Raw genomic sequence first — 144,179 nt, 5'->3', positions numbered from 1 at the left:
GGAGAACCGGGATTGGTTGCTCTTTGCTTTGTAACCAGCCATTGTGTAGATTTAGGTGTAGCTAGTTTCATTTTAAGTGCAGACTCCAAGCAGTAAAGATGTTGGTTTTCCCTCCCTGGTGAGGCCTCCCTGTCTCATCAGGCTTTTGCTTTTTGAGTGGAGTCTCCTCTGTGCTCATCCTGCCAGATGGTCTCTTGGAGTTTAGTTATAGGAAGGAGCTCTTTGTGCTGCTGGAACCCCCTCGGGACTCCCGTTCCAGGACTGAAGACCAATGAGCCCCATTCACTCCCTGAATGTGGCAAGCACCTGTGACAGCAGAACACCAGTCTTGGAAGATTTTTCATTTAGGAAAGTATTTTCTCTTTTTGTTTGTCAGGAGGGCTTTTGAGTCACCCCCTCCTCACTGGGAACCAGGCTGGACTAGCAGGCTTCTGATACCACCAACTTTTCAACCTGAGATGTCTCCTTTTCAGGACATCTAAAAGGACCCAATCCAGGTCTCCCAAGGGATCAGGGTGCAGGGCTGATCGGTGAGAATCTGGAGATTGAGGCAGGATGGGTTTTTTTCGCTATGTTACAAGGGGACTCTTAACATACGAGACCTGGGTAAGCCGCTGGGAGAGCTTTTAGTGCACATTTTACACCACCAATTGGGAAGCTCAACCAGTTTGCTGAAGAAAAGGACACTTACCCAGAATGAAGTACCCTAACTGTACAAAGAATCATCTGTAACTGCACACTTATTTAAAAATGGACTTTAATTTGCCTTTAACTAATCGGTAAACTAGGCATTTGTGCATTTGTGTCTTGGAAAAGGGTTTGGCTTATATGCCTTCAGGGAGGTAAGATGAAACACTGGGTGGACTGCACATTGACAGAAAGTTCTACCTTGAAGGCTATGGGTTAATCTGCTGCCAGATGGTAAATGGGCCCATGTATTTTTGGTCCAGCTTTACCACAGGCCTCCCACTTTTCACATTGTGAGTGGTGATCCAGACTTTTTCCACAGCTACAAACTGGACAGCCTGTCTCCATCACCTGTGTTCAAACCTTTCTGGCCTTCTTTGGCCTTTTCTAGTTCCCTGCAAATTCAGGCATACAAATGGCTCATCGATTTACCCAGTTGACTGCTTCAGGAACCAGGGACTGACCAATTTCTCCTGAATGGAAAAGTGGATGGAGATCTTGGTTGGTGAAGAATGGTGAATTTTAGTTGATGAGTGTTTGGAGTTGTATGCAAACTCTAGCACTGGAAGCAATTGCAACCAGTTGGTTTACTGATAATTGCAAAAGCAATGCAGATTCTGCTCCAGGGTTTGGTTTAGATACTTTATTTGGGAGGTAGGTCAATGGCAAGTTAAGTTTGGATGCCTAGGAACCTGGTGATCTCCTTCCAAAACCTGGCTACAAACTGTGATCCTCAGTTTGAGACTGTTAGGATTTTGCCTTTTATACAGCCTTATCCTACCTTCATGACGCCTCCTCACCAGCAGAGGCCCTCAGTTTGCCTCACCACTAGTCTTGCCAAGCTCCCCCCTCACTGCTCTTGTCATGCTCAAGTCCTAGCCCTATGTAAACCCATTTTGCCATTGTAGCCTTGTCGTCTCATGGTGTCACTCCTGGCTCTGTGACCTGACCCTTGTTCTGTCTTGCCTTGTAGCCTATGGGCTTTCTGCCTTGTCTTGTCACCTATGGACCTTCTGCCTTTCCTTGCCTTGAGGCCCTCGGGTCTATCATACCTTGTTTCCAGCTTTGAGGCCTTCTGGCCTAATCTATCATGAATCTTTCCTTGAGGAATTCAGGCCTATTCTGTCCATCTGCCTTGTTGACTTCAGGCTTGCATGTTCCTTGTTTCCTTGTCTGCTTTGTCTGACTCCTGCCCTAGTCTGCCTTGTTGGTTTTGTCTTGTCTGTTCCAAGTATTCTGTCTTACCTGTACCAGAGTCCTGTCCTTACCTTGTCTCACCCTTGTCTTGTCTAGTTCCAGGTCCTATCCAGTACCAAACCAAGGCTGCCTGCCTACTCTGTCCAAGCCTTATCTCCAGCCAGCCTTGTCCAAGCCTTGCCTGTGTGGACTCACCACTATGATGTACTATTTCTGCAGAGACTGACTGGCCCACAGAACCCAAGGGTCCAACCTGCAGGGGAAAAGACTGGCTAGGTGGAAGACAGTCCTTGTCTTGTTCTGAGTCCTGCCTTGCAGTCGCGTGCTGCTCCCCAGGTGGGTTTCTCAGACTCCGGGGCCCACAACAGAGACAATGGAGGATGGCAACTTGTATAACCAAATTACTTCCTTGATCAAGCATTCTGCTGTCTCTTGGAAGAAAAGAAGACTGGTGACAAGTACCAAGTGAGCCATTTTTGAGAATGAATCCAACAGCCAAGATTATGGACTTACTTTGGGATACCAGGAGATCAGTAATAAGATCCAGGAGAATCCACTGCCAGGGTCTCTCTGGCACCAGCAAATTGTTCTATTAACCATAGGGACTTTAGCATGGTACTTTGTTGTGAGCACATATCTCACAGGACACATACTATGCAACATCTTTGCTCTAAATGGGTCATCAAAAGCCTTGGCTGATCTGTTCCTTGGTTTTACAGAGTTCCAGATGACCTGCCAGAAGGAAATAATTGCACATCTAGAAGGTTTCCAGTTGACCAAGTCCTTACAAGACATATAGCTTCTGCCCTCTATAAAGTCACCCTTCTTGCCAGCTTCATTCACCCTCATTAACTGCTCTCATTATTTGTTGGCATTGAGTTTTGGCATATTCATCTTTGGGCTGCTCTGCTCTAATTCCATGACATCCAGGTGTCAGGTGCCTAAGATTAAATTTTCTGGACTTAGAATAGAGGTAGGATCTGATGACTCCTGTAAGATCTGCTTCTGTCTTTGAGGCAAAGCATCTGCTTTACTGCTCTGTGGGCCAGATCAGTAGATTAAAACATAACCAAATCAATAAAAGAAGAGTGACCAGTGTGGTTCTCAGATGCTCCAGGTTCTTATGGTTAGTTTACATTTGTGCTCAATGTTGTGCTCCTTCCTTGAGGGCCCCTGAGTGGTAAGTATAGGGGTGTACCTGGAACCAAGGTTGCACTGATGAACAAACTATCGGAGCTCCCCCAAGTCCCATCAAAGATTTTGGGCAAGGGCATTTGAGGCTCCGCAGTGGATCCAGAGGACATGGAACATAATTCTCCTGTTCCAGGATTAATTCTTTGAAAAGCTTCCATTTTTTTGCTGCAGGGCCTATAGCTGGGCCAATATAGCTTGAACCACATCCATGAGGCTTTACAAAATTTATGATGACTCAGATAGAACCTCCATCTTGTCCTGGCCTCCTGAGTTGGGTTGGTCCAAGTTGTCAGATGTTATGGGGTTTCCTTCCAAGAGGAGCATTGATAAGGAGCAGCTCAAAGTAAACTCACAAAACACAGTGCTTGTGCAGTTTCATCCACATCACATCTGTTCCCCTTGCTTTGAGCCCACAGGTGCAGGCCATGACTGGGACTTGATGGTATGAGAGTACCTGAAGCTGTAGTTAGGTCAAGACTTTGGGCCTAGGTGTGGATCAGGAATTTGACATAGATCAGCAGTCAAGTATCGGTCAGGAATCAGGGACCAGACAGACAATGTTTTCACAGGCAAAGCCTCAGAAGACTGTTTGGACCAAGGAGGGTTTGTCAGACAGGATTTCCTTATATATAGCTTCCAATAAGGAGACACACCCAAGGCTGCTCCATTCGAGAGCTTCCAGGGGCATGGATTGCCCCTGCCAAGTAGACTAGGTAATTACTACCAATGTGTTTCAAGATCAGCCAGTCCCTAGAATCTGCTCCAAGGGTCTCTGGTTCAAGACTTGCTATTCCTTATGTGGTCCATTTTCAGTCACTGTGTGACTCAGCTGTGCGATAAACTATCTGGCTAACTTTAAGATAGCTGGATATATTCATGGCACTGAATATACCCAGCAATCTTAAAAAGTTAACCAGTTATGTCTAACCAAACTTTAGGACAGCCCTACAGCCTGACCAGAGTTAGCCGCATAGGTTAAGCGACTAACTGCTCTGCCCAGAAATGCCTCCTGCCGGCCCCAAGAATGATCCCCAACTTATGCAGTTAAATTCTATCCACATATGGCAAAGAATATCTCCGTGTAGCCATTTAGATGGATAACTTTTCAGTTATCCATCTAAAGGCTTTTGAATATATTTTTTAGCAGAAGATACAGGCAGTTTAGAGCTTTTCAAATCTGTGTGCTCTTTATTTACATCCACCTTGGCCACTTCAGCCTTAATCATAACCTCTCTACTGACACCATTGAATCTGTCCTTCATCTTTGTGACATGTATGTTAGTATTTGTCTATAAAGTGCATGGCTATCATTCTATTTTTACTTTATATGTTTTAGTTCAAAGGTAGTAGATATATCCTTCGGCAGCAAATGGACATTTATGCTATCTGGAATGAAAGATTTTAAATTTGTATCAAAGCTAACAGTAGTGGTTCAGAGCCTGAGAACTCTTAAGGGGTTATTAATTTTTGATACTTTGGCATGCCCTTGGAAATAGAATTCTGTCCACATATCATCTGAAGGCTAGTGCTTTGGGAGAAAGTGTAGAAAGTATTGGAAATTTAATTCCAAAATTATTAAAACAGGACATGTGATAACTTTATCACATCACAGTAATTATTATTTAACAGTTTCTTTCTGTGTGGTAGTTTTTAAACTGTGAGGTTGATATTGAAAGCGCGTTTAGCACTGGATAGCCTGATAAGTAGGACTTATCCGGCTATCTAGCAGTCTGCCAAAAATCAGCAGTCACTAGATAACTAGACAAGTCACTTATTCAGCTATCTTTTAGCCGGCCAATTTGTGGGCAGACAGTGGGCAAATCTGGGTGTTGCTACTTATTCGGTCAAGTTAATCAGATAAGTTAGAGCAGCCATAGAGCTGATCTAACTTAGCTGGAAGTAACTTATCCAGCTAAGTAGTGCCTTGACCGTGGATATTGAGCGGCATAGCCATGCCGCTGAATATCCCTTGTAACATAGCCAGATAAGTCATATCTGGCTAAGTTACTTAACTGGCCAGCTCTCAATATCGGGCCCTATATATCCAAGCATGCTATATTAGCAGTATGAAAATATGTTGCTTAGGAACCTGAGGTTTGAAAGAACAGTTTTATGACTATTTGTAAAGTTAATTAGGATTTTACAAACCAAGCGGAAAGGATAAATAGTCTGAAAAATATTTAGAGACAAAAGTGCATTTGTTTTATCCTTAGTATATTGTGTTTGTGGTTTCACGGAACATTTTTTTCACTGATATTTCCTGGAAGAAATAATAGCCATCTTCAAAGAGAATGTTACCAGCAGCATTTAAACAGAAAGAGAAACACATGCTGGAGAAATTTCATTTTCTTCCTCCCACCACCTCCTGCTTTATTACTTACAGTGAGAATGAGATGGAGTAGCAAAAATAAACCTATGTCACACTCGAAAATAGAAATGCATTACAAGGAACCTCGGTGACAGTGAATTTTCCAATGCAGGGAACGTTTCCTGAAACCCTGGTTACTTTCTCTGAGAGTGGCCTGAGAGTGTCTAAGGATCAAGATCCTCAAAGAGGGCCAAACAGTATATGCAGCCTACCTCAATCTCAGGGAGCCCCCAGCAGGTTATTCCTAGGACGAAAGATGCATTATCCGCATGGCCTCCTGCAGGCTCCATTCTGACCAGACCTCTCCTCCATCCTTCTGCCTTCCGCTCATCCACCACTCTCCTTACTATTGCCATCTCTATCTCCTTTTTTTCTCTCTCCCCTTATCCTGTGCCATTCTCAAAGATTCAAGCAAATATACAAACCAGTGCACCGTCTTGTGAACAAAAGCCCAGATGAATTAGACATTTTTCCAATATACACTAAGGGGTAGATTTTCAAATAGCGCGATTTGGCGTACTTTTGTTGGCGCATCAGGCGCCAACAAAAGTACGCTGGATTTCAGTAGATACACGCGTAGCCACGCGTATCCGCTAAAATCCGGGATTGGCGCGCGCAAGGCTATCGATTCCGTATAGCCGGCGCGCGCCGAGCCGCGCAACCTACCTCCATTCCCTCCCCTCACCTTCCCCTCCCTTCCCCTACCTAACCCACCGGCCCGGCCCTGTCTAAACCCCCCCTTACCTTTGTCGGGAGATTTACGCCTCCCGGAGGGAGACATAAATCCCCGCGCGCCAGCGGGCCGCTAGCGCGCCGGGACGCAACCTGGGGCGGGTCCGGAGGGCGCTGCCACGCCCCCGGGCCAGCCCCCGAAACGCTACGGCCCGCCCCGAAAACGCCGCGCGGATCGGGCCCACGCCCCCGACACGCCCCCTTGGAAAACCCCGGGACTTACGCGAGTCCCGGGGTCTGCGCGCGCTGGTAGGCCTATTGAACATAGGCGCACCGGCGCAGAGGGCCCTGCTCGCCTAAATCCGAGCGGATTTAGGCGAGCAGGGCTCTGAAAATCCGCCCCAAAATGGTGAAAACCTTTTACCAGATTATGGAATAAGAGCTGGCTGTGAAAGGGCATGTTTTGTAAGGCTAGCACTCATGCTGACAATGCGGAGCTGTAGCTGACCCAGCTGAATCAACCTTCCCTCACAGGCTGGCATAAGCTCAGAGATGGTTCAATTTGTGACATTAAAAAACAGGAACTAAATAGCATCTATTTTAATGCAGTTTCATACATTGAAAGTTAAGGAGTGAATTTTGAAAAAGTACTGTGCATAAAAATTAGCATATGCACACGGGAACGGTAACTTTTAAACAGCCATGCGGGCATACATGTACACACGTATGCCAGCTTGCGCAAATAGACGCGGACTTTTTATAACATACGTGCATATATGACAGCATGCTATAAAATCAGCTATATGCGTGAACATGCGCACGCAATTTTATATGGTTGCGTGCATGTCCAGACAAATGCCATCTCTACCGCGCAAGTGGGGGGATTTTGCTAGCCATACATACCAAATCAAATAACCATTTCCCCAGTTCATTCCCAGTTTGCACCAGTAAAGGATAGGACTTCCTAACTCCACTAGCTAGATAATCTCCCGTTTACCCTATTAGTCCCAACCTTTCAAACCCCGCTGACTAGCCGTGATTGTTTTAATTTTAAAACTTACACACCATCCTTAGCAGAAATAAAGTTATGCGGTAGGGAACCCTGGTGCATATTTGGGCGCATAAATACTTATGCGCATACTTAAGGTTACAGACCCGGAATGTCCATGTCCCGTCCATGTCCTTTCCAGACTTCATCCACACCCCGCCCCTTTTTTGACTTCAGATTTGTGCGCGTACCGGGAGATACACATGGACTCAGGCACCTCTTAAAATCCATGCAGCGCAGCCTGGCCAAACACTTGCGTATCTCCTGGCTCTGGCCCGTATAGGGCTTTAAAAATCTGCCGGTAAGTCTTACATCGCTTGGACGTGTACAATGTAGCATCACTCTCTCGTCTGGTGCACTAAGGTGCTGGTACATTGGAAGTTAAGTAGTACACACTTTAAAAGTTTGTTAAACAGTTCGATAAGAAGGCAATTTCCAAAAGCTCCTTACCCAGTGTTAGGAATTGTGGACCCTTGGCCCAAGGTTGGGTTGTTGCTACCTGAAGGGTTGGGCCCCACAGGTCCCCACCGTCGGGAGGTGAGGATGGCCGGGAACAGAGGCAGCTGGAACTTCGCCTGTATCGACCCTCGTTCCCCGCAGGTTGAGCCCTTGGGTGCCAGGGTTGGCAGGACTTAGGAGCGCCCCTGTGTGGCTGGTCCCGGAGAGGGTAGGCGAGTGCATGCAGAGAGTGTCAGAGAGGTTAGGCACTGTCCGAGACAGTAGCACTGAAAAGGGCTAGAGCGGGAAACCCTCTGTAGCAGGTGCCAGGAAAGTAGCAGCGCAGAGTCACTGCTTGAGACACGCCAATGTGGTGACAGGGCCTTCTGTCGAAGCAGTGCTGGGGAGTGCCCCGAGAAGCGGGGACACCGAGACACAGTCTGGTGGAGTACCGCGCTGAGCCAGGTCTTGACGAGAGAAGGCACTGGAGCAAAGTCCTCAATGAGAAGAGCTGTGGGGGTCCCAAGGAACAGAGGGCACTGTGGTAGGGACTCACAAGTAGAGGCGCAGAGCCAGGCCCCAAGGAGCGGGAAGCGCTGAGGGAGAGTCCGGGTGAAGTAGCGCTGAGCCTGACCTCGAGGAGCGGGAAGCGCTGAGGGAGAGTCCAGGTGAAGTAGCGCTGAGCCTGGCCCTGAGGAGCGGGAAGCGCTGAGGGAGAGTCCAGGTGAAGTAGCGCTGAGCCTGACCCCGAGGAGCGGGAAGCGCTGAGGGAGAGTCCAGGTGAAGTAGCGCTGAGCCTGGCCCTGAGGAGCGCGAAGCGCTGAGGGAGAGTCCAGGTGAAGTAGCGCTGAGCCAGGCCCCGAGGAGCGGGAAGTGCTGAGACAGGAACCCAGGTGGAGAAGCGTAGAGATCCAAAGGCAGGAACAATAGGTCCATGGAAAAGGAACTGGCACCAAAAGGAACCAAGGAACTCGTTGCCAAGTCGGTTAGTGGTGGCTAGAGCTTAAATATCCCAGGCCTGTGGCGTCATCAGCCAGGGACGAGCCTGGAGTTCCCGCCATTGGCCCTTTAAAGGGAGGACAGATGGCGCGTGCGCACATCTAGAGAGGCCCAGGATTGGGACATTGGTCGGCGGCATCCCAGCCGCCAGGTGGAGTGCAGGGAACCAGGAGGAACACGGCGGCAGTGACTGGCCACCGCCGCAAGAATACCGGGGGTAGACAGCCAAGCGTGACATGACGTGAGTTAAGCCTACCGTGGGCGGCTGCTGCCGGCAGCCATAACACCCAGGTTAAAAGGCTGTCTGAAAATTGCCCACACTTTATGCAGGTAAAAGTACGCACCTTGTTCCAGTATGCATACGTTCACTCACATATTCCTGGAGGCTTTCCTGGGATGGGGTTAGATCAGGGAAGATAAAGTGTGTAATTGTGGCCAGAAAACGTATCCATAGCAAAATGAAAGTTGCAGCTCTCTGTGGGTATTTTTCCTTCAGTAATTTTCAAAGGGAAAGTATGCACATGTTTTTTCTTTGAAAATGGGTATAAAGCCTATGGATAAAATATCCGCTATCTTCGCATTAAAAATTCATAGTTTTGGAAATTTCCCCCTAAGCTTAGTAGTTAGGTCACTCTGTGTTTCAGGGTAACAAAATCCGTCTAACTAATAAATCCATGAAACTCCAGTTATAATGAAAAAAATGGGGTCACCGGGAGTTAATTTAACAGCTGCACCTCTTAAAGTCTTTTGGTCTATTTTAAGCAGTCATGGTTGCACAATGCCCATCATCATTAATGCAAAACATAGAGAATTCGCAAGAATATTACAATAAAATGAGGAGGAAGTGATAAAAATGTTTGCTTGCTCTTGATATAGTAGATTACTGAAAAAGTGAACTTTTTTAAAATGAAAAATCAGACTGTGTTTTTAGAAGTTCTTCTGCTACACATAAATTATGTTGTAACAATAAAAACATCTTTGAATGAGGATTAGTAATTGTCTGAGGAAACTGAGTGCTATGTTTGAATCTTGTCAGTGCTGGGCTGAGACCAAATGCACGGATGGAGGAGACCTTTTTTTGTTCTTGGAACGCACATCAATTAATGACATTATTCCCTATCTGGAGCACTAGACGAGAGACATGTACTTCTTTCTTATGCCTTGAAGACTACAGCTTTAGGGACTGTTGCTTAGGGAGCTGAGAATGCAACACAGGTTTTCTACTAACCGGCCAAAAACTGAAATCTATAGCCAGGACGCGAAAAAACTTAGCAAATAACAGAGTTATAGAATGAAAACTCCGAAGACCTGTGAAAGATGTTCAGCAAATACAGCACACAACCGGCAAATGATTATACTCCCGCAACCACATGCCACATAAAATGATGAGAACAGGGGCGGATTGTGGGAAAATAGTGGCCCAAGGGATTTTTCTCCATACTGGCCCATGGGTACCCAATTACACATACAATATAATTTACATATATAATTTACATATATATGCACACACCCCTTAAAACATAAAAAAAAAGCTACCCGGCATGCACATGCTATAAAATCCATGGGCTGTGCCCACATATATCATTTATAAAATATTTCAGTAAGTACTTTCATTCAACAAGAAACCTATTAGTTTGAGAACATTTTACCTATTATGTTTACCTATTATTTTAAACAGTTTAGCGGCTTCTGTTTGCCAGCCCTCGACTACTATCCCTTTTTCTATGTAGTCCCATCCCCAGTACCTGTTTGATGTATTTTCTACCTGCATTTCTGATGTAAACCAGTATGATGTGACCACTAATACCGGTATAAAAAAGCTTTAAATAAATAAATAACATTTACTATTTTCAGTAGAAGAGCAAGTGGCAGTACAACGTATTTCTCCTCAATAAACTAAAAAGCCATGGGATAGGAGGTGTTGTCTTGATGTGGGTTGATAACTGGTTAAAAGACAGGAAACAGAGTTTTCCTGTCTTCCAGCGGAGAAAAGGTGAATCGTGGCGTGCCCCAAAGATCTGTTCTGGGACCAGTGCTATTCAACTTTTTATAAAATGATCTAGAAAGGGGAGCGACAAGTGACGTGAACAAATTTGCAATTACATTCAAATATTTGGGATAATTAAAACTCAGGCAGATTTTAAGGAACTATAGAATGACTTTGCTGGACTGGAGAATTGGGTATCTAAATGGCAGATGAAATTTAATATGAATAAAAGCAAAACAATGCACATCGGGAAAAATAACTCTAATTTTACATACACAATGATGGATTCTGCATTACAACTAACCACCATTGTTAGTTTCAGCGAGTATCCCCTAGTCCTAGTGTTATTTGAAAGGGTAAATAGCTGTTCCTTATTTATTTGTTCTACTCCACTCACAGTTTTGTAGTCCTCAATTATATCCTGCCTTAATCGTCTCTTTATTCACTCAATGTACAATCAAGTTATGGAATTCACTGCTTGAGGGTGAGATCATGACAGCTAGCATAACTGAATTTAAAAAGAGTTTGGTCAGGTTCATGGAAGAAATGTCCATAATTAATTATTAATCATTTGACTCAGGGAGACCCACCATTTGTCACAGGGAGGTAGCAGCAAGAAACCGAATTTTTAGGGCCTGGCCACTGTTGCGAGACAATATACTGAGCTTGATAGACTTTGGTCTGAGCCAGCATGGCACTTATGTTCTTATGGCAGTAGGCCTATTTTAACGCTTGCTGCGTGTGGGTCTGGATCTCAGAAAGCCTTGGGTAAATTGAATTACAATTACAATACAGTAAACCTCCACACCAAAATAGCACTAACTGACAGAACACAAAGAGTTACAATGCTACCTATAAAAAGGTAACACGGAAAATATTACATCAGACTCTAAAACATCAATACACCTCCTATTGGAAAAAGAAAACAAATCAGGCTGTTATAGATCCCTAAACAGAAAGCTCATGCTAGCAGAATACTTCACCTTGATTACACATGCAGAACATAAACAGACCTTCAAACTCAGAATAAAAAGATCATAATGTATAAACAGAAACGTCCAAAAACTGAACTGGAAACTACAACAAGCCAGTGCAATAAAATCACCATCATTCCTCATAAATATCAAACAATAAAAATAAAAAATTATAAAACTTCAACCATAATAGTAAAACCATACTAAAAAATAGAATAAATATTTCAGAGCAGTTGACAAATAGAACATCAAATAATCAGAAACAAATAAAATATTTTAAAACAGCAGACACATTTAATAACATTTATTTATTTATTTATTTATTTTGATTTTTTTTCTATACCGATGTTCCTGTATACAATACATATCGCACCGGTTTACATGGAACTGAACTGTCGCCTCAGGGGCGGAATACATTATAACATGTTGACATAGAACTTAAGGGAGAACATTCATGAACAAGGTAAACTGGGGCAGGGTGCAAAAAAACTATGTACATTCCGGGTTTGAGTAGGTGATACTGGATACACAATCAGAAAGAGTATGTAAAGTGATGTAGATAACGACTGTCTCTTCATCAAGTTTTAACTCTCCGGGGATGAACAGGTGATACAGGAAACACAGTTGGAAAGTATATGTAAAGTGGTGAAAGTGATGTTGATACTGACTGTCTCTTCCTCCAGTTTTAGCTCTCAGGGAAGGCTTGGGTGAATAGCCAGGCCTTTAGCTTCTTTTTGAAAGTTGCTATGCATCTAATAATTTAAAATAAGGATTAAAAATCCCACACTTTTTATTCCTGGGAACTTTTGATTCCTTTCACTCTGAGATTGTCATGGATCAGGCAGGCCCAGGGGTGCACACAAACTCTTCTCTCTTATATACACATATTCTATAATACACGTTCATTCTCATATGTACTCTGTCTTATGCACCGTCACAAACACACACTCTCTCACATGATCACTGACACACACACTCACATGTGCTCACTGACTCACACATGCACTCTCACATATACTCAATGACACACAGGCTCACACATGCTCACTGACTCACATACGCACTCACATGCACTCACTGACTCACAAATGCACTCTCATATATGCTCAGTGACACACAGGCTCACACATGCTCAAAATTCACATTAGCTCATATATACTCAGTGACTCACTCTCACTCTTCATGTGAATAAGTTAAAAAATATATTTTACTTACTTTTACAAGGTTGATTGAACATCGCAGCTGTATTAAGAATTCTAAACTTACAGCTCCCCTTGTTCAGCACTGTATGTCAGCAAAGCATGATTTCGTGGACCTTAAGTGGTCCATCATTGAGAAAGTGTATCCAGGACCTCGGGGGGGGGGGGGGTGATATTCAACAATGCCTTAATCAGCGCGAACAATATTTATTTATTTATTTGTTTATTTATTTATTTAAAAGTCTTCTATACCGATGTTAGTCGAAACATCACCTCGGTTTACATGGAACAAAAGCAACGGAAATTACAAGTAACAGGGGAAGGGTAAGGGGTACAAAAAACCATAAGGAGAGCAGAGAAGCATAGGAACAAACAAGTGGACTATAATGTCATAAGAACAAGGTCATAGTCAAATTCAGGTCATGATCCATCACAATTCAATATTCATCAAGGGTGTTGGGGAAAGGCTTGTTTGAATAGCCAGGTTTTGAGCTGGGCTCTGAATTTGGTGATGCAAGGTTCAAGTCTGAGGTGGGTTGGGAGTGAGTTCCAGTGCATAGGTCCAGCAATGGAGAGCGCCTGATCCTTTGTAGCTGTGAGGTGTGCTTTCTTTAGGGATGGCACATGGAGGGACCCTTTGTTAGTGGTCCTTGTCGGTCGATTCGAGCAGGCAAATTGGAGGGGATCTGCCAGCCAGTTGGAGTGATGGGAATATAAGGCTTTATGTATAATGGTCAGGGATTTAAAGAGGATGCGGGAGGGAATAGGGAGCCAGTGTAGGTCCTTCAGTATAGGGGAAATATGGTCGTATTTGTGAGCATTGGAGAGGGTTCTGGCTACAGTGTTCTGTAGCATTTGGAAGGGCTTTAAGGAGGAGTAGGGTAGGCCAAGAAAGAGGGAGTTACAGTAATCCATCTTGGATGCCAGTGTAGCCTGGACGACAGTGCAGAAGTCACTAGCGTGAAGGAGAGGTTTCAGGTTTTTTAAGACTTTAAGTTTGAAGAAACCCTCTTTGAGTATGGCACTGATATGTTTTTTGAAGTTCAGTTGTTGGTCGATTAGGACCCCCAGGTTCCTTGTGCAGGGCTGTGCATGAGGAATCTTGATAGCAGAGTCAATTGAGAGTGTGGGATTAGTAGGGGGTGATGGGATATGAGGAGGAGTTCAGTTTTGGCAGTGTTTAGAGCAAGGTGGAGGTTGGTAAGTAAGGAGTTGATGGCAGCGAGATGGTTTCCCCAGGATTCAAGGGTGTCAGATAGGGAGCCTTGAATGGGTATGATGATTTGCACATCATCAGCGTAGAGAAAGAATTTGAGGCCAACAATACTGGATATTTACCCTGCAGACAGTAGACCCATTGGGGCTAAATGAGAAAATCAACTGGTACACCTTAACGTAAGTTTTTCATCATCAACTTGGATTCCAGTTGTTACCCTGGTATTTCGGGGTTTCCCCCCCCCCCCCCCCCTGTGGTTGTAGTATATGGGATCCTTCTTAAATGAGGATTTTTATGTGTGTATAGGGCTTTTGTATTCACCTGAATAAGTTCTGTCAATGTATCCGACCTGATAGAAGACTTGGACTCCACTTTTCATCTCTATGTGTACTGTATTGAGAGCTATGTAACGCCAGCATTTTGCAATTTAGATGCTTTGATGGAAGTTTCGCTATCTATATTAGACTCTTCTTGTTGATTCTTTGGAGAATTTGTGCAGTGTTAGCGTTTTTCAATACAGACAACCTGATAGAAGACTCTCTACCCACGCTAAATTTGATTGACATTGGTGTGACGTCATGTCCGTAGGAAGTGGATATATACCCTGCATGTCTGCCATTTTGAATTAGCGAGTCTGAAGTCAGACCGCCAATGAAAGGATGTGGAAGACGCCACTTTAGTTGCCGGTTTGGGAAGGATTCTATTAAATTTTGAAGGAGGCTCTATATCGAAGGATTTGGAAGATTCGACCCCTGAAGCAGGACCAGGTTGGCCCAAAACGTAATCATGTCGGGACTTCGTCTAATATCCCGCTTTGAGCTAAGTATTTCGATTGAGTGAGACTCTATTGATGGACTGGTACTTATAGAATGCATTTTCCCGTGGCAATATTTTTTGTTTAGTTGCAACATTACAAGTCAGATAATTAATTAAAGTAATGCGACCTGTCCCACGTTGGGTCTGATTGACATACAGACTCGGTTGGCAGTGGTCCTACATAATTTGTCTAATACAAATTTGTTTGCATGTGGCGTGCTAAAATTGAAAAAATTGACCTAGAAACCTTGTTATTTTATCTTGTAAATGTAAAGCTAATACATGCCAATGAGTGCTGACTACTAAGACATAATGCAGGGAATCACAAACAGCACAACAGCATCAAAACACCCAAGTCGTAGAGTGCAATCACAAACAGCACAAAGGCCTAGACAGGAAGATGGAAAACTAGAAAAGAGGTGGGGTGGGAGGAGACACTTGTAATTGTTTCTTTTTTCACATTTTCATCTTGGGGACAAAACACCCAGTATAACCAAGAAAGAAGCAGGATGGAAGAATTTGGCTGGGATTAAAGCGGGATAGAACAAAACAGTAAGGTGGAAAACCAGAAAACAGGTGGAATAGGAGTAGAAACATATTTTCCTCACATTTCACATTTATTTTTGGGACAATCCATTACAATGTAACAAAGAAAGAAGTAGGATGGGAGAACTAGGCTAGGATCTAAGCAGCAAACAACACAAAAGCACCGACATACCCAAGGTGATATATCTGGGGAATGGCAGCTAGACATACTGGCAGCAAGAACCCCAAGTTGGTACATCAAGAACAAGGCAGGTTGGTATAGTGGCAGCAAGACTGCATGGTGTAGCATGAGGAGCATGTCAGATAGGCAGAGTGGCAGCAAGATCTCAAGGTGCTTTCAGTTGTTTTGCTACTTTCATGGAAATTCTGGAAAGCCCAATAAAGTCAGAATGATTTTCAAAAAATACTTTTCCATCAAGTCTGATGCTAGTTTTGAACAATGAGGGCTCACAATTCCCCCTGCCATTGAAAAGACATGTTCACTAGTTATGCTGGTTGGTGGGCAGAAAAGATAATGCTGAGTCACTTTGGCCAAGTCAGGCCAAAGCAAGGACTTATGTGCCCAATATGCCAGTGCTTCTGTGTCCATGTCCTGATAGGTTGTTAGCACGTCATAGAACTTTCTGCTGGGGTGGGTGAGGATCTCTGTTGCCATAGCCTATGTCAGGAGAGATGGTTCTGTGGGGGAAACATGGCTTTGCCATTTTGACGTGAGAGAGAAAGTGCTTGCTGATAGGATGCTATCATGCACACACAACTCTCTGGGGTTGCCATTCTTTTCTGCACTACTGTGCCTAATTCTCTGGCACTCTTGTTCACACACTCTAGCTGCCAGTATCTCTTTCATGATGTGAGATGCTGGGACTAGAGGTTGAGACTTCCTTTCATTTGTGGGATCACAAAGCGAGGCAAGCATGTAAGTTTTGTTTTCTGTCAGAGGTTTCAGTCTCACTTGCGTCTGCTGCTGCACAGAATCCATAAACTACAACACCTCTGCTTCCATTCTTTCTGTTATGGTTAAGCAGTGTTTGGGTGGATTCTTGGGTACTGTGGCAGATGACCACACCCACTGGGAGGGGCCCCATGGGGAGCCACAGTACTGGGCTAGACTCAGGATACACAAACACAGAATTAGATCTTTTATTGTACAGCGTGAGGTATACCACCAGAGGTGGCAATAGTGAGGTAGTCTGGATGTAGCAGTCTTGTGTTCACAGATCAGAAGAACTTAGAATATTTACGTCATGCACAGAGACTTAACCATAGCCAAGCTCGGTGGTCTTTATTCTTCAACCGATTCAATTTCCTGCTCAAATACTGTCCTGCTGAAAAAAACGTCTGGGCAGATGCCCTCTCACGCTCCTTCACACCTGAAGAAGTCCCTGACTCACCCCGTCACATCATCAACCCAGAGAAGATCATTATGGCTGCTACCCATTCTGTTCCAGCGGGTAAAACACTGGTTCCTCAAAATCTTCGGAAGAAACTCCTGAACTGGGCTCATGACTCCCGGTTAGCTGGTCATACTGGACAGGTCCCTAACTTGCCACCCTTCAATGCTTTTTTTGGTGGCCATCAATAAAAAAGGACGTCCAAGCATACGTTGAATACTGCGCTATTCGCACCAGACAAAAGCTTTCTGTCGGTCACCCTTGGGGTCTCCTACAGCCGTTACCAGTTCCAGATGAACCATGGATGCATATCGCGACTGATTTCGTTGTAGATTTGCCAACTTTCAAGCAGGAACAATACTATATGGGTCACAGTGGACTGCTTCTTAAAAATGACGCACTTTGTGGCTTTACCCAGACTACCATCTGCCCCAGAACTCGCCAAAGTGTTCATAAGGCATATATTCCACCTGCACGGGGTGCCTAAGCACATCGTCTCCAACAGAGGTATTCAATTCACCGCCAAGTTCTGGAGGGCACTGTGTCATAAATTTGACATTGCATTAAACCTGACTTCAGCGTATCACCCCCAATTTAATGGGCAAACAGAAAGAATGACTTGGACTCTCAAACAGTTAATTCATGCCTATGTCAACACTAGGCAGAGTGATTGGGCAGAACCTTTATCCTGGGCTGAATTCGCCCTGAACTCTCATCCTGCTTCTGCCACTGGATCCACTCCATTCTAGATAGTATATGGTTGTCAACCATTAACACTACTTCCTATACCTTTGACAGGTACATCACCAGCGGCTCAGGCTACAGCTGAGGAGATTCACCAACTCTGGACTCAAACTAAGGACCTTTTACACAAAGCAGGACAAGGGGCCAAAAAGCAATACGACGCTCATCACAGAGCAGCACCTCAGTTTGAGCCAGGAGACAAGGTTTGGCTCAGTACCAAGTACCTTCGCTTCAAATTACCTTCAGTTAGATTCGCTCCACGCTACATTGGACCCTTCTCTGTCCTTCGCCACCTAGGTCCTCTGACCCTGAAGTTACCATCATCCATGAAGATACACAATGCTTTCCATGTTTCACTGCTGAAGCCTCTCATCCTCTCTGAATTCTCTCACAAGACTCCAGATCCACAGCCTCTGGATGCTGAAGAGGACATCGCATACAAATTAGATGACATCTTGGATATACGTAACAGAGTGTTAGGGAAGATGGAGACCTTGAGCATGGGAAAGCTCAGAGGCCTTCGCAATCTGTTAGGAAGCGCTAGGAGAGCAGTCCCATTTCCAAGGAGATTGTGTGCCCTTGGGCCACAGCACAACCCCAGAGGGTTCCAAGGCGGTACCGAGGCTGGTGAGACATGTCCGAGCCTGGGCTGAGACCAGGAAGCCAGGCTCCTGTCGACATGCACAGCCTGAGTGAGACCAACCACACAAGGTTGGTCTCTGAGTGGTCCTCCAACTACTCCAAGCCATTTCGGACCTGCAACTGGGAACGGCAAAGGCAGCAGGCCGGACAGGAGACAAGGGTGGACAAAGGCTCTGGAACATGAAGACTCAAGACAAGGAACTTGGAGACATGAAGACTCGGACGAGAAGCTTGAGCACGAAGACTCAGACAAGAAGCTTGAGCACGAAGACTCAGGATCAAGGTTCAGGAACAAAGTCTAGTACTGGGTTGAGGCTGCGATGCAGCACACCCTACACAGCCCACCACAGAAAAGACCTACGGGACTGGCCGTGGACCTTGCTTGAGTGCGAGGCAGACTCCAGACGAATACGTGGAAGGTGAAGCCGGAACATGGTGAAGATTCAGTAGAAGCCTATACCAAGGCGCACCCTTCACAGCCGCCCATGGCTTGTCATGGACCTCGCTGGAATGGCACAGATGCAGAGTCTTAGGCATGGACAGAGCAGGCACAAGAACATCCAAGGGCCAAGATGAGATTCAGGGTAAGGGACCAAGATGAGACTTGACTTCAGGCATGAGACAGGGGACCAAGACGAGACTTGGCTTCAGGCATGAGACACGGGGCCAAGACGAGACTTGGCTTCAGGCAAGGATGACCCTCTGGAGGCTTGCACTGCAGACGAGAAGACAGGCTCATGCCACGAGGTGATGAGACATAACATGGCACGCCAGAAAAGGTAGCAATGAAGATCCACAGGTCCAGGAAGCAGAAGCGGAGATGAGGCATTAGGAAGGAACATCAGGAAGACCACGAAACATCAGGACAAGACGAGAAATAAACCAGAAGACACCAGGAACATGGAGAACGATGAGGGATCCCACAGAGAGCAGGAAATACCAACAGGAGCAAAGACATGAAGTCCTTGAGAGGAACTAACTCCTTGAGAAGGCAACTAAGGACTGGAAGCTGGGCCCTATATAGGGATGAATATAAGGAAACGCCCTGGGAGGAATCCAGGTGGAGCCTGGGGCATATCCAGCCATGGGCCCTTTAAATCTATGAAGGAGGCGTGGCCCGCACCTTAGGAGACAGGAAACAGGAAGTTGTGCAGGACCATGGTCAGCGGCGTCCTGCCGCAGATCAGTGCAGGAAAAAGCTAGGCCTCTGCGCAGGCCCCGATGATAGCGGCGGCATCCAGGCCGCTGAGAGTCAGCTGGGGTCGGCCCCCACCGCATAGGCGAGGCCAGGAACTGCAGCCTCTGGGCCGCGAAGCTGAAGAGGGTGTCGGCGGCACTCTCTGCCACGAGAGGGTCCCAATGAGAGTGGCTCCATGCCGCGCCAGGAAGCAATGACGTCCACGGCTCCCTGCTTGCGGCTGACCTGCTTGCGGCTGACCCGCGAGCAGAAGTGTAACACAGAGGAAAGCATTAGGAGTACTTAATTTCATGGGAAGGATACGGCCCTGAAGAAAAGAGCTGGGAACCTGCCATCAATATACCTTCACAAGGACATGTTACATCGGTTCCATTTAACTTACCCAAGGAAGCCGAAACCCCCTGGGAGGGGCCCTAAGAAGGGGGGTACTGTTGCGCCCATTGGTCACAGATGGCTGAGACCTTTGCTGCTCACCTCATTTTGCCCAGTAGCCTCGATTCTGGCTAAGGTAGCCGTCTCTGACTCTGCACGCCGACCCCCTTGGCGTTCCCGGGATGGCGAGGGCGATCCCGGTCGTCATCTTCAATCCGGAGTGACCTAGGGCGTGCACGCGCGCCTGCCTCCTTTTTGTGCATGTCATGGGGGGGAACCTCAAGGGCGTCCTCTCCGCATGACGTCACTGCCTACGTGTACTTAAGCTAACCGGACTTTCCTAACTACGAGTTAGAAAGGATTCCATCTTGCTATTCCTTACTTGAGATGCTTCATGTGAAGGCCTGGAGGTGAGTGGCGACGGCGTCCCCGCCATGCCGCGCAGCAGCAGAGGATTGCCTGGACCGTGGTGGAGGGGTGAGGAGAGCCAGCCACGGGATTTGTGGCCAGCCTTCTTAACAGTACCTCCTCCTCAAGGCCCCCCGCTAGCGGGTCTCGTGGAATGTGGTTACTTGGAGTACTGGTGTCTCTGGAGATAAGCAATGCTTCTCCTTCTCTTGTCATAGGAGAGTATGAAGGTCTCAGACCTCGTCTTCCTTGAAACATAAGAGGGATAGAAACCCTTCCAAGGCTTGGTTATGTTTCCTGATGAGGTTTTCATATTTGGTTGTACTCAGGGTCTCCTTTTGAGGTGAACTAGAGTTGATCTGGGTTTCCTGAATCTTTTGGTAAGAACAGAAGTTGGTAAGGGCAGTAGCTACAGTTAGGGAGCGAGGGGATTCAATCGGGTCTAGGAAGGACTCAGAACATTGAGGTCCCCACTGGATGAGATCGGCTGTGGCCCAGTCAAACTGAGGTTGATGTTTTTGTAGCCATGGAAGGCCCAAAATAACTGGGTTAACTGCTGTGGGAAGAATATATTTATTTTTTATTTATTTATTTAAAATCTTTTCTATACCGTCGTTAAGTTAATTTATTTTTTTATTTATTTTTAATTTTTATATACCGAAGTTCTTGTGGGAATTACAAATCACTCCGGTTTACAAAAAACGATGAACTGCCCAACAGCGGATGGGGGCTTTACATAGAACTGTAGAACATAAGGAACAATAAAACCGGATGTCAATTTAACATAGTAATAATAAATATAATATAATATAATATGTACATACAATTTAACTATCCAGTAGAGTAGAGAGGATGTCAACAAACACGGACTAACCATCACAATGGTTTACAAAATGTTGATCGGTATAGATAACACATTATAGATGTGCCATCAATGAGTGGTAACATGTTCTTTTAATATAAAACTATGTGTTGAGTTTTGCTTATATGTAGGTTGAAAATCTCCTTTGCAGTTCCTATATAAAGTTAACACTCTAATATGTATTTAGAGGTGCTTACTTATGAGCTCATTTGCTTTCTTCGTTCTCCTTATAAAAAGCCTGTTTAAAAAGCCAGGTTTTTAGACTTACTTTGAATAGTTTAAAGCTTCTCTGCGTGATCCTGACCAACCCTTAATGTAAGAGGTTGAGTTGCCCGGGTCACTGCTCCGGGAAGGAAGTCCCATGGACCGATGAGAGGGCCTTTGGTGATGTTAGAATTTTAGTAGGAATCTGGTACTGGTCTACCAGACTCTGTTGAATAAAGTTGGCCCCTGCTCTGGAGTCCACTAGGGCCTGAGTATTAAAGTTGGTGGAGGCAGTCTCCATCGAGGTTGATAACAGGAGCAATGGTGAGGTCGTAGTGAGACCAAGAGGTATTGACCCGGAGATCCCCTGACGTGAAGAAGGTTCTCTTTTCATGGGACAGTGAAGGCAATGGTGACCCTGGTCCCCACAACAGAGGCACAGACCAAGCTGGCGATGGCGGGATTTTTCTTCTTCAGATAAACGGGTGCCGCTGATTTGCATTGGTTCTCCGGTGTTCTCTGTGAGTAGGAATTGGTTCTCGATAGTAGGAAAAGAGGTCCTTGAGTGGTTCTTCAAGTTAGGTCAGTTTTCTCGGGCCCGCTCTTGAAGTCGTCCGTCCAATTTTCCCGTGAGGTCCATTAACCCTTTGAGGGACATAGGGATCTCCCATGTGGTGAGTAATGAGAAGTATGCCTGAACACAAAACCAAAATGGAGAAGGAAATTCCCAGAACCCTCTCTGTGTCTTTGGCCTGCATGGACTGAGTGACTTTCTAAGCATGGATATCTGCAGGCAAGCTAACACCAGACAGGTGATGTCTATTCATAGAGTCACCACAGGGGAGCTTCAGGCACTATTCTCAGGAGTTTGTAATCCACACAGTTACAGACGTGTTGATTGTCTTGACCAGTAAGAGTTTAACCAGAACAAAGAAAGTCATGGGAAATGGGCTACACATCCTGGGAAGCCAATCAGGGATAGTTAGCAATGATTTAATCATGCAGTTGACATCACAACTTATGTAAATGATCATTTGGGCAGTCATGCAAGTCTCTAGAACCTTCTACCCTGTATTTGAATGTTATCTATAAAACAAGGATCACTTTCTGTATACGAGGAGATGCTGGTCAGATTGTAAGACTAAGGGCACCCAGTACCCAGCATCTCCCGAGAACACTTATATTGACTAATAAACATACATTATACTTTTACTGAGTCCAAGTGTTCTTGTGTCCCTGGCCATAAGCACAGAGTAAGCTTCAACAGTTCGTCTTTTAACCTGGGTGCCAGTCCCTCTAAAAAGATGGCATGTAGACTACTCCCTTGCCATTGAGTTTCCGAGGCCAATGTGTTTCATTTGCAACAAGTCAGAGCTCATTGTGGGAAGCCTACCAGGCTTATCAAAGACTTGTTTGAAGGCAGACATGAATTGTGGGAGACTGGCCAGAAGTGGGTCGGAACATTCCCAGAGCGGGGAAGCCCATGCCAGGGCCTTACACTCCAGAAGAGACAAGATGAAAGTGGTCTTAACCAAGTCATTTGGAAAAAGAGCAGACTGCAGAGTGAAATGCATCTGGCATTGGTTTAGGAACCCACAACATTGTCTAGGATTGCCTGAGTAACGAGGTGGAATAGGTAATGAAATGGGTATCCGTCCAGGGTCAGAAGTTGGCGCAGGAGTCGCCGAAGAGGGTAGCTGAACGTTTAACCGGTTCAAGAATTCCTGTTGAGTAGCAAGGTGATTCACATCTGCTACCACTTGATCCATAGTTGCCTGGAGTTTCTGAATGATCCCTAGATAGGAGTCCAGTCGAGTATGTAAACGTTCCAGGGAGGAGGACAGAGTTTCAAGACATTGTTGCTGTTCCTGGACCTTAGAAGCCAGGCCCGGAATAGCCTGCAAGGCAGAGGGCTCCGCCGAGTCCATGGCCTTTGCAACCTGTTGCGTTCGGGGGTGGACCCTTGTCCTGAGGCAATGGAGAACCGCCTCCTGGTAGGGACCAGGAGACCACTACCCCCAGGGGGCGGAGCACTGGAAGAGACAGAAACTAGGAAGAGCTTCACCACTGGAAGCCCAAGGCCCCCCAGGGAGGAGCCCATAGGGACCCGGGCCGCTTGGACTTAGGTGGGCCTCGCAGGGTCTCCTGGGAGAATGGAAGTCCAGCGTGCCCACAGACAGAGGGGGAGCACGGTCAGGTGGAGGTCAGGTGGAGCAAAGAGGACCAGAACAGCATAGGTGATGAAAAGGCTAAGAACAGAGCTAGAATCTTGAGACATGGTCATGCAGGCAGAGGTCAGAATCCGAGGGTCAGTCCGAAGTCAACAATGCAGAGGTCAGATTCTGGAGGTCAGACGAAGTCACAGGCAGGCCAAGGTCAGAAGGCAGGCAGCAAGCAGAGTAGTCAAGGAGCAAGACAAGGTCAGTACCAATAAGATAGTCCAGAGGTACTACCTGGGGAGGCAACAGACGAACACAGGCACAAAAGGACACTGGAATGGAAGGATGCAGAAAACAGGCAGAGGTCAGGTTCCGGTAGCGATCAGGCAAAGTCGTTGGACAGGCAGAGGTCAGGTGAAGTCATTGGACAGGCAGAGGTCAGGTTCTGGCAGCAGTCAGGCGAAATCGTTGGACAGCCAGAGGGCAGGTTCCGGCAGCAGTCAGGCGAAGTCGTTGGACAGGCAGCAATCAGGCAATACTGAAAAGGCAAAATAGCAAGAAGCCAAGACAACTAGGGAGGGAACCAGTTACAAAGGCAAGCTCTGGTTGTCAGAGCTTGCCTTAAATAGATCTGTGGAACGGACGTCATCAAGGGAGGCCTGGCAGCCCTAGCGCATCACGGCCCCTTTAAGTCTCGGGGAGAGGCGTGCATGCATGCTAGGGAAGTCCCCGGCTAGAACAGAGCTCAGCGGCGGAGGAGCCATGTGTGAAGGCCCGGAGGTAGGTGGCAACGGCGTCCCCACCATGCCATGCAGCAGCAGAGGACCGCGGCGGAGGGGTGAGGAGAGCCAGCCACAGGATTCGTGGCCGGCCTTCGTAACAAAGGGCCCACAAACCAAGTTAAAACATAACAACAATGGGTTAGGGGCAGGATCAAAGCTGGTAGACAAGGCACAGGGATTATATTTTAAAATCCCCACATGTGAATTATGATATGAACTTTGTATTGGCCTTCTATTTTCAAAGGATACAAACTAGTTCCATATTTAGAAATTATATTATGATAATGTAATGCATAATGTAACGATTATGTTTTAAAGCAAATAGAGAGTGAAGGTTACTGAGCAGGCACTGGTGGTTCTTCTCTAAACAAAATCAAGGAGCTTTATCAATCAAGACTTAATAATAAGGCCCCCTAATTAATTTATACAATTTCAGGATTTAGCCTTGGATGATGCAAGACCTTCTCTTGTTTTCAATTTAATATATCCAGTCCTTAAAGAAATTTGGTCTTGACATGTGGGAGTCAATTCCCATGACAGCAATTTATTGACAACAGTAAAGAGGTCTTGTTAGGATACTAAAATGTCTGTTGAAGGACAGTGAACATGGAAGTTCTGCCATATGGACCACTGTTCTTCTGCTAAGTGGCAGCATTACCCATAACTCAGATTTTATTTGATATTGTAGCATGTTGAAACAGCAAGTATGTAAATATTAGACTAACCACATACTGGTAGACATAAGTTTAGGTGACATCTATACTACAGTATGCCACAATATTAGCACTGGATGTTGATTGCCCTTTCTCCTTCCCCTTACTGAGTTCCTATTGATGTCTTGGCACTATATTTTTTATACATTGTACTCGGCAGCTTATTAAAAAGACAACATAATCACTCCCCTGCCCAATATAAAGAACTGTGGCGGCTGGGAAGCCCTGCCCTCATGGCAGCCACTCAGGTTGCCACCTACAATGAAAAGATATTAAGTTTCTCGACAGATAAACTATTTTTGGTGTTAAATCTGAAACCTATCAATACCAATTAGCAGTGCTGATTTTCTGCCAGGTCACACCAGGTCACCAACCTGGAACTTTTTTGAACTGTAGCAAACTGCTTCCTTTTGCCTACTTCAGTTGGAATAGAAGATGGAGGCTGCTCCTAGCCCCATCCTGGCACTTTTTTTTTTTTTAAGAAAATCATCACCGTCAATAAAGACAATATAGTAGGGTTCTGGTATTTTACTTTAGAGATCCTTCAGTCAATTGCACCATTATAAGCCTACTGCAGTGTCAAATATGTATCTGCTTTTTTTTGGTGGTACAAATCTATAGTCAGCTTAGTCAAAGCCCTGGGCATTTGTTGTCTGCATTTGAGTGGAGTTAACCATCCCTAACAGTGAAAAGTATGGCCAAGGACATACAACTCTGAAATACTATGATAAGACACCAATAATAATGAGGAGGTGCAGAGCTCAGCTACAATGATCACCATGGCAGCCTTACCAAACTAAATCTGATCTCTAGCCAAGACAGGCAATTCATTACTGTTCAAGCCCAGGCAAGTTGTAAATGTTCACAGTGGAATCAAAGAAAATGGTCTAGTATTCTCTAGTTTTGCATAATACAATCAAAAGTTGAGATGGTTTTTACCTCTTCTTGTATAGCATTTCAAATCTCCAGGGCCGCATTAACCCATTATGTCCCAAACTTTTTAAGAAGCTGTCCTCTAAATAGGACACTGGGACATAATGGGTTAAGAATCTGAGGGCCCCCACCCCCATCTCCTTGCTTAATCTTGCTTTTCAGAAAATACTATACACTTTGATCAACTGTGAAGTCTATATTCACACAGTCCAGATAGCAAAATTAGCCAGATAAACTTATCCAGCTAACTTTGGAGGCATATTCAACAGTGCAGACACACTATTAAATACAGCCAGCTGTCTTCATTAATTAGCCAGCTAACTTTAGAATAGCTATTTGACTCCATCAGACTTAACCAGTTAAGTCATCTGACTAACTCTGAATATTGAAGTTAGCCGGTTAACTTAGCCGGCTAACTCATCTCCTCCCAGTTATACCCCTGGATCGCCTGTAAATTATCCAGCTAAATTCTAGCTGCTTAAATTATTAACCAGCTAGAAATTTATCCGGATAAAGGCTGAATAAATCCATGTAAGCCATTTAGATGGATAACTATTACATTATCCATCTAAATGGATTTTGAATATGAAGCTCCATATTTTTTAGTGATAGAAAGATAAAAAGTGTGCAATAGGCGTGGACATTGTTAAAAAATACCATCCTAGAAGCACAGTCCAGATATATTCCAAACATTAAGAAAGGTGGAAGGAAGGCAAAACCATTACCGGCAATGTTAAAAGGTAAGGTGAAAGAGGCTATTTTAGCCAAAAGATCTTCATTCAAAAATTGGAAGAAGGATCCAACAGAAGAAAATAGGATAAAGCATAAGCAAGTTAAATGTAAGACATTGATAAGACAGGCTAAGAGAGAATTTGACAAGAAGTTGGCCATAGAGGCAAAAACTCACAGTAAAAACTTATTAAAATATATCTGAAGCAGAAAGCCTGCGAGGGGATAAAGGGGCACTTAGAGAAGATAAGGCCATCGCGGAAATATTAAACAATTTCTTTGCTTCAATGTTTACTGAAGAGGAGGATATTGGGGAGATACCCATTCCAGAGAAGTTTTTCATGGGTAATGATTCAGATGGACTGAAGCAAATCACGGTAAACCTAGAAGATGTGGTAGGCCTGATTAACAAACTGAAGGGTAGTAAATCATCTGGACCAGATGGTATACACCCTAGGGTTCTGAAGGAACTAAAAAATGAAATTTCAGATCTATTAGTCAAAATTTGTAACCTTTCAATAAAATCATTCATTGTACCTGAAGACTAGAGGGTGGCTAATGTAACCCCCATATTTAAAAAGGGCTCCAGGGGCAATCTGGGAAACTACAGACTAGTTAGCCTGACCAGTGCCAGGAAAAATAGTGGAAAGTGTTCTAAAGATCAAAATCACAGAACATAAAGGCATGGTTTAATGGAACAAAGTCAGTATGGCTTTACCCAAGGCAAGTCTTGCCTCATAAATCTACTTCACTTTTTTGAAGGGGTTAATAAACATGTAGATAAAGGTGAACCGGTAGATGTAGTGTATTTGGATTTTCAGAAGGCGTTTAACAAAGTCCCTCATGAGAGGCTTCTAAGAAAACTAAAAAGTCATGGGATAGGAGGCGATGTCCTTTCGTGGATTACAAACTGGTTAAAAGACAGGAATCAGAGAGTAGGATTAAATGGTAAATTTTCTCAGTGAAAAAGGGTAAACAGTGAAGTGCTTCAGGGATCTGTACTGGGACCTGTGCTTTTCAATATATTTATAAATGATCTGGAAAGGAATACGACGGGTGAGGTAATCAAATTTGCAGATGATACAAAATTATTCAGAGTAATTAAATCAGTTATTTACTCTTTCGGATAATAGAAGGAATAGGGGGCACTCCATGAAGTTAGCATGTAGCACATTTAAAACTAACCAGAGAAAGTTCTTTTTCACTCTCAACACAATTAAACTCTGGAATTTGTTGCCAGGGGATGTGGTTAGTTCAGTTAATGTAGCTGGGTTTAAAAAAGGTTTGGATAAGTTCTTGGAGAAGAAGTCCATTACCTGCTATTAATCAAGCTGACTTAGAAAATAGCCACTAATAATATTACTGGCATCAGTAGCATGGGATAGACTTAGTTTTTGGGTACTTGCCAGGTACTTATAGCCTGGATTGGCCACGGTTGGAAACAGGATGCTGGGCTTAATGGACCCTTGGTCTCACCCAGAATGGTATGTTCTTATGTTCTTAAAATTAAGGTAATAAATTATATATAAATATCTTTTTAAACTGGTTTATCATTATTTTATCATACACTTTAATTTTTATTGTTTTCTTGTTATACTGACAGCTTTTTTTATGTTTTATTCGTCAATGATATCAGTAAAGTTGATCAGCTTCAAAATATCATTGACAATTAACATTAACATTGAAGGACTATGTTCTATTATAGAGTAGGACATAATTTGATAATCACGTCAGCCAATGATTTACCTATGTGCGAACATACAAAGGCACAACTTTCAAAAATCTATCTAAATGTTTCACCTGTAATTTTATCAACATAAGGACCTGTGATAGTCAACGGGTCAACGTAGATGGGTCCCTGACAATGATGAATCATGAGGAACTGCTCCTTTGGTCCACTGGATAAAGGGACCCTTGAATATTCTAATCCATGCACTATAAAAGGAAATTGTTTTGCTACAGCAATAGCATCAACAAAAAAAGAAATGCTACAGAACCTGTTTTTCTGTAAAACAAAACATCTTACAAAATGAATAGAGATGCTGATATTGCAACAAACTAGGTACAGAATTTTAAAAGCAGTTTTCAGCGTTGTATTCTTATTAGAATTGGCAGTAGTAATGATTATGGGGATAATAGATGGTAGTAGTATTAAAGGGGACAATTTTCAAATTGTGTAAAAAAACCTGCCATGTATCCGTAGGTACTTTTTAACTTGCGGACTTTGCCCCAGCTTTCAAAGAGAAGTATGCGCATACTTTTGCTTTGAAACTTGATGCAGGCTTTGTAAATCAAACATCATGGAAAGCCTTTCCGCAGAGATTAGAATAGCTTCAGCTATAAATGTCAGTTGTCGAGGTTTATTAGTTTGCTACATAATAAAAGAATCATTGCACTTGATGAAATCTCTTCCAAAACTTGCAAAAGTTTGTTGCCCATTCCTGCGTTCCTGAGTCCTGTGTTCTGCTCCGGTGTTTCTGAATCCTGGTTCCTGCTCCTGCGTCCTGGTTCCTGGTCCTGCGTTCCTGCTTCCTCCAGGTTCCTGCCTTCCTTCTCCGCTCCTGGCTTCTGCTTCCTCCTCGCCCTCTCGGACTGATCTCCCGGCTCTGACCCTCGCTTGGCCCTCGGATTCTGCTTGTCTGCCGCCTGCCTTGACCATCTGCCTGCCTCCGACTTCTCTTGATTGCCGCCTGCCCTGACCATCTGCCTGTTCCTGACGCTCCTCGACTGCTGCCTGCCCGACCTCTGGTATGTCTGACTCCACTTCCTCACCCCTCCTCAGGAAGGGCTGTGCCCAAGCAACCCGTGCCTAAGTCCTGCCTGCCACGGTACCCAAGGGCTCAACCTGCAGGGAATGAGGGCTGGTAAAGGTGAAGCTCCTGTTGTGTCAGCTCTTCACAGCTGCCTTCCAATGACAAGGAGCCGCAGGGGCCTTCCCCTGGGGGTAGCGTCAACCTCGTCTTGGTCAGGGGTCCACTGTACAACAATTTTATAAACCTCTATCTTATCTCCTCTCAGCCATCTCTTCTCCAAGCTGAAGAATCCTAACCTCTTTAGCCTTTCCTCAGAGGGGAATCATTCCATCCCCTTTATCATTTTGGTCACCCTTCTCTGTACCTTTTTAAATTCAGCTATATCTTTTTTGAGATGTGATGACCAGAACTGCACACAATATTCAAGATGAGGTTGCAACATGGAGCTATACAGAGGCACTATCATATTCTCTCTTTTATTCTCCATTCCTTCCTTAATAACCCCCAACATATTTATAAATGACCTGGAAATGGGAATGAGTGAGATGATCAAATTTGCCAATGATACAGAATTGTTCAAAGTTGTTAAATGACAAGAGGATTTTGAGAAATTGCAAGAGGATCTTGCAAAACTGAGAGACTGGGCATGCAAATAGTAAATTAAATTTAATGTGGACAAATGCAAACTGATGCACTTAGGGAAGAGTAACCCAAATTATAGCCACATAATTCAAGGTTCCACATTAGGAGACACTATTCAGGAAAAGGATCTAAATGTCATCATTGACAGGGCCAGTGCGACCCAATAGGCGAACTAGGTGGTCGCCTAGGGCGCCAGCCATTAGGGGGCAGCAGCCATATATTTATTTATTTATTTATTTATTTATTTATTTATTTATTTATTTAAAGGCTTTTATATACCGGAGTTCATGCACTAGTACATACCACTTTGGTTTACACAGAACAAGGATTAGAAAATTACATCAAACAAATTGAACAATTAAACAAATAAACAATTACATCCAACGATTGGGTATAAATAACATGGCTAACTTAGTAGGAACTTAGAATTTGAGGTAAAGGAGAGAAATAGTACCAAGTGGTAACAGAACAATGTTAATAGCTAAATAATAAAATAAATAGTAAATACAAATTCTTATAATAAATACAAATGCTTAAAGATTACAGTCTTCATGAAAAGTTTACATCTTCAGAATAGGGTTAAGTATACAAGAACTAGCGGTTATTTCTTTGGGATTGAAGACTTCAAAAACTGAGGTTACATCTGGCTTAAGAGGTATTGGTGTAGCATGCTCAAATATTTAATGATTTGGAATTGTGAGACCAAGAATACAATTAGGAGTTGTTTAATATGATTATAAAAGCGAGAATGATTCAAGTTCTGGGACGTGGCTCTGAGTGAGATGGCCACATGCAACAGAGACTCAGTGGTCTGCAAGCAGCACCATCCTACTCGTGGCCGAGAAAACCAGAGTCAGCGGGCCACGAGCTGTACCTCTGTTTGTGTGTGTGTGTGTGAGTGAGAGTGATTGTATGTGTACAAGAGAGCAATGGTGTTAGTGAGAGAGAGGGCGGGAGCCTGTGTAAGAGTGCATATATGAATGAGATAAGGAACCTAAGTGTGTGCAAGAGAGGGAGCCTGTCTGAGTGAATGAGGTTGGGTCCAGAGCCGAGGTCTGGACTGGGGGGGAGGGGAGCGCAAGGCAGAAGGTTTACCTAGGGCACATAATATCCTTGCACTGACCCTGATCATTGATAATATGTTAAAACTGTTGCGCCCATCGGTCGCAGACGGCTCAACCTCTCATGCTCAATTCTTTTTTCCCTGCACTGTCAATCATTGGGAGAATGGCAGACTCCGCCAACTAACACCGACCTCCCCGGTGTCCCCGGGATGGCGTGGGCGCTGCCGACCGCCATCTTACTTCCAGAATCACCTAGGCACACACGCAGGGCCTCCTTATGTATACATCATGGCGGGAACCTCGGGGGCATCCCCTCCCGATGACGTCAGCCCGCTAGTGTACTTAAACTGACTGGCCTATTGCTAAAACGAGTTAGCAAGGAGTTCTCTCGTTGTTAAATCCGCTCTAACTTGGATCATCTGTTCCAGATTCTCCTTGTGGCATTCGGATGCTCTGAGTACCCGCTCCACGGGGGCTCTTCCGTGTCTTGGCTATCCGCTCCTTGGAGGGCCTTTCTGCCTTGTACTTTCCTGACCCGCTCCTCAGGTATCTCTGCTGGAACTTCCTTGTGTGAGTACCTTCTTCATCTTTTTTTCAACATTGCTGAAGTCTCCACGATGTACTCCGTGCCTCGGGCCACTACCATTCTTCAGCATCTCGATTCTACTCATCCTGTGCCTCAGGGTATTGCTCCATCTACTCAAGATCTATGGCCTGGTTCCTGTATCACAACCTCTGCCTTCTTGGCACTTACAGTACAGTTTCCTCAGCATACCCCATGCTGCGGGCCACTACCAGATCTGCACTCAGAGGTATCTCCATCAGCTTGCAGGAATCTCCTGGTGTACTCCGCGCTGTGGTCCACTACCAGATCTTCTTATCTACAATACCATCTTGATTACTTTATCTGCTCAAGAACTGTGTTTGTTGCATTTCCCGCTCCTCGGGTTATGCATTATCTTTTCTCCCTAATAAAGTCTCTTTCACAGCTGTGTCCTACATCGCTGAGACCACGCCCACCGACGGTGAGGCCCACGGGGCTCCTCCCTGTGGACAGAGACATCTCTCATCTCGGCTGACGTCATCACAACTTTCATCAAAACCATAACAAAAATATTCAGCTCAGTGTGCAGCAGCAGCAAAGAAAGAAAGTAAAATGCTAGAGGAATAAAGTATAAAACAGAGTATCATATTGCCTCTGTATTGCTCTATGGTGTGACTTCATCTTGAATATTGTGTACAGTTCTGGTCACCACATCTCAAAAAAAATACAGCAGAATTAGAAAAGGTACAGCGTATAGGACCAAAATGATAAAGGGAATGGAACAATTCCCCTATGAGGAAAAACTAAAGAGATTAAGACTCTTCAGCTTGGAGATGAGATGGCTGAGAGGAGATATAGTAAAGGTCTATAAAATAATGAGTGGAGTAGAATGAGTAAACATGAATTGGTTTTTTACTCTTTCAAAAAGTACAAAGACTAGGGGATGCACAATGAAATTACTAAGTTGTACATTTAAAAGTAATAAAAGAAAATAGCTTTTTACTCAACAAATAATTAAGCTCTGAAATTCGTTACCAGAGGATGTGATGAAAGCTATTAGTGTAGCTGCATTTAAAAAAGGTTTGCACAAGTTCCTAGAGGAAAAGTCCATAATCCATTATTATGGTGGAGTTGCAGAAATCCATTCCTTATCCCTGGGATAAGCAGCACGGAATCTATCCTCCCTTTGGGATTCTGCCAGCTACTTGTGACCTGGATTGGCCACTGTTGGAAACAGGATACTGGGCTTGATGGATCTTTGGTCTAACCTAATATGGCAATCTTATGTTCTATGTTCTTATGTAGTTATTTTGACTTGGGACATGGCACAAGGTAAGAGTGATACATTGGAAATTAGGTTACTTCTTCCTATGCTTTAAAAGCTAACTCGTGTCAAAGGTTCTACCCACGGGAAAATAAGTAATTCATATAGAAACAGCAGGCCCTCTGTGTTGTTGCAAGGGAAATTTTTCAGTCTGCTACAACAGAATTGCAGACGCAGTCCAATTCAAGAAGTCTCTAGAGACAAATCTGAGGCTACAAACTAAACAACTGCACACAGACTGTACTTTCACATCAAGTGGAAGACATGCCTCATTCTCTCTATCCAGCTAAGTTCCAATTTGGCAAATCCTCTTAATTCCCAGTTATTGCACTGTATCCAGACTTTTGGACCTGTACAGTTTGCAATTCTTTTGTACAGTGCAAAAGCTCACAGTAAAACAAACAACAATAATCTCAGTAATATTGTTTTCTACAGCCATTTTCAGCTCATCCAAATTGCAAAGGAAGAAACTGCTTTTCTAGCACAGTGTAACATTGCTTGCTTGCTTGCTTGCATGACTAGTCTTGGATCTAAATATACACTTCATGGTTCAGCAAGATTACTGGGTTTAGGTATCACAATGCATTACTGTGGCAGCTGGCACTCCTGTAACCAAGAGGCTCTAATTAGAACCATGAAAATGAATTTAATTTGTAACAGAAACGTGCACAGTTTAGTGAGGAATTATTAGTTAACATCAAAGCAAATTAAAACCTTTAGGGTGAATTGTACACATTTGGAAAGCCAGCCTTCCAAAACATCCTGTTCTAGAGTTTATTGTGTTTTGATCCCATTCCTTTAACATTTGTCTAAAGTTTACTGTGTTCACCTAGAGAAAGGATCTAGGTGGTCTCAAAAGCTCACATCCTGCAACATCTCTATGTTGGTCCAATGAAAGGTATCACACACAACCTACAAAGATCCAAATTGTGCATTGAAATGGACCCGTAATGTCCCATTCTGATACTTAGCTTTACTGCCTCACCATGCAGTGAATGCCTGGGCAGGGAAAGTTGCTCGACCAGTCAAACTTGCAATACCTGCACTTATTTGGCAGTCACACAGAGGCACAAAAGGGCCTTATTTTTTCAAAGGTTTTCTTCTTTTCTGCTTCTACAAGTAAAACCTTGGAGAAATCAGGACTCATCATTGTTCAAGTGATGCTGTAGTTTAACGATAACAAGGACAGGCACTCTTTAGACAACAGCAACATTCTGAATAAAACAAACCAGTTTCAACAAACAAACTAACTTACATTTTGTAGGTTACAGAAAGCAGACGTTGCTAGTAAAAGGATAGGCTTTTTAATAGCAAGACTAACAAGAAATCATTTGTACTGTTGACACTGAAATTCTGTATTCCCAATCCTCTTTAAAAAAAAACAAACCCAAAATGAAATAGCCAGTGCAATCAAGATTCATATATGTATGTATGCCACAGCTAAGCATAGCACAGGCAGGGATTTTGCAGGCTTTCCTAGTCTCACATAGCTTGCCAGGGAATTCCTGATCTACCACATCGCCTTGCCCTCCCTTCTCATCGATTTTGTTGTCTCTTCTAAGTACAGATTGCCAGTCATACTGAATTATGAAAAGATTGCAAATTGCTTTTTGATATGGTATGTCCTGGATGAGGTTTTCAGTAGCAAACATTGCTCTGTATTAATCTAATGAACACCCACATCACGCACTTCAAAACAGATCATCTACAATAATTCCGTTGATTTGATGATTATGATAGGTTTATATAGATGAGCTTGCTTAAACAATGTGTAACAACTTAAACAATGGTCTATCATTGACTAAGCTTACACTATTCACATGGGACTTGTTAAGTAATGAAAGTTAGTAAAACAAAATCTTGTCTGTATTAGTTGTAACCCCCTAGACTGGGGGTCTATCAAGGAGTCCAAGGGCACACACACAATATCTTGGTCTTCCCATGTTAATCAAACTCTTCAGTCCCGGTCCTATAGGATTCCCCCGTAGCAGGGGAGGATATTGGATAACCTCCTGGGCCCTGTGCAGTAACTCTCTCATAGACGCTAATAACCAATCTGAAGGCAAAGTTGATGTTTCAACGCAACGTTACTGATTGCACTCTGTACAACTATCTTCCAGATAATATCCACAAAACAAGACAAGTGAGTAAATAACTGAATCTGTGGTTCTTGTGTTTCTTAAATCAATCCTCAGTGTGCCTCCTTATTCTGGATTAGAATTTATAAGCCTCCCTGGGCTACTATAAATACTGTGGTTGTGTTCCCAATTTAAACTCCCAAATTGAATACCTTGAATCTGTTTGATGGGCATCCACTTCTTCACTTCTCTTCTCCTTTCCTTACTCTGATGGGCACAGTTGGTGGGAATATGAGAACATGCAATAAAGAAAGCCCTGGCCAGTTTTAGCCACCCAGCAAAATTATTTTTAAATTCATTTGACAGCATTACATCAACAATGTTAGAAAATGGATAAAAGATTTTATTCAGAAGACATTTAATACCTCATAGATTACACAAAATATACCCACAGGTGTCAGTTAATTATTGGAGACAAATACAGAAGAAAGGAAGGCGGTCCGGGCTTGTCCCGGCCCGACGCAGATAACATGGGCTTGAGCAGCTGTGAGTAAGGGATAGGATTAGCAAAGGCAGGTGGGGGTGGGGGAAAAAAGGGGAGTTAGGTAACCAATAGCAGCATCAGCAATTTGAATGCTGTTATGCTATTGGTCAGTAGTTAAACAATAGGCTGGAGCAGAGCTTAGAACGGCAGTTGGGAATTCAACAGCAAGCAGAGGGCAGGTTTTTGCTTTGCTGCGCTGGGGATTTTCCAACTGTCATTTGCGCGGTTTCGCTGTCTTTTAGTTAGTTATTTAGCAAAATGAAGAGAGCCAAAAACAAACCGGAGGTGGCTGCAGCGGGTGGAATTTCATCCCGTTACTCAGCGAGGTCGTCAGGGGTTGGCAGGTGACGGTCTCTACAGATCTGCAGGCCTCATTTGGTGAGTGGCTTCGTCTTCACTAACTGACGTTCCCCCCAATTCCCCTTGCCCTGCTGCCCCGCCTCCCCCACTGATTCAGGTGTAAGCGGCCCAGAACCTGCTGTTCCCCCCCCCCCCCCCCCCCCCCGGCGAAGCCCAGCCCTTAGGGGACAGCCTCGTGTCAGAGTTCCTGCTGCTTACAGTTTCCACAACCTTGTACTTGTTTTTTCTCCTCAGCCAGGCTCGTGCAACATTTTGTGAGGGAGGCAGTCAGCGCTGAGGTCACTGGGAAAGAATTATTGGTTTCGGGTTACAGAGTGATTTACATTTAAATGTGAATCCGATAAAGGCTAAGAAACATAAGGAGCGTGCCTGCTCTAGTGGCAGTGGAGCCCCCTTTCTCTAGTCGGTGACTGCCTGCTATGTCTCCTGTTATGATGGGATATTCTTTTAAGGGCAGTGTTTTACGGGAGCTGCTGGAACGGGCAAGCAGTGGAGTAAGGGGCGAGTTAGTGGATTCTTCCCAGAGCAAGTTCCCAGCAGGGGATGGTGAATGTGGTGGCAGACTTCCCAGTCGGCCAGTTGCCCCTTCGGTGCCCGTCGGTGCTAGGCCAAGGCTACAGCTGCATTTATTGTCAATATTTTAGGTCTCATGGCTAAAGCAGGATTTGTTAATTTTCAGCAGGTGTGGTGGGTGAGGGGAAAGGTGCGGAAGGTATAGGAGGTTGGCCCTCAGATTTAGGAGCATCTTTAGGCAATCAGATTTATCCTCAGGATGTTGGAATAAAAGGGCGGCCCCTTGTGGGCAAGCAAAACGGGGCCCCTTTACAAAAGATCCCTTTACATTCAGGGGCGCTAAAGGGGGATTTGGTGGCGGGGGAGGGGGGAGGATTGTTGCGGATACAGGTGGTTTTGCAGATGAAGCCGATGATTCGGTGCCTGGACCTTCCAGTCGTGAGGCCTGGAGGGAGTTGGATACGGCAGCGCATGCCTTTACTGCTCAGGGCGATCAGGAAGGAATGAAGAGGAATGTTGCGGACGACAGGAGTGGCTTGGCATCGGGAATACAAGGCAGCAGTGTTTGGGAGCTGAGCAAGGTAAGACTTCCAAAGATAGTGCTCGGGAGAGTAAGAAAGATAATAAGAGGAGAAAGAGGGCTCATTCTAGTAGTAGTTTAAGCTCTTCTTCGTTTTCCTCGAGTACTAGCGACACTGGGCCAGGTCAGCATACGGCTTTATCTGTAGGGCCATAGTATGATATGGGTCCTCCGGCTTTAGCTTCTTTAATGGAGCTTTGGGAGGAGGTCCTATCCGGTTAGTTACAAGGCTTAAAAAAAATATTCTGTTAATATTTTGATTGTAGAGGGAAGAAAAGGGGGAGGAAAACATCTAGAAGTCTAACAGGCAGAATAAGAAAGGTAGCGCGGGCCCAAAAATGTCTAAGAATATAGTCAATTGGGTAAAGGGGTTTTTTGCGTTTAGTAAGTGTTGGTAGTCATTTTGATCCTACTCAGTACGGAGCACGTCTGTCCTCCGCTGATAGTATTCTAGGAGCCTTTAAGGATTATGAGGGTTGGGCATGGCCCAATTATGCTGAAAAGTTCTGGGATAAAATGGCTGGGAACAAATTTATGTCATGGGGTTCTCAGGACATTCATTTATGGTTAACTCAGATGACCAACAATGGAACCAATTTAGTAAAGTGGGACAGGGAGTGCTGGCTTTAGTGCTAGTTCCGGTACTTTATCCTCCAGTATTGGTAAGAATACTTCCTTTTGTGGTCCTGGAACTGTTCGCAAAATCGAGTCTGGTACGAACAGTAAGGGACGCGAATCTGACATCTGTTGGAGGTTTAATAAGCTCACTTGCCTGTTCCCCGAAGGTAACTCCAGGTACGCATGTGCCACTTGCGGGGGGGTGGGGCGCATTCGGCTGTCAAAGGTTAGCAAGGTCAAGGTGCTAATGTTATCAAAAGTGCTAAGTGAATCTCCATGGTAGAGCAAGGCTGACTCTCCCATAGTTTATTGCAGCTTTAGTGGAAGGTTCGAAATCGTATCCCAACAGAGATGCTGTTGCTATGTTGTCTGGGGCTTTAGATGCGACTTCCATATCCGTTAAGAAGGTCCCGGGGTAGGGGGAGGGCTGAGAATTCTAAATCTGTTTATCGGATGGCTGAGGGCGCACGAGATAAAATACAGGTGGAACTTCAGTGTGGAAGAGTAGCCGGGTCATTTCCTTGTAAACATTTTGAGCATAGGCACTTCTCACCATTAGCAGTGATTAAAAAAAAAAAAAAAAGCCAGGAAAATTTAAGTTAATTTTTAATTTGTCACACCCTGAGAGATCTTCAGTTAATGATTTCATCCCTAAACAAGTGAGTCGCAGGCAAGTATGCATCATTCGATTAAGCCATAGACTTGGTCCGTAAGGCGGGTCCTGGGGGTCTTGGTTAGCCAAAGCTGATACTGAATCAGCTTTTCGGTTATTATTAATTGGTGTGTATTTTAGGGGCAAGCGGTGTGCAGCGCAGTGGCCAGGGCTATGGGTTTCAGATGTTTTAGTATTGAATATAACTTTCTTGGAGCTTTTTCCTATCATCGTTGCCTTAACTATATGGGGCAAGGAGTGGTCTAACAAGAAAGTAGTTTGGTGGTGTGACAATATGTGCGTGGTCCAAGTAGTTCATAAGCAAGCAGCAAAGTGTCTGAGAGTTTTGCTTTGTTGAGAGTAATGATTATATTATGTTTAAAATTGCATGTAACATAAGGCAGGACATGTCCCGGGGAATTTGAATATGATTGCTGATGCTCTTTCGCGTCTTAAATGGGATGTCTTTGGGCCGAAGCTCCTCACGCCAGTGGGTTGGGAGAGAGCATGCCGGAACACCTTTGGCATCTTTGCACGAAGTAATGCGGAATTTGATCAGACAATCCCTGGCTCCTGCTATATGGAGCTCATACTTAGCAATGGGGGAGAAGATGAAAGAGCGGTGGTGTTAAAGCGTATGGTTATATGTATTTGTTGCATTGGTGGCGGTAAGCCCGAGCACAAATATTGTTGATTTATTGTATTGTTAAAAGGTATGCAAAAGGAGGGAGGGTGAGTCTTGTGCAGTGCGGGGGGGCTGCTGCACGGGATGGCCAATGAGCAAAAAGGGGGCCGATGCTCAGAGGCGATATCCCTGACCCACACTCGGACGAGGTGGGGTTATAGGTCTAGAGGATACAGGTGGAGCTCTACCACTGGGATGCGGTGGGGGGCCGGTTAAGAAGGATGTTACAAGGGGGGGGGGGGGTCATGTTTTAGCTTGTTATAAAGTTATGGGGCTCGGGTCTGGTGTAAATAAACTGCGGCCTTTATTTGACCAAATAAAGGTGTTTGTCGTTTTTCAGTGAAGCAAGGAAAAAGGGGAATGTGTTTGGGGAGGGGGGGGTAAAAGGAAAGCGAATCTTGCCTCTACCAGTTATTGGTTTGGGGTTGGAAGTGGGGCACTATTAGGCACCTTCATTTAGGAGGGGCACAGCAACTACAGCCGCGGAATTGGGGTGGTCGGCCCGGAGAATTCAAGCGCTGGGACAATGGAAGTCGGAGGTTTATCGTAGTTATGTAAGAAAATAGCTTTTCTTGGAAGATGAGAAGACGATGTTCTGCATGAAAATAATTGAAAAAATTTGTTTTGCAGACATAAAAAGGGGGAGTGGATCCGTGAATGAGCTTGGTCGTGGGCCATTCTTTTTGCATCGGGCTCTGCGAAGAGCAGAGGAGAGGCCTTATGGTGAACACTCGGATCTGAATCATACAGAATGGATTGTTCGCTGGTTTGGCAATGGGGGAATGCGTCGGGGGAATCTGCTTATCTTTCTCCAGAATAGAATGCTAAGATGGGGAATCCCGGAGATTGTTATCGATTATCTGGGGGGTAATGATTTTGGTAACTTCACACGTCGCGAATTAGCAGCGATCATATGCAAAGATTTGGCTACCATACTGAATTACCTGCATAATACTAAAATTGGCGGGTCTAATATTATAGTTCATATCACACACTACACGGAGCCTTTATGGCGAAAGGGTTTTGGAAAATGAATTGAATAGGCAAGTTGGTAAATGGGTAGTTCAACACGGTGGTTTTTTGGGGTTCGCCACACAGGGTCATGGGTAACCGTAGGTGGTTTTTTCTTCGGAGATGGGGTGCATCTTTCTGACGTGGGCATTGATTTCTTTAATAATGATTTGGAGAAAGTTTTCAAGCAGCAGCTTTTAGGTTAAGTGGCCGCAGTGGGGGAACAAAGGCAAATATTTTGCCTTTGTTTGTGGCGGAAAAACCCGAGCCATATGTTTAATGTATTATTTGGAATTGTAAAGGACATTGGAGGGGGGGGGGAAATGCTCGTGTAGTTTGGGGCTGCTACACGGGAAGGCCTAAAGAGCAAGAGGGGGCCGATGCTCAGGCCGCATGCTTACCCTCGCTGGTGCCATGGCGGGGTGAGTGATGGGGGGGTGCCTAAAGTCGGCGGGGGGGGGGAAATGCTCGTGTAGTTTGGGGCTGCTACACGGGAAGGCCTAAAGAGCAAGAGGGGGCCGATGCTCAGGCCGCAGGCTTACCCTCGCTGGTGCCATGGCGGGGTGAGTGATGGGGGGGGGGGGGGTACCTAAAGTCGGCTTACCATTGAGACGCGGTGGTAAGCGAAAGAGGGGCATGGGGGCGGTGGAGGTTTGGGGGAATTAACTTTGGAATTTTGTATAATTTGCTGGCTCGGGTTATGTTTTAATAAACTGCGGCCATTATTTAATGCCACATTGTTGTTATGCGCATTTTGTTCAGGGAGAGAGGGGCAAGTATGTGTATGTATGCACGAACAGCTAGTATCAAGTCCCTATGTTAAGAGACCATAAAACATAAATAGAAATGTGCAGACAAAAACTGATTTGGAAATCACAACAAAAACAATATATACAGGATGGAATCGGTCCAGAGGGTGGCTACTAAAATGGTCAGTGGTTTTTGTCCTAAAGCATATGTGGACAGACTTAAAGATCTAAACATGTACTATATACCCTAAAGCAGTGGTTCCCAAATTTGTCCTGAAGGACCCCCAGCCAGTCAGGTTTTCTAGATATCCACAATACCTATGCACATGCACAAAGGCTCTCTCTTTCAGATACACAGACATTCACACACACACATGCATACGGGCTCTCACAAACACATACACATACACATAGGCTCTGTTTCACACACACACACTCAGGGCCTCCCCCTCTCTTCAGACCACAGCGGGATGAAATCTGCTGCCATCCCGTCGGGCCTTTCTTCAGCCATGGCAGGATGGAATCCATCATGGCCCCACCATTTCTCTTCAGGCTGTGGCAGAATTGAGTCTGCCCGCTGTTTCTCTTCGGGCCGTGGCAGGATGGGGGTCTGCTGCCTTTCTTTGGCTGCTGCAGATAGGATTTGTGTTGCAGTCCGCAGGCTGCTCCCATGAACTGTCGCTCTTACCTCCTCGGCCGGACTGTCTCCACTGCCTCCCGATGTGGCGAGATGCCAGCAGGCCGCTGCTTTCCAAAATGACGAGGCACCTCTGGCTCACCACATGGCAGGACACCACTGGCCCTAAACAGCCACACTCCTCCTTAGGCATGCGCAGGCCTGATATCACCATATTTAAAGGACCTGCAGTGGGAAAAGTCCCACAGAACCACCTGATAACCTCTTACACTTAGCCCTATAAAGGGCTCTCTCTGTCCTTCCTTCACTGCCGACCGTGGTGCATGCTATTTTCCAAGCCTGTTCCAGTGTTCATCTTCATCCTGTTCCAGCCTTCATCTTCAGCTCATTCCAGTCTTTGTCTTCAGCCTGTTCTAGTCCTTGTCTCCCATGGCCCCAGTCCCAGGGCTGGTGCTTTCATTAGGCAAACTAGGCAGTTGCCTAGAGCGCCAAGATTCTGGGGGTAGCAAAATCCCATCAGTGCGAGGTCCAGAGGGCTGCTGTACCAGAGCCAATATTGCCAAAAAAGGGAGTACAGTCCTGGAGCCACTGTAGTGGGTAGGAGGGAGAGCTGGGCTGGAGTGCCACCAATAGATAAGTTGGGGGGTGAATAACAAATAGGGATGTGCATTCGTTTTTTCCAAATTGGAAAATTTCAAAGTACTAGTACTAATTATTCTTATTCTTATTATTAATATCATTTTAGATTTTTAGTCTGCCTTTCCAAACGATGCTCAAGGTGGCTTCCTACATTATTACTAATTCAGGTACAAGTCCCTTCCCTAAAGAGCTTACAATCTGAGTGGGTACCTGAGGCAACAGGAGATTAAGTAGTTTGCCTAAGGTCACCAGGAGTGTCTGTGAGGGTGTTACGCCTGTCGGTCACAGACGGCTGCGATCACTAATGCTCACCTCTTTCTTTGCTGCCTTGTCATCTTTGGGGAAAGTGGCGGCCTCAGCCAGCTACCGCCGACCTTCCTGGCATTCCCGGGACAGCGTGGGCGCTGCTGACCGCCATCTTGCCTTTTGGATCACTTAGGCGCGCGCACAGGCCAGTCTTAAGCACATTATGGTGGGAACCTCGGGGGCGTCCCCTCTGGATGACGTCTTCACTCTGCTATACTTAAGCTGACTGGCCCTGCCTATTGACGAGTTAGCAAGGAGTTCCCTCATTACTGAAACCACTTCACTCTTATGGACTTCCTGTTCCAGTTCTGCACTTCGGCGTGAGATGCTCTGAGTACCCGTTCCTCGGGGGCCCTTCCTTGTCTCTGGCTATCCGCTCCTCGGAGGGCCTTCTGCCTTGGACTGCTGTCTGTTCCCGTTCCCCAGGACCTCTCCTGGAACAAACACTCTGTGAGTACCTTGACTCCACGGACCACTACCTTACCAGCAAATTGTCCAATTCGGCATGGGTCGGAGAACCCGAATCCCGAGACTGTTTTTCCCCGAACTTCGGGGAAAATTCGTTGTTCGGGTTAGTGCGGGGGGAGGGGCACATTTATTTTTTAAAAAAAACCCACCCCAACTCTTCAAATTTAGTTAATTACAACCCCCCTCCTGACCCCCCCAAAACTTGCCTAAAGTCCCTGGGGGTCCAGCGGGGGTCCCGGGAGCGATCTCCATCTTAGAAAATGACACGGGCCATCCATTGCTCCTTCCATGTGACAGGGGCTGACCAATGGCAACTGTAGCCCCTGTCACATGGTAAGGGCAAAGGGCCACCAGCACCGTTTTGTTTACTGGCAGCTGATGGCCCGAGAGCGGGAGATCGCTCCCGGGACTCCCGCTGGACCACCAAGGACTTTAGGAAAGTTTTTTGGGGGGTTGTAATTAACTAAATTTGAAGGGGTGGGAGGGGTTCTGTTTTCTTTCGGCAAAAATTGCCGAGAAAAAAAACCAACCATTTTCCATGGGTCACCCGACCCAGCAGATAAAAACTAAGCCCATCCCTAATAACCAAAAGATTGCCTAGGGCGCAAAATAGGCTTGCACTGACCCTGCCCAGTCCTCACCTGCCCAACCTGCTCTTGCCTTGCCTGTCTGCCTCAACTCTATCCGTTCCTCTTCTCTCATGGATGGATATCTGGTTTGATCTCTGCCTGGACTCTGGATACACCTGACCGCTGCCTGCATCTGACCCTTGCCTGGACCTCAACATGTCTACTCACTGCCTGCCTACAACCTTTGCTCAGCCTCGGACCACGTCTCCAGTCATCAGCAGAGACCCTTGCCTAAATCCTGCCAGCTCCAGCACCCAAAGGCTCAACCCAATGAGAATGTGGACTGGTATAGGTGAAGGTCCTGTTCGATCTCTGCTTCGTCTGGGTCCACCTGCTGATGGCGAGAAGCTGCAAGGCTCCTCCCTGCAGGTAGAGCCAGTCTCGCCTAAGCCTGAGTCCACAGACACAACAGTCTCCTGTGGCCCCGCTGGGTCTTTCTTTGGCTATGGCAGGATGGGGTCCACCGTGGCCCCACCATGTTGTTCCTCTGCCACTGTGGGATATGTGATGTTGGCAGTGCCCAAGGTGCCCCTGAGCTCACAGCGCCCGAGCGACCGCCTAGCCTGCCCTACCAAGTGACTAGCTCTGCTACCTTACCCATGGGTGTGCCATCCCATGGAATTGTACAGTATGCACACCTGCTAGCTCCAGGCATGGCCATGCTTTATTAAGGATCCCAATGGGTACTATATAGTGTTGTCTATAAAAACTTGGAATATTTGTTTTGGAGGGTCTCCCAGTCTGAGTGACCGATTTTGTTTGTATTGTAGACTTGCGGACCATTAGGACTTTCTTACCTTGTAGGTTTCATACGAGGATTATGGTTCATCTGTGCACACTTTTTTTTTAAACCAGACGCCCTAGATGCTGCAAAAAAAAAAAAAACCTGGCTAAAAATGCAGCTAGCTCATTTGATTAATCTCAGAGGGACCAATCAGAGTAACCCATTTTAGATAAATAATTTAAGTGTTCAAAACAAGTAATTTAAAACCCAGTCTGCATTTTAAAGATAATGTTGGCTATAGTTTGGTAGAATGAATTCTATCACACTGACAGATTGTGTACTGTTTTATCACAGTCCAGTTTTTACCTTATTGTTTAACAGGGCAAAAATGATTTTTACTGAATGAAAGGGGCACTGTTTTTATTTTAAAGTCCCAAAAATATTCATTCCTTCTCATTTGCTGTACTTATTTCAGATGGTCAATTACACATATGCATGGCTGATGGGCATCTAATCATATTTAAAGATTTCTGAGTAAATTAGAGAAAACTTGATTTGTTTGATTTAGAATATATTTTTTCCTCTATCATACTGTATATTACAGCAGCATAACAGGTTATTAATAATACTAGTACCAATTATTATTATTATTATTATTATTTTGGATTTTTAGTCTGCCTTTCCAAACGATGCTCAAGGTGGCTTCCTACATTATTACTAATTCAGGTACAAGTCTCTTCCCTAAAGAGCTTACAATCTGAGTGGGCACCTGAGGCAAAAGGAGATTAAGTAGTTTGCCTAAGGTCACCAGGAGTGTCTGTGAGGGTGTTACGCCCGTCGGTCACAGACGGCTGCGATCACTAATGCTCACCTCTTTCTTTGCTGCCTTGTCATATTTGGGGAAAGTGGCGGCCTCCGCCAGCTACCGCCGACCTTCTTGGCGTTCCCGGGACAGCGTGGGCGCTGCCGACCGCCATCTTGCCTTCAAGATCACTTAGGCACGCGCGCACAGGCCAGTCTTAAGCACGTCATGGCGGGAACCTCGGGGGCGTCCCCTCCGGATGATGTCTTCACTCTGCTATACTTAAGCTGACTGGCCCTGCCTATTGACAAGTTAGCAAGGAGTTCCCTCGTTGCTGAATCCGCTTCACTCTTACGGACTTCCGGTTCCAGTTCTGCACTTCGGCATGAGACGCTCTAGGTACCCGCTCCTCAAGGGCCCTTCCTTGTCTCTGGCTATCCGCTCCTCGGAGGGCCTTCTGCCTTGGACTGCTGTCTGTTCCTGTTCCCTGGCACCTCTCCTGGTACAACCACTCTGTGAGTACCTTGATTCCACGGACCACTACATTACCAGCCTTATTGTGAGATTCTCTCCGGTGTACCCCGTGCCTCGGGCCACTACCATGTCATCTCTAAGTGAGGAACCACTCTGGTGTACCCCGCACTGCAGGCCATTACCGCACCATCGCTACAGGACCCTTGCCCGTGTTCCCGTACCTCGGTTCACTACCATACCATCTTTGAGTGAGGAATCCCTCGGTGTACCCTGCGCTGCAGGCCACTACCGCATCACCACTATGGAGAGACTTCTTTGGCGTACCCTGCTCTGCGGGCCACTACCAGATCTTCACGTCTGAGGTATTCCCTCCGGGTATACCCCTCTGCTCAGACCTTGCTACTTTTCCGGCACCCACCGCTCCGTGGGCTGTGCTTTTCTACTTCTTTAATAAAGACTCTATTCCACAGCTGTGTCTGACATCTGCTGAAACCACGCCTCCCGAAGGTGAGGCTCACAGGGCTCCTCCCTGTGGGCGGTACCATCTCTCACCTCGGCCCAGGGCCCACACACCAACAAGTCATAACAGAGGGAACTGGGAAATTGAATTCTTTGGACATAAACAGTAGCTTTAGTACTAACATTATGAACAGAAATCTCCACATTCATTTCCGTTTGGCAGGAATGCATAATTTAAATAATACAAGGTACATTATGTACTGTACATTCCAGCTCCATTCACTTATCTTCTAAGTAGCTTTTCAGAACAGTCACTGTATTTTTCTTTGGGCATTGACCCTAGTCAATCGCTTTCAATTATCACCACGTTAATCTGCTAATATACTAACCATGTTGCAGCTCCCCATGTATAGAATGTAAATCAGACAGAATAGCTAGGTGGCACAGTGGGAAGGTTCCCAGTGGCTCACTGTGGAAAGTCCCTGGCTCAGACCCAGAGTCAGGTCTTCTGCATCCCAGGATTGGCTGCAACTGGGGATGCTTTGCAATTCTTAACAGCTATCATCGAATGAGTAACAAAAGTCACTAGCTCATTACATAAATAGTAAACTACTGAGTACAAGTTCAAAGCAATCAGTGTTTCTTGGTTCATACCTTACAAAAAGTGCAGAACAGTTCATCTAGTCCTGGGAATTTTATAGTAATATTATAAATGATAGCAGATAAAGACCAAAAAGGTCCACCAAACAAAATGCTTAGCTTTGTACCTGCTGCTCTGTACATGTAACCCCTGTGCCTTCTGTTTAGTATTGCAACTAGTGCTTCATGCATATCCATATCGGATCCCCCATCTCTCCTCTCCTCTATGGTATACATATTTAGGTTCTTACGACTCATTTCATATGTCTTTCGGTGCAGATCCCACACCATTTTGGTAGCCTTTCTCTGGACTAGTTCTAATCTAACCCTATCCTTTTTGAGATATGGCCTCCAAACTGAACTCAGTACTCCAAATGAGGCCTCACCAATGATCTATACAAGGGTATGATATGCCTCTTTTTATTCAGCCCAATATCCAACTGTCCCTAGTCACTGCCCTGTCACATTGCTTTGCTACCTTCATATTGTCAGATGCTATCACCTCAAGGTCTCTCTCTGGGTCTGTGCACGTCAGTCTCTCCCCCCTCTCCCACAATCCCATACAGCTCCTTTGAGTTTCTGTACCCCAAATGCATGACTCTGCACTTCTTAGCACTGAGTCCTAAATACCAAATCTTGAAAACTCTTCAAGCTTTCATGATCACTTCTCATCCTCTATGTTACACCTTCAGGAGTGTCCACTCTGTTGCAGATCTTAGTGTCATCCACAAAAATAAACTTTTCCTTCTAACCTGTCTGCAATATCATTCATAAAGATATTAAGCAGAACCGGTCACAGAACTGATCCCTGAGGAAGTCCAGTCAGAGTGAGTTCCATTTACCACTACACACTGCCGTCTGCCAACCAGTTTCTAATTCATTCCACCATCTTGGGACCCACTTCCAGGCTTCTCATTTTATTCATGAACCTTCTATATGGAAATGTATCCAAAGTTTTGCTAAAATCCAAGTAAATCATATCAAGTTACACAGTCAAAAAAGTATATCAGATTCATTTGATGTGACCTTCCTTTGGTAAAACCATGTTGCCTCAGATCCTGCAATCACAGGATTGTGGATAGTTCATTATCCTTTTCTTCAACAGGATCTCCATTAATTTTCTCACTATCAAGATCATGCTAATTGGCCTGTAGTTTCCAACTTCCTCTCTGCTGCCTCTTTTGTGAAGTGGGTCCACAACTACTCTACTCCAATCTTGAGGCACCACTCCCATCTCCAAGGTTCTATTGAATAGGTCCTTCTGTGGACTTGCTAGCACCTCCCCTAGCTCCCTTAGTTTCTGGAATATATCTCATTCAGCTCCATAGCCTTGTCCACTTTCAATTTTGCTAGTTCCATTCATCCATACTCTTCTTTAGTGAACACAAAATTGAAGTATTTGTTTAATACTGCTGCTTTTTCCTCATTTCTCTCCACACATTGCTCCTTATCACCTTTATGTCTTACAATTCCATATCTGGCCTTCCTCCTTTCTCAGACATATCTGAAAAATGGTGTGTCACTTCATTTTACATCCTTAGCAATTCTTTCTTCCACTTGGGCTTTTGCCATCCTGAATACTTTTTTTGTCTCTTTCGGTTTGACCCTGTGTTCTTCTGTTTGAGATCCTATGTATTTTTTGATTGCTGATCTTTTTGCCTGTATTACAATTGCATATATGAATTTCTGTAGTGAACGATGTGCCCAGAATATTACTATCATCTGGATTTTCTAATGTTGGGGGCTATATATATATTAGAAAGCTAAAATGAAGCTAATACTACTGAAGACGTTTGATACTAGTAGATACGTCTAACCAGTGCCTTTCGTTATAAAGTTGGGGATTGCTGAAAATATACTATTCAATGTTCTATACCAACTATAATCCCCCAATCATATGACTATTAAAGATGCTAATATTTGGCCATCATAATAGGCTTCATTGTACAATAAAGGTTCACTTTATTGCTCTGCATTATTTTTAATCATAGGCCGATGTAACTATGTATATAATGGACTGAATTTTTAATAATATGGGACACAAAGCCATATAAAAAATTGAAAAAAAATCAAGTTACATCGGCCTATGATTAAAAATAAGGCAGAGCAATAAAGTGAACCTTTATTGTACAATGAAGCCTATTATGACGGCCAAATATTAGCGTCTTTAATAGTCATATGATTGGGGGATTAATTATAGTTGGTCTGAATTTTTAATAATATGGGACACATAGCAATATAAAAAATTGAAAAAAATCAAGTTACATCGGCCTATGATTAAAAATATTGTACAATGAAGCCTATTATGAGGGCATCTTTAATGGTACTAGTAGATACCATAGTGGAGAGTATAGCGCTATAAAGGTTCATGGATCCAATTTTTAGGATTCAATAAATCAAACTTGAGAGATTGATGAAATCAACATATCCTTCATTTATTAAGTGATATACTTGCGAAGAAATCTTTAGGTCCACCGACACGGACCATGTTTCGCCACAAGGGCTGCGTCGGGAGGGACAAAGCATTGCACTATGTAGTAGCAAGTGAATTAAAGCGAGGGATGGCAAGTATGGAAATCGAAAAAATCAATTATTGATGGAAAAATCAAATTTATTTATTTTATTTTTAATTTTTATATACCGAGGTTCTTATAGAGACTACAAATCACTCCGGTTTACATATAACGATAAACTGCCCAACAGAGATAAGGGGCTTTACATAGAACAGTGGCACATATGGAACAATATAACTGGATGACAATTTAACATAATGATAATAAATAATATAGTATAGTTTAACATTGTAATTAATAAAATTATGTAATATAATCTGTATAATTTAACTATTTAACTTGGATATAGTGACATATTAACCATGCCAGATATAAATAATAAGATAAAATGAATTTGAAAGAAGTAAAAAAAAGTGATGATATAGGGAGAAGAAGAGGAGGGGGGAGGGGGAGAGAAAAAGGGGGGGAAGGGAGGGGGAGGCGGACAGGGTGAAGGGGGGGAGGGGGAAAAGGGGAGGGGGGAAAAGTAGATGGGGGAGGGGGAAAAAAGTAGATGCCAAGCCCAAGCCCAGGCATCCAAATATATAGGTCAGGGGCCTTTCAGAACCAAATCTAACCTCAAAATTAACATTAAGTACACTCTTCAATATAGTATGAAGGTTGGCCACCATGATATACTAGTTCTCTCTGTGCTTAGCTTTCCTCTTTATCTCAGCCATGTTTCTAGATCTTAATGATATTTTACTATCATTTACCCAGACTTTTCTCTGCTTTCTTCAATCTCTCTCACCCTCTGTCATGTCTTCCAGTACTAAATTGTCTAGTGTGCCAACAAAACCTCCAAGTACATGACCAACAAATCTCATTTTCTTTTTGACCAGGTTCTCTTCCACAGTTCTCCCATATTCCATCTCCCATGCATCCATTCATTTGAGATCATGGCTTTCCAGCTAATTTTAAAAATTATTTAATTTATTCCAGTTTCATTTTTTCTGCATTTACTTCTATATCATCAGTATTCTTTAGGGCTGATAATCATAATTTGTGTCTTATTGATATTTAAATATTCCATAAATCTTACAGATTATGCATAATTTATTTATCATGTTTTATAGGTCTTCTTGCAATAGGTCTTCTTTCAATGCTTTCTTAGAGTTGGGAGTAATTTTGGAGGACTGGAGATAGGTCAATGTGGTTCCTAGTCACAAAAGTGAAAGTAAGGAGGATGCTGGGAACTACAGGCCAGTTAGTCTGACCTCTTTGGTGAGTAAAATTAATGAAATTTCTGCTAAAACAGAGGATAATACAGTTTCTGGCATCCAATGGATTACAAGATCCAAAGCAGCATAGTTTTTCCAGAAGTAAGTCTTGTCAGACGAATCTGATCAATTTCTTTGATTGCATGGCCAAAGAGTTGGATCAGGGGAAAACACTAGGGGGTAGATTTTCATACAGGGCGCCCTCGCGTACTTTTGTAGGCGCATCAGGCGCAAACAAAAGTACGCTGGATTTTAGTAGATACGTGCGGAGCCACGCGTATCTGCTAAAATCCTGGATCGGCGCGCGCAAGGCTACCGATTTCGTGTAGCCGGCGCGCGCCAAGCCACGCAGCCTACCTCCATTCCCTCCGAGGCCGCTCCGAAATCAGAGCGGCCTCGGAGGGAATTCGCTAACGTCCTCCCTTCACCTTCCCCTCCCTTCCTCTACCTAACCCACCCCCCCCCCCCGGCCCTGTCTAAACCCCCCCTACCTTTGTTGGGGGATTTACGCCTCCCAGAGGGAGAAGTAAATCCCCGCGCGCCAGCGGGCCGCTGGCGCGCCTAGACGCAACCCGGGGGTGGTTCCAGAGGGCGCGGCCACACCCCCGGACCGCCCCGGGCCGAAACCACACTCCCCGGGCCCGCCCCTGAAACGCTGCCGACACACCCCGAAAACGCTGCGCCGATCGGCCCCGCCCCCGACACGCCCCCCTCGACAAACCCCGAGACTTACGCGAGTCCCGGGGCTCTGCGCGCGCCGGCAGGCCTATGTAAAATAGGCGCACCGGCGCGCAAGGCCCTGCTCGCGTAAATCCGGGCGGATTTACGCGAGCAGGGCTCTTAAAATCCGCCCCTAGATGTAGTGTACTTGGATTTCAGTAAGGCCTTTGACACAGTTCAGTATAAGTGACTTATAAATAAACTGAGCACCCTTGGTGTGGTCAGTCCTAAGTAACTGACTGGGTTAGAAATTGGTTGAGAGAGAGGTGAAAAAAGGTAGTGGTAAATGGAGTTCACTCCAAGGTAGTTGCATACTAAAGGGGGGGGGGTGTCTGCCTCAGGTGATAGCCAGGAGGGGGGGTACCTGGGGGTCTGCCCCGGGTGACAGCCAGGAGGAGGTACCATCCACTGTTTCCTCTAAACTACGCGCATGCACACCCATGCACAGCTTTTATCTCCTCCGTACAGGAAGATTAACAGGGCTGTGATGGCGCTCACCCCACCAAGGCCCAAAGAAAACAAGAGATCCCAAAAGCTCCAAGTACTCCTCTTCCTTCCTGCCTGGTGGTCCTGGAAGAAAATCATTGTCAGAGCCGTGCAGGCAAGAAGGAGGAGGAGTGTTGGCCTGCTTCCAGAAGAGGAGCAGTGTCTGTGGCAAGGCCACAGATCCCACCTCACAGCGGCCTGAGAAGAGGAGGCCCAATAGCAGGGCTTCTGCGGATCCCATCTCATAGTGGCTGAAAAGATCAGGGTCGCTGTGGAGCCCATCCCATGGTGACCCATGAAGAGGAGACCTAGAGGCTAGAGGGAGGCTGAGGCCCTGTAGAGTGTGTATGTATGTGAGAGTATGTGAGTGAGTGTGTGCTTATGAGAGTGAGTTGAGAGACTGTGTGTGGGAATGAAAACCTGTATGTTGTGAGAGACAGAGAGACAGCATGTGAGAGCCTCTGTTTGTATTAGAGTGCATGTGAGAGCCTATGTGTGAGAGAGAGTGAGACAGCAATTGAAAAAAGAGGCAGTGTGATATGTATGAGAGAAAGACAGCATGTGAAAGTGAGAGCCGAGAGCCAAGTATGTTTGAGAGAGAGACAGCATGTAAGAATTACAGCCTGAGTGTGTGTCTGAGAGAGAAAGGAAAGAAGACAGGTGGAGAGAGAAGAAACAGAAGAAAAAGACTCTGTAAAAGGAATTGGGAAAAGACCATGAAAGGGAATGTGGGAAAACCTGGTACAAACCAATTGGAAAATTAAGATCAGACAGCAAAGGTTTGCAAGGGTTGGTGTTCTCAAAGTGTTTGACAGTGAAGGATTTACAGTTACATTAAGCCCTGTGACAGTCATGCATACAGTGTGTCACATATGTGAGAACCATCTGACAGCTGTGTCCCAACAGAAAAAAGTTTGAGAACCACTGCTCTAAGCTGTGAGTGTGTATAACTTTTTTCGCGGCTGCGCACATCATTTACCCCCTCCCCCTCCATGCAGGGATCGGATCAGGCAGAGATAAACCAAACCCCTGCCTTATCCGATCAGTGGCATCACATCCCCCTACACCTCAACCCGGGCATCATCTCCTGCTGCCGCCCACCCCACAACTTGGCAGGCCACCGAAAAGAGGAAGAGGAAACGGAGGCCACCAGCGGACCCCATCCCGCTGGCAGCCAAGAGAGGAGGAGGATGCAATGTCTGCCAATGGACCCCATCCCGCTGGTGGCTGAAGACGAGACCCAGGTCCTGTGTGTGGGGGGCTGGAAGAGAGCCTGGGTGGTGGCACAGTGACTGCCTGAATGCATGTGTGTGTGTGTGTGTATGGATGAGTACCTGGGTGTGAGAGTGAGAGCCAGGCTGTGTGTGTGAGAGAGAGGAAACTTGTATGATGGGTTGTGTATGTGTGAGCGAGAGAGAGGGGGAGTTTGTGTGAGGGAGAGGGAGAGGGGAACCAGAGATAACAGGGGGGGGGGATGGAGGAGTGAATCTTGAGGGAGAGTGCCAAATACTTTAGGTACGCCACTACTCCAAGGACAGCAGGTTTGTTAATGGTTGTCATACGGATTGGTCCTTGGACCAGTTCTTTTCTACATTTTCATGAGCGACACTGCAGAAGGATAGTCAGAAAAGGTCTTTTAGTGGATAATATCAAAATTTGCAGTAGGGTAGACAGTCTGGAAGGTGTGGGAAAACATGAGAAGACATCTAGTGTAGCTTGTTCAAATTGTTTTACTGTTGCACAACTGCTAAGAAAATGTATAACGTTCACATTGTTTTTCTGTTACACAACTGCTAAGAAAAATGCATACTTTTGTAAACCGTTATGATGGCTCTACCGAATGACAGTATATAAAACTCAACAAATAAATAAATAAATAGATAATATCCAGGTAATATCCACCTGATCTCCCATGATTATGAAACAGTATGGTTTGATATAACAGTCAAGAGAGAAAGAAGACATATGAAGATCAAAGTCCTGGATTTCAAAAATATGGATTTTGGTAAAATGATAACATATCTTGAGGAAAAGCAAGAAGGCAGGGAGAAGATGGATGAAGTGTAACAGCAGTTGGCCAAATTAAAAGGAGCTATAATAAAGGCAATAAACCTTTATGTACAAAAAGGAAATAGAAATAAGAAAAAAAAGGAAACTGATATGGGTCTCCGAAGAGATGGCTGAGAAAATAAAGGCAAAAAGATCATCATTCAAAAAGTACAAAAGAACTCAGAAAGCGGAACACAGGGAAGATTATCTAGTGAAGCTGAAGGAGACAAGGAAAGAAATCAGGACAGCGAAAGCTCGAGTGAAGGAAAGCATTGCCAAAGAGGTAAAGTGAGGTGACAAAGCATTTTTCAGATATATTAAAAGAAAGAAGGAAAGTCAAGGTGACATTGTAAGACTGAAAGGAGACAAGGAACAAAGTATGGACAAAGATTAGGAAAAAGCAGAAATATTAAACAAATACTTCACTTCAGTGTTCACTAAAGAAGACCTTGGAGAAAGATCGTTACTGGCTGGCAAGAGTATGGATGGGAGTAGGGTGGTACATTTACAGAAGAGAGTGTTTGGGTAGAACTAACAAAACTGAAAGTGGACAAGGCCATGGGGGCTGGATGAGATATATCCCAGGATACGAAGGGAGCTTGGAAAATTTCTGGTGGTTCCACTGAAGGACCTGTTCAATAGATCCTTGGAGACTGAAGTGGTACCGCAAGGTTGGAGAAGGGCAGTTATAGTCCCACTTTATAATAGTGCTAGCAGGGAGGAGGCTAGAAACTACAAGCCGGTTAGCCTTACCTCAATGGTGGGAAAATTAATGGAAATTCTGCTAAAGGAAAGGATAATGCATCTTCTACAATCCAATGGGTTGCAGGATCTGAGGCAATATGGTTTTACCAGAGAAAGGTCCTGTCAAATTTATCTGCTTGATTTTTGATTGGGTGTTTAGAGAATTAGATAAAGGAAAAGCACTTAATATGGATTATTTGAATTTCAGCAAGACATTTGATATGGTCCTGCATAGGAGGCTCATGAATAAAATGAGAAGCCTGGGAGTGGGACACAAGATGGTAGAATGGATTACAATTTGGCTGACTGACAGACATCAGCATGTAGTAGTGGTAAATAGAACCTACTCTGAAGAGAGAAGTGTGATAAATGGAGTTCGTCAAGGATCAGTTCTGGGCCTGGTTCTACTCAGTATCTCTGTGAGCGATACTGCAGAAGGATTAGAAGGTAAATTTTGTCTTTTGCAGATGACAATAATTTCTACAACAGAGCGGACGCCAGATACACTTGAAGGAGTAGAAAAAATGAAAAGTGTTCTAAGTGTAACCCCAGGCTGCATTCCAATGAGGCCATAGACTTATTTATTATCTCTTTGAAGCTGGGAACCCAGCTAGCAGTTCCTTCAGTCTCTTTCCCCGGGATGTGAATTCTTTTTCCTTGAAGAGAAAGAATTCTTTCAGGGCCGAGTGATGGGGTGACTGGAATACACATCTCATGAGTTGCCCCTGGAGAGAGTTGTCTCTGATACATGTCAGTGTTTGCAGATTAAGCCCATAACCCATGCCAAATACACTCTGTTAGTGTCAAACAATAAGTCTTTACCAAAGGGCAACAAATCTGTGGAATGGCAGCAATATCAAAATCCTCTGAACCACAAGGTCTCTCATTTTCCTTACTGCCTTCCCCTCTATCTGTGTAGGAATCTCTGAACCAGAGCCAGGGAAACTTCCACCCTCCAGGGCTTGGTTAAGTGGAGCTCCCGAGTGGGCAGGGCCTCCTTTAGCTGGGTGGAAAACCCCTTACAATTCTGGGGAAAATGTTAACACTGTCCTTTGCACAGAGAATCAAATCCTCACTCTTTCTCCCCAGGGGATGAAGGTGCCAGATGGGTGTTCTCGGTGATCTTTACGTTGCTCTTACTCTCGATTAGGTGATCTTCTGTTACTTCTCTTGGTTCTCTCAGATCTCTCTGGACCCCAGGTGGGAGGGTCCAGGCAACTCACACTGCTCCAATACAGGAAGGAAAAGGCAGCCAAAACCTTTCTCCTGGATCTCAAGTCCCTTTTCCCCTTCAACAGAAGTTAACACCAGAGTTCCTCCTTGCAGCAGGTCACTACCACCTCCATCCTCGTTGAGGATATGGAGTGCAGTCTGCTTAACCTAAGAAGCCCTAGACAGAGGGTTCCCCAGGCCCTGAGCCCAGGTGATGCATAGGCTGTCACAAAACTTCTATCAATAAAATTGCTAAAACACGAAAAAACATAAAAATCTTAATCTGCCAGTGAATGGACTGGGAAAGGAAACCCTCCTGACCCTGATCAGGATCCCCAGATAAGTTGAGCCTGGTTCCTCTGATTGGGCCTGAAAAATCAACACAGGAAAAACTCCTGTCTACCTCCTAACTGCTAGCAAACCATAAGAGACTGCCTCCAGACTCTCTGGAGAGAGTTGCATAATAACCTTTGCAGGGGTGTGGCCATGCCAGCACTCTCAAAGGGAGGGACTGCATTTGAATGGTAACCTCCTCCCATTCACTAATCTATACTGTTGTAGTAAGGGTTCACCCAGGCCTTAAAGGTAACAGAACTAGGAATCTGTTATTTATTTTATTTAAAATCATTTGTATACCAGCTATGCAAACATTAAGTAAGATCCAAGCGGTTTACAATACAGTAAGAGCAGAAATACAAAATTCATAAATAAAGCTCGAAGAGTGGTCGAAGGTTTGGCATTTGGGATTCAATGCCAAGAAGTGCAGTCAAGAATTTGGGGTACGGCAATCCAAAGGAGCCGTACACAGTTGAGGGTGAAAGATTGAATTTCACCAACCAGGAAACTGACTTCGGAGTGATAGTGTCCGATGATCTGAAGTTAGCGAAGACATGTGCCAAGGTGGCAGCTAAGGCCAAAGGGATGATGGGCTGCATAAAGAGAGGCATAACCAGCAGGAAAAAGGAGATGATGATGCCCCTGTACAGGTCATTGGTGAGGCCTCTCCTGGAGGACTCTGTTCATTTCTGGAGTTCGTATCCCAAAAAGGATAAAGACAGGAAGGAAGTGGTCACGGAAAGGCAACCAGAAAACTTATGAAAGAAGACAGAATTAATTTGTACATCCTGAAGAAGAGAGACAGAGGAGATATGACATAGATTTTTAAACACCTGAGAGGTATTAATAATTCACAAAATTCAAACCTTTTCTAATGGAAAGGAAAGTGTACAACTAAGGGTCATGATATGAAACTGCAAGGGGGAAAACCTCTGGAACAATGTCAGGAAATATTTCTTCATGGAAAGGATGGTGGATGCATGGAATGCCCTCCTGGAAGAGGTGGTGAAGACAAGACCGGTAACAGAATTCTAAAGGGCATGGAACAAACACAGAGGATCCCTATTGGCTAAAGAATGTAAATTAAGGAATAGGGTAATCTCTGTTACACCTTAAGTGAACATTTCTATATACCTGCATGGAGCAGTGGTTACTACCCTTAACAGAAGGCATGGGGGTAACCTTCATGGAACTGCAGGTATTATCCTAAACAACTTGCGGGCAGACTGGATGGACCATTTTGATCTTTATTTGCCATCATCAACTATGTTACTATGTAAAGATAGAATTCAGGATTCCCATTTGGCCTAATGGGAAAGCTTTGTGTACTTTCAAATCACCATGGGAAGCTTTACCAAGATACCTGAGGTAAAGAACACCTACCCAGACAAGAAAAAACATCTTTGTTCATTAGTCAGTGGTAAATTCACCTTTATAAAAATGGACTTTAAGTTAATTGTTAAAGAATCAGTAAACATTTAACTTAACTCTTATCCTGCCTGGCTGTTCCAGCATCTCACTCCTTGGGATGCAGCAGAGAGAAAGGAACACACCACTGCCTGGGCCACAAGCGAGAGCTTCTCTCCGCAAAAAGGATCAACCTTGGGACAGAGTCAAGTATGGGAGGAGTGCTAGCCATATGCATGCCCCAAAGAGTAAAAATAAGTTTGTGTGCCCTTGGCACACAAACATTATTGCCCATAGTGGTACCGGTATAACATTTTTTGCCCCGCCCTAACCTCTCCCCTTTCCCTCATTTAAATGGTAACGCACGCGATAACGGCCCATCGCGTTTTAATGAATGACCCTGTAAGCTCTCTCCTGGTCTAATATAAGGGTTTGCTCTGCACACACAGCAAGGCAACATTTCAACAAGGTCACAGCCAATCAGAATACAGGGTTATAATAAAATGTTAATTCAAATGAAACCATTCAATTTCCTGAATCAATCCCATAGGCTGAACTGCGTTTAAGGTGAAAATCCAATACTGATCCCTCATATTTAAGAGAGTTACTCTATCTCCTCCACGACTGGAAGGGAAATTTTTTCAATCACTGTCCATCTTAAATTGTAAAAATATGCTGAAAAGATAAACAATGTGCTGCAGTCAGTACTTGGAGTTTTTCCTGTTTGTAGACAACTGTGGTTTTCAATCAAACAGGATGCTCCCGTGTAATACCTAGGATGGCAAGATTACATAAATCTCAATGCTCGAAACAAAATGTTCACTTTGAACATGTTAAAGCAGAGCCTCAAGCAAATCTGAATCTACTACATGGTCTTTTACATTTTTACCCCTCTGTGGTAACTTGGCCAGTAGTGGCTTGGGAGACAGCCATTGGGATGAAAGGAGGCAGACTCTGGCTGTTTCCTTAGTGCTATTTTATTTACATGAAAAAGCAAAACAGAAAATAATGCAGCTCATCTTGCAGTTCTGGTAGCACTTAAATATTAAACATAGCAGGTCTTTGTATACATTCACTTCCTGCCTGCTCCCTGGATCCTCTCTATCCTTTCTGGGCCCTGACTCCTTATAGAAGGGTGAAAGGAGCCCCTTGCAAGGCTGATCCTTAAGGAAGAATGGGCCAGATAGCTGTGGCTGTTCCCTTAAGGTGATTTGAGGTAGTTTCTTGTACACTCCCTCACACCCTAGAATATGCAATAATAGGAGATTCTGAAAACACTGAATGTACTGCTAGTGGCCTTGTAATGAATCTTGAAATTGCTGTTACCTTATGTGTATACGGGAGCATGCACACCAAATCTATCGTGTTATATCTGCTGGAGTACTGTAATAGACTAGCACGATCTGTAAAGTGGGATCTCAAAAAAGCCTTTCTTGTGACAGATTTTGGGTAACCCCACTCCAAATAGCTTGCTTGTAAACCTCCAATAACTTTGAACACAATCTATGCAGGCAAAAAGATTGGCTATTTTACCTTTAACGCCAAAGGATAACAACTGTCAACTCTAAGTAAATTATTGCATTTGAATTATTTACTGTAAATAGAAGTCTCAATAGTGTCATGATACTTATAAATGCATTTATACAATACAAAAAGGCAATCTGGTTCTTATGTGATTGCATTATAAACCGCAAGGCAAGCTCCAAGGTATTTAACCATATAAAAAAATTCTTGCAACTGTTCTTCTGTAGAAGACCTGTTGTGTCTGTGGACCCTTGTGCCGAGGCAAAATTGACTCTACCTGCAGGGAGGAGCCCTGCAGGTTCTCACCATTGGCAGGCGGCCCCTGGCGAAGCAGAGACTGGTCAGGACCTTCACCTATACCAGCCCACGCTCCGCTCTGGTTGAGCCTTTGGGTGTTGGAGCAAGTAGGACTTAGGTGGGGTTTCTGCTGATGTCAGAAGAGAAGGTCCGATGTCAGCTAGGATTGTAGGCAAGTGGGGCTTAGGCATATCTGGGGTCCAGGCAGAGGTCAGAGGCAGGCAGCGGTCAGGCGTATATGAAGTCCAGGCAGAGGTCAACCAGGTATCTGTCCAAAGGAGAAGAGGGATGGATAGGCTGATGCTGGCAGGCAAGGGCTGGAACAAATGGGCAATGAAAGATGGCACAGACTGGAAAAAGTCTGGAGATAAACTGGAATGAAAACTGGAGACAGGCTGGACAAAAGCAGGAACGGCTGGGAAGCAACACACACTACTTAGTGGTAGCTAGACCTGTTGCTGAGGCAAGTTGTTTCTGATGTTATCCGTAGGGGCCGCGGGGACTTTTCCGCCATGGTCCCTTTAAATGTGGGGAGATTGTGCATGCACATGCCTAAGGAGAGGCTTCGCACATGTTTGCCAGTGGCATCCTGTCATGTGGTATTGGGAGCAGTGCTAGTGGCATTTTGCTGCGCCGAGGAGCAGCATGCCCAGCCCGGTGTCCGAGGTGAGAGCAATGATTTACAGGGGCAGCCTGCAGACCACCGAGCGTAACAAATCCAAAACATAAAAATACTGCCTATGTACCTTCTCCACAAAAAAAGACATGCAGTATATAAATTAGCCACGTTCAGGGTAACTGACAACCTCATGGCTATTCCAAAAATTTGATGGAAAAATCGTTGCTGAAAAGTTACATTTTTTTTTTACATAATATCACCTAGGTCAATTCCATAATAAAAGCCTTGGGAATCCAATGGAATAATGAAACATCCAGTAAATCTTCAGAAGCAATTTCCAGAGCTGAACTTTGTGTTATATTGGTATATAACTCTAGCTTGTAATGCCACACCAACTGTGGCCCTCATCTAGCGGCTGGCATGACTTACCTCTAGCCCCGGTCGCCACCGTCATGCTGCCTTCTCTGATGCTCCTGCCCAGGCCCAGCCTTAGCTGCACACGCATTCTTGTCATCTTTATAGGTCTTGTGGCGGAAAACAACTCCATGGTGCTCCATGATGACGTTGGCAAACTGGGGCATTTAAACCCCAGCTCACTTCACCCCAATGCCTCAGCAACAGGTCTTCCTGCTTTGTGTTGGTATCGTTGCTACTTGGACACTACCTGCCTTGTTCCAACTCCTCACCTTCTTCCAGCTCCTCGACCCAGCTCCTCGCCTTGATCCAGCTACTCACCTTATGCAGCCAAGTTCCTTGCTGCCCCACCTCTTCCCTGCATTTGACTTCCTGTCACTGACTTGGAATGCCTGAACCAATTCTGCCTGACCACTGCCTGCCTTGACCCTCTGTATGGACATTGACTCTGCCTGACCACTGCCAGCCTTGACTCTGCCTACTTGTCTATGCTGCTCATTCGCTGCCAACTTTGACCCTCAGACTGCTCCTTCCACTGGGACTCTCTCCTAAAGTCCTGCCAGCCTCCAAACTCAAGACTGATATAGGTAAAGTCTAGTTCTGTCCAGATTATAGTGTGTCTGCCTGCTGTGGTGTGATCCCAGATTGTGTCTCATAGGCTGGACTGTATCAACTCTGCCATAACCCAGGGATTCACACCCTGTGGCAGTTTGCTGAGGCCATGAGTTCGGCTGACATGCCTTCACATCAGTTTCTTTAGGGTCCAGCCTATCAGGTGCTGCAGCAGCAGCAGGAGCATCTCACTCAGATCACAGCACTCTTCCAAAGCTTGGCCTCCTAGATGGGTGCCCTACAGGCCGTGAGGCCAACTGTTACACCTCCACAGCCAGTTCCTCCTTCACCAGTCTGAATGTCATCTCCGATCCCTCATCTGGCATCTCCACTGCAATACGACAGAGACTCCAAGACCTGTCACGGCTTCCTTAACCAGCACTTGATGTATTTCAAGCTCCAGCTGCAGGTTTTCTTGATGACTGCACCAAAGTGATGTTTATTTTCTCCTTGCTCTCTGGTTCAGCTTTGGCCTGTTATTCTCCCTTGTGGGAGAGTAACAAACCCCTCTTGGGGAATCTCTCCAAATTATTGCAACACTTCAGGAGGATATTTGACTAACCTGGCCGGTCATCTTCCGCTGCCACTGAACTATTTCGCCTTCACCAAGGTATCATGACAGTGGGCGAGTATGCCATTCGGTTCTGTTTACTGACTTCCAAACTCCAGTGGAACAAGGAGAGTTTGGTGGCTGTATTCTGGCAAGGTTTAGTGGACTGTATTAAGGATGAGTTGACCAGTAGAGATGTATCACCCGGTCTAGATGACCTTATTACTCTCTGCATCAAAGTAGATATAAGTTCCAGGAATGGGCCAGGGAGAGAGAATCCTCTCGTAAGTTTCAGAAACCTGCACCTCAATTCTAAAGACTGCTCATAATCCCTCCAAGGGAATCAGTGTCCCATCAGGAGTTGAGGAACCTATTTGGCTCAAAAGGCCAAGATCTCCGAGGAGGAGAGACAACAGCGCAAATGCCTCAACCTTTGTTTGTAGTGCACTGAGATGGGTCACTATGCCAAGCAATGTCCAGAGAAGTTGGGAAACTTCCGGGCCTAGAGCTGGTAGGGGAGACTGCCCAAGGTCATTCATGTTCATCACCCTCCATATAAATGCTGGTTCATGTACTTTTGAAAAGTGGTGAGTTGGAAATCCAAACTTAGGTATTTCTCGACTCCAGAGCAGCTGGGAGTTTTATCGAGGCAGAACTGGTGCAGAAATACAACATTCCAGTTGTACAATTGGTACCTCTCATCATGATCTTTTCAGTCTATGGGGAACCACTGCATGGGAGACTACAGACAATCACAGTACCCTTGACCCTACAAATGGCATCATACCAGGAGTAGGTTTTCTTTTTCATCTTGCCCAGATTCATGAACCCCATCATTAAGGGGCTATCTTGGCTCTGGAATCACAACCAAAGCATCAACTAGGCACAGACCGAGATCACCCAGTGGTGTGCCACGTGTTTCCAAAGTGTGTTCAACTGATTCTGCCTAATCTGACTGTCGGTCTTTACACACTTCTAATTCTACCAGGGCTCCCACAGGTGTACACTGCTTATAGTAATGTCTTCAACAAGAAACAAACGAAGACCTTACCCACACATAGGGAATACGACTGCCCCATTGATCTCCTCCCTGGGAAGATGCCTCCATGAAGAAAAGTCTATCCACTCTCTGTTCCAGAGACACAGGCAATGTCTAATTACATTAAGTAGAATCTCAAAAGAGGGTTCATCAGACTCTCCACTTCTCTGGCCAGAGCAGGATTCTTCTTCGTGGGCAAAAAAGATGGATCTCTGCGGTCTTGCATAGACTACTGTGATCTCAACGCTATCACTAAGTGGAACAGGTACCTGCTGCCCCTCATTTCAAAGCTTTTCAACTGACTCCGGGGAGGCAACCATCTTCACAATGCTGGAATTTAGAGGGCAATACAACCTTATAAGAATGCGTGGAGATGAGTGGATTCATTTGTCTATAATGAGTTTGTTTGAACTATATGTTTTTATTATGAATGTTTTAATTGTAAACCACTACAATTTATGGAGTAGGCAGTATATAAGCAATTTAAAATAAATACAAGTAAGTAAATAAACACTGCATTCAACACCCAGGATGGTCATTATGAATATGGTCATGCCCTTTGGACTTTGCAACACTCCCGCAGCGTTCCAGAACATGGTCAATGAAATTTTCAGAGATCTATTACAGTCTTGTGTCCTAGTATACCTAGACAACATTCTTATTTGTTCCCGCTCTCTAGGGAGCAGGTTAAACTTGTCCTACAGCACCTAAGGGAGAACTGCTTCTACGCAAAATTGGAAAAGTGCTCATTTGAACAATCAGAGCTACTCTTCTTGGGGTACATCATCTCGCACTAAGGGCTAAAGATGGACCCAGACAAGCTTGCTGCTATCCAGGATTGGCCCCAACCTGTAGGACTCAAGGCCCTCCAGTGATTCCTGGGTTTTGTGAACTATTATAGGTAATTTTAAGATAAGACGATAAGACTTGGTCTTGAGCATCGGTATATTAAAAGAATGTAATTAATCAATTAAATAAATAAATAAATAAATAAATAAATACTTTATCCCGAATTATGCTTCCTTGGCAGCACCCCTTATGGCACTTACCAAACAGGGGCTGAACACTCGGAATTGGTCTGAGGCAGCAATTCAGGTCTTCACCTAGCTTAAGTTGACCTTCCTTAATACCTTCTGGCAGAAACATTTCTTCATGGAAATAGATGCCTCCTCTATCAGAGTGGGCATGGTGTTATTGCAGTCTAACACCAAAGGAAAGAATACTCCCTACATCTTCTTCTCAAAAACGTTCATCCCCACCAAGAGGAACTACACAATTGGGGATCATTAGCTTCTGGTGGTCACACTTATCTTGGAAAAGTGGCACCATTTGTTACGCGTGCCGTCCGCGGAAGACCTGTGGCACAGCCCCCTCACCTTTCCACAAGGACTCCAGCCTCTGGTTCCTCCTCGCTGGCGGTGGTGGGCTGCCAGCTCCGTCCTCGGGCCTCCCCCAATGCCTCTGGCCCTGCCACAGTCCCCGGCGTTCCCGGTCCTGATGCCACTGCTCGTTGGGCCTCTCCGCGTGGCCCGTGAAGAGATGCCACCACCCGTGCCGCTCCCCTCCCTAGGCACACGCACATGCATCGCTGATCCTTATTAGGGTCCGTGGCAGGAACCTAGCCGCGACCCCGGATGATGACGTCAACCTATACATAGTATTTAAGCTCAGGCTCCGCTCCATAGCATTGCCTTTGCAACAGGTCTCCTCGCTGGTCGAGTACTCGTTGCTACTAAGAAGATTTGTCTCTTCCCTGCGTTCCTGTTCCTCATTGTTCCTGGTTCCTGTTTCCTTGTTCCTGTCCTGCTTATGCTTCAGATTGACAACACAGACTTTGACTTTGCTTCGCCTGACTATGCTATAGCCTATCTCCAGATCCAGACCTTTGCTTTGCCTGACTACGCTACAGTCTATCTCCAGCCCCAGACCTCTGCTTGTCCGACTACGTATTGCCTGCCTCCAGACCCTTACCTTTGCTTCGTCCGACCATGCTATTGACTGTCTCTGTGATCAGACCTCAGCCTTGCTTGACTACGCTATTGACTCTCTCCGTGATCAGACCTCACCCTTGCTTGCCACTGCCTCTGGATCACACCAGCCCTGACTCAAGCCTACCATTGGACGCCTCTTCTGCCTACTCCCTGGACTTGGATTCATCAGGCATCGGTCTACCTTTGCTCGAGTGCCCTCTGTCTGCCTTTGTTCCATTGGTGCCCGAGTTTCCAGGACATTATCCATTCCAGAGTAGAACTGTACCATCTCGCGCCTACTGTCTCTGGGCTGAACCAACTTCTCCTGCAACTAAATACAGAGGCCCACCTAAGTCCTGCCGGCCTCGGCACCCAAAGGCTCAACCCGCGAGGAATGAGGGCTGCTATAGGTGAAGCTCCAGCGGCCTCTGCCTCTCAGCCCACTCCACCTGCCAACGGTGGGGACCCGTAGGTTCTTACCTATGGGTTGCGTCAACCCCACCTCAGCCCAAGGGTCTACCTCCGATGCAACACTATTTTTTGTAAGGGCCTATTCATCCAATTACCATCATTACCGATCACTAGAATGTTTTGTATTTACATCAAGCACAAACATTAAATCTGCGGCAGGCAAGATGGCCCTTATTTTTTAATCGCTTTAACTTACAGTTGACCCATTGATGGCTGAAAAGCATCAATGAGCTGAAACTCTCTCTCACTCCTTTGAGCCTCTAGATACATCAGAGACTCTTCAATATGTAATCAACCCTTCTACAATCCTTGCCAGCACTTTGCTTACTATATCTTCAGGAAAAAACATAGTGCCCAAGCCCCTCAGAAAGAAGGTACTCCACTGGGCCCATGATTCAAGATTGGCCAAGCACTCGGGTGTCCATAAGATGTTGGAATTAATATTCCAACATTATTGGTGGCTTTAACTCTCCAAGAATGTCCAGCGGTATGTAAGAACATAAGTTGCCATACTGTGTCAGACTGAGGGTCCATCAAGCCCAGCAACCTGTTTCCAACAGTAGCCAATCCAGGATACAAGTACCTGACAAGTACCCAAACATTAAATAATTCTCTTGCTACTAATTCTGGTAATAAGCAGTAGCTATTCCCTAATTCAACTTGCCTAATAGCAGTTTATGGACTTCTCCTCTAGGAACTTGTCCAAACAATTTTTAAACCCAGCTAAGTTAACTGCCTTAACCACATCCTCTGGCAACGAATCCCAGAGCTTAATTGTGTGTTGAGTGAAAAAGAATTTTCTCCGATGTTTTCAATGTGCTACTTGCTAACTTGTAGAGTGTTGTCCTAATTGCGCCCATAATAAACCAACCCACTCATGCTCTTGGGGACTCCTGCAACCATTACTCGTCCCAGCAAAGTTGTGGGCCCACCCAAAAATTCCTCTACCAGCACACCCAACTGTGCCCTGACAGCTGAACACACCGCCCAGAATCTTTTCAAAAACTGGCAAAGAAATTGCCAATTCCTCATTAAGGCTCTAGAGCGTTACAAAAAGGGATGGATAAAAAATGCCGTCCAGCACCCCAGTTCAAGCCCAGAGATAAGATATGGTTAAGCACACAAAACTTACGACTAAAATCACTCTCTGCAAAGTTTTATCCTTGGTTCATAGACCCATACCCTGTACTTAATTGGCCGGGGCCAATCACTTACCAATTACAGTTACCTCCTGCACTTCAGATGTACAGCTTCTTCCACTTGTCAATCTTGAAACCTCTGGTAATATCATGGAGATCATGATAAACTCCTACTCCTTCAGAAGTATCAATGGTCCCAGGCACTGAATACAAGGTTCAAGAAATTTTGGATGGCAAAAGGATTCAGGGCAAACTCCATTACTTGATCACATGAAAAGGATTTGGCCCCAAGGAGAGAACACAGGAACCCACCATGAATGTTCTTGCTCCCCAGCTCACTAGAGAATTCCACTGACTCTTTCCCCACAAGCCTAAGCCAATGGGCTTCGAGAGGGGGCTTAGAAGAGGGGGCACTAAAATACTGCACCAACCACAGCCCTCATCCTGTGGTAGGCATGGCTTACCTCTGGCCCCGGGTGATGCTCCAGCCTGGGCCTGGCCTTATTTATTTATTTATTTTATTTATTTAAAAATGTTTATATACCACTTTTACAATTCAAAGAATTAATCAAAACGGTTTACAAATAAACATACATAAGATAGCAAGTTAAAAAAACTAAATAAAAAATCAGATTAAATTAATTAAAAATTTGACTAATACACTTATAACAACTAAAAAACAACAATAGACAGGTAAGGTTATGTTCTATATTATGTAACTGGTCTCTGAATAATGATTAATGTGAATAATGTAGGGAAGTTGAAGAGAAATTATTTTATTGTTTAAGAAGAAGTCAGTGAGCTATAGGCTTTCTGAAATAGGTATGTTTTTAATGATTTCTTAAATTGTTGTACCTTAGGAGCACGAGTTCACTCTCTTCATCTTTATAGGCCCCAAAGCAGGAAACAGTTCCACAGCACTCAATGATGATGTCGGCAAGCCAGGATATCTAAACACCTGGCTCACTTCCCCCTGATGCTTCAGCAACAGGTCTTCCTGCTTTGTGCTGGTGTTCCTGCCTGCCTTCTTCCAGCTCCTCACCTTGTTCCAGCTCCTTGCCTTAATCTAGCTCCTCATCTTCTGCAGTCAAGTTCCTTACCACCCCACGTCTTCTCTACATTTGACTTCCTATTGCTGACTTGGACCGCCTGAACCAATTCCGCCTGTCTTGACATTGACTCTGCCTGACCACCTGCCTTGGTCCTCAGCCTGCTTTTCTATACTGTCCATTTGCTGCCAGTCTTGACCATTAGACCGCTCTTTCTGCTGGGACTCTGTCCTAAAGTCCTGCCAGTCTCTGAACCCAAGGGCTCAACCCAGGGGAAACAGGCTGGTATAGGTGAAGTCTACTTCTATCCTGCTGTCGGCGTGTGTCCAGATCATACCTCATGAGCTGGCCCATATCAAATCCACCACAGCCCAGGGACTCACACCATGTAACATAACTCTTGGGTAGGAAAACCCTGATAATGCTCACAACCTAGGTTTGGACCCTATTTGCAAAATTCTCCAAATTGTTCAAATAACTGGGTATCCACGGCTCTCTGTGGGGGAAAGCTTAACTTGAGGGCCCTTTTGCATTGGTTATTTATTTTATTTTATTTATTTATTTAAACACTTTTATATACCGGCATTCATAGCAATATCACATCGGTTTACAGGCAACAGGGGTAAATCAAATGAACCAAGAAGCATAAAGTTACAATAAACAGGACATACGCGAACTTGGGCTGTAGGGAAGATAGTAAAGAGTTACAGAAACATAAAACGAGATTTTTTTTTTTCAAACAAATGGTGGCCTAGAGAAGCAGCCAAGAGTAACAGTTAATATAAAATAAAATATAATAGAATATATTATGTTATAAAAAATATAATACAAATATTGTACTCCAGAGACAGGGATTTGTAAACCGGGGTTGTGGATAGTGGGCATCAGGGTGGAGGAGATTGTAGGGGGGTACTAAGGCTGAGATAGACTGGAGATCCGGAATGGCAGGGTGCGGGTACTTCAGGTATAGGCTTGTTCAAATAGCCAGGTCTTTAGTTTGTTTTTTTAAAGTGACCGTACAGTGCTCCTGTCGGAGATCAGGAGGCATGGAATTCCATATGGTTTGACCGGCTAAAGATATAGCACGTCTTTTTGTCGAACTGAGTTGTGGTATATTGGAAGTGGGAGTAGCTAAGGATCCTTTGTAAGCAGTTCTGGTTGGTCTGCTGGAAGTACGGAATTGAAGGGTATTATTGAGCCATTGTACATTATTATTGTGCAGGGTTTTATGGATAATGGTGAGGGTCTTGTGAAGAATTCTAGATGCGATAAGGAGCCAATGGAGATCTTTAAGTATTGGGGTGATGTGGTCAGCTCTGCGCGAGTTGGTTAGGACTCTTGCTGCCGCATTTTGCAGCATTTGAAGGGGTTTGATTGATGATGCTGGAAGGCCTAAGAGTAGAGAATTGCAGTAGTCTAGCTTTGTAAATAAGGTAGCTTGGGGGACTGTCCGGAAGTCAGAGTGGTGTAGAAGAGGTCTTAGTTTCTTTAGAATCTGTAGTTTGTAGAAACCGTCCTTGGTCATATTGTTGATATGTTTCTGGAGATTGAGATGGTTATCAAGGGTGAAGCCTAGGTCCCTGACGTGTTGGGCGAAGGGATAGGGATGCGCAGAAGGAGGGGGGATAAGGCGAGCTGGAGAAATATAAAGGAGCTCTGTTTTTGCTGTATTTAATGCCAGTTTGAGGTTGGTGAGGAGTGTATTAATGGTTACTATTACACAGCCCTTCAGTCCCTCTGTTACCAGCACTATAATCTCCAAAGTCTATAGCAGCAATAATCACACTGGAAGCTGTTTTCCAACTTAATGTTATGGATAAATTGTAAAATGCAGTAATGGCTGTTCTTTATAGCTCTTGGTCCAATTGATTTACAGATGAAGATGAAGAAATTAATAAATTTGTAACACTAACCTTCCAGTTAAAGTCTTTAGAATTAATAAAGCCAATTTATTAATAATTTATCTACTTTGCCAGTCCAATTAATCAGATTGAAGAAAGTCTAAGCCTCCAAATTTTCTAGTAGACTCTTCCCATTGTGGAATGGTTAGAATTTTAGTCTCAATTACTTGCAAATGAAAAGAATCAGTTCTCATACTTCTCTTGTAATCTTCGCAATTCTCCTGACTTTCCTCCTAGCAGTACCAAGTTGGCAGTCTCCTCCCAAGCATAGCAATCTGGGACAGTAGTAATGTAAGGAACCTTGGTTTCCTTACCACAAGGATTGAACCAAAATTCTGGGGAGATGCAGATAGAGAGTAGTGAAGCAGAGGTTCGGGTACTGCTTCCCCATGTGGGAGAAGCAGTACCCAAAATTCACATCTTGGACTGTGGATTTTAGTTGTGGATTTCAATTTGGATTTTCAGTTGAGAGCTTAACCCATTATGCCCCAAATTTTTTAAGAAGCTGTCCTCTAAATAGGACACTGGGACATAACAGGTTAAGTTTAAACTTTTAAGGGGCAGCATATCCCATACAGTACTACTTTGATTATTTTTTAGGTCAGGTCTCTGGGATCTCTCTATATAGTGAGTTGGGACAAGAAAGGAGACAAAGTGCTCTGCCCCTATAATGTTGTGTCCATTGTTTTTGCTAACTGTTTTAGTTGCCAGAGGAGGAAGCTATTTTTCTCATTCTTCTTGGCTCTTGTTGGGTTGCTTTTTCATCTGCCCATCAACCAACTTGAAATCCAGTTCACCGCCTTGGAACCCACTCCCAAACTTTTCATTCTGTTCATAAACCTCCTATGCAAGACCGTACACCAAATCCTTTGCTGAAATCCAGGTAAATCACATCAAGTGCTTGTCCTTGATCTAATTTCCTAGTCATATTCATTTGACATGACCTCCTTTGGTAAAATCATGTTGCTTTGGCTCCAGGAACCCAGCAGATTGTTCACAATCCTTTTCTTCAGCAATGTCTCCATTAATTTTACACCACCAAGATAAGGCTAACCAGCCTATAGTTTCCAGCCTTCTCTCTGCTACCATGTTTGTGACGTGGGATAAAAACTGAATTTCTCCAATCTTGCAACACCTCTCCTGTCTCCAAGAATCTACTGAACAGGTCCTTCAACAGACCCACCAGGATATCTTGCCCCCATTGTTAAGTTGTTGGCCATCATTACTGATGGCTACAAAATTTTCACCGATGACATACAGTTCTACATCAAGGTCCAGAGCCCTTGGCAGAAAACAGTTGATACACTACAATTTTGCATTGACTCTATAAAGCGCTGGTTAAAGCAAAATAAATCATTAAATACCAATAAGACAGAAATTCTATTAATTCATCGTCCTCATTCTACATTACATCAACAAGCCATTGTCATCGATAATATCTCATTTCCTCTTGACAAGCCCCTGAAGAGTCTTGGTGTTTTGCTTGACGCGACCTTTTCATTTAAACCACATATTAGATCTATAATTAAAACTGCATTCTTCAAACTTCGGCTTATTGCAGGATTACGACACCTACTTTTTGATTATGATTTTCTCACAGTCGTTCGTTCGATAATTTTCCCTCATATAGACTATTGCAATAGTCTTTTAATAGGATTACCTAAGGCCACATTACAACCTATTCAATTATTACTCAATTCTGCTGCTCGGCTTGTATCTCACACGAAACGTTATGAAACATATTGATTTCAAGACCGCGTTGATTGTATTCAAACTTCTTAATTCAGATTCTTCACATTGGTCAAATGCATTATTACGCATTTACAAACCGACTAGATTAAGATTCTCGCAACAGAACCTCTTGGAAATACCTTCAGTGCATCAAGCACATCTGTTTTTTTTTACCAGAGAGACATCATTTTCGATTGCTGCACCAGCTTTGTGGAATCTAATTCCATTTGAACTGCATACTTTAGATAATGTGAAAAAATTTAAACGTCTGTTGAAAGATTTTCTACTCCATCGTGCCTTTAGTGTATTCTAAAGTCTGTTAGTCCAGATGATCTTCGTATCCTAGGTGATAGATGTGATTTGTTTGTTTGGTTTAATCAAGCAACTTCTAGATTATTTGTAAACAAGATATTGGATTATATAGTTTCTATGAAACTTAAGATCTCATTGTTTGTTATGTTTATTTTGGATAACACTGTGTGTATTTTTACTGTAAATCGCTTAGACCTGTATGTGACAAGCAATTAATAAATCTTAATAAATGAATTGAAATGAAATGAAATATCTCTGAGCTCCCTTAGTATTCTGGGATGCAAGTGATAGTAAACATAGTAACACAGTAAATGACCGCAGATAAAGACCAAACGGTCCATCCAATCTGTCCAGCAAGTTGCTTTTGGTAGCAACTGCCGCTACAATCAAATTACCTTCATGCCTGCTGTTAAAGATAGTAAGTTCCGCTCCATGAAGGTTATCCCCATGCTTTCTGTTAAAGATGGGCATGACTGCCACTCCATGCAGGTTACTGCCTTCTTAAGTGGTTGTAACTGCTGCTCCAAGCAAGTTACCCCATGCAGAAAGTTTCACATAAAGTTACATAGGTTACCCTATTTTTTTAATTTCCATCCTCTAGCATGTAGGAATCTGCAGTGTTTATCCCATGCCCTTTTGAATTCTATTGCTGTTCTCGTATTCGCTACCTTTCAGGAGGGCATTCCATACATCCACCACCTTCTCTGTAAAAAAATATTTCCTGATATTGCTTCTGAGTTATGCTCTGGAATTTCATATCATGACCCTTAGTTCTGCAGTTTCCTTTCCAGCAGAAAAGATTTAATATTTGTGCATCATTAATATCTTTCAGGTATTTGAAGGTCTATAGTACATCTCCCTGCATCTCCTCTCCTCCAGGGTATATATATTCAGTCTCATATGGCTTTTGATATAGACCTCCACACCATTCTGATCACCATTCTCTAGACCGCTTCCATTCTGTCCTTATCCTTTTTGAGATAAGGCCTTCAGGACTGAACACTATACTTCAAGTGAGGCCTCACCAAATACCTGAATAAGGGCATTATCACTTCCTTTTTCCTGCTGGTTATTCCTTTCTATGCAGCCCAGCATCCCCCTGGCTTTTACCACTGTTGTCACATTGTTTTATTGTGTTCAGGTCACCAAATACTATCTTCCCCAAGATCCCTCTCCCAGTACTTGCATATTAGTCTTTCATCCCCAGCTCATACAGTTCTTTTGGATTACAGCACCCCAAATGCATGACTCTGCACTTCTTAGCATTGAATCCCACCTGTCAAACCTTCAACCATTCTTCAAGCTTTATTGCATCACCTTTCATTTTTTCTACTCCTTCAGACATGTCCACTCTGTTGCAGATCTTAGTGTCATCCACAAAAAACAACTTTTTCTTCTAACCCATCTGCAATGTCACTCACAAAGATATTGAACAGAATCAATTCCAAAACTGATCATTGAGGCGCTCCACTTAACACTGTTCTCTCTTCAGAGTAAGTTCCATTTACCATTACACACTGTCTCTGGTCAGTTAATCAATTTGTAATCCACTTTATCACCTTGGCACCCACTCCCAAGCTTTTCCTTTTATTCATGAGACTTGTATGTGGAACCATATCAAAAGTTTTGTTGAAATCTAAGTAGATCACGTTGAGTGCTCTTCCTTGATCTAATTCACCCAATCAAAAAAATCAATCATATTCATTTGTCAGGACTTTCCTCTGATAAAACCATATTACTCAGGTCCCTCAATCCACTGGGTTGTAGATAGTTTACTATATTTTATTTTAGTATGGTCTCCATTAATTTTCCCACCACCGAGGTAAGGCTAACTGGCCTTTAGTTTCCAGCCTCCTCTCTGCTGCCACTATTGCCAAGCAGAACCATTATTATTATTTTAATTTATATGCCACTTTTGGGCACTTCAAAGCAGATTATATTCAGATACTATAGATATCTCTCTATGATACCCAGAAGGTTTACAATCTAACTGCCTGATTCACTTAGGCTTTTTGATGAATCAGTTTGTACCTGAGGCAATGGAGGGTAAAGTAACTTGCCCAATCTTCTCCAATCTTGTGGCATCACTCTCATTTCCAAGGATCTACATCTCTGAGTTCCCTTAGTATTCTGGGTGTACCTTCTTAGTCACACCTCAAGTGTCATGTAATCTATGATTCAGTTGAATGTTCAAGCAAGATCATCTTTTTCTTTGTCACTTCCCAAAAGTTAATCAAGAAATGTATTTAGTCCAGTAAGATGTTATCACTTTTTATGATATTTTTATTCATATATAAAAAGTACATAAAAAGAATTGGTACAGAATGGATTAATGTAAAATTTTGCCTTTATGTATAAAGGCAAGAGAACAAATATGAGTATTTTGTTCTGTTTCACAAAAAAAAAAAATTATATATACACAGAGTCGAAAAGCCAGAGAAGAAAAGCCAAAGTAGAAGGCCAGCTAAGGTACGACATCTCCAACCTGAAGAGGGTAACTGCATCCCATCCTCATCTCACAGGCCACGAAAAGCCGGCAGCGCGTCACCAGTGCCTATTTTGGCGCCTCCGCAGGCCCGCCTCCCATTGGCCCGCATCCGCCTCGGATTCCCCCGTGCCGTCACCGGTGGCGCGTCATGACGTCAGTCAGGAGGAGGACCGTTAGTGAAAAAAAAAAAAAAGGGGGAAGAAAAGCGGCGTCCCTGTCCTGATTAGGCTCAGGCGAGATCTTTCTCTCACTGCCGCGCTGGCTGTCCGCTCGGGACCGTCGTTGCCGTGATGGCGCAGCCGTCGGCCTTTCCCCCGTTCAAATCGCCTCTGAACCCGCCGCATCTCTGGAGCCAATGAGCGGCCCCGGGTGGCCGGGACCAGACACTGGAAGCCGGCAGGAGAGCGTGCGGCCGGGGCGGCGGCGGGTTCCCAGCTCTCCGCCCCTACATGGTTCCCACAGGAGATTTCAAGAGGTGGGGAAAAGAAGCGCCACGAGGGGGCCACGGACAAGAGGGGAGAAATATGGAGGAAGAGAAGCAGTAAATGAAGGGCAGAAAAGATGGGATAAACGGGGAAAAGCAGTAAACAAGGATGGGGCAATGATTGGGGGGCTCAATAAAGGAAGAGAGAAGTAGTACAGGGCTGGGAACTTTGAGTATGAAGAGTAAAGGGAGAGGGGAAATGGAGAAGGAGGCAGTAAATGTGTATTGGGGGGTATCAGTGAGTGAAAGAGTCTCACAGGGCAATTAGCGACGTGCTTCCAGTTTCTTATCCAGGGGCTCTCGCCGATGCTGTGTTCCTCGGCGAGTCCCTTGCACTGCTTTCATGAAACAAGGGGCTTATCTAGGAGCCCCTATCCCTGCTTTCCAGTATGTCAGCCATACGAGAGAAGGAGAAGGGACCTGTTTGCCTCCTGACTCTCTCATAGGCTGACTGGGTGAATGTCTCTCCTGAGGCTTTTTCATCGGAATGCCTCTGGTACACTCAGTTTCTCTCTCTGCAGCGACTGTTTCTTCTCCCCTTGCATGTGTCTTGCTACTGCTCCCCCTTCCCCTGGTTGCCGGGGCAACCAAGGTATGGCAGAAATTGGCGCGGGGGGAGGAGGAGAGTATTTGCTTTACTTCTCTCCCCCTCCCTCTCCTGAAGCCCTAAGCTGTCTGCCATATATGTACATGACTGAAGGGGGAAGGCTAGGGCTGAAAAACAAGACTTTTTGAAATTAAATGATAGACTGCTTTTTTCCATAGGGACTTCTGCCTTCCTTCCCCTGGTTCTGCACTGCCTTTTTCAGTCTTTTACTTAATGTCCATCCTATACTAGAAAGCCTTGCAGGAGAAATGTGTCTAGCATTGTTTCTGTTGTTCCATATTATGGTGAGGGTACATGGGAAAGGGATAAGGATGGAACGCTGATATGTTTTTATCATTTTGAGCATCAAAGTATTTCCTATTTAGCATTGAATTGAAGTATTCCTAAACTACAGAACAGGTACTTGACATCAAACTCCAGTCACAGCTGCCACATGAACTATTCAACAGCTCTGTTCAGATGGAAGATATAACAAATGGCTCATGATGATAAATCCCTTAATACAAAGGAGGAGAGGCTTACAAATTACTCAGTCTTATTTTGTACATGCTTGTTTCGTGCCCTCCTACCTGTAAATCCTTCCCCTTAAAAAAAAAAAAAAAAAAAAAGGCAGATCAACAATCTCCTGTTTTTGTTTTGTTTTCCAAGAGAGCCTGGTCTCTCTGTATCCTCTTGCTTTGAAGGAAATAGAAAGAGATTGGTATTTTGAAAAGGCAGTAACCCATTCTCTGTGTATTGAATTAAAACAAGATTTTTATTAGAACTTATAGAATGACACATTTCTCAACAAAGTTAGGCTTAGAAACCAAATTCAGAAATTACCGCATCCTTTATGATGATGATTCTGTGCATTGTTTATTCAAGCATCATAAAGAGAATTTAGTAATTGGGTTAATTTTAAATGTGTAAAAGAAATTCTGTCTCCATTGTAAATCAGATTGCTGTGATTAAAAATACTGAAAGTATGCTAAATAATCTGTTATAGTGTACATTTACTGATTTATGGCATTCACTAATTGCTTGAAATGTAAATAAAAGCAAAATATTTGATCACTAATTGATGGGTATGTATCTTGTCTTTTCTGAATAATATATTTGTGAGCTCTTGTTTTTCAAGTTAGATTTTATGTCTTGTCAAATTTTAGTATAGAAAAGAAATAATCATGCTCTGCATATATTTAAAAATGCCAAAGGTTTAAATGAATCTACATATCAAAACACTTTTTATACAGTGCACTTATTGATAAAAACAAAGTATTACTTAGTATTTTCTATTAAAATGACTTCCAATATAGTTTGTGCTAAGATTCATATTTTTGTACTTTATGTACAGAAGGCTGATGGCTTGAACCTTTATGTAGTGCAAACGGTGGTATTACAAAAGTCACAGAAATGCCATTACCTGTGCAGTAAGGATAATTCCTGGTTGTCAGTACTTCTAAAGTTCTCAAATCCAAGGACCATTGAATGACTCTTCATTTGTTATGTATTAATGTGTTCTCTTTTGGAAAACATTGACAATGTTTGCCCTCCATTTATTAGATTCAGTATTTATTTTTGCATTAGTTGCACACTAATTGCACTCAATCTTAGCTAATATTAGAAGACAAATTGACAAGGGACAGTTTGCTGTCCCTTGGGAGTTGTGATCTGTCTGGAATCTAGATTTCCTCAGTAGATGTACTGTAGTATTCATATGTGCATTTTCCCTTGGCACATTAGCCAAAGGCAATGTATCTAAAGGAGGTGTTTCTTCTTTAAGACAATTGTTTAGTGGTAATAGTTGGAATAATTAGGAAGGTTGTAAAGATTTAAACATATGACTTCATTCTGCTTCTTAAAAATGTATACTATATCGTATATGTGAACCTAATATAAACATGTTAACATATATGAAAAACATATGGTATACGTTCTTGGTACACAGACTGTGTAAATGTCAAAATCTAACATCAAACTGTATCAGTGCCACACGTTTTATAGCAAGTTCACCCTCAGTTTCAGGATTAGTAAAATTTGAAAAAATGATGAACATTTTGAAAAATAGACCTCCTTTTAGCAACTTTAAAATTTCACTTACCACTCCTTTCCCCTCCCCCCTAGTTTAAAACATATTGCCATGTTAAATTTCAAAATCTATCTCTTTCACTGGCAGTACCCAAATTATGGAATGATCTCCCTCTGTCAGAGAGGACACTGACTTGATATGGTTTCAGTATAAAATAAAAACCTGGTTGATGGTATTTGAGCTTCTGAATTAATCTCTGGAAATTATTTGATTGACTTGTTCTGATGTGACTGGCCCTATAAAGGTATGAGTGAGTGATTATATATAATGTTGATGGTAGACAACTCTTCAGGCAGGGACAAAACGTGATGGCAGTACTGAATAATTTGTATATAGTGGATTTTTTTATATTTTACTTGATTTTGTGTTAATTTTCAGTTAACGTGTGAATTGCTTTGAAAGATTTTAGTGTAAAACCTGGAAAGCAATTGATACATTTTATAAATAAAATCTTTTTGGGATTGCAGTGTCACTTGCAGTCCTTGTTGTCAAATTATTGTAGTGTTAAGTCTTTTTCTGCAGCATAACTACTGGTCGATAATTTGTAACAATACATATTCAGTTGGCATTTGTGCATAAACACTAGCCACAAAGTGAGTCAGTTGCTTAAGACGTGGTTGTGTTTTGTTTTGTTTTGTGTTTTTTGTGTTTTTTTTTTTAACAGGAGTCTTGCATGTGACAGCTTGCTGACCTACTGAGAAATCATGCTGCCTTCCTCCTAAATGTGATGTGTGTTTGTTCATGTAGGAATCCAAACATTTTGGTGGTAATTTTCAAAAGGATTTACAGGTGTAAGTGAGCTTTTGAAAATCGTTGCTTTTATTCATGTAACTCCTTTTGAAAATTCACTCCTTCATTTAAGGCAGCACTTATTTCTTTAGTTAAATGCTACAGTTTAAGCTTGCTAACCATGTTACATGCTAGTAGCTTTCAGATTTAGCTTTATATAAATATACTCTGTGTAAGTAAATAAAAATATATAACAAAGCCAATTTTAAATTCAGTTTTAAAATGATTCTACTGCATTTTTATCAAGTGTTGTGCAGCTTAGTGTGAACTTCAATTTGTGGCAGTGCCAGCAAACATTCCAGTATACTTCTGACCCCTTAATAAAAAAAAAAATAGGGTCAAACTGACCCTTGTTGCTGCACTGCTGTAAGCAAACCTTGCTGATATTGGTATTGTGAAATCCATTGAATTGTATTTATATTGACGTGGTAGCTAGCTTAGTCTAGCAGAAAAAACGACAAAGGCTGGTGGCAATGTATAGACTAACCCAGCGGTTCTCAACAGGAGTATCCCAAGGTCCTGAGAGGTCTGTTGCAGGGCTCTTCATCAGCCAAGGTGGGAATTGAGACTTCTTTAGTGGGCATATCAGGAGGCTGATCTTGCTTCCTTCTCCTATTTCTGGCCAAATCCTGCTATTCTGGGCCCAGCAGGACACCAACTTTATCTTCCTCCTGTGGACCCAGTAGTGATACTGCTGATGCTCACTTCACCTTGCAGGGCCCAGAAGTGGTAAACAGCAGAAACATGAGGTAGGGATATTCATACTCTATACAGAGATCCACAGCCAACTTCTTCTGCTGACTCTTCTCCCACAAAGAAGGAGGGAGATTCTGGACTGGAAGCTTTTCTGCTGGCTGGGAGCCAGCAGGAGGGAGAAATGTGGGTGCTGTTAGGCAAGAAAGGATGGAGGTGTGAGGGGTGCTAGGTAGGAAGGTAGTGGTGGAGAAAGAGGCTCAGGTGGGTTTCTGAGGGATCAGGAGAAAGAGGGGCCTGGGCAGGCTGGTGGGGAGAAAGGGGATGTGGGTGCTTTTAGGGGAGGGGAAAATGGACGGGTTGTGGGGAGATGGGTTCAGGAGTCTGCTGGGTAGGAAGAGTGGGGGAAAAGAATGTTTGGGGAGAGGTGGAGGTCAGGGTTGTTGAGCAGGAAGGTGGTTGCAGATCAGCTGGGCAGGGAGGGGAAGAAGGGAGCAGGGAGAGTTGAGGAGGGAGCACAGGGAAAAGGATGTGGTGTTGATGTTCAGCCTCCCCCTCAATGGAGGGGGAGGATCAGGAATGGTGGGCAGAGCAATGAGGGTAGTTGGGAAAACTGAGGGATAATAGCATGGAGGTGGAGTGATGGTGTAAGAGCCATAATATGTCAGTTTTGGGATTGTGCATTTCTTCTATCTTTTATACTTCGCTTAGTGTAGAAGGAAATGTATTTCTGTTTCTACTTCTCCAGTTTTACAGGGCATGTAGGGTGGCTTCTTGGGATTTCTATTCCAGCTTTTGTTTTTACATTTGTAATTTATGGTCTTTTATTCTGTTAGTGAAGACTGATCTGTGTGTTCTCTGTGTGTGACACAGATGAGGTATTTTACTAGTATGTAGGAATTTATATCTATTTGTTTTATTTATTGTGTTTTCTCAATAGGTCGTGCATTAATGCAGCATTGCACCATCTTTATAGGTAGGGATATTGCTGTTTGAGTTTGGAGTTATTGCTGCTATCGTATGACAGATTTGCTACACATGTACTGAGTGTTGTGGGGGTTTTTTTCAGGTTTGGTATTTTAAAATGCACCTGGTAGTAAAGGGAGTTTGTGTTGCTGTTACTGAGAAGACCAGAATCGAACTCTCTTTATGGGGAAATATCCTAGTTCTGCTCTGTACCCATTGTTGGAGGGTGGGGGTTCCTGTGGATGCAGAGTATGTTTACATTTAGCCCCTCAACAGTCATGTGTTCAGTGTGTCACGCATGTGAGCATCATCTGTTGGGTGTGTTCTGACATGAAAAAGGTTGAGAACCACTGGACTAGCCAATTTATTGTGGCATGTATTTTTGAGGTAGTATTTGACAGTTTTTGTTGACCTCAAAGTATTTTTTTGTTACATGTATATGTGAATGTTGGTGAACTTATTGGGATAATACCAGTCAGCAATTGCTGACTAGGGACCATTAAATAATGCCATTTGATAACCAGATTTGTGAGGGTTTTATTATTATCACTAACTATTTGAAGTTTTCTGGTGTGACATTTCATAGTCTTCTACTTATGTAAATTCTTTATTGGTGAATTTTAAACTATGCTCTTCCCTTTTTAATGGTCTTTCAGAATTGGGCTGCTTTTAGTTCTTCCAAACTGTAAAAGTGATTGCAAGTATGTTACAGTGTTCTTATATAAACATCCCCAGTGAAAAGTTTAAACACAGCTATGATGATCCTGTTTTGATTTTGATAGGCAGAGAACTTGTGCAATCCATTTATCTCTCGCTTTCTCTTTTCAAGGATTGTCAGACATTACCAAGTATGGACTTTGAGGCTGTTGCATCATCTGCAGAAAGTACTTCACTTACCTTACTTGGCTTATTTGGCTACCTGTTCTCTATAAAGTTAGTGCAAGTAAATAGTGTCCAGTTAAATAAGTTGAGTGAATAACTTGGCATTGAATAAAATCTGCTCTGAGAGAAATGTCTAATGTATTATGTTTCCTTTAAATAGAACATATTTTAATTCCTCCATGCTTATGGGCTCTAAAATTTTACATAATTCATGCATCTTCAGTAAATTAAAATTCACTCACAAGTATCATGTATTTTACTTTTATAAATTCTCTGCTTTTAAAACTCTTAAATTTCTTAGCGTCCAGTCAGATGAATCCAGAACAAGTGGGTTATAGAGATGGAGCAAACTTGACATCACAGTATTATATACCCCTGCAGTGACATCAGCCTGCCAGTATTCTCTGTCTCCAGCAGATGATGGACTTGGCATCTCCCTAATAGGGATTGCTTCATTTTGAAAAAAGGAGAATTGAGGATATTACATTCGCCCTATTCTCCTGTGATGATACCAAAAGGTCACTCCCACAGTTTAGAGTTCTTGAGGAGATTTACTTGGTCCCTCAGAGTGCCTTGGTCTGGTAGCTGGTTTTTCAGCCGGTGTGGACTTAGCTGCAGGAAGCCGAGCGCAGCGGTGACAGCATCTGCCCTCTCCCCCTGCAGTCTCTGTACTCAGCCAGGTAAGGCTGAGCTTGGGTAAAGTTTTGCGGGGGTTTTTTTTTTTTTTATTAAAAAAATAATAATAAAAGGAGGCTTTTGTAACCTAGAGCTTCCTCCTTTTTTCCCGGTCTCTATGCTTGGCACATGTTCCGACGTTCATCCTGCTGTGGTCGAGGGAGGTGGGCAACCTGGCGGGTTGAGCAGCCTCTGTAGGCTAGGCCCTGCTTTGAGGCTTTTTCACTGCATGCCACATGGTAGGCCAGAAAGGCATTTTGCGCATTTTCTTAGGCTGCACTCTACAGGATTGTCTGTTCGGTGAGTACGTCTCGCTGTGTGTGTCCAGGTTGTGCATCCTGTTTTTGAACGCTTAGGCGGGCCTTGTATTATCTATGTCTAAGTTAAGCGGCGCCTTATGTGGCCGCACGCATACCTGTGTGCACAAGTTATATTGTGCGTTTAAGTTGTTTATGGCGCTTATTTTTGGTATGCCTAACTTTTGGACACCTAGTATTTTTGGATGACTTGTTTAAAAAAAAAAAAAAAAGACTCATGTCTCCGGCCTCCACTCAAGGGCACTATTGGCCATAATGGCGTCTATTTAATGTAAAATTATTTATATACCGTCTAACAAAATATTGATCAAAACGGTGTACAATATACATAAACAAAAAAGCAGAAAAAGATACAATCATGAAACCTAAGTGCCTTTCTCTTTGTGCAGCCTGTCATATTCAGGCACTTCAGCCAGGCGTTCCCGTTAACTTGTGCCAGTACTGTTTGGAGGTTTGCTGTTTGAATTACCTGGCTCTTCCCAACCGGATATGGATATAGGCAGCACAGCTGGGGCGCCTGCTTTTGGAACTCCTCTAACTCGTTCTTCAGCAGGGAATGGTAGCTCAGTGAGTACACCTCAAGTACCTCCTGGACTGGATGCTTCTACCTTTTCGTGGGTAGAGTTTTTCCAGGGATAGCAATCCTTTCTCCAGGCGCAGTCTTCAACCTTCTTTAATACTCCCAGAGCAGAGCAAGTAGGAACCTTGCCAGGACCTACTGCTGAGCGCTGGAGTACTGCTAGAGTAGCAGCGGGACTTCCTAATGGAGGTCCGGATGGCACGGATGAATACGCCAATCCTCACTCCCTTGAGGATGGTGAAATTCCTCCAGGATTAGAACTGTATAGAACTATGCTACAGTTCTTTCATAAAGATGAACTGCCAGCTCTGATTTCCCAAACCTTGAAAATAGTCGGAATTCCTGGAGCAGATGCTGTGACTGAGCCAAAGAAAAATATCATTTTGGTTTCCTTGCGTAAGATCTCTTGTTTTTTCCCCGTGATAGAAGCCATTCAAGAACTAATTGATCTTGAGTAGGGTGCCCCAGAGGTTAATTTCAAAAGGAGTCAGTTTTTAGAAAGCATGTACCCTCTGGATCCAGTGGCAAGAGCATTTACATTTTCCAGAGGAGATGCACTTGTGTCTGCCGTCTCCAAGCAAACCACTATTCCCGTGGAAGGCAGAGCAGCCTTGAAGGATGCTCAGGATAGGATTGAGACTATCCTTAAGCAAGCATTTGATGCCGTGTCAATGAGATTGCAGATCGCTTCTTGTTCCCTGGTGGCTCATTCTTTTTCGCTTCTCTTCTAGGAGATCGATGAGTCGACTCTGGGGTGAACGCCAGGGCAGTTATGGAGCCAGCTGTTGTTTTTTTGACGGATGCGGGCTGTTATTTGGTTTTGCTTTTCAGCCAAAGGAGTGGCTTCCGTAGTAGCAGCCAGGCATCGGTTATGGCTGAGAAATTGGTCTGCCTTGCGACCTCCAAGATTAACCTTACCAAATTGCCCTTTAAAGGCTCACTGTTATTTGGAAGTGAGTTGGAAAAACTGGCCAGTAAGTAGGGTGAATCTCTTGGTCCTCGACGATAAGAAGCAGATGCCACTCTCTTTTAACATCAGAGATCGTACTAGAAGATCCAAACATTTTCGTCCCTATAGAAGAACAACCCTTCAGAGAACTCGACCTTTTGGTAGGTCTCAGTCCTTTTGTCCCTGACAGCCAAGAAGGGGCCCAGGTTTGGGTAGTGGAACCTTCTGACGCTCCAAATGAAGGTTTGCCGACCCCCACCCGGGAATAGTAGATAGGGGGATGCCTCTCTCTCTTCTGTCAGGGTCGAGATCAAATCAGATGAATGGGTCCTGGAGGTGAAATGAGAAGGATATGCACTGGAGTTTTGCAGTGTTCCTCGGGACATGTTCATGATGTCTCCCTGCCATTCATCACAGAAGAAGCAGGCAGTGAAAATTATATTGGCAGTGCTCCTCCGTCAGAGGGCTGTGGTTCCAGTTTCCACAACTCAAAGAAGATACAGGGCAATATTCCATTTATTTCATTGTGCCCAAGAAGGAGAGCTCTTTTCATCCCATCCTGGATCTCTGTGGTGTCAACCATCATTGGCTGGTGATGCATTTTTACATGGAAACATTGTATTCTAATAATGGCCGTACAGTCGGAATTTGACCTCTTTGGATCTGTCCGAGGCATACCTTCATATTCCCATCTGACTAGAGCATCAAGGCTTTCTGCGGTTCGCAGTTCTGGGATGCCATTATCAGTTTCAGGCCTTGCCCTTTGGTCTGACCACTGCCCCAAGGACCTTCTCCAAGGTGGTGGTGGTGGTGCTGGCAGAATTGGGAAAAGATGGGATCCTCGTACATCCATATTTGGATGACTGGCTGTTTCAAGCCAAGTTGCTGGAAGAGAGCTGTAGAGTGACCCGCAAGCTGATATCCCTGTTGCAAGAATTCGGCTGGGTGCTGAATCTCGCCAAGAGCAGCTTTAGCCTGCTCTGTCATTGGAATATCTCTGGGTTCGGTTCAACATAAGGCAGGGCAAGAATTTTCTGCTGGAAGCACGCATTCAGAAGTTAACACAGCTCCGTCTGTTATTGAACACTCTATGCCCGACCGTATGGTCCTACCTGTAAGTACTTGGCTTAATGGAGGTGACCCTGAAAGTGGTCCCATAGGCGAGGGTGCATATGCTTCCTCTTCAGCACTCCCTGCTGACTCTCTGGAACCCGTAAGTCTCAGGACTATTCAATTCAGCTCCTCCTGCCAATGGAAGTTGGCTCCCAACTGCAGTGGTGGCTGCAGGTGGATCATCTAAGGAAGGGAGTTTCCCTATCACAAGCATACTGGCTAGTACTGACAACAGATATGAGCCTCCTTGGTTGGGGAGCTCAGTATCAGCTGCTAAGGGTGCTGGAATACAGAAGAATCTCTCTGGAACATCAATTGATGGAAGCCAGGGTGGTCTGGTTAGCATGTTTGCAGTTCAGCGACAGGCTGCAGGGTTAATCAGTCTGAGTAATGTTGGACAATGCAATGACTGTGGCTTACATCAATCGGCAGGGTAGAACCAAGAGCTACCATCTGTTGCAGGAAATAGATCAGCTTATGAAATGGGCAGAAGAACATCTCCAGATGATCTCAGCCTCGTACATAGCAGGAAAAGACTATGTAAGAGCAGACTTTTTCAGCAGGGAGAATCTGGAACCAGGAGCATGGGCCTTGTCAGACAAGGTGTTTTCAGCCGATTCTGGATTGCTGGGATCCCCCGTTCCAAGACCTCCTGGCGACTTCCCACGGTGCGAAAGTTCCGCAATTCTTCAGTCGTAAGGAGAGATCCAAAGTTGTTGGGGATCGATGCCCTAGTGCAGGAGTGGCTGGAAGACAAGTTGCTGAATGCCTTTCCTCTATGGCCCATGTTGGGCAGATTGATCCAAAGGACCGAGTGCTACAAAGGGATGGTACTCTTGGTTACTCCAGTTTGGTCCAGGAGGCCGTGTTATGCAGATTTGCAGTGGCTCCTGGGGGACTCACCTCATCGCCTTCCAGCACAGAAGAACCTGCTAAGTCAGGGTCCGGTTCGTCATGAAGATCTGACTCAATTTTGTCTTACAATATGGCCCTTGAGAGGGCTCGATTTGCTGAAATGTGGATACATTGTGATAGTGATTTTTACTTGCTTAGAGTTAGGCCAAGGAAGTGGAGAACTTTCTATGTGTGAGTTTGACGAGTGTTGAGGCCTGGTGTAAGGATCGGGTTACTCTTCTTCATTTGGCCAAGATCCCGCTCATTTTAGAAATTTTGCAGGATTGCTTGAATAAAGGTTTGGCCCTTAATTCCTTAAAGGTACAAGTAGCGGCTCTCGTCTGTTTCAGGGCCCCGGTGAATGGTGGTTCCTTGTCGGCTCATCCTGATGTGACCTGTTTCCTGAAACATCTTTGACCTCCCTTGATGTTTCCAGTACCCTTATGGAGTCTAAATTTGGTCTTGGATTTCTTAGCGGGTCCTAAATTTAGACCAGTGCATAACCTGTCCTTGCGGTTACTGACCTTGCCACAAGAAACACTTTTTTCAGTTTGTTCTGCGCAGAGAGTTTCCGAGCTGCAGGCCGTGTCTTGCTGGGAGCCCTTCCTCTGGGTGACTCCAGGGGGTGATACAGGTGTGTACTGTTCCTTCCTTCTTTTTACCAAAGTTGATCACTAAATTTCACTTGAATCATTCTATCTCCCAGCCATCTCTGGACAGAGAGAGAGAAAGAAGTGGGGGAGTATCGACTGTTGTGATCCTTGGATGTCAAGAGACATATCATCCAGTATTTGGAGGTTACTGAACCTTTACGGAAAACATTGCATTTGTTCTTCACGGCAGTACTAAACAAGGAGAGTTGGCCTCGTGGGCTACAGTAACCTGCTGGAATAAGGAAGTAGTCACAGCAGCATACATTTGATGCTGGCAAGCTGTTACCTAGTCAGGTTAGGGCTTCTTCCACTAGGGCTCAGGCAGTGTCATGGGCAGAAGTTAGATTGTTGTCTCCTGTCAACATTTGCCAAGCTGCGATGTGGTCTTCCTTATACACCTTTTCTAGGTGTTATTATCTGGATGTGCAGGCCTGGGAGAACGCAGCCTTTGCATTTGTGGTTTTGACAGGACCGTAGGCAGCCTCCCGCCCTATTTGGGAGTAGTTTGGGTACATTCCACTTGTTCTGGATTCATCTGACTGGACACTAAGAAATGAGAAATTACTGCTTACCTGATAACTTTTTTCTTTAGGAGAGGTCAGATGAATCCAGCTTCCCTTCCCTTGGTTGCCGAATGATGGTACTATGGTCTTCTTGTATGACTGTGTTACAGGGATTACTGATAACTGTTAGTCCAGTCCCTAGACTGTTAATACATTTCTTGTCTGAGCTTGGTGCTTCCTGTTGTCTGAGTATTGACATGGTTATCTGTTTTTAATCAAGTTTTTTGCTAGTCTGTCCACAGTTTGTTTCTGAAGAAAATACTGGCAGGCTGATGTCACTGCAAGAGGTATATATACTGTGATGTCAGTTTGCTCCGTCTCCATCTGCTGGTAGAGGTGCATAACTCACTTGTTCTGGATTTATCTGACCATCCTAAAGAAAAGGAAATTATCAGGTAAGTAGTAATTTCTCATTGAACATTCTTCCCTGCTGCTAAAAATACCTTCTAGGAGGGGTGGGAGTAGAGGCGAGGGAGAAGTATATTCTGCTCTTTAATACATTTTTGTATACCTCCCACATTTTGCAGAATAGAAGCCACAGTGAGTGAAAAGGACTTCCACATATTTAAATCCATATTTGTTACAGTGTAAAACATTTTTGCATAATGTATGGTTTGGAAAAATTTTTATATACATTTTTTTTTTTTTTTGTTTGTTTCAGAAAAGAAATGACCTTTCCCAAGAGGAGTTCTTCTTTTGACAGGTTCATGAACCACCGTGCGCCAGCAAACTCCCGCTATAAACCTACCTGGTATGAACATGCTGCTAACTGTTATACCCATGCAGTAAGTAAATGTGTTTCTTTTCTGAATGCAGTCAATATGAATACTTACAACATTACTTACTGTTTTTTTGACATGTTTTTGCATAGAACAGAAGTCCCAAATGTTTTGGGAGCATGGACCCCTTTTGCAACCTCCAAAATATTTACAGACCCTTTCATGCTTCTCTTTCATGTTTACCTGCAATTATGAGCCATATTTAGAAACGTTAATGCAATAAAGAAATAATTATATACACACTAGCCTCATTTATAATATATTAAATTATTATAAATTGAATACATATAATTGCAAAGCATATAGCAAAATTATTTACCTGTAATAGGTGTTATCCCAGGACAGCAGGATGTAGTCCTCACATAGGGCTCCATCCAGTGATGTCACCCATATCACAGAAAACTTTCTCGGCAAAAGTTTCTAGAAACTTTTGACTGGCATATTAAGCCCACTGAGCATGCCCAGCATGCTATGATCCCTCGAGCCACAGGGGTCTCCCTTCAGTCTCGTTTGTAGCAATAAGAGCAAAAATAAAATAATAATAACTTTTCAGACCCAACTCTGCGGGGTGGCAGATAGCAGGATGACTCCTGCTGTCCTGGGATAACACTTATTACAGGTAAGCAATTTTGCTTTATCCCAGGACAAGCAGGATGATAGTCCTCGCATATGGGTCATTAGCAAGCTACAAGCTGATTCATCTTGTATTGGACCAACAGCGTACAACTTGTGCAACAGGCACAACTGGTGTACTGTTGGGGGAAAAATGAGGCAGCCTGAAATCACAGCAGGTTGGATGTGGAAGGAGTTGGGATCATAATGGAAATAAATTCAAGACAGATTATCCAAAGGCTGAATCTTGTCGTCATTCCTTGTCCAAGCAGTAATGGGCTGCAAATGTGTGAAGAGAGCTTCATGTTGCAGCCTTGCATATGTCACCAATTGGTATGGAACGATAGTGTGCTATTGTGGTTGCCATTGCTCTAACTGAATGCGCCTTTACTCGTCCCTGGAGAGAGAGGCCTGCTTTTTCATAGCAGAAATCTATACAGTCTGCTAGCCAGTTAGAGAGTGTTTGCTTGCCCACTGCTTTACCCGATTTGTTTTTATCAAAAGAAACAAAGAGCTGGGTGGAGTCCCTATAGACTTTAGTGCGTTCTAGATAATATGCTAGCGCGCGTTTACCGTCTAAGGTGTGTAAAACTCTTTCGCCTTGGAGCGAGTGAGGACTGGGAAAGAATATGGGCAAATTTATAGACTGATTCAAGTGGAAGTCAGTAACCACCTTGGGAAGGAATTTAGGGTGAGTACGGATTACCACTCTGTCATGTAGGAACCTGGTATAGGGTGAGTATATTACAAGTGCTTGTAACTCACTAACTCTTCTACAGATGTAATAGCTACTAGGAAGAGAACTTTCCAGGAAAGAAATTTAACATCGCAGGAATTTATGGGCTCAAAAGGAGAACACGTGAGCCTTGCTAGTACTACATTAAGGTCCCATTCTGTGACTGGTGGCTGTAAAGGGGGTTTAAGTTGAATTAAACCTCTCATAAACCTACTGACAAGGGATTGAGCTGATATTGGAGCATCCCCTACTCCCTTGTGGTAAGCTGAGATTGCACTCAGGTGTACCCTTACCAAGGAAGTCTGGAGGCTAGAGTCTGAAAGGTGCTAGAGATAGTCCAATAAAGACAATGTGGGGCAGGAAAAGGGATAAATACTTTTCTGTGTGCACCACATGGTGAATCTTTTCCACTTACGATAGGATTTTCGTGAAGCTACAAGCACTTGAGAGACATTAGTTGGAAGATTGAGTGGTTGTAGGATCAAGCTTTCAACATCCAGGCTGTGAGGGATATGGATTGAAGGTTGGGATGGCGCAACCTGCCCTGATCCTGAGTTATGAGAGTGGGTGCTGTGCCCAGGCGAATTGGCTGTCTGGCCGAGAAGTATGGGAAACTATGCCTGTCGAGGCCAATAAGGGGCTATGCGTATCATTGGCCCTTTGTCCTGTTGCAGCTTCACTAGAGTTTTGGTTATGAGCGGTATCGGGGGATACGCGTATAGAAGACCTGAGTTCCAGGGGTGAGCAAAGGCGTCCATGACTAACTGGTTTCTCTGTTTGTGCAGGGAGCAGAATCTGCCACTTTGTGATTCAGTTCGGATGCAAAGAGGTCCATTGTTGTCTGACACCAACGTTGGAATATCCTTGTTGCTACTAAAGGATCCAAGGACCACTCGTGGGGCTGGAACTGACGACTGAGGCGATCTGCAACTATGTTGTGTATGCCTGCTAGATAAGTGGCCCGGAGAAACATGGAATGTCAGGCAGGGCCCAGTCCCAAATTTGTGCGGCTTCTTGGCAAAGGAGATAAGAGCCTGTACCCCCTTGTTTGTTCAGGTACCACATGGCAACTGTGTTGTCTGTTTGTATTAGAACAGTCTTATGTGAAAGGCAGTCCTTGAACGCATAACGTATAGCTCGAAGCTCTAGGAAGTTGATTTGAAATGTTGCTTCGAGTTTTATCCAAGTACCTTGAGTCTGAAAATTGTCTACATGCACTCCCTGACCTAAGGTGGATGCATCTGTAGTTAAGGTGACTTGTGGATCTGGTTGCTGGAAAGGTTGGCGTATGAACAAGGTGTTCGTCCACCAGAGGAGAGATGAACGTAACTGGTGGGTTATGTTTATTGGAGACGACAGTGGTTGAATGATTTGTAGCCACTGTGATCTCAATGTTCATTGTGTCATTCTCATGGCTAATCGGGTCAGGGGAGTGACGTGGACCGTGGAAGCCATGTGGCCTAGCAGAGTAAGGAACTGATGGGCTGTAGCCGTTTGTTTTGTGTGCAGCGATGTCGCTATCTGGAGAGCGTGTCAGCGCGGTCCTTGGGAAGGTTTTCCATACGGTTGTGTTCAATTCTGCTCCAATAAACTGTAGAAGGCAAGACTGTATGAGGTGGGATTTTTGATAGTTGATTAGAAATCCCAACGAGTGAAGCAGATTGTGTGTTTGAGCGAGTTGAGAGCTCCTTGGCTTGATTGGCTTTTGATGAGCCAGTCGTCCAGATAAGGAAAAACATGTATGCTTTCCTTGCGTAAATGGGCCGCTGCCACCTCTAGGCACTTTGTGAATGCTTGGGGTGCCGAAGCAAGCCCGAATGGCGTCCATGTCTGATATTTTGTGTTTTCTTCAAGCTGGTCTATCCAAGGGCTTGTCTTGTCGTTGGCTCGTTTTCTTCGGGGTGCTAAGCATTTACGTCCCCCAGTCAGACATCCTTGTCCTTCCTGGAATCTAAATTTGGTTCTTACAACCCTAGGTACTGCGCCTTTTGAGCCTCTAAAAAGAGCAACGTTGAAAGATCTCACGTTGAAGGTAATTTTTCTGGTGGCAATTATTTCAGCGCATAAGAGTGTCCGAGCTCCAAGCGTTGTCATGCTGTGAGCCTTTCCTAAGAATTTCTGATTCTGGAGTTTCTTTGCGGACTGTTCCTTCCTTTCTTCCAAAGGTGGTTTCTGCCTTGCATTTGAATCAGTCAGTGGAGCTTCCATCCTTTCCAAATCTGGACTGGTCAGATCCCGTCTCTAGGGAGTTACAGAAGCTGGATGTCCGCAGAGCCTTGCTGCGTTATCTAGAGGTAACAGTTTTCATCTGTCTGATCATCTTTTCGTGCTATGGAGTGGACCGAAAAGAGGTAATATGGCATCTAAACAACAATAGCCCGCTGGTTGAAGGAAGCTATACATTCAGCATACTTATTGTGTGGTAAGCCCTTGCCGATGGGGGTGCATACCTACTCGCAGGTGGCATCTTGGGCGGAGTGCCAATAGATATCGTCACAAGAGATTTGTAGAGCGGCTACTTGGAAATCTTTGCATACCTTTGCACGGCATTACAGGCTGGATGACCATGCTAAGGGTTCTGAGGGATTTGGCAAAGGAGTGCTCTGAGCAAGCCTCTCTGGATCCCATCCCAGGTAAGAAAAGCTCTGGTACATCCCAGGAATCTGGACTGATCCAGGTACGTACAGGGAAAAGAAAATTAGTCCTTGCCTGTTAATTTTTGTTCCTGTAGTACCATGTATTAGTCCAGAATCCCACCCGTTTTCATAGAAGGAACGGAGAGTCCGCTCGTTTACAGTTTCTTATTCATTTCGGGTCTGCAGATCAAACTTGATTACAGTGTTCAACGTGTTCTGTTCCCATTTGGGGTTAGTGATCCACTTTGGATTCTATGTTTGGTTATAGATAGTAGAATGGTTCAAAGCCAAACTATGACACTGAGTAATACTGATGGACTGTAGGTGGCACCTTGGCATATAAGACAGTCTGTCAAAACTTCTCTGTCTCCATCTGCTGGAAGAGAGACAAAACCCAGGACTCTGGACTGATCCGTGGTACTACAGGAACGAAAATTAACAGGTAAGGACTAATTTTTCCTTTTCATGTAAACTAAATTCTAATTTTGCTAAAAAGATATATAATCCTGTAAATCTTTTGAAAGGTATTGTTGAGGGGAAAATGAAGGTGAATATGGTAAATGAAGGCAGACAAAGACCAAATGGTTCATCCAGTCCACTCAACAAGGTGGTAACTGTTGCCCTGAGTAGGTTTCCAGCATTCAGAAAAATTACCATATGTTATCCCAGTGCTTAATTTCTGCCCTCTTCGCATCCAGAATCCTCTATCCCATGTCCTTTTGAATTCCATCATTGTTTTTCTTCACCATCTCCTTTAGAGAAGGCATTTCAGGCATCCACTACCATTTCTGTGGAAAAACTATTTTCTGATGTTTCTGAGTTTACCACCCTAGTGTTTCATGTTATGACCCCCTAGTTCTACAGATTCCTTTCCATTAAAAAAGGTTGTCTCTTGTGCACTTTTAATATCTTTCAGATATTTAGAGGTCTGTACCATATGTACACTTTTCCACCTCTCCTGTAGGGTATACATATTTAAGCCCTCAAATCTCCTCTCATAGCTCTTCTGGTGTAGATACTGCACTGCATTGGTTGCCTTTCTCTGGATTGCTTCTATTTTTTTACTTCTCCTTTTTGAGAGATGGCCTCCAGAACCATATAGGGGCATTATTACCCAATATGGTATGCTAGTTATTCCTCTCTGTACAGCCTAGCATCCCTCTGGCCCTTGTCACACTGTTTCGCTACTTGCAGATCATCCGATACTTTCACCTCACTCTCACTTCCAGTCCATGCTCATCATTCGCTCATCTCCCATCACATATTGCTCCTTTGGACTTTTGCACCTCAAAGCATAACTGCACTTTTTGGCATTGAATATTAACACTGGAACTTTCAACCATTCTTCAAACTTCCTTAGATCACTTCCCATTCTCTCTACTTCTTTAGGAGTATCCATTCTATTGCAGATCTTAGTGACATCTATAAGTAAGAGGCTGTGTGTATGGCATCTTAGTGACATCTATAAGTAAGAGGCTGTGTGTATGGCATGAGGAAAGAAAACTTTCTGTGTATAAATCAGCTTTACATGCAGAAGTCCCTTTGAAAATTATCCTTCCTAAATTTAATATTTTAATTCAACAGAAAAGGGGATTTTAAACTACCACCATATAGAGTCATCAGTTAGGATAAGGTATAAAGCAGAGTTGCTTACCTGTAACAGGTGTTCTCCAAGGACAACAGGATATTAGTCCTGACACATGGGAGACATCATCAGATGGATTCCCGATGCGGAAAAAAACTTGTCAGTTTTTAGAACTTTGACTAGGCACACTGAGCATGCCCACCATGCATCCATGTGGGGTCCTTCAGTCTTGTAATATAGAATTACGATTAAAATAAAAGGAGAAACCCAACTCTGCAAGTGGCGGGCGGGTTTCGTGAGGACTAACATCTTGCTGTCCTCTGAGAATACCTGTTACAGGTAAGCAACTCTCCTTTCTCAGAGGACAAGCAGGATGGTAGTCCTCACATTGGTGAATCTCTAGCTACAGAATGCTTCCCAACAAAAAAAAGTGGATCAATACACCACCACCAGTGCTGTTGGTAACAGAGGGGGAGACAGCCTGAACCCAAACAGGCCCTGGGTGGGAGAGCTGTGTTCTACACCTCAAACAGGTTCCGAAGGACAGACTAGCCGAACCTACTATTGCGTCGACCATTCCCTTCCAGACAGTAATGAGATGCAAGTGTCTGGAGAGAACTCCACGTCACAGCCTTGCAGATTTCCTCTCTGGGAACTGCTCGCAAGTGGGCCTCAGACACTACCATGGCTCTGAAAGAATAAGCCTCGACATGACCCCCAAGATGCAGTCCCACCTGGGCAGAACAGGAGGAGATGCAATCTGCTAGCCAATTGGATAGTGTCTGTTTGGTAATGGCAATGCCCATCCTATTCCTATCAAAAGAAAAAAAAAGTTTGGTGGACTTTCTATGGGCTTCTGTCCGCTCCAGATAGAAGGCTAAGGTTCGCTTATAGTCCAAACTGTGCAGTGCTCATTCGTCTTGGTGTGAATGGGGCCTGGGAAACAATATCAGCAGGATGATTGACTGGTTAAGATGAAAATCTGTCACCACCTTAGGCAGGAATTTAGGGTAGTATGCAAGACCACTCTGTTGTGATAAAACAGTATAAGATGGATAGGTCATTAAAGCCTGGAGCTCTCTGAAGTGACTGCCAACAAAAATATGACCTTCCAGGTCAAGTACTTCAGGTTACAGGTGCGCAGTGGCTCAAAAGGAGTTTTTCATCAGCTGAGCTAACACCACGCTGAGGTCCCAAGACACAGCGGGAGGCTTCTTTTGAAACAGGCCCCGCATGAAACTGTACAGCCTATAGTTGTACAGAGATGGGCGTACCATTTACAACTTGGTGGTATGTGCCAATTGCAATAAGATAGAACTCTAATGGAGTTGTTTTTTAAGCTAGCTTCCGATAGGCATAGAAGGTAATCAAGCAGTTTTTGTGTGGGACAGGAGAATGGATCAAGGGCCACCTGTTCACACCACACTGAAAACCTCCTCCACTTCAGTCCATAGGACTTTCTGGTAGAAAGCTTTCTAGAAGCCATCATGACCTGAGACATCTTCTGAAAGATCAAGAGGCTGCAGAATTAACCTCTCAGACGGGCTGTGAGCGACAGGGCCTGGAGTTAGGGATGCCGTAGCCTGCCTTAGCCTTGCATGATATGATCTGGGGACGTCCCCAGACTGATCCATCTCCGGATGGACAACTCCCGTAGAAGTGGAAACCAGACCTGTCTCGGCCAATGGGGGCCATGAGAATCATGGTACCTTTGTCCTCGCAAAGCTTCAAGAGAGTGTTCGCCACTAAGGGAATCAGAGGATATGCATACAGAAGACCCTTGCCCCAATGAAAGGCAAGGGCATCAGAGGCTGGTTTGCCATCTGACCTGTACAGGGAGCAGAACCAAACCGAGGCACCTGCATGAGCTCCCAACTCCAGCATAGATGCATCCATGGTTAGGACAATTTGGGTAGGGAGACTGATACAAGATCCCCTGTTCCAGATTGTAATGGACTCGCCACCAGGACAATGAGTCCCAGAGAGACAGAGTGACTGATGCAATCCAGAAAGCTCTGAGTGACCCGGTGCCACTGTAACCTCATGGTCCATTTTGGCTCTGCGCATGTATAAACATGCCAAGCGAGTAACATGGACGGCTGCAGCCGTATGGCTCAACAGCCTCAGCATTTGCCAGGTTGACACCTGCTAGCTCTGCTGAATCTCTAATGCAATGGTCGCCAAGGTGGCGGCCATCTGACGGTACAGAAAGGCCTTAGCCAGAGCCTTGTCTAGCAGGGCTCCTATGAAGTCCAACTGAGGTGATGGGCTGAGATGGAACTTTGGGAACGAACCCAACACCCGAATGATCAAGCACAAGGACTCAATGGCCCCTGCCTGAGATGTGCTCTTGAACAACCAATCGTCCAGATAAGGGAAGACATGCATTCCTAGTCTAAAATTTTGTGAAGACCCGTGGGGCAGATGTGAGCCTGAATGGAAACACCCAATACCGGAAGTGCTGTATTCCCACCACAAATCTGAGATACTTCCTGTGACCCGAGAAGATCTCAATGTGGGTGTATGCATCCTTTAAAATCGAGAGAGCATAGCCAGTCCCTTTTTGTAGGAGGGGAATCAGGGTACCCAGGGAAATCATCTTGAACCTTTCTTTTTTGAGAAATCTGTTCAAGGCCCTTAGGTCTAGGATGGGATAGAGTCTCCCTGTTCTCTTAGGAATCAGAAGTACTGGGAGTAGAATCCTTGCCCTCTTTGTCCTGGTAGGACAGGCTCGACCGCTCTGACTGTTAAGAGAGCGGAAAGCTCCTGAAATAGTACCTCCTGATGCACTATTGGCCCCCAAAATGGGTACGGGGGCAATTTGACAGGATACTCAATAGGTTTAATTGGTACCCTTGACGGACTTTGGACAAGAACCGTTGGTCAGAGGTTATACTGGGTCCGCAGTGTCATCCCCCAGTGTCATACGGGGCCTCATCCTCACTGTAGTGTACAGGGGATGGGGCCTTGGGTGCTTAGCCTTCGTCCAGAAGAAGCATGGGCCTTGGTAGCACCAGTGCTGGCCCCAGCAAAGCTGGCTGGGGGGCTGCAGGCCTCAGTGTCTCTGCTGGCCTCGACAGAGCTTCCTCCTCAGAGGAACCGGCAATGAGCATCATAATCTGTCGGGGGAAGCATTAGTGCCCTGCCAGGTGTCGATGGTGCTGCTGATCTGATGCCCTGCAATGCCCGCTGGACCGGCATCTGTAGCCTGCGCTCCAGCTCTTCGAAAGTTGCTAATACCAAAACCAACTGGGAAGCAGGAAGGGCAGCCAAATCTTCCTTGAAGCCCTGAGGTGGATTGGTGACTGGCACCAGGACCAGTGGGGATAGTCGCGGACCCCCTCCATCCATGGAGAATAGGCACTCCTCACTGCAGAATCGCTTTGGGGGCATCATGGCATGAGCCAGCGCCTTCCCAAGCCCAGCACTGTGCATCGAGGGCAACCAGTGCCGATGCTTCCTTGGCTTCCCTCTGTGCCAAGGTTGATGAACCCAACATCCAACTTGGAAGAGACCGGCAGGGGCCGGTCCTCAGTTCCTCTATCTGCCAACTGCATCGAAGGAACCAACGGCCCCACTGATGCCGATGTTGATGCCTAGGACTTCCTCGACCAGAAGACCTTCTCCATCTTGTCGAGCCGAGCGAGACGTCCCTTGGGGGTCATCTGGGCGCACATGCGGCAACCCCGGACATTATGTGATGCCCCCAGGCAGAGGGCACACAACTCATGGGGGTCCATGATTGACATGGTCCTCGGGGGCACAGGTGGAAACTGGATGAAGCCAGGATGAGCGAAAGGAAGGTAAAAAACGGGAGACTGCGATGGCAGGCACCGAGGCACCATCGCGGGGAATGGAAGCAAAATAAGACTTAACGAACCGCCGAAAAACCTGACTGGGGAACCTAGAAGGGACCGTGATTGATGAATTCATGCAAAAACCCGAACAGGTTGATTGAAAACCTTTTTTTTTTTTTTTTTTCCAAAGTCAATTTCAAGAGAAATGCCACATGGAAAAAAAAAAAAAAAGAGAGCCTGAAGAGGGACTTTGACATAAGTTTTCTGTACTGGGCTCCATCCAATGTCATCCTTATGTAAGAACTACCTTCCTGCTTGTCCTAGGAGAATGTTTTTATGCCTATTTGAAAGAGGATAGTGGAGAGGTCTTAGGTAAAGGGGTAAAAATAAAAAGCATTTTCTCTGCTCAACTGCTTTCAACAAAGCTTTTCATACTGCCCCACGTAAAAGGCTCATGAATAAAGGCTGGATCCCAAGGAAATAGACTGTACTCTCACCGAGGAGATAAAAGGTGATTAGTGGAGTACCTCAAGGATCGATTTTGGTGCTGGTTCTTTTCAATAATCGCTGTTAGTGATATTGTGGAGGAGTTGAAAGGAAGTTTGCCTTTTATAGATTTAGGAAGGATAATTTTCAAAGGGACTTCTGCATGTAAAGCTGATTTATACACAGAAAGTTTTCTTTCCTCATGCCATACACACAGCCTCTTACTCATTGCAAAATGTTATGGAGTAGGAAGTAGTACCTTTTTTTATGCATGGTGTGTTAGAATTATCCGCAAAGTCAGCAAATACATGCAGTTTTTCATATCTGCTTTGAAAATTATCCCACCAAATCTACCCATAGAAGTTAAACCTGCTAAAATATGTGCATAAATGTATTATTGATTTATGCACATATTATTGATACCAGCGCAGGGGTGCACATGTATGCGCTTTTGCCGGCTCACGCTAGAGGTTGCAGCCATACCCTGTACGTACCCAGATCAGGCCAGACTACTGGGTTTTGCCTCCTCTCCAGCAGATGGAGACAGAGTTTTACTGACACACTTAACTGGAGGTGCTACCTGCCGTCCCTCAGTATTTCTCTGTCTCCAGCAGATGGTGGAGGTGCAAAACCTGCAGTCTAGAGAAAAAAAAAAAAGAGCTAAGGAGATTTGGTCCCGGTGGGTCCATCCCCTCTGGTTTAAGAGGCGGATGAGGAGGGGTTGGGGGACCCTTTTTTAAGCATACACCTTCTGTGCTGGACAGGACTGACAACTGGGGGACCTGGTTCACTCGCTCAGGGGGTTGGACTGAACCTCCGGTCATCTCTCTGAGGGAAGTACTTATGTCTCTTGCCATTTGCTTAAAGTTAAAAAAAAAAAAAAAAAAAAAAAATGCGCGGAGCCTGTGTCGAGTTGCAGACAGTCGGAGGCGGCTGTGGGACGGCTCGCTGTCAGCTCGGCACTTCTCCCTCAATCGAGCGCTCAGTCAGTTGTTCCTTTTCCTCCAACGGTCTCTGCACTTGCTGCCCAGCGCCGGAGATTATGCAGTGTGGTGCGGCCTGTGCTGCCTGTGGGGGCGCGCGGGCGCATTTATCGTGCAACAGAAAATGCTCCTGGTGCCTCTCTGATGGAGAGGGCACTTCAGGGAGCACAGGGACAGTGAGATCTTCTAGGTGCCGCGAGCCAGGAGGGTTCTCGCCGGCACGACAACCCGATCCCGATTCCTTTCTACTAAGCGCGGGAATGGCAGCCATTTTGTCCACTTTCAGGGCTGCTGCAAGGGCCGCTGAAGGGGAGGGGAATTTCCTCTTCCACTGTCTCTGGTGGCACCGGTGGAGCCCCTTCAGGGGATGTTCTTGATACTTCCCCCTTCCTCCTTTTCTTCGGATTTTGTGTTGCTCCTACACAAAGCCTATAAGGCTCGGAGGTCTGTGCAGTGCAAATTGGTAAAAGGGCCCCCCCCCCCCTAAGGCTGGTCAAGAGCCAGGTCCTTCAGGGAGGAGGGGACTATGAGAGTCCGGCAGCTCCTGAGAGCCTTGGGGCCGCTGCCCGCTGTGGATAGCTCATCTGAGGTTTCGGGGGCAGAGGACCCGCCAGTGCAGGATCCTCTGGGATCAGATCCAAGTTTTCCAGATAAAGATCCGGGTCAGAGTCTTTTGAAGGATCCTTCCGTCGACGGTGACAACCCGAAGGTGGTTCGGTTGTTTCACAAGGAGGAACTAGGGCCCCTGATACCTATGATTCTGGATGAGCTGGGTATTGAGGTTCCACGGGAAGACTCAGAGATTGGACCAGTGGCCCAACGAGATCCTTCCTGTTTCACAAGTCTGTCAGTGCCTTGTTTAGAGAGTGAGACACTCCTGACACAAGCCTAAAGGTCAGCAGGGCCATGGATAAATTGCATCCTTTGTTTGAGGATACCTTGGAACTTCTGAAAGTTCCGAAGGTTGATGCTTCAGTCTCAGTGGTAACTAACAAAGAAAACCACAGTTCCAGTTACCGTGTCGGCAGCTCTGAAGGACCTTCAGGATAGGAAGTTGGAGGTGCACCTCAAGAAATGTTTGATGTGCCGGCCCTTGGTAAGGGTAGCTATGTGTGGCAGTTTTATGTTGCGGGCAGGCTTGCACTGGGTACAGCAGCTACAGTCTAACAGGTCTTTGTCTGGCGCTGAAGCCCAACAGGTGGAGCAACTGGAGGCCGTTGTGGCTTATAGTGCAAATGCCCTGTATGACCTCCTCCAGGACAATGATATCGGTGGTCTCAGCCCAGAGGCTCCTCTGGTTGCAGAATTGATCACCAACGTTTCATCCAAGTCTCAGTTGGGAGCTTTGCCCTTCAAGGGGAAGCTGCTCTTTGGCAAGGACTTGGAGGAGTTGATCAAGTCTCTTGGGAAGAATAAGATCCATAAGTTGCCGGAGTATAAGCCGAAAGGGAAGAGATTCCTACCATCTCGTGCCAGTTTCTGAGGGAATCGGCATTTTTCGGCCCTCCAGACGTCTGGAAGTACACAGCAACAGATCCCAAGCCAACAGCCGTCTTGGAACCAGTCCTTTCGGGGGCGTAGACCTAGTAGAGATGGCACCTCTCAGGGCAGTGGGGGAGCTAAATCTGCCCAATGAGGAGAGGCTTGTCCACTCCTCTGTTCCGGTGATTGGAGGCAGTCTGGCTTTGTTTTTCAAGGAGTGGACCAAAATCGCATCAGACCAGTGGATCTTAAGAGTGATAAGACAAGGTTACGCTTTAGAATTTGCTCAACTGCTAAAAGATCGGTTCTTGGTCTTCCCATGTACATTCAAAGCAAAAGAGTTGGCAGTAAGAAAGACCGTATGTCGCTTGCGCAACCTGGGAGCCATCGTTCATGTCCCTCTAGAGGAGTGGGCGACAGGGCGTTATTCCATTGATTTTCATAGTTCCCCAAAACGGAGGTCACGTTCTGTCTGATCCTCTATTTTAAAAAAAAAAAAAAGGTGAACTTGACCTTGAAGGTTCCTCGGTTCCGAATGGAAACCCTGCGGTCGGTGATTGCTGTGGTGCACATGGGGGAATATCTGGGCGCTCTAGATTTGACAGAGGCATACCTGCACTTAGGGATTCAGCCCGATCATCAGCGATATCCTGAGATTCATGATTTTGGGGGATCATTTTCAATTTTATGCTATTCCTTTTGGTCTGGCGACCATGTCCAGGACCTTTACCAGCTAGCCAGAGAAACGGTGTTCTGGTCCACCCCTACTTGGACAACTAGTTGATTCGGGCGAAGTCAGAAATCCTCTGTCACCAGGCAATAGACTTGGTCCTTTGGTGCTTGCGGTCCTTGGGGGTGGATAGTCAGTCTGTCCAAGAGTCATCTGATCTCCTCCCAGAGCTTGGAATTTCTGGGGGCGCAGTTCGATTCTAGGGTGGGGAAAGTATTCCTTACAGAAGAGCTGATTTCCAAGTTGCAACTCAGGTGCCCAAGGTCTGGGATTACTTACAAGTTCCCGGGTCTATGGTTTCCACTTTTGGAGCAGGTGCCATGGGCGTTTGCTCATATGCATCCACTGCAGTCAGATTTGCTGACTCGCTGGGACCAATTGCCAGTGCTTGGAGTGTGCTCGGGCTAGTCTTTCCTGGTGGCTCCTGCCAGACAAGTTAAGACTGGGTGTGAGACCCTGGATATCCTGGTCTGGACAATCTTCACCACCAATGCCAGTCTCTCTGGCTGGGGAGCGGTGTGTCAGAACCAGTCAGTGCAAGGACAGTGGTCGGCAGAGGAAGCCTTAATGTCCATCAATTGTCTAGAGACGAGAGCTGTGTTCCTGGCCCTGCATTTCTACCCCTGGTGAGGAGAAGGCCGGTGAGGATCCTGTTGGACAATGCAACCACGGAATCTTACATAAACTGACAGGGGGCACCAAGAGTCGAGCAGTAGCGTAGGAAGCCCGGCCTTTGATTGACTGGGTGGAACAATATCTGGAGCGTTTGGCAGCCTCCCACATAGCAGGCATGGACAACATGCAAGCGGATTTTCTGAATAGACAGCAGCTGTGCCTCATCACTTAGAAATAGGGCGCACCATGCATGGACTTGATGGCAACTTTCCACAATACCAAGGCCCTGCATTTCTTCAGTCTGCGAAGAGAAAGAGGAGCAGAGGAGCTAAGATGCCCTGGTTCTGCCTTGGCTGACGGATGTCCTTCTGTATGTCTTCCCTCCATGGCCATTAGTGGGCAAGATCGTAAGTCACATAGAGGTTCATCCGGCCGAAGTGATTCTCGTCACCTTGGAGTGACCAAGGCATCCGTGGTTTGAGGATCTAGTGGAGGGACCACTCTGGCTAGCTCATCTGCTGAACCTTCTAGACCAAGGTCCCATTTTTTGTTTGGATCAGGCAGATCGCTTTTGTCTAGCAGCTTGGCTTTAGAGAGGCAGTGTTTGAGGAATAAAGGTTACTCAGAAGTCATTGCTCCTCTTTTTTGCAATCTCTGAAGACTTCCACATCCCTGGCCTACGCAAGAATCTGGAAGGTGTTTGAAGTCTGGTGTTCTGAGCAGAGGGTGGATCCCATGCAAGCTTCGGTGGCACATGTTTTGGCTTTTTTGCAAGAGTGTTTGGTCAAAGGTTTCTTTTAATTCCCTCCTGGTTCAGGTGGTGGCTTTAGGATGCCTTCGTGGTAAAGCTTGCAGCGTTTCTCTGGCGGATCATCCGGACGTAGTACGCTTCAGGGAGCGAAGCATAGCGCCTGCCGTTTCGGAGACCTTGCCCCTTCTGGAGTCTTAATGTGGTGCTAAGGGGCATGTGTGCGCCTCCATTTGAACCTCTGAGACGAGTGACTTTGAAAGACCTCACCTTGAAGGTGGTTTTCCTGGTGGCAATCTGTCCAGCACACCACATCTCTGAGTTTCAGGCACTTTCGTGCAGAGAGCCTTTTTTGAGGATTTGGATGAGGGTGTCTCCTTGAACAGTTCCGACCTTTCTGCCGAAGATGACACTGTCTTTCCACTTAAACAAGTCAGTTGAGATCCCATCCTTCCCGAATCAGAGTCCTATGTTGCCTGAAGCTAAGGAGTTAGGCAATTAGACGTGAAGCGCACTTTGTTGCTGTATCTGGCAGCTACGAACAGCTTCCATTTTGTCAGACCATCTTTTTGTGCTCTGGTCTGGTGCCAAAAAGAGTCATAAGGCTTCCGGAGCCACAATTGCGAGATGTTGAAAGAGGAGATTAGCTCTGTGTATATCTGTCAGGGTCGTCCTGTTCCAGAAGGGCTTCGGGCTCATTCTACCCGTTCTCAGCCCACGAGGCAGCCTCGTGGGCTGAGTGTCATCAAGTTTCACTGCACGAAATCTGTAGAGCGACTACTTGGAAGCCGTTGCATACTTTCGCCAAGCATTATCATTTGGATATCCAGGCTCCAGAGGCCAGGGGCTTTGAAAGTGTGCTTCAAGCGGGACTCTCACAGTCCCACTGTGTTTATGGAAGCTTTGGTACATCCAAGGAATCTGGACTGATCTGGGTACATACAGGGAAAGGAAAATTGGCTCTTACCTGCTAATTTTCGTTCCTGTAGTACCACAGATCAGTCCAAATTGAGCGGACTCTCCTAATCAGTTTTTTGTCTGTTTACTCTGAAGAAAGGCACAGTTTTTATTTTGTTAGTTCTACACAAGGTTTTGGAGTGGGCATAGTTTTCAATTCAGGTTTTCCTCTTCCCTCTGCTTGTTCAAAGGGGGTTAATTCTAGAAGCTCTTGATTATGGATTTTTGCATTTCTGGTTTGGGTACAGATTAATATTGAGGGACTGCAGGTGGCACCTCGGGTTAAGTGGCAGTGATAGTAAAATGTTCTGTCTCCATCTGCTGGAGGGGAGGCAAAACCCAGGAGTCTGACACATCTATGGTACTACAGGAACGAACATTAGCAGGCAAGAACCAATTTTCCTTTTCATAACACATGTATATAAGCGCATGGTATAAAATAGGCTGTACGTGTGCAATTTTATATGGACAAATGCTGCCTCTACCGTGTAAGTGGAGGAAATTTTATAAGGGACACACGCCAACGCCATAGCTAGCTTTCCCAATTCGTTCCCAGTTTGCCCCAGTTATGGATAGGACTTCCCAACCCCCTAGTTTAATAGTCTCCCTTTCCCCCTGTTAGCCCTAACACTTAAAACTCCGCTGACTACCCTACTTACACGCCATCCTATGAGGAAAGACTGAAGAGGTTAGGGCTGTTCAGCTTGGAGAAGAGACGGCGGGGGGGGATATGATAGAGGTCTTTAAGATCATGAGAGGTCTTGAACGAGTAGATGTGAATCTGTTATTTACACTTTCAAATAATAGAAGAACTAAGGGGCATTCCATGAAGTTAGCAAGTAGCACATTTAAGACTAATCGGAGAAAATTCTTTTTCACTCTATGCACAAAGCTCTGGAATTTGTTGCCAGAGGATGTGGTTAGTGTAGTTGGGTTTAAAAAAGGTTTGGACAAGTTCTTGGAGGAGAAGTCCATTAACTGCTATTAATCAAGTTTACTTAGGGAATAGCCACTGCTATTAATTGCATCAGTAGCATGGGATCTTCTTAGTGTTTGGGTAATTGCCAGGTTCTTGTGGCCTGGTTTGGCCTCTGTTGGAAACAGGATGCTGGGCTTGATGGACCCTTGGTCTGACCCAGCATGGCAATTTCTTATGTTCTTATCCATAGTAATAGTAAAGTTACGCAGCAGGGGATCCTGGCGCATGCTTGTGCATGTAAATACTTATGTGCACATTTCATGATAAAGTCCTGGAATGTCCATGTCCCTCTCAGACCATGGTCAGCTTTTAAAATTTGCTTGGCGTACACCGGCCGGACATATTCACATATCTTCCGATTTTGGCATGCGCCAGGGTTTTAAAATTCACCCCATACTTTTTAAAATTGCAAAGTGTACATCTAAGTCCATATTATTCTAAATCTACCCTAAGAATGCCTCCATTCAGTCTGGATAAATGTAAACGTGACATGTTCACACAATTTTATAAAAGGCCAGTTTTCTTCATTTTGTTGGTATTTGGTTTTGGTTTTTTTTTGTTTGTTTTTTATTTTGGGTGGGGCGGGGAAAGGCGCCTAGGCAGGGAGAAGTATAGATGGGTTTCTATATGGAGTAAGAAATTTTTTAAAATTGGAATTCCAGTTAGGCAATTCTTTTCTGAAAATATGCTGGACAGGTGACTGCACTATTACCTGTTGCTGCTCCATCCTTTTTATTAATTGATTTTCTTGCTGATTTACTAACACTTTACTTAAAAAGAAAAATCACAGCATCAGATGACAATTTTATGGTTAATCCCATGCCGTCCCTTGAGTGCTATCCTAAAGAAAAGCCACAACACTGGTTGTGCATTTATATTTTACCAATCCTGAGTGAATGATGTTTGTAAATGGCCTCCACTAAGTCCAGTGCTCTTACATTACAAATGGTCAGCCTGCTTGGAATCCACTCCTATCAAAAGTTAAATATGGTTGCCTCGTTCTGATGCATCAGTGGCCATTCTAGTTCTTGCATGGCTTAGCTAACTAGAGTGCTCTGTACAGTCTGTTAAAAGAAAATGCTTTATTTCAACTTTGCATCCAAGCAGGCAGTTTTTGGAGGGTGGGAATTGTCTGCTGGGACAGAAAATGTTTGTTTTCCTTTTAAAACATGAATGAAAAGGTGACAGACAAACTAAAGTATTGGATCTTGAAGAGACTTACAGTAGAATAAGGCATAGCAAGATAGTAAAATTACCACCCATTCAGTGTTAGTTGGCAAACAGAACAAGGAAGTGAGGGAAATCCAATACAGTATTTCTAAATTCCGTGGAATGCAGTATGGTATTTTATAGACTCTTAAGCATATTTGTACCTTTAAAGCAGAGAAGTTCTGAACAATCATCTTTTCATTGGGTACTTGACAAGAAGATAGGCAAATGAGGTTTATATTTTTTCTGTGTGACCATACAGGTAATTAACTTGTATAGTGTGTACAGAGAGCAAGAGCAGTAATTTAAACTTTGAAACCTAACATAAGACTCAAACTAAGTGAAAACCCTATTCTAATTAACCTAACCTTTCCTTTCCCTCTTGATCTCTCATTTGTGTGCATCACATTTTCCTTGTAGATATCATTCCCTTTCTCTTTTCTTTTGTTTGTATAGTGATTTGTTTGCATTATAAGTCAAAGGGTTGATTTTAATTACTAATTTGTTGGGAAATACCAAGAGCTGGTGTCTGGAGTTAATCCTCATTTACAGATAGGGACATACGAGTATAGGAACTAAAGGTGAAGGTTTTTTAATAAAGTAGAAATACTCCCTTCAACTGCAGGCTGCTGTGATACTTTTTTTATAAATGCTTATTTTTGTGGTAGTTATTCAGTTTCACAGATGCATTTCCAAGACAGTGATCTAAAGCTACTAAAATAAAATGCTTTCAGACACTTAAAACATGGTACCAGGCAACCTGAAAACGGAACTTTGTCTGAAATTTGGATTGTGACACTCGCCATTAGTACGTCAAGACTTACAGAGCTGTGCACTCTTGTAATAAATGCAACACACCTGGAAGCAACCCACAAAATCTTGAATAAAATAACTTCTTAAAAATTAAGATTTTTTTTTTTCCTGTTTGAGGATGTAGGGAGGTATAGTCAAGTGCTCTAAAATGTTGAAATAGTGCTTTAACATGATTCAGTAACTTTGGAGTTCTTTTAAAAGTATGTGTGGCATGTTTGACTTGTACTGACTTGTTTGTTAATTTCTTTATTAGTTCCTCATTGTCCCAGCCATTGTGGGTAGCGCACTCCTTCATCGGCTGTCAGATGATAGATGGGAAAAGATAACAGCATGGATTTATGGAATGGGCCTATGTGCCCTTTTCATAGTTTCCACTGTGTTTCACATTGTATCATGGAAAAAGAGTCACCTAAGGTAAATCATTCTATGTTTTAGCAGTTTGTACTCTGATTTGCTTTCTTTTTTCAAGTAAACCAAACATGAAAATGCTCTTCTTACACACAAGTACAATAACTTCATAACAATTGGTTTTGTTTTTCTGTTCAGAGAATGAAAAGTACTACATTTTAGTACAGCAACATTTAGAATAAAAATGATTTTTTTTTCTTTCTTATTAGGACAATGGAGCATTGTTTTCACATGTGTGACAGAATAGTAATTTATATCTTCATTGCTTCATCTTATGCGCCATGGTAAGAAACAAAACCCTCATTTTCAGGTACTGGAAACATTGTATATAGTCCTAAAGTACTGCAGTTTCCAGTTATGATTTTAATAAACAAGCAATAAGACCTACTTTGCATGTGGGTTTATGAGTGAAAAGATAAACTATTCAGTATTTCCATAGACACATCCGTGCATCTTTTTAAGAGAGGGATGATTGCTTTCGTTCACACAGAATGTCATTTTAAAATGATACATCTGTATACAAGGTATTAAGGACCACATTTGGAACAATACTGAAACCAGCTCAAGAAGACTTTATGCACAAATATTTTACTTTGCATGAAATTACTTTTAAGCCCATTAGCTTGTTCAAAATGTTGCCCATCACTTGATAAATAAATAGTCCTTATAGTGACAGTATCCACAACATTCCTAAATGGTTACGTTTAATGATATTAAAAGCCATGCGTATGCTGATGGTTAGCATTTATCAGCTGATTTTTCGATTGTATGACTAAAGGCCCAATTTACATATAGAATTTTTATAAAAAATGCCCAATTTCTAATAGATAAGCTATAACAGTACAGTAAATGTACTGTTTTTATACATATCTTTTTAGCATTTTAGTATACATTTTTTTATCAGAACTTGTTGACCAATGTACCTTAAAAATAAATTTTATTATGATATTGTAACAAATAGTAAGAGGCTAAAACATTTGCAGGCTAAACAGGCAAATATGAAACTAACATTTTGTGAAAGTTGATTTTTCTAATAATTTTTGCTATAAGGATATTGCTACTTAGATTGTTGACTTGACTGTATATTTGTTTCCTTGATGTTTGGGCTTGTTTAATAGGATACATTTGTTTCCCCTCATGTTCTCTTCCCTCTCCCTTTACAAAAAAACAAATGTATTATGAAAACTTCTTGTTTCCTTTAAAGGTGGTAAATATATCTAGCTATTTTTTTTTCTAGGTTAAATTTACGAGAGCTTGGACCTCTGGCATCTCATATGCGTTGGTTTATCTGGCTTATGGCTGCTGGAGGAACAGTCTATGTATTTCTTTACCATGAAAAGTAAGAAATAAACTGGCTAATATTTAACTGAAAGGAGCTGAGATACTTGTCAAGAATATCGTTAAAAGAAATTTCTACACCGGAATAAAAATAAATCTTTATACTTGACCTGTCTGCTGCATTGCCCCAGAATTTTTATAATGCTGTATTTGAACACATTCCAGATAATGGTTAATTCTTTTTTTTCACTCATGATTACAAAGATTTCTGAGGTTGGAGGCTATTTGTTTTTTTAAACTAAAAGTTCCATATTTCATTGTAATGTTTCTCTGAGGACAAGCAGGGTGGTAGTCACACATGGGTGACGACATCTGGAGCCCTGACACGGAAAACTGTCTGTGGGCTTCTGTTTGCTCCAGGTAGAAGGCCTAAGGCTCTCTTGCAGTCTAAACTGTGCAGTGCTCGTTTGCCATGGGGCCTGGGAAAGAATGTTGGCAGGACGATGGACTGGTTAAAACAAAAGACCGTCATCACCTTAGGCAGGAACTTCGTGTGCATATGCAAGACCACCCTGTCGAGAGAAAACTTAGTGTAAGGTGGATAAGTCACTAAGGCATATGATCCTAAATGCTGAGGTGACTGCCACCAAAAATGACCTTCCAGGTCAAGTACTTCAGGTAACAGTTGTGCAGAAGCTCAAAAGGAGCTTTTATCAGCTGAGCTAACACCACTTGAGGTCCCAAGACACAGCAGGAAGCCTTAGGGGAGGCTTCAATTTGAAGCAGGCCCCGCATAAATTGTACAACTATAGGCTGTACAGAGGAGTCTACCATCTACACCATGGTGGTAGGCACCAGTTAACTGAGATGAATTCTTAACGGAGTTGGTTTTTAAGCCAGCTTAGAGGTGTAGAAGACAATTGAGCAGTTTTTGTTTGGGGCAGGAGAAAGGATCTAGGGCCTTCTGCTCACACCACACGGAAAATCTCCACCAATTCAGTCCACAGGATGTTATAGTGGAAGACTTTCTAGAAGCCAACAGTACCAAAGACACATCCTCTGACAGATCGAGTGGTTGCATAATTAACCTCTCCAGGCTTTGAGCAACAGGGCCTAGAGATTGAGATGTTGCAACCTGCCTCGATCTTGCGCGATGAGATCTGGAGAAGTACCCAAACTGATCGGGCTCCGGATGGACGACAACTGTAGAAGTGGAAACCAGACCTATCTCAGCTAATAAGGGACTATGAGGATAATAGTCCCCTTGTCTCAGAAAGCTTCAAGAAAGTCTTCACCACTAAGGGAATCGGAGGATATGCGTATTGAAGACCCTTGCCCCAGTGACAGGCCAGGGTACCCGAGGCTGGTCTGCTGTCTGTCCTGTACAGGGAGTAGTACCATATCGCCTTTCTGTTGCAAGATGGCACGAAGAGATCCACATCCGAGCTCTCCTAGAGGCAGAATATCAGATTCATAACCCAGAAAATCAACTATCGACAAGACAAAGCAAAGGTCAGAAAAGTGAACAATTATCCTCAAAAAAAAAAAAAAAAAGAGGGGCGCCTGACCTTGGAACTCCCTTAACTGGTTCATCAGCGGGGGAAGGTAGCTCATTGGGCATTTGGGCATAGCACAGTTGTCTTCTGATTTTGGAATGGATCCTTCTGCCTTTTTTTTTTTTTTTTTTGGGTAGGATTATTTTTTTTCTTTTCAAGGATTGCAATTCTTTCTTCAGGTGCAGTCCTCGGTCCCAACCAATCCTGGCAGGTCAGAGTCACAGTTGGTGACCTCTCACTCGCCTGGTACTACTGTAAAGCGCCAAGTACACCTAGATCAACAGCAGGTCCTCCCAATAGGAATCCAGACATGGATGTTAAGGCCAATCCTGACTCTCTGGTGGATGGGGAAATTCCTCTGGGACTGCAACCGTATAGGACTAGGCTGTGGTTCTTTCATAGAGATGAGCTACCGGTTCTGTTTTCCCAGACATTAAAGATGCTGGGAGTACTTGGGGCCAATTCCATGTCTGCGCCAAAGAAAAATCCCATTTTGGTTTCTTTGCTTAAAGCCTCTTGTTTTTTTTCCCTGTTATGGAGGCCATTCAAGAATTGATTGATCTTGAGTGGGGCACTCCGGAGGCTAATTTCAAAGGGAGTCTGGTTTTGGAAGGCATGTACTCCCTGGATCCAGTGGCGAGAGAGCATTTGTGTTTTACAAAAGTGGATGCACTTGTCTGTGCTGTTTACAAGCAGACGACTATCCCCGTGGAGGGAGGAGTGACCTTGAAGGATATGCACGCTAGAAGGATTGAGGCCATCATTAAGCAAGCATTTGAAGCAGTGGCAATGACATTGCAGATAGCTTCTTGTTGTTCCCTGGTGGCTCGCTCTTGTTTACTTCTCTCTTAGGAGGTTCATGAATTTGGAGTGAATTCCAGGGCAGTTATGGAGCCAGCAGCCGCCTTTTTGGCAGATATGGGCTGCAATTTGGTCCGCACTTCAGTCAGAGGGGTAGCTTCAGTATTAGCAGTCAGGCGTTAGTTATGACTGAGAAATTGGCCAGCCGGTGTGATCTCCAAGGCTAACCTTACGAAATTGCCCTTTAAAGGCTAGCGCTTGTTTGGGAGTGAGTTGGAGAAACTGGCCAGTAAGTGGGGCGAATCCCTGGGTCCTCTGTTGCCGGAGGATAAGAAGTAGATGCTGCACTCTTTTGGCATGAGAGGTCAGTACCAGGGGATCCAAGCGTTTTCGACTCTACAGAGGATCAACCTTTAAGAAGATTCAAACTTTTGTAGGTCTCGGTCCTTTCATCCCAGACAGCCCAGTTGGGGTGCAGGATTGGGTAGTGGAACGTTCTGAGCTTTCCAATGAAGGTTTGCCAATCTACCCCTGGGAACAGGAGATAGGAGGCACCTCATTTATCAGATGTGAGTCAAAATCACATTGGACGAGTGGGTCCTACAGGTAATATGAGAAGGATATGCGCTGGAGTTTCGCCGTGTTCCTCAGGACGTGTTCATGGTGTCTCCCTGCCAATCCCCGCAGAAGAAGCAGGCAGTGGAGTGTACACTGTCAAGGCTCCTCAGTCTGAGGGCTGTGGTTCCAGTGCCCACATCTCAAGAAAATATGGGTTGATATTCTATTTATTTCATTATGCCCAAGAAGGAGGGCTCCTTTTGACCCATGGTGGACATCAAAGGCGTCAACTGTCATTTGCAGGTGACTCATTTTTTTTGCATGGAAACGTTATGCTCAGTGATCATGGCTATGCAGTCGGGGGAATTTCTGACTTCCTTGGCCTGTCCGAGGCATACCTGCATATTCCCAACCAGCTAGAGCACCAATGTTTTCTGCGATTCACAGTTTTGGGACGCCATTATCAGTTTCAGGCTCTGCCTTTTGGTCTGGCCACTGCACCCGGCACCTTTTCCAAGATTATTGTGGTGGCGCCAGCAGAGTTGAGAGAGGATGGGATCCTGGTATTACCTGTATTTGGACGACTGGCTGATTCAGGCCAAGTCTCTGGAAGAGAGCTGTCTAGCTTCCTGCAAGGTGAATTCCCTATTGCAGGAGCTTGACTGGGTGGTAAATCTGGCCAAGAGCAGTCACTAGAATATCTCTGAATTCGGTTTGACACGAAGCAGGGCAGCTTCGTATTCAGAAGTTGATGGTACAGGTACGTCTGAACACTATATTACCCGACAGTGTGGTCCTATCTGCAGGTACTCTGTTTAATAGCGGCAACCCTGGAAGTGGTGCCGTGGGCAAGGGCGCATATGAGTTCTCTTCAGTACTCCCTGCTGTCTCGTTGGGGCCCACAGTCTCCGGACTATTCAATTCTGCTCCACCTGCTGATGGTCTGCTCTCAAATACAGTGGTGGTTACAAGTGGATCATCTAAGAGAGGGAGTTTCCCTAAAATCACCAGACATGAAAGATGCGAGCCTCCAGGGTTGGGGAGCTCACCTTCGGGAACTGATGGCGCATGGGCGAGAAAGTGCAGAAGAGTCTCTCTGGAACATCAATCAGCTGAAAGCCTGGGCTGTCTGGTTGATGTGATTGCAGTTCAGCAGCAAGTTGCAGGGTTGAGCAGTCCTGATAATTTCATACAATGCAACAATAGTGGCTTACGTCAATCAGCAGGGAGGAACCAAGGGCCAGCAAGTATCGCAGGAGATAGGCCAACTTATGGAATGGGCAGAGATTGCATCTTTAGGAGATCTCAGCCTAGCACATTGAAGGAAAAGACAGTGTGAGAGCAGACTTTCTCAGCAGGGAGAGTCTGGACCCAGGAGAATGAGTATTGTCAGCTGATAGTGGATTGCTGGGGCCTTCCGTTTCTAGACCTGCTGTCGATTTCACATAAGAGAATGCCATACTGGAGGGCAGAGCTCTGTAGGTCAGTTGAGAACAGGACTGTTCATCTTGGATTGGGGCCTCTTCTGATTCCTTCTATACCAAGCTGAGCAAGGGCTCTTTGAGCAGGCTCCCCCTCCCCCCACTACAGCTTCACATTCCGCATCCACTGTAGCTTTATGGTTAAGCAAGATGCAGAAATGCTGAGTGCCCGAGTCTAGCCACTCCGTGTCGCTTTTCTGAGTCTCGTCCCTTCTCAGAGTTCACATGCATCAAAGAAGTGCCAATCTGATCCATCAGTGCACTCTGTGCCATCTGCGTGCGAGTCCCTGGTGCCGGCAATGCATCTATCCCCATCGATGCAGCAGTCCACAGCACCGTTGACACACAATTCCTCGGCACAGAAGACTTCGACCCTATCAATCCACCACTGCCCAGTTGGTGCAGCCAATGTCTAGTGGGGTCCTGGAGCCAGGGGACCAGGATGAGACTCATCTCAGGGTCCATTGTTCTTCTGACCGGAAAGAAGCTCTTATCTCTTCATCTCTTCTTCTTGAACCCTAGGCCTGCTAGGTTGTCAAGAGCCATACGTTCATAAGCATACTATTGGGATCTCTTCCAATGCTTCTGGATACTCCACATCCAATCTGTACTGTTTCCTTGATTTCCATGCAGGCATCTCAGGAAGAAATTGAATGGGATCCATTACAAATATCTCAAGAGGATGACCCTGTTCTGGTATCAGAGGAGGATGTCTTTTTGTAAAGTCCATCCCAGGGATACAGCAGTTTGTAGACCAGATTTTGGAATTGGTGAAGAATTTCTTTAAAGGGCACCCTTCCTCATTCCTTTTTTAAGAGGTCAGATTTACTCCTGTAGGGGGAGTCTCACCCTCTTCTGAGACACAGGAAATCCTAAAAGTAACTCAGGTGGGAGAAGTTAGCTCTCCCGAGTTAGGCAGGCCTTTTCCTTTTGCAGAGGATAATGTGCAGGGCATAGCCACCTTGGATCTTCCTTGGGAATTTTCTCCTCTGATGTGAAAGATGTCTCCATTCTGCTCACCATCTTCTTCATCGGGGTTCTAGGTTATGTCTCTCCCTACTTCTGTTTGGGGGGGGGGGGGGGCTATAAGGATTCCCTCACCCTTTACCTAACTTGCCAGCGCATTTGTCCCCACTAGAACATTTCCAAGTTTCTTAATTCCTATGGCTTTGCCAAACTTGACATTCCAGAGGGACAAAAGGACCACACAAGGAGGTATTTGACATACTTCAGATTCTGGAAACCTCATTGAAGTCTATAGCAATCTGGGTTCATCAGATTCTATAAGACTGCAAATAAGAATGTGGAACAATCCAGCTTCCAGTCCTCGGCTAGCCAGGAAGCTCAACTTCAATTAGTGCAGCAAGTTCCTGATTACGGAATGGTTCAAGTACCCCACCAATCAGGTGCTAGTGGAATTGGCTTTAAAGTGAGCTAAGAAGATGCAGATTTTCTCCAGTACACCACTTGGGTAAAATTTCCAGGTTGCTGGACAATTTTGGGAAGGTTTTCCAGAGTTCAATATTTGAATGCATGCATGGCAGCACATCAACTCTACATGGTGCAATATTTACGTGATTGCATTGACAAGTTAAAGCCCCTTTTGTAGAATCCCTGGAAAGGGAGCTGGAAAATTACCAGGCCCTCTTGGTTGCAAAGGAGTGTGAGCAACACCTTATCAGTTCGGTGTATTTTGACACTGCAGCCAGATCTTCAGCAGCCGCAATTGGAGCTCGTAGGTAGACTTGGCTCCAAGCTAACTGTGTGAGAATATATTCATGACACCTTGGCTAATGTCCTCTTTGCTGGTGATAAATTGCCAGGGCCAAATGGTTTACACTCAAGAGTTCTGTAAGAACTAAAATATGAAACTGCAGATTTTTATTTATTTATTTTTAAACCTCATTGAAATGGTCTATTGTACCTGAAAATTGGCATCACAGTGGCCATCCTCCCATTTAAAAAAAAAAAAAAAAGGCTGTGGGGTGATCTAGAAACTATAGAACAGTTAGCCTGCCTTCAGTGATGGGGAAAAATGTTGAAAATGTTCTAGAGAATATAGAAAGGCATAGTTTAATGGGACACAACCAGCAAGGATTTACACAAGGGAAGTCTCGCTTCACCAATCTGTTACATTTTTTTTGGAAGGGGTTAATAAACATGTGGTTAATGGTGATCCAGTGGATATGATGTATTTAGATTTTCAGAAGGTATTTGTGAAAAATAGTCATGGGATACGAGGTAGTATAAGAACATAAGAAATTGCCATGCTGGGTCAGACCAAGGGTCCATCAAGCCCAGCATGCTGTTTCCAACAGAGGCCAAACCAGGCCACAAGAACCTGGCAGTTACCCAAACACCAAGAAGATCCCATGCTACTGATGCAATTAATAGCAGTGGCTATTCCCTAAGTTAACTTGATTAATAGCAGTTAATGGACTTCTCCGCCAAGAACTTATCCAAACCTTTTTTGAACCCAGCTACACTAACTGCACTAACCACATCCTCTGGCAACAAATTCCAGAGCTTAATTGTGCATTGAGTGAAAAATAATTTTCTCCCATTTAGTTTTAAATGTGCTACTTGCTAACTTCATGGAATGCCCCCTAGTCCTTCTATTATCCGAAAGTGTAAATAACCGATTCACATCTACTCGCTCAAGACCTCTCATGATCTTAAAGACCTTTATCATATCCCCCCTCAGCCTTCTCTTTTCCAAGCTGAACAGCCCTAACCTCTTCAGTCTTTCCTCATAGGGGAGCTGTTCCATTCCCTTTATCATTTTGGTTGCCCTTCTCTGTACCTTCTCCATCGCAACTATATCTTTTTTGAGATGCGGAGACCAGAATTGTACACAGTTTTCAAGGTGCGGTCTCACCATGGAGCGATAAAGAGGCAGCATGACCTTTTCCGTTTTATTAACCATTCCCTTCCTAATAATTCCTAGCATTCTGTTTGCTTTTTTGACTGCTGCAGCACACTGAGCTGATGATTTTAAAGTATTATCCACTATGGTGCCTAGATCTTTTTCCTGGGTGGTAGCTCCTAATATGGAACATAACATCGTGTAACTACAGCAAGGGTTATTTTTCCCTATATGCAACACGCTGCACTTGTCCACACTAAATTTCATCTGCCATTTGGATGCCCAATCTTCCAGTCTTGCAGGGTCCTCCTGTAATGTATCACAATCCGCTTGTGATGTAACTACTCTGAATAATTTTGTATCGTCCGCAAATTTGATAACCTCACTTTTCGTATTCCTTTCCAGATCTTTTATATATATTTAAAAGCACTGGTCCAAGTACAGATCCCTGAGGACCTCCACTGTTTACCCTTTTCCATTGAGAAAATTGACCATTTAATCCTACTCTGTTTCCTGTCTTAACCAGTTTGTAATTCAGACTGCATACTGATTAAAAGATAGCAGATTGTGAAAAATTGCAGAAGACCTTGGAAGACTGGGGAGATCAGTATTAAAATGGCAGATGAAATGTAATGTGAACAAGTGCAAGTGATGTATGCAGGGAAAAGTAACTCACGCTGCTTTTACACAGGTTCCATATTAAGAGTTACCACCTAGGAAAAGGATCTAGTAGTTGTCATGGACAATACTTTGAAATCCTCAGCTCTGTTTACGGCAGCAGTCAAGAAAGCAATCAATATTAAGAATTATTAGGAAAGGAATGAAGAATAAAACTGAGGGTGTCATAACACCTCTGTATCGCTCCATGACAAGACCGCAACTAGAGTACCTTGTGCAGTTCTGGTCAACACACCTCAAAAAAGATATAGCTGAACTGGTGGTTTCTGGATCGAAGTGGAACAAACAAGTTATTCGACCTCTGGGGTCATCTTTTGATTGCTTTTGAAAGCAACAGGAAAGCCAGTGGTTGGTTGGTTGGTTGGGGTTTTTTTGGGTGTGTTTTTATTTTTATTTTTTGTTCTGTTCATACAAAGCAACTTTAGACTTGTGCCAGACACTTTCCTGCTACAGTGAGATGCAGCTCTGCTCTATGCATTTCCACCTCTCCCGTTGGGGGCAAGGGCTGTTCAGAAGGTGCTCAAGGACTGAACACATCTCATTCTCATTACTTCAGCTTGGCCCAGACAGGTGAGGTTAGCCTATCTTCTGTTGTGAATCCATCCTCCAATTCCTCTAGGAACCGATCCAGTGCTACTAATACAGGAGTGAGGTTGTCTGAACGATCTTAACTTTTCCTCGTTCAACCTGACTGGTGGATGTTGTGTTCAGTAGTATCCTCACTGGTACTTTTCAAAAAGGTTGAGGATATCGTGATCTCAGCCAGAAAGCCATCCACTAAAACATGTATAGTTTTAAATGGAGCCCCACGATAACTAGAATTTCACTTTTAACGCTGTAATGCATATTTACAGCATTGAGTGAAATTCTGGTTATCATGGAGATACATTATATTTTGCTCTAGGTTTCCTTTTTTTGTAGTTTTAAATGGAAGCGTTTCTCCTCTTGTTGAAAAACTAAAACCTTAAATTTGCTGAATTCTAGCTGAGGTGATCTCTAGTTCCCTTTGCTTGTGACCCTAAGGATTTACTGCAGTACATATTCTTATCGTCATCAGGTCACAGAATGTCATTGGTGAAAATATATCTCAGTGCTATTGCCTTGGGATATCAATGTCATCTTAGCACAATTGATGGAACACCCTTATGAGCTGTTGGAATTAGCCTCACTGAAATTTCTTTTAGGGAAGGTGGTGTTTCTTGTAGCTTTCACCTCTACCAGAAGTCAGCAAATTCAGGCTTTAGTTTTTTTTTACTTGGCTTACATCCAGTTCTTCCACGACACTGATGTTCCATATGCATCTGAGATTCCTGTCTAAAGTGGTTTCTGCTTTTCAACTGAACCAGGCTATTGTTTTATTCCAAAATCTCATGCACATAAAGGAGAAAAAGCTCTTTACAAACTGGACTGCAAAAGGACCTTGGTTTATTACTTGAAGAAAACACAGCCACACATAACAGTACCTGAATGTAAACCGATGTGATATCTCAGATCGAATGTCGTTATATAAAAATAATAAATAAATCGTCCAGCATCTCAGCTGTTTGTGTCTGAGCCCAATAGAATGGGAGTAACAGTTACCAAGCGCACTATTTCTAACTGGCTAGCAGACTGTATTGTACACTGCTATAGGCAGGCTGGCCTGCAGATTACATAGTCTGTCAAAGCTGATCAAGTGAGAGCCATGGCTACTGTTGCTCATCTTAGAGCTGTTTCTATCTAAGACATCTGCATAGCTGTAACTTGGTCATCTGTATACACCTTCACATCCCATTACTGTCTGGAAATCTTTCAAGGAATGACAGTAACTTTGGACAAGCAGGTTTGTGCAGCCTGTTCACCCAGTAGTCCATGCTCAATGGGGGGGATGGGGGGACCAGGTTGCTTATTCAATTTTGTGTTCTGCAGTGCGACCCTCAGCTTGGGACTCGCCACATATCATGGCTAATTCAGCCCTGCTTGTCAATGGAGAAAACATGTTTGCTTCCATAAAGGGGTTCTCTGTAGGCAGCAGAATGAATTATCTATGCTTTATATTTCCCTGCCTCCCTGGAGATTCAACCATCTAGCTAAAATTAAGCTCTGCAAATGAACTGAGGGGTTCACAAGTCAGCATGTATGTGGGAACTCCTGCACATAGTCAGCTGTAAAACTTTTCTGAGTTAGATGGGTCCATTTGGCATTGTCTGTTGCCCATGTGTCATAGCTAATTCATCCTGCTGTCTACAGAAAACCCCATTTACGGTAAGCAAATGTGCTTTATCTTGCTTGCTTTTTTTTTTTTTTAAGCAACTGGTGTTTATTCTTTTAGGTATAAGATTGTTGAACTCCTCTTCTATTTGGCTATGGGATTTTCTCCTGCCTTGGTAGTGACATCAATGGTAAGGAATTTGTCAAATAGAATCAACTTTGTGGGTTTTCAGTTTATAGTTGAGAAACTTGTCTGTATATGTTAAAATGCTTTAATTGCTGTACTTAACAAGCTGTATAGATTTAAAATGGAAGTACTAATTCAGTGTTTTATATATTCCACTTTTTGTGACCCTTCAAAGCAGATTACATTCAGGTTCTGTAGGTATTTCCCTGTCCCCAGAGGGCTTACAATCTAAGGGGTAGATTTTCAAATGTTCATGCACGCATCCATGTGTGCAAGCTTCCCGGCACGCATACATAGACGCACCGATTTTTTAGCATGCACGCATGTTAGAAAATCCGTGGGGTGCGCACACATGCGCACCAGATTTTATAATCAGTGTGCTTATGTGCGGGCAGCACATGGGGGGGAGGACTTTTGCAATTTCCGTGCAGCGATGCATTCGGACCTTCCCCAGTTCCCTAACAGTCCGCTCCAATTAAGGAGTGGCCTGGGAGGGAACTTCCCTACCCCCCTACCTAAATTCCCTCCCTCTTCCCCTCTCCTCCCTAAATCCTACCTTTTTTTTTTTTTCTTTTTTCGTTTTACAACTTACTTCAGCTCCTGAGCTGTCTATGGGACAGTGATCAATGGCGCTGTCCCGGCCCGGCACTTACGCGTGCAGGCCTTTGAAAATCTACCCTTAAGTATTGTACTCGAGGTAGTGGAGGGTGAAGTGACTTGCTCAAGATAACAAGGAATGGTAATGGAATCTGAACCCTGGCGTCCCTGGTTTTGCTGCTCTAACCACTAGGCTACTGCAGTAATGGTTGATAGAAGCATATTCTAGAATAGCTCATTTCACTTTTTTAACAAACTTAAACTTAATCCCTTTTAAGACATTCACTATTTTTCGAGCTGGGACCACTTTGGGGAAAAAATACTTCAATGTGTGAGCCAAGACCATCGCTAGACAAAGCAACCAGCACCTTGGAGGAAGGCCCCCCCCCCTTCAATGACACAGTCAGCCTGGGGGTTCTGCAGTCAGCCTGGCTGCTCAGGCACACTCAAAGCGACTCATGTAACTAAAAGAAAAGCCTACTCCCCACTCTCTCTCTCTCTCTTTCCCTGGGCATGTCTCCTCCCTACCGAACACACCCACTCTCTCTCTCTCCCTCAGCTAATCTCCAGCTCATGTTCTCTCTCCTACACTTTTTTTTTTCCCCTAGCTCATCTTCCTCAACACATTCTCCCTTCAAACGCTCTATCCCCAGCTCCTCTCCCTCACACACATTTCCTCAAATACTCACCCAATCCTCCTCTCCCACCAGTCATCTTCCACCATCCTGTTCTCGCCCATATCGCCTTCAAACCAGCTCTTCCCTGCCCCCTTCCCACTTTGTTGAATTGTTTTTCTCCTAGTCTTCCCCTCCCAAGGGAGAGAGTATCTCCTTGCTTTCTTGTATATCGATCTTCACTTGATTTGGCTGCAAGTCCCATCTCTACAACAGCTGTTCTGTTTCCTTATGGAATGTGAGAATAACTGGGGAGTTTGGGTATCCTGCAGCTCAAACTCACCGAGAACTGCATGTTACAGACAGGAAACAGAATATCTGTTATACAGCACCATAGCAGCAAGACTCCAGCGAAGGTACAAAGGTGGGGAAAGTGTGTTGGGTCAATGTGAGCACCATTGGCTCCCGAGCCTTGCAATGATCACTGTTTTTTGTTTTTTTTAAATGCATGTATTTGTTTAATGTGTTCAAACAAACCTCCTAGCCCTTAGGAAGATTAGCTTTTCATTGTCCCTTTATGAAATTCAGTGGGATCATTTTTTTTATTTTTGTATTTAGTGCCATTTTCCAAAGACTTCGGGATTATTTGCCAGTTGTCTTCTAAATAATCCATCTGTGCACTTGATGGAGGAAGTGGTTCTACCATATATCAGTATATCTTATTTGTAAATTGTTAATCTTTTAGCCTGTACTTAGAAGTTAAATAACCTTACAGTTTGCTTTTAGAAGTCACTTGACTCTATTGATTTGAATATTGAGTTCTGTAGATTTGATATAACACATTTTGGTTTAAGTTTTATTTTAATATACCTTAGAAGATCTGCATCTACAGAATGTAATTAACTGCTTGCAAGTTACTATAATACTCTTTCCTCCTCTGAGGATATATTATCTTCCCAACAGCTTAAGTCTACCTCTGTAATAAAGTACAAACATTCACAGGCTTGTCCCTTTTCAGTTAAATTATATCAGTTCCTAAGTATAAAATTGAGAGGTCTCATTTAAAATAGCATGGCAATAGGAATTTAATTCTAATATGAGTGCTTATATCAAACATGAACTAATGCTAATCCATGTAAGATAATATATATTAAACCCCCCATTATCCTGTACTCCACTATTCAGAAGACACAACCAACTAGCATCTTGGTCAAGCAGTATCTTAGGGTAGGGGGAATAACAGGAGGGAAAGGATTAGATTGGGAGCAAAGTAGCTTTTCTCTGCTGTATCATCCCTGCAAGAGACAGGAGGGGAGGGGACTGGAAATAAGCAGAGCAGAGATAACATTTTTTTTTTTTAACCAGCACAGCCCATTCCCCCTGTAGACCAGGTAATGGGGCTTTTACTGTACAGCTTTGATATTTTAGCATTATAAATTTATGAAATGTGGTAAAAGCTTAGCAAAATAAAATCCACTTTATTTTGTGATTGTCGGTAGTATCAAAATTGTGCTCAGAGTCCACTCTGAAACACAAGTAGACTATATTTTCAAAGAAGAGAGGGACAGTTCTTGCATTATTTCTTATTACTAAAAACCTTTAGAAAAGGGTTTATGGTCCATGGTTTCTGTCTGTGCTGATAGGCCTCCCCTGCCTCCACATTAAGAGCAATTCAGATAATTCAAATTGCTGCCAGGTTGGTTATTGGCACTGAACCTTTTGAACACATTACTCCAGTACTCTGATGGGAGGATGAATAGCCTAGTGATTAGAGCAGTGGGCTATGAACCAGGAGACCAGGGTTTGAGTCCCGCTGTCGCTCCTTGTGACCTTGGGCTAGTAACTTTTACCCTCCATTGCCTCAGGTACAAAACTTACAGGTCGATCCAGTTATGCCACGTTAGAGTGCGGCAGTGCCGGGCGCACCCTTGTTCCCCGCATGCACAGTTCTCTTCACATACCGCTCGATACTCTATTTAAATTGCTTGCAAATGCAAGCTGCGTCTGCGAAGCGTTAGGCCTGCGCAACCCATTTTACTGTATAGGTGCTTAATACAGCGCCTATACAGTATCCTGGGTGCGCTGGTACCTGTCATTTCAAATGTCATTTCAACTGACATTTGAAATGACAGGTACCAGGAAGTGGATGGTTTTCCCCCCTCCCGAAGCAAGGCTCAGGGCGAAAACTAAAACAAAAGTTGATATATATATATATATATATATATATCAACTTTACCAAAAGCGGGGCTCGCTGCAAATGTTTGTATATATGGATCTAGCATTATTGTTTTAAGTTAATTTAAGGAATCGCATGTGTAGTGCAATGATTTGAGGGAAAGTTTGCCGTCTACCATTGCCCCTGCCTGTAACGCAGGGGTAGGGGTAGGCGGTAAGTTAGCAGGTTAAATGCGGGGCAAAACGGCAGGGTAAAATAGCGATAGTTGGGGCGCGTGTCACTGTATGGGAGGGAATAGCTAATTCGATCGTTTACATCTGATATACATGCCGCGTGCGGAAGGGGTTACGGGTCGGTTTCAAGAAGCGCTAAGGACGCGTGAAACTGGAGACTGTATCGCAGGATCGCCTTACGCGTCCGAATTGTGCGCCCACAGCGAGTTACAGATGGGGAATCTCCAGCCGCACTTTACAGTATCGATCTGTTAGATTGTAAGCCCTCTGGGGATAGAGAAATACCTACAGTACCTGAATGTAAACCTGAGATATTGAATGTATATAAAACTAAATAAATAAATACACTGGCTCTTGGTAGGATGGTGTATTAGGTATAAAATTGCTACACTTTTTTATAAATCAATCAACAATTGCTCTGATCCTTGGATTAATATGCTACTTCAGATTTATGATTAGGTCAGCAAACAAATTACTACTTTAAATTCCTTCTTACAGACTGGTTCGTTTTAATGAAGCCTGTTAACAGGGCATTCTTTTAGAGCTGGCTCCACACTTTTCGAATTCCTTCCATGATTATCTCTGTCGCATGGGTGATGTGGCAAAGTTTAAAAAAACATTTAAAACTTTTCCTAAAAAAAAAAAAAGCCTTCAGTGATGAAATTTTAATGCAGATTTTATAACTGAAATGCAGCTGTTTGTGTTTACATTTTTGTTGGGCTGTGGATGTATTTTATTTGTTTTACAATTTTGTTTTAAGATGTTTTTATGGACTTATTTAGTTTTACATCTGTACAATTTTCTGTTTTTATTATAAATATATTTTATTACATTTATTCACTTTGTTTTTACAATTATGTATGCTTTTGGAATCCAGTTTGAAAGTTGTAACATGCAAAATGCATATTTGATAAATAAATACTACTAGTTTGCATGTAATTTTTCATGTGTAGAAGAAGCAGGGGAAGTTGTTGGAGTCGATAATCAAAGCCATTAAGCTGGATAACTCAGCTTATCCAGCTAAATGGCAACTTTTTGAAAATTGGGGCACTTATCTGGCAAGGTTTTAACCAGATTAAAAAAGAAGCATTCTGGGGTGAGCCTAAGTTATCTGGCTAACTTAGCTGAATATATTTGAAGATCAGCCTAATATCTTTTAGACCTGCCTCAGAGAAGGACTAAAGTTATATGGTTACATGTGTGGCCAGATAACTCGCCACTTATTGAGGTATATTGAAAAGATATCTGGTTAAGTGGTAGTAAAAAGAGAGAAAAAAATAACCACCTTGGGGCCTTTTAGGATGGATCTTTTAGCCACCTATCCCCACCAAGACTTAGAAATAATTGGGGCCATGTTTCCTGACTCACCCTACCCCCTAATTAAAAAAAAAAAAAAAAATTAAGCAGTTGGGGGGGGGGGCTAGTGTCCAGAGGCTAGACCACGCCCCTTTCCTTCCCTGTTTTTAACCAAAAAACCAGCCAATCCACCTTCCTTCCCCCCCCCCCCCCCCCCCACTCATAATCTCTATGCAAAACATCTCCCGTCCCCCTCAACAGCGAAAGCCCAGCCAGGAGCAGTAGTCTTTTACCTGTTCTAGGGTGCTCCTGGCTGGGCTTTTGCTGATCTGGAGTGGCAGCAGGTAATCAAATAGAGGTTGGTGGGAAGGGAGTGGGGAAAATTGGTCAACCCCTTTTGTTAAAATGGGGAAGGAAGGGGGATATGGTCTTAGGGTGCTAGCCCTCAACTGTGTTTAATTTAATTTTATTTTTTTTTTATTGGGGGGGGGCAGGGGTGGGATGAGGTTTAGTGATATGACTCAAATTATTTCTAAGTGGTACTGGGGGTAGGGAGCTAAAATATTGGGCTGAAAGTCCCCAAGATTATTTTTTCTTTTTTCTTTTTTTTTTTTTTTTACTGCCACTTATGTACGTGTCGGAGATGTACCTCCATGCCTCCTTTCCAGCTGCTTGTGCATCGACTCCTCTGTTGATGGCGAGGATGTTATTGGTTCTGGTGATGATGTAGAGTGCTGAAATTTGGGCCTCCAAATATGACATGAGGGGGCTGCTGGGCTGCTCCTGTTGAGGGCGTGGTGCTTCAGGCTGGCGCCATGGTGTGCTGGCTTGAGGTTGTGCTGCATCAATTGGCTCCCAATCGAGGCTGGATTCTTCCATGAAGCCAGAGATGTTGAGGGACACGTTGAGTGGGCTGGGTGAACCCAAGGGTTGAAGCATCTACATTGCCTCCTGAGGCTGTTGCTGTTGCTCCTCTTCCTCCTCTCTCTCACCTGTGTCTGGGCATCCATCATGAAGGCCTTCTGCAAAAGGGCTAGTGCACTGCTTGTCCCTGGTGCTTGCTGGATGGGACCGGCAGCTTCATGGGCGAGAGCTGTGGAAACAAAGAATAAGACAGAAGTACCAATGGCAGCAAGTATCCATTTTCATTTGGCATCAGAGGCACACTTTGCCTCTTAAGCATTGTGAGCATCTCATACTTAATGATATGTGCACCCGTTGCAGCCTGGCCATTTACAGGTGAGGTGAACTTACTGGTTGTGGCTCATGTGGTGTCCAGCTGCTCAGCCATGCCCTCAAAGACATCCAGTCCCAGCCTTTCAATGAGGTGCTCCTCCATAGGTGTGAAGATGATGGGACAAGGGGCTCCTCTAGTCCAGTGTATAGATTTATTTCATCTCGCCACCTTTGCCTTAAACTTTACTTTTTTGTCCTAGTACCTATAGGCCACCTGCTCCCCACTACGTTGGACTCTGCTACGCCTGGAGATGGCCTGGGCTATGGTGTGCCAAATCTGGCCTTTGGCTGCCTTCGAGGTTTTGGCCTCACAGGTGCCGAACAGCATGGCATAATGGTGCAGGACTCCTGCAATCATTATCCCGTCGTCCTGCACACTGAACTTGACAGCCCTGAGACAAGGGTGTCCTGCTGTCTGGCTGCAGAAGAGGGTTCCACTTTTGCTTCCAGAGAGGTGTCTTCCCTTCTGCCCCCTCCCTAGCTTATGTGAGGATCTGGAGAGTTTTCAAGTCTTGGTGCGCAGAGCAGGGTATTAAACCTACTTGAGTGTCCATGGTGCACATTTTAACCTTCTTGCAACGAGGGTTGGTGAAGAGTTTGTCCTTTAACTCTGAGTACAGGTGGCAGCTTGGGCTGTCTTTGAGGCAAGGTGCAGGGAGCAGCCTTAGCTGCACATCCTGATGTGGTGCATTTTTCTCCAAGGAGCGAAGCATTTGCATCTTCTGGTGCAGAAGTTGTGCTTCCTGGAGCCTTAACTTGATTCTTAAGGTGATGTGTACAGCTCCGTTTGAGCCTCTTAGAAGGGAAACTATGAAAGATTTTACCTTTAAAAGTAAACAACCTTAAAGGTTGTTTTTGTGGTGGCAATCTGTTCTGCCTGAAGGATTTTGGGGCTTAAGGCTTTGTCATGTAGGGATCCCTTTTTGAGGATTTCAGATTCCGGAGTCTTGTTGCATAAGACTCCTTCCTTCCAAAGATGGTGTCAGCATTCCACTTGTCAATTGGTAGAGCTTCCGGCCTTTCCAAAGCTGGATGCGGCAACACCATACGTGTGAGAGTTGAGGCTCTTAAAACCACTAATAGTTTCCGGGTGTCGGTTCATCTTTTTGTGCTATAGCATGGTGCAAAAAGGTGACCCAAAGCTTCAAAATACACCATAGTGCAGTGGTTGAAGGAAACAATAGGTTCAGCATACATCTGTCAAGGGCATCCTATTCCTGAGAGTTTAAGGGCTCACTCTATTCAGTCACAAGTGGCGTCTTGGGCCGAATGTCAGCAGGTATCACCACAAGAGATTTGTAGGGCAGTTACTTGGAATTCATTCCACACTTTTGCCAGGCATTATTTGGATGTCCAGGCTCCAGAGGCCATGGACTTTGGGGAAAGTGTGCTTCGAGCAGGATTCTCACAGTTCTACCCTGTTTAGGGAAGCTTGAGTACATCCCAGGAGTCTGGACGGATCTGAGTTTGAACAGGAAAGGAAAAATGTGGTTCTTACCTGCTCATTTTCTTCCTGGAATACCACAGATCAGTCCAGAGTCCCGCCCATTTGTTGTAGGGAGAATAGAGTCCGTTCAATCTATTATTGTAAGTAAGCTGAAGAATTGCACAGATTTATTTTAGATTTCTCCTGTTAATGTTGAAAAGATCTTTTCCATTGCAAGGATCCACTTCCTACTGCTAATTCAGGGGTTGTGATTATGTAGTTGGTAGTTATGTATGTTGGTATCTTGGTTTGGGTACAGGTCAATACTAAGGGGACTGCAGGTGGCACACTAAGTTATGTGGCAGTGTCAGTAAAACTTTCTCTGTCTCCATCTGCTGGAAGGTGGACAAAGCCTAGGAGTATGGACTGATCTGTTGTATTCCAGGAACAAAAATTAGCAGGTAAGAACCAATTTTTCTTTACATGTGGGTGATTTGATCTGGCAGCACCAAATGGACTAAACTATACAGCTTTGAGCTCTATAGAGCATGTATGGGAATTCCTGCACATACATTGCCTCAGCCTCCTCAGTCATCTTTTGGCTGAGGCATGTACTTAGTCTCTGTATTTTTCTCTTAAAAGTTACCTTTTTCATCAAACCTTTTTCTGCCTTGCTGCTCTGCAACCCCATGAAAACACTTTTAAGTGCTGCCCAAACATAAAGGTTTTTCTCACAACAATGTTGGGTCAGAAAAAAAAATCTCCTACAGTGAGTGGTTTTAAGAATGCCAGTCTGGCAAAGTTAAAAACATGATGGAAGAAAAAGACCATATGGCCTATCTGTCCAATTAATTTAGCATTATAATGCTCATTGTTTCATTAGAGATCCCCTGTATTTATCCCACTTCCACTGGGAGGCTATTCTACATATCTATTACCGTCTTTGTAAAGAAATGTTTCCTAAGATTACTCCTGAGCCTACCCCATTTCAGCCTCATCGCATGACCCCTCGTTTTAGAGCCTCCTTTCCGTTGAAAAAGACTCACCTCATGTTGATGGAAACCTTTGATATATTTGAATGTCTCTATCATCACCCCTATCTTGCCTTTTCTCTAGGGTATTCATGTTCATATATTTGACTATCCCATATGCTTTAGAATGAAGGCCACTGACCATTTTAGTAGCCACTCTCTGGACCGACGCTATCCTGTTTATATTCTTTTGAAGGTGTGGTCCAGAATTGTACACAGTATGCCAAGTGAGGTCTCACCAGCAACATATACAGGGGTAATGTCACCTCCCTTTTTCTGCTGACCATTCTCTCCCTGTGTAGCCAAGCATCTTTGTGGCTTTCACTTTGCTTTATCCACTTGTTTGGCCACTTTAAGGTCATCAGATACAATTATTCCCAGATCCTGCTCTTCCTTTGTGCTTAGAAGAATTTCATGTCCAATACTGTATCTTTACCTTGGGTTTTTGCATCCTAAATGCATTACTCTGCATTTTTTACTATTAAATCTTAGCTGTCAGACCTTAGACCATTCCTCGAGCTTTCCTAGATCCCTCTTCATGTTTTCCACACCTTCCTGGCTGTCTACCCCATAACAGATTTTGGTAGCATCGACAAAAAAACAAATCCTTTCCTGACAATCCTCACAAAAATGTGGAAAAGAACTAGTCCAAGGACTGATCCCTGAGGCACACTACTAACAGCTCTCCTCAGAGAAAATTCCATTTACAACTACCCTTTGTCATTTCCCTCTCAGCCAGTTTCTAACCCAGTCGATCACTCTAGGATCCATACCAAGGGCATACAATTGTAAGTCTTCTGTGCAGGATCGTGCCAAAAGATTTTGCTGAAATCCAAGTGCACTAAGTCTAGCACAGTCTCTTGATCCAACTCTCTGGTCACCCAATGAAAGAAATTGATCAGATTCATCTGACAAGATTTACCTCTCGTAAAACCATGCTGCCTTGGATCTTGCAATCCATTGGAATACAAAAATTGCATTATCCTCTGTTTTAGCAGTGATTCCATTAATTTGCTCATCAGAGGTCAGACTAACTGGCGTGTAGTTGCCAGCTTCTTCCTTACTTCCACTTTTTGAATAGGAATCACATCCGCCCTTTTCTAGTCCTCCAGAACTACTCCAGACTCTAAAGAAGCATTGCAAAGGTCAGCCAATGGAGCTAGGACAACTCTTAAGTTCCCTTAGTGCATCCAATCTAACCCCATCACCTGTACTTTAAGTTTAGTTAGCTCCTCATGAACACAATATTCAAAAAATTGATTGTTTACCTCACTTCCAATCTTATTTGTGTTTTGTTTTTTTTATGCGGTCCTGCTCCAGGCCCTTCCACAGTAAACACTGAACAGGAATAATTAAGCGATTTTGCTTTTTCCTCATCAGCCTTTACATATTACTCCCCTTCACTTTGTCTCACGATGCTATTTTTGCATTTCTTTTTAGATGTGTTAGTAATAGAAGGAAGTCTTGTGCCCTTATTTTACCATATTTGCTAATTTTTGTACTCCTGACTACTTTCCCAGTTTCTCTTAATTTTTCCAGACAGTCGCCTGTCATCCTTTTTCTGTGATCTCTTGTAGTTTGAATGCTAACCTTTTCTCCTTTGCCTTTTCAGCTGCTTCTTTAGAATACCATAGTGGCCTCTTTTTTTTTTTTTTTTTTTTCTCTTTCCTTTATTTGCTTTCCTAACAAAAACATTAGTTGCACTTATATATCCTTTTAATTTTTCCCACTGCCCTTCTAGTTCTAGATTTTCCCATCTATCCAATGACTCCTTGAGGTACTCCCCCATTTTGAGAGAGTTAGTTTTCTTGAAGTCTAGGACTTTCTCCTTAGAATGAACCTTCATCTCTTGCAGCCAATGACCACACTGTCCAGTGGTCATTGGCTCCCAGATGATCATCCCCTACAACATCAGAAATACTCTGTACCCTTTGGTAAGCACCAGGTCCAGTATTGCCCCCTCCCATGTGGTTTTGTAATATCCTTCACTGATCGCTATAACTTCTGCTATCACTGACCTGGGGCTGGATCATGACTAGAAAAATTGGGAAGCTTGCAGATGTCCCTGCATTCTAAATGCTCCTGGGCCTTGCATATGGAAGAACTGTGTAAATCTCTCAGGAGTCACAATATATCTTACTCCTGTAGTGCAGCCTCGACTGCATCCTCGGGTATAAGAATTGAATCAAAGTGTAAAAAAAAAAAAGCAAAACAAAAAAAACCCTATCGCTCAGGCCAAGACCATGGGGTCAAATTCAACTACCCAGGCAGCATCGAAGCAAAAATGGCATTTCCTGGAGCCAGCTCTGCCTGCACTGAAGAAACATAAACATTCAAAGTGAGGTGCATCGGCACAGGTGCCATACCTTTTCAGTGTCAGCAGCACACGGTACATAGACATATGGTGCATTCCTGATTCTTAAGGAATGGATGTACTGTTATGATGCATTACATCTCCAACACAGTAATGCTTACCTGACTTGATGCACTGGTCCACTTGATGCAAGCCATATGGTGCATTCGACGCATGTTTCATTCCACAGTGTACCCGGGCAATCCTTCGGAGGGATTGAAGGAGTAGCCTTGTGGTTAGAGCATGAGTCTGCGAACCAGGGTTCAAATCCAACTGCCATTGCTTGTGACCTTGGCCCGGTCACTTTACCTTCCATTGCCTCAAGTACAAGCTTAGATTGTGTAAGCCCTCTGGGGATAGGAAAATACCCTCAGTACCTAAATGTAATCAGCTTTGAAATGCTGAAAAGCAGAATATAAATCAAAAATAAAACAAGAGCGAAACATGGCACACGGTCCTCTAGAATGCCCAAGTGTTCCATCTCCTTCCTAGGACCCAACAGGGATGCCCACACAGCAGTTTACTAGTTCTCCAAGATCTATGGGAGAAGGAGTCGGGTTACTCTTACTACCACCAATAATCAGAACACTAATGAACCCCAAGTTGGTAGCGGAAGGTCTTAGTCTGGAAATTGCTGATCCTGTCTGTTCAGTAGTCCCGCTTGTCATGAATAGACAACCTATTACAATGCAAGAGCCTTTCTATTTTGGAAGAGGATGTCCCTCCACTTACCCCAGGCCAGAGGTCTCAGCAGTCATATGACCAAATTGCTCCAGCCTCTCCAACTCTTGCTTTGCTAGTTCCACAAACAGGAGTCCCAAACTCACCACTATGTATGCGCTCATCAGAACCCCAAATCAGGGGCTCTTCTTCAACAACTGCAGTGGAGTCTAGTCGATCAGAGGCAATATACCAAGTCACTTCTGAGACCTCAGTCAAAGGAATCTTCTTTCTCTTTCTTCATCATTAGAGTCCTGATTATGTGAGCCCATACCCCTGGGATCAGATGAGAAATCCACTGGAATACCATCTGATTGTTTGCTAGATCTGGAGCACTCCTCTCCTCTGAAAGATCTCACCTACTCTAAATTTGTTGAAAAATTAGGAGCAGCACTGGATATTTATGTATGCAAGGATAAGGACCCATGTACATAGCTACTTGGATTGCTCAAAATTCTGGATATACTGGCTGAACCTGCCACCTTTACCAGTTCGTGACATTTTCAAAGTTCTGCTAATGAAATTATGGAAAATGCTAATTTCATGTTCCCATGCATCTGAAAAACTAGACCTAATGTGTCGAGTCCAGCAGTCACTGAGCTTTGGCATAGTGGAATCTACTATGAAAAAATTAAAGAAAACGCATATTCATTCTAATTCCTCACCTGGTAAAGATCACAAAATTCTGGACAGTTTCAATAAGAAGATATTCCAGAGCACTATGTTTTCCACTTGCATTTCTATCCATCAGTTCTACATGGTACAGTACATTCATGGTTGTCTTCAGAAGCTGAAGCCATACCTACCTTCCTCCAATCAGAGTACCTTTCCTCAACTATTCTGGGATGTGGAAGAATTTATTCAACACCTACTCCATTCTGTAAATGGGTTGTTCAGTTATGCTTCATGGGCCTCTGCAATCTCTATTGGAGTGCTATGTATGGGGTGGCAATTTCTATCTGAGAGGACGTCCATAAAAAATTAGTGGACTATCCATGTTTTTCAGAGAGAAGTTCTGAGAAACAGTCTCCCAGATAAAGGACCAAAATGTATTGGTACAATCTCTCTTCCTAGCACCTGAGCAACCTGCCCCATTGCAGCATCCATACTACCTGTAGAAATGCCCATGTTTTCACAGAGGGCCTTACCGGCCTTTTCAATAGTACCCACTTCCATCTCTTCCAGCATAATGTCAGCAGAACTTCTAGCAAGACCTAGACAGTGTCAGCCAAAAACACTCAGCAGGCCCAAGCCAAACCAGGGGGCTAGTATTTGATACTGTCAACCAATTCCCTTTTGATAGGACAAATTCAGTACTTCAACAATGTGCAGTATGGGTACAGATTGCATTTTCCTGGCCCCCATCCCTTCCACGCTGATTGCTTCCCCTTCTGGATCCATCTCATCTCCCATAGATCCATCTGGAAGTGCAATCTCTTCTCAAGTATCAGGCTGTGGAAATTATTCCTGCATCACAACACATGTAGATTTTCTACTCCAGAAACATCCTCATCCCCAAAATGTCAGGGGGATTATGACTGATCCTGGACTTATGTTTGTTGAGAAGCCTTTTTCCTCCCAAAGGAATTGAAAATGAACTCCTTCAGCACAATTCAGCAGGACAAATGAATGTGTGCCCTGGATCTCAGACACCTATACTCGCATTTCAATCCATCAGTCCCACTGGCGTTTCCTATGATTCTAAGTGGATTTGTCCCACTAGCAATACAAAGTCCTTCCATTTGGCCTCTCTTTTGCGCCCAGAGTCTTCACAAAGTGCCTTGTGGTATTAGCAGCACAGCTACACTGCCAGGGTTTGCAAGTCTTCCCCATACATTGATGATTGTCTGATCACAGCACAGTCTCAAGAAGCAATACTCCACTCTCTAGATTGGATGATTCGTCTTCTGCAGAGCTTAGGGTTTCTCATTAACTTTGAGAAATCAAATCTATAACCCATTCAGTGCTTCAAGTTCATAGGGACATGTAGAGATTCCTCCCTACAGAAAGCATTCCTGCCCAGCAAATAGATGTCAACCATGTCCTTGCTCATCCAAACACAGCTGTCCAATTGGGGGTCTATGGCCAGGAAGCTCCTTGTAATATTGGGTCATATGGTGGCCATCTTCACATCCATTACCTCCAATGGGGTATGAGATCTCAATGGAATCAACTCACTCAACTTCAAGTGTGAATCACACCACAGATGGCTAGAGAGTTGCAGCAGTGGTTACATCTCCACATGCTCCAGAATGGTGATCCACTTTACTTCTCCATCAGCTTATCCTTACAACGGATGCCTCCACCAGTGGTTAGGGAATCCCATGTAAGATCTTTCCGTACCCAATGACTTTGATCTCCTCAGCAATTCCTTTTCCAAATCATTCTCTTGGAGTTGAGAGCAATATAGTATGCTCTCATCATGTTCACACATCATCTCTGAAAGAAGAGCATCCTTATTTAAACCAACCATCAGGTTGCCATGTCCTATGTCAAACAGGGAGAAACAGGCTTGTGGCTTTTCTGTCAGGAAGCACTAAAAATCTAGAACTGGGCAGAACATCCTCATCATGAGATCTTGTAGTACATTTATCTAATAAGTGTCTCCAACATTCTAGCAGATTGACTCAGCAGAGTGTTTTGACTTAAAAAATGATCTCTGCAGCAATCAGTAACAAACTATTCGACTTCTGGGGTTTACCGGCAGTGGATCTGTTTGCATCACAGCAAAACACAAAATTTAAATTGGTTTTGCTCTATTCTGTCAAGCAACCACAAGACACTTTCCTGTTCAACTGGGGCCAAAGTGTCATATATGCTTTTCCACAGATACTCCTCATTGCCAAAACAGAGCAGAAATGGAAAAGATTTTTCCAACAGCATAATTCTATTCACTTTTCATGTGAGCCTCCACAACTTTTACAGTACTTGCTTCACCTCTCCAACTTAGGCCTCGCTATTGCCTCAGAGTATATCTGAGCACCATCACTATAACACACCTTATTGGACAAGCCAATCTCCACACATCCGCTTATCTTGTTTTATGAAAGGACTTTGGCACATCAAACCCCCGATACAGAAGCCTCCTATTCCATGGGATCTCAATATGGTCCTCTCTCAACTGATGAAACTGCCTTTCAAACTATTGGAATCTGCTTCTTTAAAGTTCTTGACTTGGAAAATTGCTTTTCTTCATTGCTGTCACCTCAGCAAGAAGAGTTAACAAGCTCTAGGTTCTTTTCCACTACTCTCAGTATCTGTAGTTCTATCACAACAGAGTGGTTCTTTGAATTTGCCCAAAGTTTCTACTTAAAATATTTTCAGCTTTCCATATTAATCAATCTATAGAACTACCTATCTTCTTCCCAAGACCCCATGCCCATGGTGGAGAGAGAGCCTCCACACTCTGGACCACAAACAGGCCTTGGCATATTGCAGAAGACCTACTCTTCCTCCTCATTAAACCAACCAGCTCTGCACGACCCTTACTGCCTCAGAATAGTGGTCACCAAACAAACTTTATCTAGCTGGTTAACTATGACTTAGCAGGACTTCAACTTAGACTCTGTCAAGGCTCATCAGGTAGAAGCTATGGCTGCTTCTGTTGCTCATCTCCGAGAAGTACCCATCGGTGATATCTGCAAAGCTGCGACTTGGTCTTCAATCCAAAGACTGACTAGATTTGGGCAAGCTGTTGTGTGCAATCTGTTCTCTCTGTAGTCCACTCTCCACAGTGGAGTCTGGATTGCTTACTAAGTAACCCTCAGCTTGGAAACTCCCCACATGTAATGGCTAATTCAGCCTGCTTATTAACAGAAAAAGTAAGTTTGCTTATTATAAACAAAGTTTTCCATATATAGTAAGATGAATTAGCCATGGAATATCTGCCCGCCGCCTTGAAGAATTGACTACATAGTTAGGTTCAGGTCTGCTACTGACTGAGGAAGCTCATGAGGCAACACCTGCACATGCTCAATACTCAAAGCTCTACAGCTTGGAGAGACAAGTCTGGTACTGCCGGATGACACCACCTACATGTTATGGCTAATTCATTTTGCTATCTATGGAAAACACCATTTACGGTAAGCAAACTTGCTCTAAACACCTTTCAGCTGTTGCAACAGACTGATGCCAGGTTGATCAATAGAGTTAGATACCATGATCACATTACACCCGTTCTATGTTCCTTACATTGGTTGCCAGTGAAATGGAGGACTCAATTTAGAATGTTGGTTCTCATTCATAAACTGCTGTATTCTGGTGCTAATTGCACTATAGCTCACACCTTATTCTGGTCTGAACCAGTAGGCTCCTTGAGATATTCAGGTGCTAGTTTGTTGGAATTACCAGCTGCCTGTATGTATAGGTTGCAGAGCACACATGCTAGATTATTTTATTATGTAGGCCTGCAGTTGTGGAATGCATTGCCAGCAGAATTGAGGGTTGAGAGAGACATCAAATTATTTAGAAAAAAGGTGAAAACACTGTATTTTACTATGGCATTTAAATCATGATTTTAAATGTGTATTGTCTTTTGTATTGTGATTATTTATTACTGTATTTTGATAGTGTTATGAAATTTGCACTGGATATAACTGTTTGAAGATGCAAAATGCAAGACTGATTAAATAAATCAGCAGAGCAAGCAGCATACCTGTTTTCTCTCTCGTTTTTCGGTCTCCTCATGTCCTCTCAGGAAAATGTGGGCTTGGTCCTGACAAATCTACATACAGCTGTGCTTCGAAGGGACTGTGTGAGGTCCCACACGTGCAATTTAAAGGGACCATGGTTTGTAGTGCCAATCATAATCATGGAATGGTTGTCTTATGTTTTCTTCCTGTTTTTAGTAAAATTTTGTGTGAAAACTAGTCAGCAGAAATGTTTGTGTTTGTTTTATATTCTACATTTCAGGCACTTCAAAAAGTTAGCAAAGGCATTTCCTTGATAGTCCATGAAAGCTTCCATGTTAAAATGGCAGTATTTACTAGTTCTTTTTACTTGGTATCCATGTTAAGTCTGAGTCATAGAAACTGAATTTAGTCTTGCAAAGGAGCCTTCATCTTTTTACACAGAGCAGAATGTTATAGTAAAACTGAATATTTTTGTTGCATTCGTCAGTCGCAGATGACTGCGACCGCTCTGCCTTTCTTCCCTTTTCCTCCTCCTTGGGCAGGATGGCTGCCTCTGGTGCCGAGGGCCTCGGCGTCTCCAGCTTAGCGTGGGCGTTCCAGTCTGCCATGCTCACTCCCGTGGCCTCCTAGGGCACGTGTGCACATCTACGCTCAAATACACGTCATGGCAGGAGCCTCTGGGGCATATCCACCTCATGACATCAATACCTCCGGGTATTTAAAGCCTCCACTTTGCTACCACCTTTGGGTTAGCAAGGACTTCGGTTTAAGCTACTCTGACCGCTCTAAGCTGCACGCTTAGATGCCGCTCTACAATCCAAGGGCCTCGCTCCTTTAGAAGCTCAAGACACCCGCTCCTCGGGGGGTCTCTCGCTTCCATCACCCTTCGGGGCCTCTACTAACTGAGACAATTGCTCCTTGGGGGTCTCTCTCTTATTTTTTTCAGGATCTCCGGACTATCAGGTACTCGCTCCTAGAGGGCCTACCAGTCTATGCATCCTGTACCACGGAACTTCGGTCCCACCATCTCACTACCAGGAAGAAGACTCCTATACTCCTGTGAGTACCTCTACGATCCGTTGTTCCAACTCCACCCACCAGGCTCGGTGTTGCCCGTACCATGGGTCCCCACCTCTCTTGAACTTCTGGGTGAAATTCTACATCTGAGACTGTTGAACGTATTGGCACCTTGTGGACCTCAGTGCCTTACCTTCCTGCTTCATACCATCTATCTACAGCAGTACAATAAAGCCTTCCATTCATCCCGTGTCTGCTATCTGAGTTTAGCCTATCGCTGTGGTTCCCCACGGGGCCCCTCCCTGTGGGCGGAGTCATCTCCACAGCGACCAAGGGTCTACAATGCCACAAACACAACAGATTGCTAACTCCATAGACTCTGCTCAGCTTGTGGCCCTGCAGGCCATCCCTGGCCTAGCCCAGCGGATCACGGAACAACAAAAGTCTTTGCAGAGCCTAGCTACTCCCTTCAATCAGTTACATGCTTGACTGAATTCTTCAGCTCCTCCTGTGAAGGAATTGTTGTCCCCAGTGGTAATCCTCAAGACCACTGTACCTTTATCCACACCCACCCGCTTTATGGGTGAAATCAAGATGTACAGAGAGTTTGTTAATCAATGCAGCATGCATTTTTCATTACAGCTTACCCTCTTTCTCACTGAAGCTTCCAAGACCACCTACATCCTGTCTTTCCTAGAAGGACGAGCCCTGGCCTGGGCTTCACCGTTATGGGAACGTGAAGATCCTATCCTGAACGACTTACCAGGATTCCTAAAACATTTTAAGTCTGTTTATGGTGACCCGGCTCGCCAGATATGCTTTGCTCAGTCTTCAGCAAGGTAACAAGCTGCTTATTGACTTTGCAATTGAATTTAAGACTTTAGCATCTGAATTACATTGGAACCCTGGATGCTTACGTGCCATATTCATGGAGGGCCTCAACTCTCATTTAAAGGACGAGTTAGTGGCTCGTGGTTTGCCTGATACCCTTGAGTCTCTGATGGAATTGGCTGGGAGAATTGACCGCCGCATCCGCAACCGAACTCTGGAGGCAAAGAGTCCACGAAAGTCTACGGTGGGGGCTAACCGTCCTAAACCTGTATCGATTGCTTCTAGCTTACCATCTGCATCCTTAGAGGAAGAAGAGCCTATGCAGTTAGGCTGTAGCCACTTAACTTCCAAGGAGAGACGTTTCCGCAAGTGCATGGGGTTATGCATGTATTGTGGCCAATTGGGCCACGCAGTCCAAACCTGTCCCATCTGTCCGGGAAACTGACGGGCCTAGGATCTGCAGGAGGACTTCTCCTGGGCCTCACCTCTCCTACTCCTCCATTATCCTTACCAGTATTGCTGCTCTGCGGAGGTCTTGAATTTCAGACTCTCGCGCTCATTGACTCAGGTGCAGGAGGTAATTTTATTCTGAAGCGCTTAGTTGAACATCTACGGATTCCTACCACACCAATAGGTAAGCCTCTGCTATTGTCCTCTATCCATGGAGCAGCACTTCCTGGAGAAGTTTCATTGACCACCCAGGCCATTGGCCTGAGCACTGGAGCTCAACATTCAGAATCCATTTCTTTTCTAGTATTGGAAAAAGCTATGCATCCGGTGGTATTGGGGCTGCCTTGGCTTCAAGACCATATGCCACAATTTAATTGGGCAACGTTCAGACTGTCATGGTTGGTGCCTTGCAGAAGTTTCACTGCTCATTTGCATGCCCACCACTCCATCATTACCTGGCTTACCTCCACAATATGCCTCCTTCCAGGATGTTTTCTCAAAACAAGCAGCTGATGTTCTTCCACTGCACAGAGTGTTTGACTGAGTCATAAATCTGAAACCTAATTCAGAACCTCCCAAAGGAAGAGTTTATCCTCTCAGTAGCTGAAACTAAAGCGATGGCTACCTATATGCAAGAAATCTACAAAAGGGATTCATCAGACCCTCCAAATCTCCTGCCGGGACAGGCTTCTTTTTCATAGGGAAGAAAGATGGCACCTTATGCCCCTGCATTGACTACAGGGGTCTGAATGAGATTGCCAACAAGGACAGGTACCCCCCTGCCCTTAATTTCTGAACTGTTTGATAGGCTCCAAGGAGCCAAAATATTCTCCAAATTAGACCTTAAGGGGGAGCTTACAACTTGGTGCGTATTCGAGAAGGAGACAAATGGAAGACTGCTTTTAACACCCATGATGGGCACTTTGAATACCTCGTCATGCCCTTCGGTTTAAGTTACACACCTGCAGTCTTTCAAAATATGATGAACGACATCTTAAGGGACTTACTTTATTAATGTGTGGTAGTATATCTCGATGATATACTGATCTTTTCTCAAGATCTGCAAACTCATCAGAAGGATGCGAAAGTCCTAAGACGCCTGCGGGAGTACCACTTATACGCTAAGCTTGAAAAATGCAAATTCTACAAAGTCTGTACCCTTTCTGGGATACATTGTTTCTAAGAGTGGTTTTCAAATGGGCCCTAAGAAATTAGAAAGTATCCAGGACTGGCCTCAACCTACAGGTCTGAAGGCACTGCGTCGCTTCTTGGGCTTCACCAATTACTACCGATCCTTTATTAAAAACTACTAGTCATTGACAGTCCCTCTAACCGCTATGACCAAGAAGGGAGCCAACCCTGCCAATTGGTCTCCAGAAGCCATATCAGCCTTTCTGATGCTCAGGCTTTTCAGAAGAAGCCGTGTCTCCGCCACCCTGACCCACACTGTCCTTTCATCGTGGAGGTCGACGCATCAGACGTTGGTGTGGGGGTGGTTCTAAGTCAGTACAGTGAATCCAATGTGCTCCATCCTTGCTCCTTCTCAAGGCGATTCTTGCCTGCCTAGAAAAATTATGGGTAGGCGACGAGTTACTCGCAATCAAGCTGGCTTTTGAAGAAAGGCGTCCTTGGCTAGAAGGTGCACAATACCAAATTGCAGTGTACACCAATCACAAGAATCTGGAGTACCTTTGACATCCTCAATGACTCAATCACCATCAAGCAAGATGGTCTCTATTTTTCAACAGATTTGACTTCCTTCTGAAGTATCATCCAGGAGAGAAGAACACTCGGGCTGATGCCCTTTCCACGATCCTTCTCCCCTCAGGATGTGCTGGATGAACCCCATCATATCATTGATCCCAAAAGAGTGGTTCTCGCAGCCACTCACACAGTACCCACCGGGAAGACTCTGGTCACCAGAAATTTAAGAAAAAAGCTGAAGTGGTCACACGATTCCAGTCTGGAAGGCCATCTGGGACAGAGTTGTACCCTAGCTATGTTACAAAGATACTATTGGTGGCCAACCATGAAAAAGGATGTACAAGCATATGTGGGTTCCTGTGCTGTTTGTGCCAAGCAAAATCCACCACCCTGGCATCCTTGGGGCCTATTACAGCCTCTACCATCGCTGGATGAACCATGGACGCATATAGCAACCAATTTCGTTGTGGACCTGCCATCATCCAACAGAAATAACACCATTTGGGCCACGGTTGACCGCTTCTCCAAAATGGCACATTTTGTAACACTCCCAGGATTGCGCTCTGCTACTGAGTTAGCAAAACTCTCTTTATTAAACACATCTTCCGCCTTCATGGGATGCCCAAGCATATCCTATCTGACAGAGGAGTACAATTTACTGCAAAGTTTTGGAGAGCATTATGTCAAAAATTTGACATCGCCTTGGATTTAACCTCTGCCTACCATCCTCAGTCTAACGGTCAGACTGAGAGGATGAATAGAATGCTGAAACAATTTCTGCGATCCTATGTCTATTCTAGACAGAATGTCTGGGCTGAATTACTTCCTTGGGCAGAATTTGCCATGAATTTGCATCCTGCTACCGCGATGGGGTCTTCCCCCTTCCAGCTTATCTACGGAAGACAACCATTAACTTCTCTGCCAATTCCATTGACATTGATCTCTCCTGCTGCCCAGCTACGGCAGCAGAATTATCCCAACTATGGAGACAAACAAAGGAGCTTCTCCTCAAAGCAGGACAAAGGGCAAAAAGAACCTATGATGCTCATTATCAAAAGGCACCACAGGTTCAGCCCGGAGACAAAGTCTGGTTAAGCACCAAGTACCTTCGACTTAAGCTTCCTTCTGCAAGATTTGTACCTCGCTATGTGGGACCCTTTGCCATCCTTCGGCGATTAGGGAATCTGACGTACAGTCTAAAACTGCCTCCATCAATGAAGATACATAATGCATTTCATGTATCTCTACTAAAGCCAGTGATGCTCTCCGAATTCTCCAAGAAAACCCCAGAACCTACCAGTCTGGATACTGAAAATGACATCGACTATGCCGTAGACTACATCCTTGATGTATGTAAAAGAGGCAAGAAATGGGAATATCTCATCTCATCTCATGGGAGAACTATGGCCCAGAAGAGAACTCCTGGGATCCACTGGCCAACATTAGAGATTAAAAAAAAAAAAACTGGTACGTCAATTCCATCTGGCACACCCATGAAAACCCAGACCACCTAGAAGAGGTCTTGGAGGGGGCTATTTGAAGGGGGGTACTGTTGCGTCTTTCTGTCGCCAACGGCTGCGACCGCTCCGCCTTACCTCTTCTTTTTTTTTTTTTTTTCTTCCCTTTTCCTTCTCCTTGGGCAGGCTGGCTGCCTCCGGTGCCGAGGGCCTCGGCATATCCAGCTTAGCATGGGCGTTCCAGTCCACCATGCTCACTCCTGTGGCCGCCTAGGGCGCGCGCGCGTGCACATCTCTTATGCTCAAATACATGTCATGGTGGGAACCTCGGGGCCATCCCCACCGCATGACATCAATACCTCCGGGTCTTTAAAGCCTCCGCTTTGCTATCACCTTTGAGTTAGCAAGAACTTCGGTTTAAGCTGCTCGCTTAGACACTGCTCTACACTCCAAGGGCCTCGCTCCTTTAGAAGCTAAAGACACCTGCTCCTTGGGGGTCTCTCGCTTCCATCACCCTTTGGGGCCTCTACTGAGACAACCGCTCCTCGGGGGGGTCTCTCGCTCTTATTCTTTTCAGGATCTCCAGCTGATCAGGTACTCGCTCCTCGAGGACCTACCAGTCTATGTATCCTGTACCACAGACCTTCGGTCCCACCATCTTACTACCACGAAGACGACTACACTCTTGTGAGTACCTCTACGATCCGGTGTTCCAACTACACCCATCAGGCTCGGCGTTGCCCGCACAGCGTGTCTCCACCTCTCTTGAACATCTGGGTGAGATTCAGCATCTGAGACTGTTGAACGTATTGGCACCTCGTGGACCTCAGTGCCTTTCCTTCCTGCTTCATGCCATCTATCTACAGCAGTACAATAAAGCCTTCCCTTCATCCTGTGTCTGCTATCTGAGTTTAGCCTTTCGCTGTGGTTCCCCACGGGGCTCCTCCCCATGGGCGGAGTCATATCCACAGTGACCAAGGGTCCACAATGCCACAAACACAAGTTTTTTGTAATAGTGAATAAAAAGAATGTTTGACTATATTTGTCTGTTTGGAACACTATTTGCTGATAATGGGGATGAATCGGTGTTAACATGCATTTTTTCAACCTAATCTTCAAAGCAGACTTGCACAAGTACATTTATCTTCATATGAAAGGGGGCTTTTTTTTTTCTTAGTAAGAGGTCATTTCTGTAGTTAAAACAGTTTTACCTGTGGAAATGCCTTTAAATGTGGCTGTGACAATATAATTTGGGCTTCTGATTTTAGGTTTTTAACACCAATAAAATACCCCTGCTGCAAAAAAAAAAAAAAAAAAAAAAAATCAGGTGTTAGAAAAATACCACTTTCCCATACACTCTGTTAGCCCTCCTTTGTCTTCTCTGGATCTTCTGCTTTTGTGTTTGTCCCCTTTCCACACTTTTTCCTCAGAACCACAACAGCGCAAATGTAAATATTTGATTCAGTCGGAAAAAGTACCAAACAGTAATATCTGCATCATGAAAAAGCACTAATAAAAATTGATTTTTGGTATCCCCAGAGTATTCCTAATTAGCTGGAAAATAAACACCAAAATTTACAATTTATAAATGTCTAAAATCAGAAGCCCTAAATATAATGTATTGTACTATGCTTTATATATACAAGACAAATCTGGTAGTACTGTAGCCAGTTATTATACTGCATGCCATTATGCAGGGCAATTAAAACATTCTGTGTTTATAGCAAACCTTATTTAGGAAGTATGACTAATTTCCTCTAAAGCAAATCAACAACAGGAGTGACAAATTCCGATTCTCAAGAGCCACAGACAGTTTCAGGATATCCACAATGAATTTGCATAAGAGAAATTTGCATGTACTGCCTCCATTGTATGTAAATCTATCTTATGCATATTCATTGTGAATCTCCTGAAAACCAGGCCTATTTCCTGAGGACCAGAGTTGACTAACCCTGTTCTACGTATTTGTTGCTGCAATTTAATTCTAAAGTAAAGAGCCATCCAATTTAAAACAGGCTAAAACATTCAGTAATCCTTTTAGTTGAATGAACCTCTAAAAGTATGTATCTTAAGAATATTTCAAAGCATGTGACCAGGTAGATGAAGATAAGACTAAGACTTTCTTTTTGTTTTTCCCCAACAGAATAACACTGATGGAATTCATGAACTGGCCTGGGGAGGAGTCATTTATTGCTTGGGAGTGGTCTTTTTCAAGAGTGATGGAATAATTCCTTTTGCCCATGCTATTTGGCACCTTTTTGTAGCCATCGCAGCTGCAGTGCATTATTATGCTATTTGGAAATACCTTTACAAAAGCTCTTCTGCAGACCTGCTATGGCATTTTTGATGAAATCTGCAAGAGAGGCCCCAGAAACAGTATTATGACTTGTTAATTTCAGGGGAAATAGGAAAAACTGAAAAATTGCACAGGAAAATAGAAATTGCACAGACTTGTTTTCTGAACATATTTACTGTGAAGTGAGGCTGTTTTTTGTTGTATTTCTTTGTTAAGGGGGGGAGAGGGGGAATTTGGTCTCCATATCATTTTGTGTTCCTGGACTTGCTCTTCACACAACAGGTAACCAGCTAAGACACTGTCCTTTCAGGAAAAAAATATCCATTCCAGACTAACTCCTTGACGCTGGCTGCCAGGATATCCTTTGGCAAGAATCCCATTGCTGTCCAGTATTCTGCAGTTGCTAGCACCGGAAGGTTTAATAAGAAATTCAAGTTTAAAACTGGCTACCTGATGTTTACAAAGCAGAAAAGTTGTATTTGTATTTCTATGACATTAATTATTACAAAGTTTAAGCTGAAATCCTAATTGTGATGCATGGATGCAATAGCAGATTCTGTATGCTATGTATTATACCATCGTCCAGGAGCCATTTCAAAAAATGTCTACTTACCTGCAAGAATGTGATCTCGTTTTACAGAAACTTTCCATTTTGTAATTTTTTTTAAAAAGCCACATGCTATATTGACAGTGTGGGTAACTGATACAGCATGTGAGCAATCCTATATTTTAGCAAAGTACACATACATTCCAAACGCATTTATACCTCTGCAAAGGTGTGTTGCCAGTACAGAAATTTGCCATTTTTTTTTTCTTTTGCCCAGCTTTAGCAGTAACATGCGGAGCTGTAGCATAGAGAGCTTTTTGAGTATTTTACCAGAAGTGGTTCTCTGAACAGTAGAAACCTAACAGTATTGCACATCTGGAAGTTAACTCCAGTATTTTTTGATGCAGATTGCTGCACAGTAGCCAATTTCTGTACCTTAGCAGTATTAGTGCAAGGGCCTAATTTTGTTAAATATTGATATAACAAAAATATTACTTTTGGAGTAAAAGTAAAATTACTTGGCAATTTCCTAAGCTACGTGTATTTTCATTGATGTACTGTATTTGGTGCTGAAATGTCTAAACAGGTATGTTTTTGACTGGTATCTTGAGCATTTAAAACTTAATGGTTTGTGACTTGAAAGGGAAAATTTGTAGCACTCTCTCCCAACACCTACCTACCTCTCCCAATGTTCCCATGTTTGTAGTAATGAGAAGGATAGTGGCCTGGATGCTTAATACAAGTTTAGCCAACTTTCATGTTTTGCTGTTAAAAGAATCAAGGCCATCCCACTGGAGTGGGCAAGCAGTATAATTGCCTTGGGTTCCAAGTTGGTTTGGGGGTGGGTAAGGGGCCCTATGCTGCCCTTTTGAGTCACTGTGTGAGCATGCAAAAGGGGAGCACTGGCACTCTCTTGCTCCAGGTACCATTTTGTCTAGCAACTACCCTGGAGAGACTGTTCTAGTTCTCTGTGATAAGTAAAGATTTAGAACACACGCTACCAAGTAGAATATAGAGATTGAATTGTGATTATATTTATCTGATTATCCCATTTATAGATGAAATGTCTTATATTAAGATTTAATTTTTTTAATTCTCATTTTTGTGTGTTTAAAAACAATTTGTCTATTTTGATTTTTCATTTGTCTCTTTAATCAGAGTAGTTCTCTTAAACTTTGTTGAAGATTTGTGTATTTTTGCATGCTATAATTTCATGTAAATACTGCCGAAGGGTAAAAATCTTAGAAAACCAAGAGCTATATAAAGTCAAACGCAGTATAGTATTAGCTAGTGGAAGCAAAACAGTAAATGAAGTAAACCTTCCATGGAGCAAATTGTGCAGATGTGGAAAGTGGAGACAATTAACATGAACGATTCTGTTAAACAGCTGATGCCATTTATATGTTTTTTTTTTAATATTTTGTTTTGCTTGTATGGATTTAGATTCTCTGTTTTAAATACCATTCAAAACCACTAATCTCTATAAACTGTAGCTTGACCTTTTTGTCTTGTCCTTTTTAAGGTATCTAAGTGAACATGGTAAAATAAATGGTTGTTGTGCTGGAAACACTTCATTTCTATCATATGAGATTGAATATAACCAAATTGAAAAATATTAAAACATTTCTAATGGGGGAGCTCTGCAATAAATATATTTTGTAAAATTTGTGAGCTTGTTCAAGTAGTTGCACTTTTGTTGAATGTACTTTACCATGAGCTATAATCTTACATAGCTAAAATTCAGTTAGCCTTTGGGGAAAAAAAAAAACAAGAAAAGTACTTCTACTTTTAACTGGAAAGTTTTGTGCTGTAATTAAGACAGCAAGTTCTGGAACTGGCAGTAGGAAGAATAGATTTGTTTGTTTTTTTGCAGGAAGAGTTATTCATGTGTATGGATTTGTTTTAAAAAGTCATTTTTGGACAAAATGTATCTTTTTATGGTTGGATAAGGCAACACCAAAGAAAAAAAGTACCAAGTACTGCATGGCAAGGTCTCTTTATTCTCTTGTACTTATCACAAGTCCATGATGTGCAGCAGAATTCAGATTCATTGGAATCTGACAGGAGCAGTGATGTGAATGGTTCTGCTATATGCCCCAGGAACTGGATTAAGATTACATACTCCCATAGGCCACCTGAGGTGGGATTTGAATCGGTACAAAGATGAAAAGCTTTGTAGTACTGTGACCACTCTGAGCCATTCAGCAAGATGCAAACTGAAAGGAAAAACTGTCTTCTTTGGAACCTCCTAATAAAAGTTTAAGTAGCATGGTGATAGAGGATTATTCACTGTTAGATCTTGACCTACTTCAATATTTACATCCTTTCTTCTAGAAAGCTTCTTAAAACTACTTACTAATTAAACTGTGCCTTGAAAGTGCCAGCAAAAAAATAAATTTTACTATGCACATTTTTGCTCTCAGTAATAAACTTCAGCAAAGCTATATCCTGAGGGTCCTCAAACTTGTGCATCATTCTTGGAACAAATGCCTTTCTTGTTTTTTTTAGCATTTTTCAACTAATGTGAAAAAGCACTTTGGGGGGGGGGGCTTCTTTATCCATCCCCTCTGCCTGTCTCTCGGAGGCATAATGATGTCTAGGAAAGCTCACTGATCAGGTCCAAATTTGAGGACGTGTGGAGCATGGAACTGGCACCTACAATATTAAAATTTACCTCAATCTTATATGGTAAAAGTTGAAGAATACTAGAATATCCATGATTTACCCCTATAATAAACAAAAGTTGGATTGGGAAGTGTTAAGACAGGCACTGTAATCTATCTGGAAATTATACCTTTGTGATATTGATACTACATACTTAGTGGTAATCCTTTTGGCCACAATTAAACTTTTAAACAAATGTTATTTTCAAAATAATTGTTCCACAGACATGGTGGGAGAAGTCCTTTTGTAAAATATAATAATCTTCTCCAATAAATATTATTTTTATTTTATTTCATTAACTAT

The 144,179-nt window shown here is 44.0% G+C and overlaps 1 protein-coding gene across 5 annotated transcripts; it reads left to right on the top strand.

Moving 5' to 3' along the window:
* The first annotated feature begins 73,402 nt into the window (after nt 1-73,402).
* Nucleotides 73,403-142,878, top strand: MMD (monocyte to macrophage differentiation associated). 5 transcript variants are annotated; one of them, XM_029600682.1, is made up of 8 exons: nt 73,403-73,689; nt 79,651-79,754; nt 86,109-86,232; nt 104,848-105,008; nt 105,212-105,286; nt 106,240-106,341; nt 116,532-116,601; nt 140,513-142,878. In XM_029600682.1, the coding sequence occupies exons 1-8, from the start codon at nt 73,570-73,572 to the stop codon at nt 140,714-140,716; spliced, it is 960 nt and encodes a 319-aa protein (XP_029456542.1). In that variant the 5' UTR covers nt 73,403-73,569; the 3' UTR covers nt 140,717-142,878. The 5 variants fall into 5 exon arrangements, with proteins under 5 accessions (XP_029456542.1, XP_029456543.1, XP_029456545.1 ...); XM_029600683.1 differs by lacking the exon at nt 140,513-142,878 and adding an exon at nt 120,716-120,914; XM_029600685.1 differs by lacking the exon at nt 79,651-79,754.
* Nucleotides 142,879-144,179: the final 1,301 nt, after the last annotated feature.

The sequence above is a fragment of the Rhinatrema bivittatum genome, chromosome 4, assembly GCF_901001135.1.
Source record: "Rhinatrema bivittatum chromosome 4, aRhiBiv1.1, whole genome shotgun sequence".
Classification (NCBI taxonomy): Eukaryota; Metazoa; Chordata; class Amphibia; order Gymnophiona; family Rhinatrematidae; genus Rhinatrema; species Rhinatrema bivittatum.
The sequence above is the reverse complement of the archived record's forward strand: the minus strand, read 5'-3'. Positions and strand labels throughout refer to the sequence as shown.

Coding starts and splice junctions, on each gene's coding strand:
- MMD (XM_029600682.1), top strand. CDS start 73,570: ATGAGCGGCCCCGGGTGGCCGGGACCAGACACTGGAAGCCGGCAGGAG. Junction 79,755..86,108: donor GGCTACCTGTTCTCTATAAA/GTTAGTGCAAGT, acceptor TGTTTGTTTCAG/AAAAGAAATGACCTTTCCCA. Junction 105,287..106,239: donor GCTTCATCTTATGCGCCATG/GTAAGAAACAAA, acceptor TTTTTTTTCTAG/GTTAAATTTACGAGAGCTTG.